The following is a 136,891-nucleotide window of genomic DNA, read 5'->3' as shown; positions in this document are numbered from 1 at the left end:
GGATAGTCTGACCCTTTCTTTCGAAGACAATGGAGGCCTGCTGCCCTGATTACACAAACACAGATCTCTGGCAGGCCAGTCTCTAGCAGAGGCTGAGACACTTCCTCTCTCTCTCAGAAGAGTCACTGTCCTGAGTCATTGCCCTGCTGTTGCCAGGTGCTTGTTTGCTAAGTAGTAACACACTCCACCCCCACGTCCGCACACAGAGTTCTGGGGAATTGCCCCAATTTTCAGCTCCACTGAGGTGGCTTGTGACTCATCCTCTTTTCTCTTTAGTGACCTTTTAAAGAGACAGGAATAAACCCTATTTTTATTTTATTTTTTATTTTTGTCATTTCTCTTTGTAGGCCTCTTTTTATTTATTTGAACACAAGCTATAATAGAGTCTAAAATCAATAACTTTGTTTTCACACCATTTATATAAAATTGGCTTTCTATTCTGCTTCTCAGTTAAAACATTATCTGTCCATTGTGGGTAAAAAAAAAAAAATCAGTGCACGAGAATCTTATTTCCTATGGGGCAGTTGACTACAGTTCCCATTAAATATTATCAGTAACTGTCCAAACTAAGGTATAGAACGGCAATCCCAGGAATTCTATTCGGGATCTGTTTACTCTTAGTGTTACGTACAACAGTACTTCTGGAATGACAAGGATTGTTGGTGCAAGCAAAGTCGCAGCATCTTATCTTTGCACTGTTCTGCAATGTCATGGGATTTTTTTTTAAACCTTAATTCCAGTATATTTATTTCTTTGTTTTTTTGTATTGCTGTGGTTTAAAACTGCTTATCATAGTTAAATGTCCTCTACATTTTAGAATTGAAAATCCCCTTACCAATATTTTGTGTTAGATTTCTTGGTATGCTCATTAGCAATTTAACCTTCCGTAAGATGGAGAAAGCCCTGTGGATGGGCTATGGAAGATAGGTCTTTCTGTATGTATTTAACTTCTATCACTAGCCCTGGAGCCAACTGGATTAGGGACTTTTAAGCAGCCCAATTTTGTTGGAACATAAGGTGTGAAGGTGGGAATGGCAGGAGATGATGTAAGAGAGTGTTAAAAGAGCTTAAAGTTTGTTATTTTAGAGTTTGTCATAGGTCTGGAGAGAAAGGCTGGGTGTAATCTAATTTTAGGAAATCTAAAATCTAAATTACATCAGTTCTCCTAAATTTAAGAAACGGTATTTCAAAAACTTTAGAGGAAAAAAGTGTAAGGCTCCTATGTAGTTCAAGAGGGCTTAAAACTCCAGAAACATATTTCTTATTATAAAATTCCCACTAATACTAAGTAGATCCTCTACATTATCCGGTTATTGGTTTAATGTATGTGAGTGAATGGGAGATGTGCAAAGAAACAATGTGAGTCACAGGGAATTTTTGGTAATCTCACATTTAAATTATACATATAGTTTTGAATGTAATATTATCTATACATACATACATGCATGTATGTGAGTATATATGGTGGAAATAAAAAGCACAAAACAAAGGACAGTGTCAAAGGGCAGCAATATGCCTAAAGAATGAACTGAGGTTATTCTTTAAATATCATACATAGCAGGTTATTTCTTTTTTCCTTCTTCCTTGCTCCCCTTCCCCCCCTTTCTACCTTCTTTTTCTGTTATGTTGGACAAAAAATAAAAAATAGAAGAAAGAAAGAAAGAAAGAAAGAAAGGAAGGAAGGAAGGAAGGAAGGAAGGAAGGAAGGAAGGAAGGAAGGAAGGAAGGAAGGAAGGAAGGAAGGAAGGAAGAAGAAAGAAAGAAAGAAAGAAAGAAAGAAGGCCAAGTTCTAGCTCCTGAGGCTGGGACATGCATGTGGTGGGTCCCAGCCAGGCCTGCCATGCCTCATGCATGTTTGCAGATGGGTCACCGTGGCTTAGAGACAATGAGGCATGATCGTGGTCACACTATACATGGATACGCCCTAGTCATTTTATATAATCTATGGGCCAGGTAGCAAGACGGGGTCTATGCCTCAGTGAAAAACATACCTAGAACACGGATAAGACGTATGTAATAGAGGAGGCTTAAGACAGTTTTAGAAGTTATGTAAGGTAATTATTCTGGAGTTTCAGGTGGAGGTGGTTTAAGTAAGAGCTGCAGCAGATCCAGGTTTGGAGGCTGAAACATATTCAGTTTGGGAAAAGGACCTACTTAAGAAGAAATAAAACTGACAAATACCACATTTCTGTGGTCTCTCCCAAGGCCTTGGGAAAGACTTATGCAAGTGAGGGATCCTAAAGCTTCAATTTAAATATACCTTTGCTCCAGTAGGCAACTTAGTCTGACGTGGCAGGACCCTACTCTGGACAATCACAAAACCATTCCCATCACTCAAACACGTGATCTGAAGGACTCAAGAAGCTTCAGTCTCTGCTCATCTGAGCCATAGAACATGAGAAAATAATTTGAATGCCAATGTTCTGAATTCCCCCAAGATGATTATATAACTAGTACCACTCTATCTAGATGCATAGGAAAGAAGTTAATTCATTATATTCAATAGATGCCTTAGTGCAATACAGCCTAATTCTCCCAAGGAACTAGTTGAGAAAAGTTGCTCTAGCTTTGTAACTTCTGTTTTCTTTGCTGAAAATTTATCCCTGGGCATTACACAATGAAATATATAAGATAAATATGTTGGAGTCCTTACTTTTGGTCTTTTCAAAGCCAATTTCTAGGAGACTAAGTCGTCACTCTAGACCATGGTCCCAGAAATAGGGTTTATTCAGAGCGGACCCATAACGGCAGACATGCTCCTTTGGTTAGTATCAGAGGAATAATATCAATAATTAGGACCAAGAGGCAAAAATGAGGTCATAAACAGGAAGTGAGAAACAGCATCAGGAACCATGGTGGTCAGGAAGGAAGTATCAAATCTAAACACGGAGAAAATGTTGCAACCAGTGTACTGATGACAGAGTGAAAGCATACTCATTTCCTATGCTGTTCTAATGTTTTCCCTCAAGGAGAACAATCTTTTGATGGACAATCATGAAATGAATGTTAGTAAAGAATAGAAACCTACAATTAAAGAAGAGTTTTCAAAGAACATGCCGGTCCTCTAAAGGAGATGAGTCTCCTAAATTGGGTAAGTTCCCTGTCAGCTGTGGGACACAAAGCATAGTTACATATTAGCTACGTCTGTGGGAGAAGACATCCGGGAGGGATTCTCATAAAAGGAAATGCTTGAGATGAATCTCAGAGATGAATAGAACATTGTAGGTGGACAAGGCAGGGTAAAAAGACAAAGCAGTGTGAACAAGAACTTGCATGGGTATCAGTGATGCTTGAACAGCTGTGAAAGATGAATTCAGGGCAGGAGTAAAATAAAGATTATACAACATTCAAAAGAGATAAGATCATTCCACAAATTCTAAAACAGTTTATCCCAAGAAGTATTCTAGATTGGATTATTAAAGAATGCTTCATGTCTTTTTCAGTTCTCAGCATGGGTTAACTTGAAAAGATCAGCACATTCTAAATTCATCTCTCCAAATCCCACAACCTACCATTCACTACTGGTAGTAGCACAGAGCGCCTATGTGTTTAAAGGAGGGGTACGGGAGCCAAGGAGAAGAGGGGCATTGGCTAAGGGGCTGTAATGAAAGTTAGTACTAGAACATAGCATTGGGGTTATGGCAACGGGAGATGTTAAGGCCAGATAGAATAATTGAGAAAAGAAAAAGAAAAAAAAAATGTGTCAAGTTTCAAAAATGTTAGAAAAAGAGTTACAGGAATTGAAGGCAAAATATAGTACCAAAAGTATGGATCCCAAGATAATAACAGCAAGTACAACAGCTTGGGATTAAATATAAAGTAAAGGAGAAAAACGGAAGTAGAGGAAGTAGGTCTTGAATGGTTACCCTAAAACATTGGTTCTTAAATTGTGGACCTCAGATGATCATGACATGACAATTTCTTAGGCCTTGCCCCAGACCTGGTGAATCAGAAACTGTCAGGTGGGATCTAGCCATCTGTATTTGAACAAGTCCACTAGGTGATTCGGGCACATGCTAAAGTCTGAGAACAGCTTCCCCAGTATATCAGCCAGAGTTTGCAGCCTATTTTAATGGGAATAAGGAGCTCAGTCTAACTCCAAAGGCCAGCTTCTGTCTTGCATGTTATACGTTCAAGGTTTTAATTTAAAAAGCCATCCAAAATTTTTTGGATTGTGTTTAGATCAGCCACAAATCCTTTGGTTAAAAAAAATCTGCTGCAGAAAAGAATATCATTTTTCTCTAACCACCAAGAGTTTCAATGGGCATTTTATATCTCTAAAAATAAAAGAACTCAAAAGAGAAAACTTCGTGAATTTGCTGCTGATTCATTTGTACAATCCAATAAAATTTATGAACCAACATCAATTTTCACTTTAGCTATTATGTCATGACTTTATTATTTACAACAATGCTTCACAAAACCTTAACACACTCAACTAAAAAGCTTGTTATTGTGTATTTCATAATAGATAATAGGTTCCATAGCTCTTCCTCTTCTTTTTGGGGACAGAAGCTTAAAGGACAGAAAGTACACTATAAAACAATACAATCTGATTTAGGACATTGATTCCCCCCTAGTAAATCCAATGAGCAAAAAGCTATTTAATTGGCAAAAAATAAATTATTTCAAAGGGTTTATAAATCAGACTCCAGGAGACAGAAACCCCACCAGTTATCTGAAAAGGAAAATTTCAATATAAAGAATTGTTAAATAATAGAAGGTGGTCATCTACCAAAAAAAGTCCAGAAATGTCAGGTGTTTAAAAAGCAGCTGCTATCTGTAGGCTGTGAAAAACACAAACACAGAACTAGATACCAGGAAAAGGCTGCCCCCCCCACTCCAGGCTGAGATTCTGACCTCTTCAGAGAGGAAGCAACTACCATAGTTAACACACAGCCTGCCGGTGGCTGAAGAAGTTGCCAGAATACAGGTCCGCACTGGTCTGTAGAGGAGGCCCACATTGCTGGAGGTGGTGAGTGGCCCAAGGCTGGTCTCTAGAAGTGACACACCATTGCCAGAAGGTGTAGGCAGGCCAGAGTTACTCAGATTTGGCTGATCGTAGGGAGATCTTGGCTTCAGGCATGGCTGGAGTTCATCTGCACAGCCAGCTGCTACGTAATCTCCTGCTCCGAATAATGATGTCTAAGAACTGGGATCTGGAAGGTAAGTGTCTTTCTACTGCTATTGCCTGGAGGGTCACACCAGTGCCCCCTACTGGCAAAGTCTAACTTTTCCCTAATCAAAGGAGAAATGGAAGAAGAGCTGAACTCTGAGTCCAGCTGCACTATCACAAAGCAGGGTAAAGAACAGTAGGTTTGGAGCTGTGAGACAATAAATTGATAACTGTACAACCCATCCTTTGGCTACTCTTGGGAGACACACAGTTCCAAGGGCTATTGTAATTCAACAACTGAATGATGTTATCTAAAGGCTACATTTAACCTTCAAAAACTTGTATGCAAAATAATAAATGAAATAAACGAAAGAGAGAGAAGAAAATCACTAATGTATACAAATAAATGCATACATAAAGCAAGCAAATAGAAAATACACAAACTTACCACAGTCCTTGTTTCTGTAATTGGCCACGACGCTGTAGTTGCTATCTATGATTTTTTTTTCTTCTAATATTCTTTCCTTATTTTCCGTGTTCTCAGGAAAAATATCAGCTGATTTGGGGCTCTTAACCTGATGGAATGATCTAAAACTTAATTCCTGAAGAGTCTATATTCTCAATAATCATGTCTTTTTATTTATTTATTTATTTATTTATTTTTGGTTGCTTAGTTTTCCATAAATCTTAGAGCATGAAAATACTAAGAGGTAGCCTCAGCATTCCCTTGGTTGTAGACATAGTACTCCTTGCCTCTATGTGTAGTAGCAACCTGATTTCCCCTTAGTAATTGGAGTCAATTATACCAACCAGTAGAGTAACATTTCTTTTTTTTCCCTTCCTGCTGGTTTAGTAACATAAGAGCTTCAAATGACCAGGTGACAATCTTACCTTCCAATTCAATAGAACCATTATTTTGTCTTGTGGTGGAAGCATTCTCTCCTGGAATTAAGTCCTCCAAACCAGCAGAGCTCAAAATTACTAGGACATGAAGCAAAATTGCTGAGACATGAAGCAAAAAAAATGTAAATGCAAATTTTAAAAAATCATGAAAATACTAAAAGAAAACATGGGTAAATTCCTCTTTACCCTTGGTGCAATGAAAGACTTTCTAATCATGAGTCAAAATCAGAAGCAATAATAGAATAATAAATTTGATTATATAAACATTTAAAACATTTGCATAACAAAAACCACAAAAAAACTATAATTGACAAAGTGGGAAAAAATATTAATGACATATAAGACAGGCAAAGGACTAATAATCTTAATATATAGCATATCTTAAAATTGAGAGACAATAGGTAAGCAGCACTTACGAGGACATTAAAAGCATTAAATATTTATATTAGAAAGGAAGAAAGTCTCAAATCAATAATGTAAGTTTCCAATTTAGGAACTAGCAAAAGAAGAGAAAAATAAACCCACGGCAAGAAGGATGAAGGAAATAATAAAGATTAGAGCAGAAATCAGTAAAGTTGAAAACAGAAAAACAACAGAGAACGTCAATGAAACAAAAAGCTGGTTCTGTGAAAAAAATAAGTTGATAAACTTCTAGCAAGACTGAGTGAATGGCACAAAAATACTACTATCAGAAATGCAAGAGAGGATATCATTACAGACCCTACAGATAATAAAAGGATAATAAGGAATACTATAAACAACTATATGCACATAACTTTAATAGCTAATATGTGCATAAGATAAAAAGGACCAATTCCACAAAGTACTAAACTACAAACTACCAAAACGTATTTAAGCATAAGTAAATTAATACTTTAAAATCTTCTGAGAAAGAAATACCCGGACCAATTTGTTTCACTAGAAAATTCTACCAAACATTTAAAAAACAAATAAAAGTAATTCTATACAATCACTTTCAGAAAATAGAAGAGGAAAGATCACTTCTCAATTCATTTTATGAGCCCACATTGCTCTTATACCAAATCCAGACAGACATTATAAGAAAATTACAAACTCATACCTTCAAGAGAACAGATATTAAAATCTTCAACAAGATCTAACAACACAGAAAGAGAATAATACATCACATCCAACAGGGGGTTTATCCCAGGAATGTGGGGATGGTTGGTTCAGTAACAGAAATTCAATCATACTAACAGTCCAAAAAATAAAAAATAAAAATTAAAAAAAACCACCAGACCATTACCAGTTAATGCTGAAAAATCGTTTGACAAAATTCAGTATGTATTCATGATTTAAAAAGTCTCAGTAAGCAAGAACAGACAGGAACTCCCTCAACTTGATAAAGGACATCTACAAAAAGTCTATAACCTCCAAGTTGAACAGCTTTGACCCAATATCAAATGTAATATATATATATATATATATATATATATATATATATATATATATATATATATATATATACATCCATAGGCAAGATATTTATATTTTATAAAGTTGACATAAAGGCTTTCTCAAATAGGTGACATATTTGCATACATAATACATAAAGAAGACAATCTTTCCCTTCTTTCCATATTCCTGGGATAGTATGACATTATCTTCAGGTGATCCTAATCTTTTTTTAGTTAAAAAAATCCAGAATTCCGAAGTGTAGTGTGTTCTACTGTTTTATCTTTTACAAGGCAGAAGTTTGTTACACAAATGAAATGGCTTTAATTATAATTACGACAAAGACAAGTAGTTCTGCTGAAAAACACCCTCAGCTTTTTCTAATTTAATTTGCATGCTGGAAAGGTAATATGATTACCTTACAACACATAATACACTGTAATTCCAATTTCCTACCTCAAGCATTGTTAAATGTTCCCTTTATAAAAAGAATATCAATGGAAAGACTCAGATTTATTTTACTCAGAGAGTTCTATATTCTACTTATATGAAGAGTTTGGAAGATGGAAACTCAATTGATCTCATCAGCTTCATTAATATATGCTTCTGCCCAGATGGAATGTTAACTTATTACTTATAACAATTACTAGATTATAATTAGTATAATTATAGTATAATTCCCAGGCAATTTTCAAAATGGCCAGGAAAAGGGTGATTCTATCATTTATGACTCTTATTTTGAAATAATTTAAGTACTTATTTTTATTTCCTTTTAGTATAAACACTTGATAAGAGTTAAAATTTATAAGACCAATATGCAGGAGTGTGATGGGCTGAATTGTGTTCTCCCCAAATTCATGTTGAAGTCCTAACCTCCAGTACTTTAGACTGTATTTGGAGACAGGACATTTAAAGAAGTAACTGATGTCATAGGGGTGGGCCCTAATCCCATATGATTGCTGTCCCTTATAAGTAGATATTAAGACATAGACATACTAAAGAGAGACCACGTGAGGGCACAGTGAATATGGACATCTGCAAGCCAAGCAGATAGGTGTCAGAAGAAACCAAAGTTGCTGATACCTTGATCTTGGAATTGTAACCTTCAGAACTGTGATAAATAAATTTCTGTTGTTTAAGCCACCCAGTCTATATTCCTTTGTTATGACAGCCCTAGCAAACAAACACAAGGAGTTTTCAATAATTTTTTTGAACATGTGTTGAAAAATGCCTGCCTTATGGTAGGCACTGTGGGAGATATAAACATTTTAAGAAAGAGTTGTTTTATTCGAGAACTTGAGAATATTCAGACTTAACTGGTTTCAAGACCGCTATGGTAGATCCTATATTCTCTAATAAGTAGAAATATATATCTTCTTTAATAAGCAGAAGAGAAAACTGAGTGTTCTTTTTCATGATGGCTAAAATAAATCTTATAGTGTTTGTTTGGACTATAACACATAAAACCCCATAATAACATGTAAGTGCAGTTTGATCAGGGCAAATTAATGGAAAACATTTTTTTCTGTTCAACACTATCACAAGGAGAACAAAAGCAAAAGTAGTAAAACATAATATATTTAACTAAGAATGTCCCAATGATCTCCAAACAGGCGCTCATTAACAACTGAATACTCACTGAAAAAAATAATTTGGGGCCAGGAAACTGGTAACTAGGTCTGAGAAGAGAACAGGGTTTGTGCACCAACAGAGCTAGAACCCAAACTGTGGTATCCAGGATTTTCATTATTCTTACAAAACAGGAGTGGTTCTTGTATTTGTGATTGTTCTGAGAAGTAATTACAGAGAATTTCTCTCCAGAAAAAAGTTTCAAAACTTACACAACTGCTTTTTCCACTTAAAAAAAACCCCTGTATTATTAGTTAAAAGAAGATATGTTGATGAACGAGTATCGTCTGTTCTCTGTGATTTGGTACAAACTGTATAATCTGTTCCAACCCACACATCTACATTACCCATCTCTATCACTGAATAATTGAAAGTTAGCCTCACATTTGGCCACTTATGGCATTATCTTCTCATCTATTCTTAATACTGTATTGCTAGTAAGTTGATAATGTACCCCCTTATAATAGAAATAAATCATTAATCAAAGGTGCTGAACTCTGGGAATAGGACATGTCAGCTTTCTTTCCTCCCTAAATATTGAGCTCATTACTTTGATCACTTGGGTCAGTGGCTGGGGTTAGCCCATCCTCTGCTGAACACTGAATAAGCATTTGGGGGAGGCTCCTTCTGGAAATGATTTAATTAATTTTATCAGAAAGAGACAGAAGTTTACAGACATGTTTATAGTACTTGCTAAGAAATATTCCCAACACATAGTTATTGCTGAAAACTATGTGAAACATTCTTAGGCTTTGACTATAACTTTTATGATTAGTATTAAACAGATAAACTCTATTCATTCAGTTGACAAAGATTTGCCAAATGCCTATTATAAGATGCTAGCCTATGTCCAGTTCCCTAAAACCAGAGCCTGAGATGGGGATTCTTATTGAAATGACTAATTGAGGAAGTAATCTCAGGAAAAGGGGGATGAGGGAGGCAGAATAGTACAGGGGAAAGAAGCTTAGCAAGGGTGTAGTCTCATCAGGACACCAGCTATAGTCCAGTCCCACAAGAAATTCTGGTCCTACCGTGAGGAAAGGGGGCCAACTTTTGAGCCCCAGGTCAGTCAATTATTAGATGTGGGTTGTAACCTTCAAGGTGTGACTGATCCAGTCTCCTGTTCTGCTGAAGGGAAACGAACAATTCTCCTAGATGGGGACAGCTGTCAGTTGCTAACAACACAGACTCATAACAGCTAGCATCAGGACAGACCAGCCAGATGGGGGAGGGCAGCCAGACAGTCCAGTAGATGACTCTGTTAGATACGGTCATGACTTGCATCTTAGAGTTTAGATAGCAAATTATCACTCATTTTCTACCTAAAGAGAACTGAGGCTCAGAGATCGTTTTAGAAGTGCCCAATTTGGCATAATATGGATTAAAGCACAAATCTTCTAGCAGTGTATCTTTTATTATATCTTAATTTTTAACTGCAGAAATTTTTCTTTTGATTATTACATAGGTAGCAGAAACCTCATCTCTAATATTTTTCCTTCAGAGAACTAAAGAACCTGGTAACACATTTTAGAACTAAACAAATTATAATAGGAAAGAATTACCTGCTCAAGGATATGTAGCTGGACTTTTCTTGCTTGCAATAAGCTTAAGAAGAATTCAACATCTAAATTTAGATAAAAATAAAAAAATAAATATAAAGGCAGCCCCAAACTAGAGATAAGAATAAGAAAGAAGAGATCAATTTTCTCCTATCACAAGTGATGAGGCAGAAAAACCTTGGTCTGGAATAATGCCTAGAAATGAAAGAGCAGAAAGAGATGTCTCATCACCAGACTTTTTTTTTTTTTTAACAGCACCAAGTATTTTGATCACATTTTGTGAGGAGGAATCTTGAAAGAAACTGAGTTAGGATTCTATTTTTGAGTCTTTAGACTTGACACGGACAAAACCAGAATTTTTCATTTCTCTTAAAACATCTTGACTTTACAGCTGTATTTATGCTGTCTTCGGGTGTTCTGTAACTATACCAAATAGCCAAAATGTGAGAGTTATAAATTCAGTTTAATTTATCGATGTGTGTATCATCTTAACCTGAATGGACTCTTTGGATCCCCAAAGCGTCTGGATAGAATTCAGAGAGTGCTTGAACTTGACAGATAAAAGAACACATACATCTTTATTTTCAGAAATGTTTAACTGAAAGTTAGAAAATCCTGCAAGTATGAATGTTGGCAAAAATCTTAGTGCCTGTGACCTTCTTACCAGTAGAAATCACAGATACTTTCAAATACCAGTGAAGTTGGGGCAAATATTTCAAAATATCATTTATGCTCATCACTCCCTCAAAAATACTGCAGCATCAGTTCTCAGCCTCCCTGTTCACAGACATTCTTGCACTGGAGCTGGCCAACTTCAGTGCAGCTCTGGGCCTCCAAATGGTGAATCTATATAACCTCATAATAAAAATTTAACTCAAATATCTTTAGAGAATTTGGGTATTCCTTGAGACAATCTATCCATTTCTTGTTAAGCAAGATACGGAAATCTGAATTAAATTTATGATGACATATTTTGGAGAATCTGGATTGTCAACACTTGTAACCAAAAAAACTGGGAGTCAACTGTATGTCTTATATGATATGCACGTTGCCCTGTCAAAAAGAGTTTATCATTCATCTTCATGCTAAGCAACAACAGCCTTCACACTCATAAGTGTTGTAAAAATAAAATTTAACTTTGGCTTGCCTATATTTTAAATCTATTGTTATTTAGCATATTTTAAAAGCTCATATATTGTTATATTAGAAAAATAATATTTTATAAATTTCAATGTAATTGAGTTTCTTTGCAATGCTGTATATTCTACGTATTCATGACATTATTCTTAATAGGAGTCCATAGACTTTATCAGACTACCAAAGAGGCCCATGATATGAAAGAAGGTTAAAAACCCTTTCTTTAGATGTAAGTTATTTTTTATTTAAGTAAGTCATGACATTGAATAGTCACTGGCCTTTGCTTCAGTGTTCTGACTCGAATAATTTTATTATTTCCTTAACTAATTTTTTTCCTATTTTTATACCTTTAATGAGATACATTTTACAATCATGAAATTCACCCATTTCAGGTGTATAATTCAGTGATTCAACTTGTAACTTTATTGAGTGGTGCAACCATCACCATAAGGCAATTTTAGGACATTTTCATCCCCCAATAAGATCACTTATGCCTATTGATGGTCTTTAGCTCATGATTAGGCATACTTAAATTGCATCCCACATTTGTATCATCGATTATAGTGGTTTTTAGGTTGTAAGAATTCATCTATAATGAAAGTCCTATAACTATGCTTATACTCAGCATGGCACGACTAGTACTCATTTTAGAAACAAGTTCAATTAAAAGATACTCATTCTAATTGATTCAGGCAGTAGTCATCAATGGATGCTAAAACAAGCATGTAAATGCTTGAGGAGTAACAAGATAGCTACATAATTTCAAAATATCTTTTCCATGGCAATTATTAATGGCAAGAGTAACATAATAATGCTACAGTGGAGAAACATGACAGACACCACCTTCGCCAAATGATCAAGGTTAACTTCACCAATAATGAGACAGATCAACAGCATATGTCTCCTAATGTGGTTCACTGAAAACACAGCATCCTTTCTGTGATATTCTTGCCTAGAGTGCATAACTTGAATATAATCAGGAGAAAATATCAGACAAACCCTAACATCTGAGGGACACTACAAAACAATTGTCCGGTACTCTTCAAAAATGCCAGCTTCATGAAATACAAAGAAAGTCTCAGGACTTCTATATTAAAGAAAAGTAGAGAGACACAACAACTGAATGCAATGCATGGTCCTGAATTTCTTTGGCTGTAATTGACATTATTGGGACAGTTAGTGAAATCTGAATAAAAGCTGTCAAGTAAATAATAGTGTGTGTCAGTATTAATTTCCTAATTTTGAAAATTGTGCTGTGGCTATGTAAGAAAATGTCCTTGGTTTTAGGAAACGTACACTGAAGTTATAGCAGAAATGAAGTATCATTTCTGAAACTTATTCTTAAGTAGTTCAGAAGTTTTGTGTGTGTGTGTGTGTGTGTGTGTGTGTACATGCACACGTGTCGAGACACTGAAGACTGTGAATGCAATAAAAGTTAACATTTGGAGAATCTGGGTGTAGGTTATTCTGGAATTCTTTGTACTTTTTTGAAACTTTTCTGTAAGTATAACACTATGTTAAAAGAAAGCAAAATAAAAGACAGTCCTAAGTGTATTTACTGTCATACCAAATATTGAAAGTTCTGATACCTCAATTTATACTCCACTATTAGTTATTTTTAGCTACTGGCAAATTTTCTGCATGGATTTCTTGCTGTGCCCATTTGCTTCTTTCATTTGAGTATTTGTGCTGTCCTTTTTTGTTTATTATTTCCCTAGGGCAGATGATGCTGAGTTTCAAACATGTGTCCATTTTCATTTTCTGCCAATCACCTACAAAACAAATGCCAAAAAAGACCAATCGTTGTGGTAAACTAAAATAAGATATGGAAATGTGGAGCAGAATGAATCATATATTTTGGGAGTCAGCAGCTTTGGTTGGAAGCCGATTTAAATTCATGACTTTGGAAAAATACACGTCATTGCTTTGTGCCCTATTCTCCTTATAATCTTTTTTATTACAGATATTGAAAGGATTAACTTATGATTGTGCATCACTTTGAATCTCCATGATTTAGGTATTAAAGGAGTTACCACAAATAAATATCCCTATAAATAGTATACTTGTGAAAATCCTCTTGTTGGTATTTTGGTAGTTGTTTCAGAACTGTAAAAGCTTTTCATAATATTCACAGTATTACCAGCAGGGGCTTGTAGTATACTTTCTACCTGGGGGCACTTACTGAGTATTATTGAAGACAATTGTGCCAGGAATTTATAGATCACCAGTACTTTGCCTTTTTTTTTTTTTTCATTTCTGGACTAAAAGTGTCTAAATTAACTTTTTAAAAAAGATTTTATTGGGGAAGAGGAACAGGGCTTTATTGGGGAACAGTGTGTACTTCCAGGCCTTTTTTCCAAGTCAAGTTGTTGTTCTTTCAGTCTTAGTTGTGGAGGGCGCAGCTCAGTTCCAGGTCCAGTTGCTGTTGCTAGTTGCAGGGGGCGGAGCCCACCATCCCTTGTGGGACTCGAGGAATTGAACCGGAAACCTTGTGGTTGAGAGCCCACTGGCCCATGTGGGAATCGAACCGACAGCCTTCGGAGTTAGGAGCATGGAGCTCCAACCGTCTGAGCCACTGAGCCGGCCCCAAAATTAACTTTTTTTTTTCCTTTAAGTGTTTACCCTCTGTACCAGGCCTGCTGTTTTCGCCTGCCTAGGATCCAGTGGACCTCTTGCTGGCATTGAGTTTAACATAGTGAAACATGCCCAACTCCGTTCAGATGGTTTATTTCAGACTGACCCAGGAAGATGAGGTTCATAATGCGGCTCTCACCAATCATAGCAGAACATTCCTTGTCTACAATGCTGGCAGGAATAGACAGTGATACCAAGGACCGTGAGTCCCTCTTAAGACTCATTCTACACTTATTAAGAAACATGTGATCTCTTTCTACTGGCATTGCTAAACTGGGAGACTCTACGCACAGTCTTTCTAGTACGTAGCTATTTGCCACCATGAGGGGAGAACATGTCTAAGCCTGTTTCCAATCTGAACAAAAGCAGAGGTGAGAAATAAAAGGAAGGAATTTCCTAATGCTCATTTGAGCACCTAGGTTGGATATGCCTGTACACAGATCCTCGAAGTTTGCTAATGGGTCATTATACTCCTTTCTTTTTTTTTTTCTTTGAGAGCTCCAATGCAATTATTTGGTACATGTGGTAGAGAAAGTTGACTCCTTATTCAATATCAATTTCCCCCTTTATCCTTAGGGATATCAGTTTTATTCAAGGTGCCAATTTTTCCAGTTTTTAAAAAAGTACTTCCCAGCCTCCTTTGTAGGTCGGTACAACTATGTAATTAAGTTCTGGTCAAAGAGGTAGGCAAAAGTTGTAGGTTGGGCTTTATTAAAAGGCTCTTATTAACAGAAAGGTTGGATGGATGAGTCCTTTTACTCCTCACCCTTCACCGTGAAGGTGGAAAGGTATAGTAAGAAAGGCACTGCAGAAATATAGAAAAACTTGGATTCCTTCTGTCTTTGTGGAACTCTGGGCCAATGTGAATAACCCACTTTTTATAATTTTTAATTTTTTTTAATTGGGGAATATTGGGGAACACTGTGTTTTTCCAGGGCCCATCAGCTCCAAGTCATTGTCCTTCAATCTAGTTGTGGAGGGCGCAGTTCAGCTCCAAGTCCGGTTGCCGTTTTCAATCTTTAGTTGCAGGAGGTGCAGCCCACCATCCCATGCGGGAATTGAACCAGCCACCTCATTGTTAAGATCTCGCGCTCTAACCAACTGAGCCATCCGGCCGCCCCCTGTGAATAACCCACTTTTGAACTTCTTTTATGTAAATGAATAAATGCTTAGGTGTTTAAGCCATTGTAACAGGTCACTATTGCTAGTAGTTGACGAAATTCCTACTTGATATGGTATATCTTTGTAATTGCCCATCAATGGCACGTCATGAAATTTCTGGATTTATTTTCTGTGAATGGAAAATGAGGAGAAATAGGATAAGAATGTTTTTGCTTAAAGCAAGAATGTTTTTGCTTTGATAATTCTCTTTATTTTTGCCTCATATGTGACTTTTAGGTGACAATAATTCTGGTGACTACTACCTCAACCTCTTTTTATGATCTTCCCTATGCAATGAAGAAAATTTTAGATGGGTCAAGTGTGGCAGTTCAGAGTCACAAAGCTCACCAATGTAAGCTTGCAGATGTTCTCAATTTTTGTCTTCTCCAGTCTTAGATCATTGTCCCATTTCAGGTCATCTTGTTTGGGGCTTCCTGCATCCAGTGTTTGTTCACTAAACCCAATTCTCTGTACTAACATCAGAGTAATCATTCAAATATACATCGTGATTTTTAAAAAATTGCCTATAAAACAACTACCTAAATAAACTGGAGAGTTGCCCAAATCAGGCAGAAGTTGGAGGGAAATAAACACTTGAAGGAATATATACGGGTGAATATATACAATTTTTATCCGGAGGGTAGGCTCCAGTGAGGGAACTAAAACTAGCATAGAAACCCATAGTCACACTGGCTTAAAGAAATGATAAACAAAGCATGGAGTTTGGGGTGGCCACTGTAGTTGGAAAGAAAGGAAAATCTCATAAAAGAGAGGTCCAGAGAACGTAAGTTCCAAATTCTCTGCTCAAATCTTTAGTTAAAGCCTGAACTCTATCTCCACGGGGCAGATTTAAAGTAGCCCAGTAAGGCTAAAAGATTTCAAAAGAGATTTCAGCTACTGCCCTCCATAGGGAAGACAGATTTTAAAGTGTGAGTCCAGCTATCTTACCTTCCTGTTTAAAAATAACAACAACAACAACAATAATAATAACAAAACACCACTCTTAGGAAACTAGGAATAAAGGGTAACTTCTTCAACTTTATAAAGAACATCTATCAAAAAAACCCTGCATCTAACATCATACTTAATGGTGAAAAACTTGAAGCTTTCTTGGTAAGATCAGGCACAAGGAAAAGATGTTCCTTACTCACCACTGCTTTTCAACATCTTACTGGAAGTCCCAGCTAACACAGTGAAACAAGAAAAGGAAATGAAAGTTACACAGATTGGGAAGAAAGAAATAAAACTGTCTTTGTTAGCAGATGACATGATTGTCCATGTAGAAAAGACTCGACAGAAAGACTCCTGGAACTAGTAAGCAATTATAGCAAGGTTGCAGGATACAAGGTTAATATACAAAAGTCAGTATTGTACCAACAATGAACAAGTGGAATTTGAAAGTAAAAACACATCACCATTTACATTAGCATCCCCAATGAAATATTTATGCATAAATTTAACAAAATATATACAAGAATTATATGAAGAAAACTTCAATCTCCGAGGAAAGAGAAAAAGGACTAAATAAATGGAGAGCTATTCCGCGTTCATGGATAGGAAAATTCAATATCAGCAAGATGTCAGTTTTTCCCACCTTGATCTATAGATTCAGTGCAATCCCAATCAAAATCCCAGTAAGTCATTTTGTGGATTTTAAAGTTTATATGGAAAAAGCCCCAGAATAACCAACTCAACATTAAAGGGAAAGAACAAAATTTGAGAACTGACACTAGCTGACTTCAAGACATACTGTAAACCTACAGTAATCAAGACAGTGTGGCACTGATGAAAGAATAGACAAATAGATCAATGGAACAGAATAGAAAGCCCAGAAATAGATCCACATAAATATAGTCTACTTATCTTTTTTGTTTTTTTAATTTAGACATAATTGACACATAACATTGTATTAGTTTCAGGTATAAAACACAATGATTTAATATTTGTATATATTGTGAAATGATCACCACAATAAGTCTACCAAAATTCACCACCATACAGTTACAATTTTTTTTCTTGTGAGAACATTTAAGATCCACTCTCTTAGCAACTCTCTAATATACAATACAGTATTATTAACTATATATGCCATGCTGTACATTATGTACATTACCTCCCCATGACTTATTTATTTTATAACTGGAAGTTTGTACCTTTTGATCCTTTCACCCATTTCATCTGCACCCCCACCTCCTGCCTCTGTTAACCATATATCGGTTCTGTGTATCTATGAGCTTGTTTTTTGTTGTTGTTGCTGTTGACTTTTAGAACCCACATATAAGTGAGATCATAGAATATTGTCTTTGTCTGACGTTTCGCTTAGCATAATGTCCTCAAGGTCCACTGATGTCACAAATGGCAAGATTTCATTTTTTTAAAAGAAATATATATATATATATATATATATATATATATATATATATATATATATCACTTCTTCTTTATCCATTCCTCTGTCATTGGACACTTAGGCTGTTTCCATGTCTTAGCTATTATAAATAATGCTGCCATGAATATGGGAGGGGGGTGCATATATCTTTTAGAATTAGTGTATTCATTTTTTTTTCTTTTTTTGATAAATACCCAGAGTGGAATTGCCAGATCATATGTAGTTCTATTTTTAGGTTTTTGAGGAACCTCCATATTGTTTTCCATACTGGTTGCACCAACTTACATTTTCACCAATAGTGTACCAGGGTTCCCTTTTCTCCACATCATCTCCAACACTTGTTAGTTATTGTCATTTTGATAATAGCCATTCTAACAGATGTGAGGTGATATCTCATTGTGGTTTTCACTTGTATTTCCCTAATTATTAGTGATCGTGAACATCTTTTCATGTATCTGTATGTCTTCTTTGGAAAAATGTCTATTCAGATACTCTGCTCATTTTTTAATGGGATTATTTGGTATCTTTGCTATTGACCTGTGTGAGGTTCTTCCATATTTTGGATATGAACCCCTTATCAGATATATAGTTTATAACTATTTTTTCCCAATTCCTATGTTGCCTCTGCATTTTGTTGATTATTTCTTTTTCTGTGCAAAAGCTTTTTAGTTTGATGTAGTCTTACTTGTTGATTATTGCTTTTGTTGCTTGTGCTTTTGGTATCATATTCAAAAAATAATTCCCAAAACTAATGTCAAAGGGCTTTCCCTTGTTTTCTTCTCCAAGTTTTATGGTTTCAGGTCTTTCCTTTAAGTCCTTAATACATTTTGAGTTAATCTCTGTGAATGGTGTAAGATTGGGGTCCAATGTTATTCCTTTTTTTTACAGGTGAATATCCAGGTTTCCCAATATCATTTAGTGAAGAGACTATTCTTTCTCCCATTGAGTATTCTTGGCTCCTTTGTTAAATATTAGTCGACCATATTTGGGTTTATCTCTGAAATGTTAATTCTGTTCCATTGGTCTATGTGTCTGATTGTATATCAGTACCATATTGTTTTTATCTTTTTTTAAAAAAAATATGGAATACTTCAAGAATTTGTGTGTCATCCTTGTCCAGGGGCCATGCTAATCTTCTCTGTATTGTTCCAATTTTAGCATGTATGCGGCCGAAGCGAGCACAGTACCATACTGTTTTGATTACTATAACTTTGTAATATAGTTTGAAATCAGGAAATGTGATGCCTCCAGCATTATTTTTTTTTCAAGATTGCTTTGACTATTCAGGGTCTTCTGTGGTTCCATACATATTTTATATATATATATATATATATATATATATATATATATATATATATATATATATTTCTGTTAAATACTTGTATACCATTGGAATTTTGGTATGGATTGCATGAAACCTATAGATGTCTTAGGATAATATGAACATTTTAACAATATTAACTCTTCTAATCCATGAACACATGATATTGCTCCATTTATTTGTATCTTTCCAATTTCTTTAATCAATGCCTTATAGTTTTCAGTGTATAGATCTTTCACTTCCTTTGTTAAATTTATTCCTAAGAATTTTATTGTTTTTGATGTTATTGTAAATAGGATTGTTTTCTTTGTTTTTATAGATAGCTCATTTTTAGTATATAGAAATGTGACTGATTTTTGTATGTTGATTTTATATCTTGCAACTTTACTGAATTCATTTATTAGTTCTAACACTTTTTTGGTGGAGACATTGGGGTGTTTCACTATATTAGTGGTATTAGGACATTTTGCTACCAATTTTGAAAAATAATCTTGGATCCATAATTCACCCTGTACTTCAGAATAAAGTCACAATCCAAAAATCAATGAAAAAAATAAACAAATCATAAAAGTACCAGAACAAAACATAGGAAAATTCTTTATAACCTGGGATTTCAAATGGCTCTTCCAATTATGGCCCAAAATCTAAAAGGCATTAGGCAAGGTTGATAAATTAGACTATGTAAATATGAAAATTTCTGCATGCCAAATAAATACAAGTCAAAAGACAACAAAGTGGTAACACATACCACAAAGGCCTAATTGCCCAAATAGAGACCACCTACAAATTAATAAGAAAAGGACGAACAACCCAATAGAAAAATGAGCAAAAATTATGAACAGGCCGGCCCGGTGGCTCAGGCGGTTGGAGCTCCATGCTCCTAAAGCTGAAGGCTGCCGGTTCGATCCCCACATGGGCCAGTGTGCTCTCAACCACAAGGTTGCCGGTTCGATTCCTAGACTCCTCAAGGGATGGTTGGCTTCGTCCCCTGCAACTAAGATTGAACACGGCACCTTGAGCTGAGCTGCCGCTGAGCTCCCAGATGGCTCAGTTGGTTGGGGTGCGTCCTCTCAACCACAAGGTTGCCAGTTTGACTCCTCGACTCCTGCAAGGGATGGTGGGCTGCGCCCCCTGCAACTAACAACGGCAACTGGACCTGGAGCTGAGCTGCGCCCTCCACAACCAAGATCGAAAGGCCAACTTGACCTGGAAAAAGTCCTGAAGTACACACTGTTACCCAATAAGGTCCTGTTCCCCTTCCCCAATAAAATCTTAAAAAAAAAAAAAATTATGAACAGTAAGTTCATGGGAAGGAAATACAAACGGCTCTGATGCTGATGTTCAACTAACTCATAATAAGAGAAATGCACACTATGTGCACAACTAGCTACATTTTTCATTTATCAGATTGGCAAAATCCAAAAGTTTGATAACATTCAGTTGGCAATATTGTGAGACAATAGGTGCATTGTTCCTAAGGCAATATAAATTGGTATAACCTGCATAGATAATTTGGCAATATTCATCAATATTACAAAATCACATGTCTTTTTACCTAGCAACCCCATTTTTGGGACTTGTGCATGTGAAGACTATGTCTGGCACATGTATACAAGGTTATTATACAAGTATTTGGAAAAATTGTTTGCAACAGAAAAAGACTGGAAACAATTCAAAAGTTCATCAACTAAGAATAGGTAAATAAATTATGATACATTCTTAAAATGTACTAGCTACCCACTATACAAAGTTTTCTAAAAACACGAGTAAGGTCTCTACTCTAGACTTACAGAAAGATTTCCAAGATATATTAGTGATAAAAGCAAATGCACAATAGGGTATATGATATGCTACTTTTTATAAGAAAGAAATGAATTCGAGTGAGACTTTATAGTCATATGTATATATTTTCATGAAGAAATTATAGTGTACATAAAAAACTAATAATTAATGGTGTTTATGTATGTGGGGGGGCTGATAATTGAGTAGATGGGAATGTTTTATTACATATGAAATAATTAAATTTAAAATGTGCCATATTTTACTTATCATGTTTTATGCTTGCAGCTGGAAGCTTTCCATTTTAGTTTAGTCCACCTTACCAAAACCAGAAATCTTGGTTAAAAAAAACTTTTTTAAGTAAAAGCTATTGAAAAAGTAAATGGAAAGAATATAATTTTAAGTGCCTGCCATTCCTAAATAAAATAAGTGATACTGATATCTTTTTTGTTTGGGAATACATTTATTATTTTAATAAAAGTATAAAAATTATTTTTACCAATACATTGTTGTCATTTAAATAACAACAGTATTTTTCATAATCCAACAGCTTTTAAACGTTTTTTTAGTAAGTTAAAAAGCAAAAACATTTGAGCTCCCTCTGCTGGCTCTGCAGGAGCATATCAGAGAGTATTTTGGTTTTAGGTAATACAAACTGACACACTGTTAATTCCATTAAATCACTTACCATATTATAGAGAGTAGCTTAATAAAACTGAGTTTTTCATACTCTTATAAATGTTAAGTTCTGGTAATATACCACTAAGATTGGCAGGATGAGCATTTGAACATCAATGATAAGATTTGATTCAGTATGCACCTGTCCCATTTAATACATCCTGAAATATGGTACAGCTTAAAGTGGGTTATACAGGAAAAATTTCTACATATATGGCAATATGTACAGAAGATTTTTAGTTTTTAAAAATTTATTATGGCTTTTAAGTTGTAGTAACCACAAAGCCTACATGTTGTGTAAGTATGTTAGTATTTAATTGATTAAAAATACTGGTTTTTCAAGCTAGGAGGATTATATTTGCATAGTTAAGCAATGATTTACATGACAATTATGAGTATCTATAAATATTGTTCTTTGTCATGACAGCATAACCTATGATGTACTAATTTGTGATGTGCTTTGCAAAATTACAAGCTACCTCTTTTCTACCATGATTTCTATTTTTACCTTGCAGATCATTGATTAGCGTCTCAGTGGTGGCCATCTTATCCTTCTATTTACTTACTAAATTCTTTAATTTTTTTGTGTGTTGTACTTAAATCTCTTTAACGATGCCTTTTAAAAAATTCAGGTTTTCATCTCTCTTTATCAGTTCTATTTTCCCCTTGTTTGTTCTGACTGATATTCCTCTCTCAAACTACTGGTGCTTCTTACATAAGATGTTGTTTTTCTTGGTTGGTTCATGTGTTCAGTTCTGATAGTTGAAATACTGGGAATCCCCCAGGTGGTGGAAGGTAAAGGGGTTTCTAGTCAATGGTGTGCTGGAACCAGCTATTAGCAGCCTATGAGAGCTGATTGGTAATTTTTCAAGAAGTTTGCAAGCTATTTGTTAAACGCAGATTTTATTAAAAACTAAATTATCTAAACCTAAAATTACATTTATATTTAAACAGGCAATTATTCCCCTTTATTATTATTTATGCTTCTCAGGTTATTTACATCTATTTTACTGTATGGTGGAAATACTGTATAGTGGTGTGTTACTATGAATCTCTTTCCAACTCTGCATTCAATGATATGTTAGTAACCTGAAATTGGTCATGGTGAGAACATGTACACCATGGAAATTGGCAAGGGCTACAGAGCTAGGCTTGATTTGTTTTGTTGATTGTCCAGGCATAAGAAAGCAAATGTTACAGATAACAAGCATTTGGCAAAAATCAACTAAAACATTTTGTGAGAACCAATTTGTTGTGTTAATTTATAATAAACAGTATTATACATTTTATTATTCATAAGTTGTATGCTGCACATCCTTTATATCAGTAAAACTTATGTATATACAAATGTATCCATCCATTTTGTTTTCTAGAAAGCCAGTTGCTAGACATTGACAAGCACACCACCGAAGTCTCTATTCCCCAAGGTGGTATATAGGCAGGCAAGCAGTCAATTCTCCGCAGAGACTGCTGAAGGAATCACTGATAATAGTATTCACCCAGCCTCAAGGGTAGTGCCGTGGTTTTAAAGTATGTCCACAAATTATTTGATATACTTCCTTTCCAAAGGTGAGGCTTAATTTTCCTCCCCCTGAATGTGAGTTGTACTTGACTGTAATGAACAGAGTGTGATGGTGTTAGATTTCCAAGGGTAATTCATAAGGCATTGTGGATTCCATCTTGCTCTCTCTTGGATTGCAGCTTTGGAGGAAGTCAACTGCCATATCATGAGGACACTTAAACATCCATATGAAGAGGCCTACATGCTGTGGAACTGAGGACTCTGCCAGCAGCTATTTTGGAAGGAGATTCTCCAATTCAAGGCAAGACTTCAAAGACTGTGGCCCCAGCAGACATCTTAACTGCAATTTCATGAGACCCTAAACCAGAACATCTCAGCTAAGCAGCTCTACTAGATAATGATTTCTTCTTCAGTGCCCAGCGTTATACAATTTGCAGTGGTTTTCTTTGGAGTACGGGGTTCAAGAGAAGCAGCAAAGTGGTGATGAGCATAGATAGTGGATGCCTGGGTCTGAATCCTGCCCCTATGATGTGGTCATGAGCTCTATGATTTTAGATGAGTTACTTCACTTCTCAATGTCTTAGGTTCTTCAACGGTGAATAGGATAGAGCTACTTCGGAGGTCTATTTTGGAGCTTACATAGAGCTCCCAGGATGGTACCCACCAAATGTTTAATAAATTCCTAGATCTATCTCTTAGCTGGGTAACCTTGTGTGGGTTATTTAATGTTTTTGCATCTCAATTTCTTGACTTTAAAATGAGGATAAGAAAAATAGGACCAACTTCACTGGCTTGTTGAGGATTAAATAAAGTAATATATGTAACTTGCCTAATACATAATGTATGTAGAGCCTTGCATGTGGCAGGATTGCAACGAAATGATAGTTAAAAAAAGTTGTTTCTTCTTAACTCCAAAATACTTCATTTATATTGCTATTTTATGGCATATATCAAATTATAACAGCCTATACTGGGAACTTTGTCATTATTCTTCTGATAAAGAGAAAACCAATTCAGCTGGCAACTAAAATGTGAGGGGAAACTGAAGATAGAAACCACAACTTGCAAACCTGTTTTGTAACTCACCAAAGAGAAAAATTGTACAAAACCATTAACAAGCAAGACAAACTGAGTTCAGACTCTTAACACCAGCTCATTCAGACCCATGGTGTTCTAAGACCACAGACAAACCTAACGGTAACTCCATACAAAGTCATGTGTCCTAAAGACAAACCCACTGATTGTTCCAGCAACTTCCTAGTTTACAAATTCTGACCAATCTCTGCCAAAGCCAACCTATGGCTAACTCTATAGATATTCTTTCCTAACTTCTACGTGTTGAAATGTTGAACTCTCTCTATGGTGTGCACTCTGTCTGGCTGTGGCAAGCTAATAAGCCTAAGTTTGTTTGAGAAAGGAAATGTATTATCTATTATGTTAGATACTGGGAATAAAACAGTGAATGGAAAAAAGCTTTGCCTTCAAGGAACCTAGGATCTTTTAATATGGTAGACAGACAAATATTAACAATACAGGGTGATACAAGTATAATAGGGATAAACACTGTGAACACGCAGCCTATTCAGGGAAGGCTTCCTGAAGGAAATAATTTTTAAGAGAAGTCCTGAAGGATGATTAGAAGTTTGGTAAAGAATATGGTTGAGCATGGTGTTATAAACAGAAGGGACGCTTTCTGTGTAAAAAACAGAATAAAAATAGCATAGCTTGTTTGTAGGAATAAAGGATTTTATAGGCCCACAGCATCAAAAATATTTTAATGCTCCTCCATTTGAAATTTAAAATAAAAATACTAACTAAAATACATGTGAGAAAGTCCTTCTGTCTGGTTTTTATCATTGTGTTTAATACTTTGAAAGAAATCCCAAATTCTCTAAAAAACATATTTATGTTCCTGTTTTAATGGTTTCTTCAGCCTGTACCAGGTTGTACATTATATAATGCAGTACTGTTCGTTTGGGAAAGTACAAATACTTTGGTACGGCAGCATTGTAGTATGAAATGTAAAAAGGTGAGATATGAAGCTGGATTGCTACGCAGGGGCCAATTAATTAAAAATCTGTTAAAACTGTGGTCTTTGTTGTTTACTGACCTGAGTTCAATCTCTGCCATGGTTGGGACACTCAAAGCCTTAATTTTCTCAGCTGTAAAATGGGAATGCTAAATCGTGAGGACTAACACAATGAAAGTAAAGCATTGAGCACAGTGCTTAATACCATAAAACACAATTGCAATTAAGTATTGTTAGTAATAAATTTATACTTTAGCCTGGGAAGTGGGGAGTCAATAAAAGGTTTTAAATAGTGCCATGATTAGAATGGGCTTTTCCGGCTTCTTTGGCTGCAGTATACAGTCTGGGGTGCAGGACAATGAGTACATTCTAGGTGTGCATAGGATGAAGACTCAATAGGTATTAATGGTTGATTAGATGGAGGTTGAAGATATATGCATATATATATTACATATTCATACACACACACACACATTCATACATTTCCAAAGTCTCCTGCACAAACTGCCACAGATGATGACAGATAGATGTAAATCTCAGTATCCAGAGGAACAAATATATTATTAAAAGCCATCTGTCAGTGAAATGATGTCTATGTTGTTAAAATAATTTGAAATGGAATAAAGGGAGAGGGTGGAGTATCACTGAAGTAAGATTGACCAGGATTTGATTATTATAGAAACAGGATGATGGGAAAGGTTATACTTCTTTCTGCTTTTGTAGATGTTTAGAATTTTCCATAATAATAAAAAAGAAACATTAAAAAAAAATCTACGAAGGCAGGGAAACCCAAAAAACCAAAAGATCCCTGAGAAAGTCTAACAGACTAGCTAGAATACAAGTCCCAGGAGGGTAAAGACCTTGCCTGTCTTGTTTACATCTGTATCTCCAGGGCCTAGAGAAGTTCACAGTACACAGTAGGCTTTCATCTGTGGCAGTTAAATGCCCACAAAAGACACTCTCTAAAGTTTTAAAGCTACACTGTCCAATACCATAGCCACTAGCAAAGCATGGGTATTGAGCCCTTGTAATGTGGCTTGAACTGAGATGTACCATATATTTGTTGAATGAACACTGGAGAATAAAATCCATAACCTGGAAAATAAAATCCACAACCTGATGAGTGTCTGACAGCTCATATACTGAGTCAGGGCTCTTGAGGTTCCTTTCATCTGTGAGGCTACCTATGACATTCCATTAGCTATTGTAAGGAATACCTTAAGAAATACACCCCAAGAGAATACCTTAAGAAAAACACCCCAAGAGATACCAAAGCAGATTCACAAACTTCATTTTGGAGTTCCATGAGAAGTAGGTATTTATATGCTTATATGCCTATGATCCCTATAGAGCTTCTGTGAGTACTCTGCCACGTCATTCATTTCACTGCTTTTTTTTTCCAACAAATATTTACTATGGAGATGTCGCTGTCCTTCAAGCCAAGAATCAGAAGAAAACTGTGTGTACCCTGTCCTCCTCTTCCCTCCTTTATTCTCTGGCTAATAGAAGTGAGGGGAGGAATAAACAATCTTTTGAAGAAGTTTCACCTCTACATTTTGTTCTTATTTGCTTAGTAGCCTTAGGACCAACTGTCTATTACAAAAGTAATGATGTAGAACCTTAATTAGAGCTTTTGAAATTCAAGCCCATTCGTTTCTTTTTTTTTAATTGGGGAATATTGGGGAACAGTGTGTTTTTCCAGGACCCATCAGCTCCAAGTCAAGTCATTGTTTTTTTCAATCTAGTTGTGGAGGGCACAGCTCACTGGCCTAAGTGGGAATCGAACCGGCGACCACGGTGTTATGAGCACTGCGCTCTAACCATTGGGCAAACCGGCTGCCAGAGCCCATTCTTACTGAGGGCCAGAACTTGAGCAGACAAAAATGACCAACAACACTGAAACAACAGACATCTGGCACGGTTAAACGCCCACAAGAGACACTCTCTAAAGTTTTAAAGCTACACTGTCCAATACCATAGCCACTAGCTAAGCATGGGTATGGAGTCCTTGTAATCGATTGATTGATTGATTGAGTTTACAGGCACTAGACTTTTTGAAAAATAGTATATCCTGGCTTGTTTGAACTGAGATGTACTATAAGTATAAAATACATAGTGGATTTTAAAGAGTTAGTAACAACAACAAAAAGTAAAATATCTCAATAATTTTTATATTAATTGTACATTGAAATGATACAATTTTGGATAAATAGGCTAAATAAAACATATTATTATTATTTTTACTTTTTAAAAATGTGGCCACTAGAAAATTTAAAATGATATATGTGGCTAACATATTTTTATTGGATAGTGCTTTTCTAAAATGTGGAACAAAATAAAGAACTCCAGTCTATTACTAATAGCACAACTCCTTAGTCTTCTTACTCTGTACTGTTTTGGTATGCTTTGAACCCCTTGGGAAGTATGGAAGTACTGCTACATGGAGTCATACAGTCAACTATCAGTATACATGGAGTGCCTACTAAGAATTGGAGATGGTTCCTCTAACTCTTTTCTTTTACCAGAAATACTTTGATCTTCCTAAGGGGAAAATGATAGTATATCCTGATTCCAGTTTACACTAGTAGCAATTGCTGAAGTGTTTCCTCTGTGGAGGGCCAGAGTTATGGAACAGTTGGTGATAAGGTTGAAAACGATGGTGGAGTCAGTCAGTGGCAAGGCTATTAAACAAACAGGCTAAACAATTAGAATATTACATTTCCACTAGCAATATTAAATTTATAAATCATCTTTTATTGCAGTAAAATATACATAAAATTTACCATTTTAACCGTTTTCAAGTGTACACTTCAACGGCATCAAGTACAGTCACACTATTGTAAACTAACAGTACGGCCCATCTCCAAAACTTTTTCATTATCCCAAACTGAAACTCTTTAGTCATTAAAAAATAACTCCCCATTCTTCCCTACCTCTTCCACCCCTGGCAAGTACTATTCTACTTTTTGTCTCTAGGAGTTTGGCTACCCTAGGTACCTCAGATAAGTGTAATCACATATTTGTTCTTCTGTGTTTGGCTTATTTCACTTAGCTAAATTGCTTTAATCAACACCCTGGTTATTCAATAGCTAGATTTTATTTGCATCTTATTCTATATGCTATATTTTAAAACAAATGTCTAGCTCTTCGTACTTGATAATCTTTTCCACTTATTGCTTAAGGACACTTCACTACAGCAAATTATAAACTTTTGAGTTCTTAACAATTTAGTGTCTGCCATAAAGAAATTTTTATTGGTCTACTTATTCTAAGTGTCTTTATATTTTGAATTGTTTTCATTGATTATAGTTTACAGGCACTAGACTTTTTGAAAAATTCCACCCAGCACCTTAATGGTAGTTAACAATAGCAAATAGAACAACTCGGGCAGGAAGCAAACTTAATTGACCACACAGGAGAAGGGAAGTTAATTTATTTGGGATGATGGTATGAAGGGTCTCTCTTTTCATTGTACGTCATTTCCCCACCTGGGCTGGTTCGGCTCTAAATGAAGAGAATTAAAAACACAAACTCTTTCTTATCTTCGCTGGGAAAAAGTCCGAGAGGTTCAGATAGTTAGAAACTATCTGAGAACTGTCAAGGTTATCGCACCTTTCATTTGGGGCATTACTGCTCTGCCAACAAACCGACTAATTTTGGACAAGACACTAATCCTCTGGAGGTCTCATAGGTTAGATTATACCAGCCTGTGCTTCCCAAATTTGTTCACATCACAGCACACACAGAACGTGGTACTGCAGGACACAGGTAAACGGAGGGCGCAGCGCAGCAAACCTGCAACCAACCGGAGGCCCTGCCCTGCGTCCCCGCACCCACCGGTGTGGAAGCCCTTAAAGAGCGCTCCAGTCCGCAGGTTCGTTCCAGCTGACGCGCCACGGCCATCTGTTACAGAGGATGAGCTGGGGCTCCCGCTGTTTCTGAAATCAGTGGTCTTTCCCTCATTGTAAAACAAAACCTTTATTCCTAAAGAGAATTAAAGCCAAAAAAGGCACAAAAACTGCAGGCCACGTAGCTACGCAAACCTCAAATTACTGTACTATTCTAGCGTGCTCTCCGCCGATCTTACGTCTCTTCCCAGCAGGCTCCAGGAATCATCGCGAGACTTCATCAATTCTCGCGAGATTTATCGGCAGCCATCTTCTTGGGGGTGCTGGGAGCCGGGAAGACCCCCCGAATCATTCCCATTTAGCTGCCCTTCGTCTTCGCTTTCTTCACTTTTGCCTCTTCTGCGTTGCCAACAAGCACCTGGTCCTGAGGCTGAGATAAAGTCCGGGTCTAGGCGCGTGCCGCGCTCCCGGTCCAGAAAGATTCGGTGGGGTGGAGGGCAGGGGGAGGGCCCGGGCAAACCGTTGCTGCTTCATACCGGGCCGGGGTCCGGGGAGGGGGAGCTCCTGGTACCCCTTGGACTTGCAGACTGCGGCCGTCCCCGCGGAGCTGTTCACCTATCCCGGCTCGCGGGAACCTGCCACCGGCGCCTCCCACGGCGGCCCACGCGGGCGGTGCGCGGAGGAGGGGGCGGGGGCAGCGGCGGCTGTAGCGGCCGCGACCTGGGCTGGCTGACGAGTCTGACGGGCCTCGGGGCCGTTGTGGATGGTTTCTAAAATGATCATTGAAAACTTCGAGGCACTGAAGTCCTGGCTCAGCAAGACTCTCGAGCCCATGTGAGTATCCGGGGCTATCTCCTTGCAGGGATAGAAGTGGGAAACAGGCGGACGCACCGATATGTGCAGTTTCCTTAAGTGCCTGCGGTGGAGGCCGAAGCGGTAAACGGAGGTCCCAGGGCTCTGTGTTTTCTTCTCCTCTTCCACCCTCGCTCCCTGGTCTGGGTACCCCTGAGAGCCCGAGCTGACCTTTATCTTATCGCCGAGTTGGTCGTTGAACCTACTGTGCCCTGCTTTTTTTTTTTCCCGTTATATGTACACCGACCCCAACCTACACACCTACACACACACACACACACACACACACACACACACACGTTTGCCGAGGGTCCTATCGGTTTCTTTAGTAAATCCGAGCATAATTCCCCGCCCACAGACTATTTTATTTTGTTTATTTAAACAAAGTAAATAGCCCTTATTAGGGATTTGGATAGTCTTAAGTCACTTAAACGTTTCACCTAAATACTATCCCTGAAAGAAAGGCCACGTCTCCCATGTGCTATCTGGCATATCGGGCACCTCTCTTAACTGATTAAAGATGTAACAGGTGCTGAGGTACTCAGTAAAATTCTCTTTTCACACTTACACGTTAGTCCTCTTGTAGAGGAGAAAGAAAATGTGGTTTATCCATATGGAATATTTAGCAGTTTTAAGTGGGATGCTATAGATAGAGAGAGAGTGTGTGTGTGTGTGTTGGGGGGGTGGTGTTCAGAGTTCTGGAATGTTTTAGATTGGATTAAAAAAGTATTTTAAGGATTTATCTTTGACGACGTGGTAAGAAAATATTATGGGCAAACTGCTTTCTCAGATTTGGTTGATTTACAATAAACAACTTAAAATGCAGTGGGGAAAATCCACTCATTTAATACATTTATTAAGCACCTGCTAGTTACTGTGGGAGGCTTTGGGGATAGAGCTTTCAAATTCCAAAGTGGACAAGACCAAATAAACATGCAAATGAGATAACTTCAGGTAATAATTAAGAGCAATGACAATTGTAATAATACAGGATTCTGTGAAAGAGTGATTAGAAGGCCTCAGAGGAAGTGACATTTGAGCAACACATTGGGGGAAGAAGGAACCATCTGCATGAAAGTCTGGAAAAAGAATGTTTGCAGAAGGAACAGCAAGTGCAAAGGCCCTGTAGCAGAAATAATCAGGGTGTGTTCCAAGAAAAAGAAGGCAATTGTGGCTGCAAGGAAATTCGTGGTAGGGGAGAGAATGGAAGGACTTGAAGTTGGAGCAGTAGGCAGGGGCCAAATCATATAAGAGCTTACAGGCCATGGTCCAGAGCTAGGATTTTATTTAAATTATAATCGGAAGACATTAGATGATTTAGAGCAGGCAAGGACTGATTTGATTTTGTTTTTACTCTGCCTGCTTTATGGAGATTAAGGGGGCAAGAATGGAGGAAGCAAGGAGACTATTCTGAAGGGTATTGTAAGCAGAGAGGTAGATTGTTTGCATTAAAGTGATAGTGGAGACAGAACTAAATATATTTTATAAGTAGATTTGGTCGAACTAGCTGATATATTGCATGTGGGAGATGAGGGAAAGGGAAATCAAGGATGATGACTACAAAGTTAGCCTAAGCAACTGGGTAGATGATGGTAAAGAAGGCAGGGAGAGAACAGATTGAGGAGAGGGGGAAGCCTGGTTGGATCATTAAGTATAAGGTGTTATATATCTAAGTGAGATGTCAAATAGGTGTTTGGGTATATGAGTCTGGAACTCAGGCCAGGACTAGAGAAATTTGGAATCATGCAGATGGTATTTAAATCCATGGGATTGTGGGAGATTTCCTAGGAAGAATGTGTTGATAGGAAAGAGAAAAGAGCCTCGGTCTGAGGTAGAAAGAAAATTGGGATGTATGTCACTAAAGAAATGTATGACAAAAGAGGCAAGTTGTCAACTTGATGGGATGCTGCAGAATGGATGAAAAAGATGGAGGCACATAAGTTGTCTTTAGATTTGGCAAAGTAGAAGTCAATGGTGACCATAACAAGATAATTTCACTGGAGTGGGATGGTATAGATAAAAACCCTATTTCAGTAGATTGGAAAGAGAGTGGGCAGCAGTGTAGTGTAGTGATTGAGAGAGAGAACTCTAGAGCCAGAATGGCTGGCTTTGAATTCTTTTTCTGCCACTTACCAGCTGTATAATATTGGGTAAGTTACTTAATTCAGTGCCTCTGTTTCCTCATCTCTAAAATGGAGAAAATAATGAATATGTATTAAGAAAATCTTGAACACTGGTTTGTGATTAGCACTCAGTAAGTATTAGGTGAACAGAAAACTTAAAAAAAAATTATGAAAAGCCTTCAGTTTTTAAATTACTTATCGTTTTGCTACCATTTCCTTTTTTTCCACTAACCTAAAAGATTGTTTATAGCTACTTAAGTGTGTATGCTTAGTTTTCTTTAGTTTTAATAAAGTATATTCCAGGTATCATAGCCTACTCATATGACTGTAGCACTGCAGTCATTAATGTTGGAATAAATAAGGCCTACTAGTAGAGCCTAGACAGTGGTAGACATTGGGATTGGTCCTTTTATGACATACTTCGTTGTGGTAAAATTGAGCCCTTGTATCCAAGTTCCTGTCTTTTAATTGCATTTCAGGTGAATTCTTTTAAATAATGACTTTTAAAGCTGTTTCCAATTAAGACCTGTGGTTTCTAACCTTGGTTTTGTGAAACTTTGAAATGTGTTGATTATTTTAAAGGATTTTTTTTTTTTTTTTTTTTGCTTTGCTTTAAAGCTATATAATTGCCAAATAGCACCTATCGGAGGGAGGAACATTTTAAAGACCAAGGGTGAGATGTAACTCATATAGGGCTTACTTAAAAAGTGGTTTTGGACTTGCCCCACATTTTGAATGTATTCAGAAACATTTATTGAGCACTTAATGTACTCTGCTAATCAATGTGTTAGCTCTTCGGAAATGGTAGGAAACGACATGAAATGAGCCTCTTCATGTTGTTTACCATTTAGCAGGGAATACAAATGTTGAACAAATAATTACAAGACTAGTGAGTGTTAAGAAGTCAAGAATGTTGTCAAAATATATGTCTGGGAGGTCAGGAAAGCTTTTTCTGGCGTGATTATATTTGATCTCAGCCTTTTGCTAGGGAAGAAGGATGGGAACGGAGAGCGGTAGGTTCTGAAGAACAGATTGGATGAAGGCCCTAAAAATGAAAGAAAAAAGTTGTCTTGGAGGAACTGAAGGAAATTGAAAAAAAGAGCAAGGGGAAGAATAGCATTGGATAGCTGCAAAGAGAGGAGCCAGGTCAAATAACTGTGTTGAGTCATGTTAAGGACTTTGAATGTCTTTGAAGGGTAGTAGGAAGCTAGTGAAGGGTTACAGGGCAGGGGAATTTTCAGGTTGACATTAAAAAAAAATTTAGCATGATTGCAGTTTCAGCATGAAATAAAAGCTAGTAAATCTGTGTTTTATTTGATAATAAGGTCTGTGGGTATAGCAGGGTTTTTTCTTTCTGTGTTTTGTTTTTCAGAAATTATTGAAAATTTAGGTGTTAATTGTCATCTTGAAATACTTACGATTGATGTTTTGTTCTCTCAAACATTTGCTTAGTCATAATTGGTAACAATAAAGTAAAATTTGATATTGCTCTTTTCTCTAACATTCAGTTTTTTTGAAGTGAAGTCCTGGATAAAAGTGTCAGTTTTTTTTGTTTTTTGATATTCAGTTTTTCTGTTTTTTAAACAGAAAAGGTTTTCTGTTATATTTTAAAACTTTTTATGAGTTTGCATGCCTCTAACGGTGGTAATTGAATGAAATCATGAACTTTTTTAGCTGAAGGAAAAAAAACTACAAGATCTAATCAAACCCCTTCATTTTTCAGAAAATAAAATTGAAAGGCAGATAGACTTGATGTGCTCAGATTTTGTGAGTTCAGTATTGAAGAACAGAACGCCTAATTTTGTGCTCCTGATGCTATGTAGTGCTGTGAAGGTAGTGTTGTATAATGGAAGGAAAATAAGTTTTGTGTCCATACAGACCAGTGTTCAAATCTTAGTTCTGCCATTTATTAACTGAGTAATCTAGGCCGATGCACCTCCCCTTTCCTTATTGATATTATAGGGAGAATTATACTTGTGTCTTTCTGTAGTTGATTGTTTCCTTCTGTAGTTGAAAGGATTGAATGAGGCATATTTTTTAGAGCCTAGCCCTTCTCTCCTTCCTTAAATAACTGGTTGATTAAACACAGATAGGTTACATTACTACTACTGCTACTGTTATTATCACTACCATTGCTGCTGCCACTACCACCTAACATTTGTATGCATTCTTAAAAGCTTTGGATTACTTCCAAGTGCTATGAGGTAAGTACTATTACCTCTATTTTGCAAGTGGTGATGCTGAGGCACTGAAGCACAAAGTTAAGATACTTGCCCAGAGTTACACAATTAGCTATGTAGCATGTGACTGAACAGTGATTTAAACTCAAGCTTTTTGACTGTGGGTCATGTTTTTAATTTACTACTGCACAATACAGTGTATTCTTTCCCATTATTATATACACTTTTTTACTATTACATTTTCATAGCAGTAGCTGTTATTATTGTAAAGGAGCAAAATTCTAAAGCATCATGATTGTCATTGCTTTAGAGTTTAAGAAAGAGACCCCTTTGGGTTTTTGTAGTTTTTCCCTGTTCACCCCCACCTTTCTCACCACATTAAAATTTATTTTTGTTCCTGTTTTACAGGAAGAACTGAAAGGTGATCGTGTTATTCCTGAACTTTACTCCTGTTTCCCTCCTTTGATCTTTCCCTTTCTACAGACTCCGTTGGGCATACATAGAATGTCAGTTTCCCATTTCTTAAGGTAGAAAAACTCAGCAACAATAGTAGCAAAAACAAAGCAAAAAATAAATCATAGTTTTCTCCTAGTCACTTTCATGCTAGCTTTCTTTTCCTTTCACTGGTCTTAAAATAATTGTCAGTCTTTAATTTTTCACTCATTTGGCCCCAACCATTTACTTTTTAATGCTTTACAAAATAGTTTCTTCTTATATTCAACCAAAATTGCTTACCTCAGTATTACCAATGATTTATGTTTACGAAATGTAAAGAATTTATATAGATGTTTTATTCTTTGATCTATGTGTATAATATTGGATAATGTTAATGCTGCCTTCTTTTTTGTTTATTTAAACTTTTGAGGTCTTGATTCCCTAATTCTTTGGTTCTTCTCAAATCAGTCCTATTTCCGTTAGTTCTTTTTCTTGCCTTTTAATTGTATTTTGCAAGTTCTGTTCCCATGACTTTTTCTCAGCCATTTCCACTCCTGATACTTACCTTCATTCCCATGGATGGTTTCTTTTATAATCCACACCAGTGGTTCATAAAAACTGTGTGTGTGTGTGTGTGTGTGTGTGTGTGTGTGTATTGTAGGTTCTTTGAAAGTTTCATGAAAGTCTTCCTTCCTTAGGATGTTGTATATACTACATATACATTTGCATTGAATTTCAGACCTTTTCTAAGAGAAACTGTATGCATTTATTTTTCATGTATGTGTGTTCGACTTGACTGCTTTTCAAAGCCTTAAGCTCTTACCTCTAATTGCTAGTTCTATATACACCTGGTTCTCTTATCTGAACTTTAAACTGTTTCTGAAAATAAATGCTCTCTGAATTCACTTATTTCTGTTTCATTTCTCTTAATTATTCAGGTGTTGACATAAGAAGCATCCAAATCTGTAGAGAATTTTTATTTTTAAGAGAGTTTATTTGATCCAGCCTGATGGCATTGCCAGGAAGCAAGACCTCAAATGCTCCTGAGAATGACAGTTTTGTAGTTTCTTTTATACATTTGGAATTAGGGAGGGAACACAAGGAAGATTAATGAAGGTAGGAGAAAGCAAGGTACAGGATAATTAAGATAATGTGCTCCCTTGAGGGTGGTTTTCCAAGAGTCTGGAAGAAAGGATTATTTCTGGTATTTCAAAGGTGTATTAACCTAGATGCACAAGAACACCGAATAGGACTTGCTTAAAAACCTTATACTAAAGAAGTTATAAGCCTGGGCTATGACTACCCACTGTGACCTGCCCAGTTAGGAATTTATGATCAGATCATCTTGTAAGGTTACTTTCCATCACTGGGCTTGTCAGTTTTATTTCAGAACTCCCTTTTCATCCACAATTACCCCATTTGGTCATAAATCAATCTTAAGAATGCATTGATGACCAACCTTTTGGTCAGATGGTGGTCTCACAGCACTAGAAGTCTCAGTATCGACGTTGCCTTGTTGAATCAGTGGATTATTGGCAAGGGGGCGATTCCAGAACCATGGGATGTGCGATGAGGCCAAATTTTCCCAAAAGGGGAGGGCAGATAAATGGAAGGCAGTCAGTCTTGCAGCCTTCATTGTGAAAAACACACTGGATCACTTACATCTTTTGAACTATCATGATCTGAGTTTTTTCCATCTGTCTCATTTTTCTGTAATTTGCATCTAGTATAACATTTACATAAACCATAGAAAGAGTATTAAAAGTTATCTTACGAGCGTACATCTTTAGTAATCATAAATGGTTGGACTGTATAGAGAAACTTAAAGAACAAACGTAACTTCTGACTTACAGTAGGCAGGTAGGTAAAGACAAACAAAATGGTTTCTGAGTTCAACATCAGTCTGTAGGTATTACATACCTTGTCAGTGTCTTGGAATAGCCGTCTGCCTCTGTTAGCAGTAACGTCTCATCCTGGCGGAGTTTTTGATGTTATGGCAGGAGGTGAGTGTCAGAGACAAGGGTAGATGTCCCTTCACAGGCACCTGATAAGGTCCCTTCCAGTGAGATTGGAGAGAGTCTTATTTGATGTCTTTTCCCATAAACAAAACTTCCAGGTGGCAGTCAGTGATCTTTAAAGTGGTTTTCTCCTGGGAGCTCACTGTGAAGGAAGTGGTTACCAATTTGGCATTTTCTTCAAGTGACTTTATCAAACCTTGGCGATTGTGTAAGATGTCTCCTTTCAATAATGTCAGCTCAGAACTTCATTTAATTTAAGTCCAGCTTTAATGCTTAGTGCATGAAGGAATGCAAAAACCGAAAACGGGGATTTGCCAGGGAGCCTGGAAACCCAAGACAGCCAAGCGGCTGTCTTGGGTTTTCCATAGTCCTAACTAATCATTTAATTTATAACCACTGTTTACCCATACAGTATTATCCCCTCTCCCCCAATTTTTTTCATCACTTATTTTATAAAGCTTCCCATGCAATTCAGCATAAAAAAAACAAGTCTGATTAGTTTAAAATTTCTTTCATAAGGAGAGAACACAAATCTTTTTGTGTTTTGAGGACCACAGCAGTTATTCCTACATATACTGAGATTTTAACCCGTGAAACCTCAATTTCTAATAAAAAACTAAGAAGTCAAATTTATGAAGACGTTTTGTAACCTCTAGAATCATATTTCAGTGACATTAAAGTAAGTTATTAACATAGACTTATTTTTGTAAAACCCTGGTAAAATATTTAATATCAATAACTCAAAAGACATGTCTGTTCTACTTAAGCCAACAAATTTACTAACTTTTATTTACTAAAGATTAACTTTTTATCCTGTGAACTTGAAAAGTATTTGATTTAGTTTCTGTATTTCTGAGAATTTTAGAATACCCAGTCCTTATGAGTAGATGCCTTTAAATTAATTTTCACAATGCCATCCAGAGGTAGAAAATTATCTCACATTTACCACATACATATGTAGACACACATACAAACAGTAGCAAACAGATCTTTCAGCATGAGAAAAACTGACTAGTTTGTAAAAGAACAGTTGGACCCAAATTTTATTTTGGAGGCATTTACAATTTCTATCTGTCCTTGACAAGTTCAGTTCCAAATGACCTCCCTTTTAAAATAAGGACAGCTGTTTTTACTACCGCAAAGAATTGGGTTGCCCCTAAACAACATCATAGGTTGATCCATTTATCTAAATCTTGTTTTTTAAGCTTTAGAGACCAATTAAGTATGCTTTCCATTCATTCTGTCTAATTTTATAGCTGGCTTTTTTCTAATTGTGTGTGGAAAAGATTAATTTGGAAGTATCAAAGGATGCTCATCTCAGCCATCGTAGTATAGGGAGGCTGGCTGTTGAGGGACTTGTTGACCTCGGAGGCACAATCTTAATTTTAAGATCTGTAGAGTCTGAACAAACTTCTAGGGAAAACGAGCTTTTCCGTGCACGTCTCCAGACAAGCAGAATGTAGTGGATATCCCTATAGGACCGATTCATGCCCTAGAAAAAATTTTCCTCAGGCTACCCCTCAAAGATTCTTAGTCACAGTAGAATATCCAAGCAAGGGCCAGCAAGAGCTTATCAGACTGCCAGAGCTTTCCAATGCACAGACGCCTCTCTTAGAGTGAACCCATTCCAGGGTGCCCTGCTCTCCATGAAGGAAGGAACTCTCCGGGCTCCTGCTGGCTTCTCCAGGTTTGGTTGAGTTCCTGTGCAGACACCTCGCAGTGTCCCCGCCACTGCGTATTCAGAGACCCGCAACAACTCTCGTCCCGCGGGGTTGCCTGGTCGGTTTGGGGAAGCAAGTGTCCTTTCTCTTCTGGACCTAAACAGAGTTCAGTCTCTCATTTAACCAGCAAAGATTTTGTTTAGACTCACAGTAAGCAGTCCAATTAAAACGAAATTAAAAGCAACCACTTACTTTTCCTCTCCTTTCCCTGGGTTATCGCAACCCTTATCTATCCACCGCGAGTATTTTCTAAGGACAACTCAAAGTCAGGACTCGCTATTTAAAGCAAGGAAGTCAGGGATTCAAAGGGAAAACTAACCCAAGTTCAAGTGGGGAGCTAGTGGGGCACAGTAGGCCCTTGCTGGTACCTGGCACCAGGCCCAGGTCTGTGTCCGCGAGGTGGTTCTTGGTGGGCTTCTTTGGAATCTTGCCAACTATGCCAAGTGAATGTTGATGTAAGAAACTTCCAATTTTTATGTGTTTATTTGAGCCCAAACTGATGACATAAACACTGCAGAGCAAGATCTCAAATGCTCCTGAGAATAACAGTTTTTCAGTTTCTTTTCTTAATTTGGAATTAGGGGAGGGAACATAAGGAAGGTTACATAAAGGTAGGCAAAAACAAGGTATAGGATGGTTAATAGGATTATGTGCTCCCTTGAGGGTGGTTATACTTTCCAAGGGTCTGGAAAAGAGGATTACTGCTGGCATTTTAGGGGTGTATTAACCTATATGCACAAGAGCAATGGACAGGGCACACTTAAAAACCTTGTACTAAAGAATATATATGTCTGGCACGTGACTCCCCATCCTCACCTGCCCAGTTAGGAATTTATGACCAAATCATCCTGTGAGGTTCCTGTTTGTCACTGGACTTACCAGATTTATTACATAACCCTGTCTTTTGTCCACATAATGCTTGATATTTTATTTTTTGACTTCACCCTTCATTTCTTCCCCCCATGTAGTTAATCATTTGATTTTGTCTCACTTAATAATTCTTAGTAAGGACATTGCTCAGTAGGGGTCCCCATACGCTTTATCTAAACCATTGCAGTTTGTTTCCTAACAAACTTTCTATATCTAGTCCTTTGTCCCAGTTTGATCATGAATGCCCAACCTTGCTTATATCCTATTGTTTGATCAAAACCTTTAGCACTCTTAAATAAATTGCATATTTTTAACTTGGCTTTTGGAACTCTAACTGCTTTAAATTATCTTTCCATCTTATATCTTCCTATTTTTTACATGAGTTAATTTCAACAAAGCCAATTTTTTATTGTGATTCTGCATCATGTTGCTTCTACTGTCTCTTTTCTTTCAATTTGTAAGTAGTAGATAGCATTCATTGAGAGCCTATTATATGCCAACATTGTGCATTCATCGTGTGTGAGCTAGGTTCTGTTATCCCAGTTTTAAAGATGAGGAAATTGAGTCTTAGGAAGATTAAGTAATACACTTCATTCATAGCTAATAAATGATGGAGACAGGATTCAAAACAAGACACTGCTATCCCAGAGCCGCCTTGTGCATTATGATGTCTTGTTTTTCTCCATTTCCTTTATATAGGTTGAACTCAAAGGTCAGGTTTGATTCCAGTTCTTCCAGAAAGCTGTTTATGATCCATCCAGCTGAAAGCAGTGGCATCATTCTCTGCTGGCACTAGTTTGCATCATCCATGACACGCATCACTTGCACACTTATTTAGTAGTTAATTCTTACTTGTTTTAGCTTTATCATTAGACTCTAAGGTCCTTCCTTGAAAATAGACTCCAAAATTTAAGACTTAACTGTTTTCGTGTTCTGTACAGCACCTAGCACAATACCTTGTGTGTGGTATACACCCGAGTATAAATATGCATTAGTTGAAATTTTTCATTTGTGTACCCATGATCTAAGTAAAGGGAAGAGGCATATGACATACACCATATTTTACCTGGAATTTTATTTCAGAGAAGCAAATATGTGAGCGAATGGAAGATTTTCTAATATCTAGGTCTATTTAGTGTTTTCTTTCTAGGGGGAAAGAACACTGAAAAGTATTAACATTTACTCATTCAAGTATTGTTGGCTGCTGCTATGTTGAAGATTGCTGACCTCCATGGCGTTACACAGAAAACAAATTTATGGCAGTCCTAATCTGATGAATTTTACAGCTGGTAGAAGAGTTTTCCTGTAATTAATTATTGGCTAAATTATTTTTCATTATTCTCTTTACCTCCTTAATGTTTGTCAAGTTGATGTTCATTGCCGCATTTCACTGCTGCAGCCTTCCTTGGCTTTTCCTTCTGAATGCTGAGTAGTTAAAATGAATTTAGCATTTTCTGTGTTTTAGCACTACCTTATCTTTGCCTTACAGTACTTCTCAAATAAAATTATTTTATATGTATAAATCAATAGAAAGGGGTAGTATTATGAGAAAAAAGAAAAATAAGATATTCCAGTGTTTGTTGTGTACACATTGAGAATGACTAAGTCAAACTTGAGCTAAATGGCTTTTAGGAGGTTTTTTTTTGCCTTCCTCCTACTTCCTTAGTCCCAGAGAATAAAGGAAAAGAGAAATGAGTGGGTTGGTAAACCCTTTCTACCATGCTTACTTCCCCCCCACCCTTATTTCTGTGGAAAAAATTCTTTTCAGTCAATTTCTGGAACAGGTAAAAGTTACTTATTTTTAGCTTGAGGTCATATTTACTATTTTCTGGGTGTATGAAATAAAGGAATACATTTGAGATCTGTTAGTGATTCTTCCTGAGATATTTTACCAACATACAACCAAATATGTTTATGTATTCTTCTTTCTCCTTTTTTACTTAATTGGTATTAGGCTTGTCCTTCTTTTTTTTTTTTTTTAAGGCTACATAGTATTTTAGTGTAAAGGATATAGCATAATTATTTAATCGTTCTTTATTGATAAATTGGACAAATAGTATGGTGTATATCTTTACCACATATAATTAACATAAACAGATTAGTTGGGTATGTATTGACATATGTTATATACACCTGTATAATCACCACGTAAAACAAAATCGAACATTCTCTGGAATGTTCTCTTGTGCCCCTTTCTAGGTTTTACTTTCCCTCCCCAACAAAGGCAACCACATTCTAATTTTGGCATTTTTGCATATGGCTGCTATAAATATTCTTATTTAGTCTTTGTGGAAATATTTTCTTTCTTGTAGGTAAACACCTAAGAGAGTAATTGCTAGGTCATAGGGTTTATTTTTTTGACCTGACAGTTTAATTCTCTCTATGGTTTTAATTTGGCATTTTCTTGATGACTAATGCTATTGAGGACCTGTTTGTGTGCTTATTGCTTATCGTGTCTTTCGTGAAGTGTTTAATCTTATTTTCAAAATTGGGCTGTCTTTTAATGATGATTTGTAGTTCTTTATGTATTCATAAGCAATATATGTGCTATAAATATTTTTTTCCCCACTGTGTGGCTTTTATATAATATTGTCTTTTTGTGAGCAGAAATTTTTAATTTTTTTAAGTCCAATTTATTTTTCTTTTATGAGTAGTGCTTTCATGTCCAAGAAACTTGTCTCCTCCAAGATCATGAAGGTACTCTGTGTTCTAGAAATGTTCTGGCTCTGGGTTTTATGTTTAGGTGTATTTGTCATCTCTGATGAAGTTTTTAAAAATGTATATGAAATGACATAGGGCTAATGCTTCTTTTTTTTCTTTAATATGGCTATCACCAATGTATCCAGAAATATTTATTAAAAATACTTTCTTTTCCCCATCGGATCACTTTGCATCTTGGTTTAAAGTCAGTTAACTGTATGTATGTGAGTCTGTTTCTGGACTGTGTGTTGGTACATTCTGTTGGTTATACTACATTGTCTAAAGCTAACTAACTTTATACTAAGTTTTGAAATCGGTTTATGTAAGTTCTCCAAGTTTGTCGTTTTTAAAAGATTGTCTTGGTTAGGCAGAATTCTTGCATTTCTCTATAAAGGTGAGGATCACCCTGTCAATTTCACACACTAAAGCCTGTGTGATTGTTGACGGGTTTTGTTGACTGTAGAAATCATTCAACAAAATTTTAGAAAGAAGAATATCTTTATATTTAGTTTTTCAGTTCATGAATGTGGTATATCTCTCCAGTTATTTAAGTCTTCTTTAATTTCTGGTAGCAATGTTTGTAGTTTTCTGTGTGAGGGCCTAAATCTTTTGTTTTTTTCCCTTGGATATGTTATGTTTTATAAGACTTTTAAAATTTAATTTTCCAATTTTTGTTGTTTAGCATATAGAAATATAATTGATAATTATGTATTGACCTTATATTCTGCAACTTTACTAAGTACACTTATTACTTCTAGTACTTACAGATTCTTTGATGTTTTCTTATACCAGTCATGTCATTTATGAATAATGATAGTTTTGCTTTTGTTTTTTTTTTTTTTTTTAATGCCTTCATTTCTTATTACACTGGCTGGGAACTACAGTACAAGTTAAATTGAAGTGAGAAGAGTGGAAATCCTTGTTTTGTTCCTAGTCTTATGAGAAAAATTAAATGTCTCAGTATTAAATGATTTTTTATAACTGCCTTTTACCAGGTTGAGAAAATTCCCTTGTATTCTTAATTTGCTGATTGTTTTCATCATGAAAAGGTGTTGAATTTGTCAAATTATTTTTCTATATTTATTGAAATCATCATAGGGGTTTTCTCTTTTTCTGTTAATATTGTATATTATATGGATTGGTTTTCAGGTGTTAAACCAGCCTTGCATTCCTGAGATTAATCCTGCTTGATCATGACATTTTGTCCTTTGTATAAGTATTGCTGGAGTTGGTTTGCTAATATTTGGTAGGAATTTTTGCTTCTGTTTATGAGGATTATCTATATTTTTCTTGTATTGCCTTTGTCTAGTTTTGGAATTCAAGTTATGCTGGCCTTATTAAAGGAAGTGGGGAAATACTCTGTTCATTTTTCTGAAACTTGATTTAGGATTAGTATTACTTTTCTCTTAAAATGTTTGAAAAACTTCACTGATGAAACCATCTGAGACTGAAGGTTTCATTGTGGAATTGATTTTTTAATTACAAAATCAGTTTCTTTAATAGGTATAGGGCTACTAGATAGTCTATTTCCTTTGTCACTTTTGACAGTTTATGTTTTTCAAGGATTTTTCTTACATTTAAATTACCAAATTTATTGATATAAAATTTGCATTGTTGCCTTATTATGTAATGCTTATAGGCTCTATTGTGCTCCCCCTCCTCTTTTAAAAATTATACCTGATGTTGGTAATTTTACTCTTTTATTATTTTGACCAATTTTGCTAGTAGTGTGACTTTGTTTATCTTTTCCAAGAACAATGTTCGTTGTTTTCTATTTCAATACTTTTATTACTTCCTTTTTTCCTACCTACTTGGAATTTAATTCAGTTGCTTATCTCCTCTTTGTTAAGGTGGAGTCTAGGTCATTGGTTTTATACCTTTCTTTTAGCTGTTTTATGATGTTTTATTCCTGCTGTCCTCTTTTGATTCTGGTGAGAAATCAGCTGTTATTTGAGCCTCTGTTTTCCTGTATGTATGTCTTTTTGTCTCACTAACTACTTTTAAGATTTGATTCGTTTTATTTGATCAGCAGTTTGACTATGATATGCTTAGGGTTGTTTGTATGTAGGGCGGGTGTACACAGGTATGTGCTTTGTGTGTGCTTTATCCTGCTTGGTTTTTCCAGTTTAGATCTTTGTTTTGATGTCTCATCAGTTTTCAGAAGTCCTTCGTCATTATGTCTTCAAACATTTTTTTCCTACCTCATTTTTCTTCTTTTTCTGAGACTTTAGCTACTTGTATGTTAGATTGTGTGATTTGTCCCACACATCTTAGATATGTTTTTAAAAGTTACTTCTGTCCATTTGCTTTTGGTTTGGATATTTTCTGTTTTCCTGTCTTCAAGTTTACTGGTTTTTTTTTCCCCTCTAAGGAGTCCCATTTGCTGAAGTAGAATTCTTTATTTCTGATACCGTATTTTTCATTTCTAGGTTTTTCCATCTGGCTCTTTGTAATAGTTTGTGTGTATTAGCTGAAATTCCCTATTTCCTTATGCATGTTGTCCATATGTTTTAATAAATTATTTAGCATTATTATCATAGTTTTTAAAAGTCCTTGTCAAATAATTCTATAATCTGGGCCATCTTTGGGTAGGCTTCCATTGACTGTTTCTTCTCATATGGATCACATTTTCTTACTATTTTGTGTTCCTTGTTATTTGATCTTATGCTGAACGTTTTGTAAAAGAATACTGAGGTGGAGACCAAAGTAAGTAAATTTATCTTCATTAAGGGGCATGCCCTTTCTTTTGTTAGGCCACTACAATGGAAGCTGAGTCAATTGCTCTGTAGTTGACCTGGTTCTAGGCTTTGTAAAAACTTTACTTTGATTCAGTTCACCATTGGCTTCTAAAGTTTTGAGGGCAGGACCAGGATTTTGCTTTCATGGGTCCTGGAATCTGAGCAATAAGAAGATTCTGGGTACCTGCCTGCACTTTACCTCCAGCTTTTGGAACTTGGTGAATGATCATTTTCTGCTTTACAGCCCTGGTTTTTTGAGTTGCTGAGATCTCTTTGTATTCTGAGGAGATCTCTTTAGTCCCACCTCCCCATTACATTACATTTGTAGCTATTTTTCAGCATTGTTGCTTTGTTGCTCCTCTTGTCTTTTGTAGGGTAAACACCCAATTCTCTGTGAAGGCTTGGAATGCCTGGAAGAGTTTTGCTCAGCCCTCCTACTCCATTCCCAGACTTTGCTGATTGAAAGTTGGGGGTGCTTTGGCACATCTCTTCTAGTTTTCCTTCTCTGCCTCCAGAACTACGCCTGACTTTTTGGTGAGGGTTGATGAGTGGTTGTAGACACACTATGTAGCTGAAAGGCGTTGGGATTCTAATCTGTCGTGGTAATCCATATATGACTGTTAAAAGATGATGAAAAAATTGTTTTCTTTTTCCCTCCATCGGTGGCAGATTTCTCTTCTTCTTGTCTTTCCACCAGAGATAAGAGTAATCATGGTTTCTTTTCTCTTACAAAGGGCTTGTCACCTCTGGTGTTTAGTTACCCTGTTTCTGCTACAAAAGACGCGTTAGAGCTGATGGTCTGGCTAGGTCTTATTTTCGGGGAAACAGTAGTTCTTTTGTTTTCTTGTGTCCTCATCTCGTTGGGCTTTAAAAATACCATAATTTTGCAGCTTAACTGGTTTGTTTTTTCTTGTTAGGATGAGAGCATTGGTCTCTTGTGATTTCCCACATTCAACCAGAAGTGGAACTCCAAATGTAGTCCCCTCCCTTTCATCTGCCTCCCCCCCAACTCTGGTTCAAACTGTTGTTTGTCAGTCTAGTTGTGTAGGGTGCAGCTCCCTGGCACATGCTGGTATTGTGAGCCTTGCACTCCCCGCAGCTGAGGCACTTGATCATCTCACGGCTGCTCTTGCTGGCTGCCAGCCGCTATGGTCACGCACGCTGTCGGCTGCTCATGGTGGCACACGGTAGCCCACGGCAGCCCACGGCAGCACTCGCCGACCACCTCTGGCTGCTCACGGCAGCCCAGCTCCAGGGAGAGCTGTTGTTCACATTCTTAGCTGTGGAGGGTGCAGTTTGCTGGCCCTTGTGGGAATTGAACCGGCGACCTTGGTGTTAGGAGTATGGCGCTCCAACCACCTGAGCCACTGGGTTGGCCCACGGCCCATTCCAATGTAGTTTTAACATGCATTTGTCTTATAGTTAGATTTGGCAATTTTTATTATGTGTAACAGAACGTACAGGTATATAGTTTTTGTGGGTTTTTTTTTTTTCTGTTAATTGTTCGTACCCTGTTTAGTTTTTCTGTTGCATTATTGGTTTCTTAAAAGGTTGGTGCGCGCTTCGGCAGCACCTATACTGAAAAAGGTTGATTGATTTGTAGGTACTTTTCATATTTTAAGAAAACTGATGTGAGCAGCAGCTCTTTCCCCATATGACATTTATGTTTTGATTCTGCTTAGGGTAATTTTTTAAATATAGAAATATTTTATGTAGTTAGATTTATCCTTTCTTTCACGGTCTGCGGGTTTTGTATCATAGTCATGGAAGAAAAACCTTCCCCATTCTGAGATGAAGATACTGATAATAATGACAATACAGCAGTAACTATCACATAGAGCTTCTTATGTGACCATGTAGTAATAATAGACTTAACGCAGTAAGTCAACGAGCCAGAAATTGAACCAAGTCACTCTCTGTCTTCAGAGTTGTCTAGTGGTATCATCCATGCCCTTTATGATCTTATTTTTAACGCTTAAAACTTTTATCTACCTGAAATGGATAACGTTTGAGTGTCAGGCATGAAGTATGGATCTAGCTTTATCAGTTTCTTTTTGTTCAGGCGTACACAGTTATCCCTACACCATTGCTACATAACCCATATTCTCCTGATCATTTGAGATGTCACCTTAATTACATACTAAATTATTAAACATTTGGGTTTATTCTACAATTTTTATACATTAGTTTGATCTATGTCTATTAAACTACACTCAATTTTTGGTGATTTATAATTCCTAGTAAGGTTAGTCCCCAGTCACTAATATTTGTTTTCAGCATTTTCCTAGTTGATTTTGCTTGATTCTCCTCCCCTTACAACATTTTATAATGAAAAATTTCAAATACACAGGAAAGTTGAAGGAATTTTATAGTGACACACCCATATCACTTAGATTCTGCCATTAACATTTTCGTGTACTTACCACTTTCCTCCTTTGATGTGTTTCAAAGTAAATTGCATACATCTGACAATTAAGTTTGCAAACTCATCCTAGAAAAAGTGCTACGTACCTCATTGCTGAATATCACTACAGTCACCTTCGAAGTACTCTCCTTGGGAAGCTATGCACTGACACCAGTGCCTAGTCCACCCTTCAAAGCAGTTTGGGAACTCTTTTTCTAGAATGGCCATCAGAGCTGTCATCGGATTACCCTTGATGTCCTGAATGTCATCAAAATGTCTTCCTTTCAATATTTCCTTTATCTTTGGGTAAAGAAAGAAGTCATTGGGGGCCAGATCAGGTGAGTAGGGAGGGTGTTCCAATACAGTTATTTGTTTACTGGCTAAAAACTCCCTCACAGACAGTGCCCTGTGAGCTGGTGCGTTGTCGTGATGCAAGAGCCATGAATTGTTGGCAAAAAGTTCAGGTCGTCTAACTTTTTCATGCAGCCTTTTCAGCACTTCCAAATAGTAAACTTGGTTAACTGTCCAGTTGGTACAAATTCATAATGAATAATCTCTCTGATATCAAAAAAGTTTAGCAACATCATTGCAACAAGTATGTGAACTTATTTGCCAGACCTTGTATATATGAGGGCCATCTCAGCAGTCAGGCTGTGGGAGGAAAAGGCAACTAGGAAGGACTTGTTAAAATACTGGAGACATATTTATTGACTTTTTTATATCTGTGACCGAATTTTGAACTTGAACTTTTATATTTGTCGTAATTGGGTTAGACCTAACTTGAGTGTTGTTTTTTTTGTGACTTTTAGTGGATATGCCCTGTGATCTAGTATGCTCTTATATAATGGGATAATGAGTACACTCTTCTTAGCACCTTGTGATTGGATCTGGGGAAAAGGTAGGCATGGTTACCTAGAATCCCTATGGGGGAAACAGACAAGCATACCAACCGTAACAAATTTAACAGTGGTAGAAATATGTACAGATTTGTCTGCCAGTGTAGGAGAAATAGATTAAATGTTTCTACTTAGTAGAATTAGTTATTATTTATCCCTCCCAAAGGTTCAAAATTTGCTCATGAATGTCAGAAAGGGGGATTCTATAGCTTTTGAGAAAGACCTAGAGGAAAAACAAAATTATTACATATTTAATTATTTTTAAGTTCAGTTAACTAAAAGTTCCTGGGAATAAGAGGAGGGGAGGGAGTACAATGATGGTGAAAAGTTAGCCTTTATACCTAAAAAATGACACTTTTTTTTTTTTCAGATCATATGGTTCAGTGACTTTGTTTTAAAAAATGAGAAAACTGAAGCCTAGGGAAATAAAATACTAACCTAGGATTACCAACTAATGAATAGAGTAAGATAACACCAGACTAGAAATCTGAAAACCATGGGTTTTTGGAGTTAAGTCCAGTATTTTTTAAAAAAAAAATACAAAAAAACAATAGTAGACTGCTTCAAGGAAAGGCTGACAGTTTGGCTTTAGAGGACAACTAGATTTGAAAGGGAATAGTACTTAAAAGATAGTAACCAGATTTTAATGTCTGTTCTGAAGGGTGGGGAGGAGGTAAGACATCTTACAACTTTCAAATTTTACTGTATTTCATTTTTCAGTAATCTGTAACTAAGTAGAATGTGAATCCACATGTAACTGAAGGGGGTGACCTTCGGAAGGCAGGACTCTGTCCCAGAGAACTCAGCTATGATTGGGAATTTAAAACATGCTGATTGTGGAGTTGTGCTATGGGCTGCCATGTCAGCATTTCATTTGCAATTCCACTTTTCTTTTAAGAGAGAGTTCTGTGGCACGACCATACCTATCGGTGCTGTTTGCCATTTGGGCTTTGCTCTTTACTCGGAAGAGCGTAGAGTTTACAATCTGATTATTGGGTTTCACCTTTAAGAAGATGAAAATTGACTTTGTCTTTGAATTAGACGTTTAATTAAAATCTTCAGAGTTTTTAAAACAGTGGTTCTCAAGTGTAGTGTAAGGATTCCTAGACTTTCTTGAGACTGTTTCATATTTCACTGGGCCTATGAAGTCCCTACTTTTCCAACTGTATATCTGTGCGAGACCAGATTTCTTCATATATTTCAACCAAAACAGCATATCACAACTGAATCATCTGTCTGTCAGCATATCAGAATCATCTGTCTTCTAAGCCAGACATGGTATTTGCAAAAAACGTGAAACGTCAATCTTCTCACTAAAATTTATTTTCTTGTGGAAATACAATTATTTTTTTCATTAAAAAATGGAGTATTTCGTTTCCAATGAGGTTGTTGGTCATGGAGCTCTGTCCATCCTTGCCTTGCAGTGGGATGTGGCCCACTCTGGGGAACATGGATCATTTTCAAGGACTAGTATCATGCAGGGGGACAGAAGGGCAGGCCCCATTCTCTGACTTCTCTAGCTGCCAGAATAGTGTACTTGTAAGGCTGGAACTACTGTGGGCCATCTTTATTGCCACATGGAGAGGGCCTGCAATTCCAGGGAAAGCAGAATGGAAAAGCGGGGCATCCTCATGTCATCATGTAAACTCCTGGATCCAGCTGTGCCTAAAGTTAGCCCCACCATTCGACTTCCCATTTATTTGTAGCAATAATTTCCTCCTTTTGATTACCCCCCCAATCAAAGTTGTAATGAATTTATTATTTTTAACTATGTGTTAAGTTGGAATGAGTTTATTATTTTTAACTATTTTAAAATTTCCCAATTTTATTTCTTAACATGATAAATATTGACAGATATAACCCTTTTAAATAAAAGTTCTTCGGAGTTCTTCATAATTTTTAAAGTGTAAAGAGATACTGAGAACAAAAAGTTAGAGAACCACTGTTCTCCAGGTAAGAAAGAATCACTGCTAGTATTTCCTGCGGTAATGATACAGGGAAATGAAGGAACTGACTGAATAGTTTTCAGTGTTGTAGTTACGTGTATTGTGGGTTTTCGTAGTGATAAGTGGTTTGCATGATGCTCATGGATGGATCATGTTTAGATATGCTTATTTTGTGGTGGTGATTTTTGTAGAATGAAGTGGGTGTGATAATTCTCAGTGAGTGACCTTTGCTGTAACTGCTACATACCATCTATTTTTACCTCCTTATTTAAATTGAATGAAGCTCTATTGCTGTAATCTATTTTTACCTCCTTATTTGAATTGAATGAAGTTATATAATAAACTACAGCAACTGAATTTTTCAATGTACATATTTGTTGCAATGCAGCTTGGATTTTTAAAAGAATAATTCTAAGTACAGAATAATAGAGCCATGGCTGATGCAAATTAGATATTTTTCTTGACTATAAAGTGAAAATTTGGTAGGAACAGATGTGGGTGTATATGCGTGTTCTAAAGTTACTGAGTTAACATATTTAAATTTAATTTTAAATTCCCACTGCCACCTCCAGCTCCTCCTTAAGATTGCTGAAAATGGAAGCTTGGGTTAAATTTCATCAGTTATCTTCCACTGAATTTTAAGCCTCTAAGAAACTTGAGTAAAACAAAACTAATTTCTGGTTTTGTTTTTTTTTAACCATTAATCTCTTTTTTTTATTTTGCCATTAGACAAGTTGAATAGAAAGTTAATTTGAAAGGAGAAACAAGATTAGCCAAAAATACTAAAAATAAAAAATAAAAATTGGGGGTTGGAAACATATGCCTTCTGTAATTAAAATTTCTTTTTGAAATATTGTAATATTCTTTTTGAAATATTGTTTTCACTTTAATGTCTCATACTTTTTTGAAAGTTCTAAATTAAAAAATAAAAACTAATAGCATGAGTGTGTTAGGAGTAGTAATTAGAGCCTTTATATTAAGGCAGATTTGATTCATGTTATTTTAAGTATTACTTAAGAAAATTCAGTTCTTTTGGGAGACGTTCTTCTAAGTACTCTGGTTAGAATCATGCTTTGTTGGCAGATTGTATTTTTGCTGGGTTAAGTGCTTATGAAATAAAGCAGCAGTGGGAATTTGGCCTTTTTCCTAAGGTGGGAATGATGTCTGTCATTTTTAGTAGTATTTCTTTGTCCTTAAACATTTTCAAAATGTTTGTTTTTCTTTTTGGTCTCTCTGATCTGAAAGATTTCAGCCCCACTTTTCTTTCACACATTTTCAGAATGCTAGCAGTATAGCAGAAGGAGAATAAAGTCTAGCTCTGACAAGATAATATATCATTCAAATCACAAATCTATTTTTCAGCAGTGGGTAGTAAAGTACCTAATGAACAATCTTGGTTTGCGATGGATACTGTTTTTTAAAAAGTAACGTCTTACTATGAGAATGTAACTTTCTTTTAGGTAATTTAGACATTTTACGTCATTAATTTTACATGGCAGATTATCATTGCTAGGTGTTCAGAGTTACGTAGCATTGGCACTTTAGACAAGTAGAAAAAAGAGCACATATTTTGCTTTTCCCTGATCCATAACATTTGGGTATATTGTTAAACTTTAATGGTGCAGATTATTTTTTAGTAGGCTATAATTTGCAAGTTACATACCTTTTTTTGTTTTCAAAAATATTGAAATAAAAAAATGAAATGACTTCTTATAGGACTTAAAAAATATTGCCTCTTGAATACAAATTTACCTGTTTTGCTTTTAAAGGTGAAATTATAAACCTTATAGTATATAATTTGCATTCTAGCAAATTTTGGAAAGTAATCTATCTGCCTTTCAGACTGTCCGATGCATTTAAAATTTTTGCGTATGTTAGTTGATTTGACTTTATTGGTTCTTGATTTGATTCAAATTGCTTCCTATAGAAGTTGTTTGAGCAAAGATTATTCAGGAAATCTTTTTGTTTTATAAAACTGTAGTCCTTAGACCATGTTAATTATAAAAATCACAAAGGTCTTTCTCCAGATTTTTAGCTGCTAACATTTTAATCCACTTTTAAAGTGCCCTGTTTAAAAAATAATGGAGTGGGAATAGAACAGATTTGATGTTTAGAAATGTAAATAAAGTAACAGTAACATCGTTAGGCCATTATTAAATTGGAAATTAACCACAACAATCAAACCAATATTGAATCAAATTATAATATTGGATGACTCAATGTAGAGTCTCTGAATTTGTTTATTAATAGCAATTTCAATAAAGCAGTATATAACACAGTGATAATGTTATGTATCACAGTGATTTCCAGTAAACTGATATATGTTTAGCTTGATGTCTACTTAGGTTATTGTTTAGTTAATTGTGCTTATTTAAGTTATCTAACATGAATATTATTTCATGGTCTCTCATGGAGTTTTACTAGATTGCCAATTATATCTATAAACAAATACATCAGGAGGTTATTGTCCCATTTCTTCTTCATGCTTATTTCACAACACGTCTAAGTATTTCTGTGCTCTTTATAACATGAAAATATTAATTTCGCATAAGTTATTTTGTCTATATTTATTTAAAAATTCATTGGTATAAGTATTTGAAGTAAATTTCAAAGAAAAAGTTTTTTTAAAATCTCATGTACCATTGAAATGGATTTTTTTCTTCTTGTTTGGGTTATAACCCACTTAAAGTCTTTGTAAATAAATGGAAGTAGATCTATGAGAAAAGTTGATTTATGATTACTGACAAATTATCCTGAAACTTAAGTTAGTAGCACATCAGACATTTATCATCTCATGACATTTATCATTCCTGTGGGTCAGGAAATTAGGATCAGGTCGTGTAGTTCATCTCTTCTTCATTGATTTGGATCCCACCATTATGAAATCTAAATTCCTATATATATTTGGGTCTATTTCTAGACTTTTTTTTCCATTGTAAAATACATGGTATGCTATGTTTTTAAGTTTCCCTTTATTTCACTCTCTTTTGGTGTTTTCCTGGCTATTTCTGAGGAGACCTTTTGGTATTTTGATTGGTACTTCACTAATTAGCTTTTGATGTTTTGAAATTGTTTTTACTTTGTTATAATTTCTCTTTTTAATAACGTTTACTGAGTTTTTTTATACATCTTTTACCGTATATATTTGGAAGGATACTGAATTATAACTACTTATGTCATGTAAAGTATAATAGTATAAGGGAGACCTTACATTTCTTCATTGTCTTCATGAGCCAGGTACTTTTTATATTAACTCATGTAACTATCATACTGATTAAGTCAGTTTGTAACTGGAATTTGTAGGGTATGCAATTTATATCTAAATTTTCTTCAACATTACTTTTTTTCTTCAGCTGTGATGCAGATCCATCAGCTCTAGCAAAATATGTTCTTGCTTTGGTAAAAAAAGACAAAAGTGAAAAAGAGTTAAAGGCATTATGTATTGATCAACTGGATGTATTTCTTCAAAAAGGTAAGATCTTTGACTTAAAAATACTATTTTATTTTAATAAATTATTTAAAATTAGATTATCCACAGCATTGAAGAAACTCAGAGACAGGTTTTAATTGTAACAAAATTGAACAAATAGTGTTATTACTGATTATATCCATAGCTTATTTATAAAGAAGCCTTTTCTTTCATTAACATCCTTATACTCTTTCTTAAAGTATGCTGATATTTTTTCTTTAAAGATTAAGAAAATGAATGCTTGTTTATTCAAAGATAGCACTTCTTAGGAATCTACTTTGAATGTTGTGTAGCCCAGTGCTGCTGCTTTTTTCACTTTGCCAACATCTAGATAATGGTAATATTTGTATTTAGCACACTGGGTGGTGTACATGGAGACTCGTCTGGCTGGAAGTGACTGGCCCAGAAGCTCTGGCCATTCCAGCCCCCATCACCCTGAAGATTGAATGGATCCGTATTACCATGGGACTTGTGCCATGGCAAACTGGTTGGGAAGCTGTTAAACGGAGAATTAATATCTTAGTAAATGTCTTTTAATCTATGTTGTTTTGGTTATGTCTTTAGAGACACAGATATTTGTGGAAAAACTTTTTGATGCTGTGAATACAAAGAGTTATCTACCTCCTCCAGAACAGCCGTCATCAGGAAGCTTGAAGGTAGAATTTTTTCAGCACCAAGAAAAAGATATAAAAAAGGAAGAGGTAAGGATTTGTGGTAAGCCTTACATGTTCTTTAAAAACATATAAAGAGTAATTAAACTGAGTTGTAGTTTCTGTGTCTGTGTTGGGCGTCTTTACGCCCACTCCCAGGTTTGATGATTTCACTAGGGGCACTCACAGGACTTAGTACATGGTCATTCTCATGGTTGTGATTTCTTACAGTGAAAGGATACAGAGCAAGATTAGCAAAGGGAAAGGGGGTATGGGGTGAAGTCTGGGGGAAAGCAGGTGCATGCTTCCAGAGGCCTCTCCCAGTGGAGTCACACAGGATGTGCTTCATGAGTAGTGATAATATGTGTGAACCTGTGAAGCTCAGTGCCCAGGGTTTCTATTTATATCTGGCCACATAGGTACCTTCTGCCTTAGTATGTACCAAAATTCCAAACTCTCAGGAGGAAGGTAGGTGTTCAGCATAAACCCCATTGTGTACACAAACAATTCAGGCATAGTGAGCTGTTATTATCAGGGAATTATAGAACCCTCCAGAAATCAAAGTTTGCAGATGCTATCTAAGGGGCTACCTTGCAAGCCGGTCTTCTAAGGATAACAGACTCAGATGTGCTTGTAACTCTTTTCTGCACAGTATCTTAGAGCTATGGACTTGTATCTGTGTTCTATGAAAATAATTACATTGACAGTAGATCCTGTTTGCTTCTGTCCTACATGCTTTTTGTAGGGGACTATTTTAAAGGTAGTCAAATAAAAGGACCTTACAGAGCAATGGAAATGACTTCATACTTAAAGAGGTTTTGAAGTTTTAACCTTTTATTCAAGATTACCATTCTTGTTTAGTAATCATATCTCCTCAATTTGATGTTTAAAGATTGTAATCCCAGCAAAAATAATTGACAAGCTATTTCCGCAGTTAGCCTAGCTTTAGGTCAAACAGATCTTGGCTAAAATTTTGGTTTTACCAGTCACTTCTTTGTGACCTTGAAAACTTTAGTTTTCCGAGCACTAGTTTATTCATATGTGGAATGGAAAAATTATAGGGTTTTTGTGATGAATAGTTAAATTGATGTCTGTAAAGCACCTGGCATAGTATGTGGCATATAGTAGGTTCTCAGTAAATGGTAGTTGCTATTATTATTGAGAGATTGTTGTATAGTGGAAAATGTGGTTGTGACCTTTGTTTTTTTCCCCTCATAATCTTTCCCCTCTGATTATATATGTTTATTATGTTTATTATGTAGTAATACACGTTTGTTATGTAGTAATACACATATGTAATATGTAACATTCAAGTATATTTTTAGCTGTTATCTGAACATGTTTATACATATGTATATATATGTAGTTACACAGACACACGGAAAACACTCATGTCACTTCCCTCTGCAGAGGAAAGACCAGACATAATTTTAAAACTGTGTATTTTATACCAAACAGTGTAGGGTTCTGTTGGTAAGGAAGAAAGGGATAATGGATATTGTATTGGCAACTGCTTATGCTCCATAGAGATAGATAATTTTTTAAAGTTTTGCCCACTAATGGAATTTTAGGTTGGTTCCAGGTTTTTGCTATTACAAATTATATTTTAATTCTTAAAAACTTTTTAGTAAATCATTGTCTCTTGGTTTGAGAAGCAGTAAGAAGTCTTCCCCCGAAAACTAGTTAGTGGCAAAGCCTTAGTCTTATATCTATTGATGTAATAATATTTCACCATAGTTTCCTTGTCCAATTTTTAAGGATGTTTATCCCTGATCTTTGAGAAGTGTCAAAATGTCAGATGGCAATCTGGATTAAAAATGTTGTGGATGCAGTAAAAGATCCCCTGGAGCATGTAATGTAGAATATGATGATCTGTCAACATAAACTCGCGAGTGTGCATTGAGGCAAATAGAAAAAGAAAAGTGCATCAGGAGGGTTTTATTTGTACCCATTTTGGGGGTTGGGGAGGGTTGACGTGGGTGGGAAGAGAACAAAAGTATTTTTACGAAAAAAAGGCAAACTTACAAGAAGGCTTTTAAGCAGTGTCAGAGTTTGGTCTGTTGATAGGATTTCTATTTATCATCCAAAGTGGGACACGAGAGACTTTTTCCCAAAGGGATGCTGGAGCAACTGGCATAAACTGGAATATGTTTATATTATCTGCGGACTACCTCCTTGAGAATATCTTAGGGTTCTTATTAAAGATGCAAAATCTTGAGTCCTATCATATTTACAGAAACCTCGTGTTCAATATTTCCTGACTTTATCATCTAAATCCTTTTTTTCTAGTAACACCTATTAATGTCCTATGGAAACGGTATTCTGGGCAGTACAGCGTAAGAAACTCTGCCCTAGAGAAAGTACACTGAACAAGGCAATGTTTTCCAGGGCTGCTTTCTATTAATTATATAGTATGAATGGAGGCCTCCTGTAAGAAAGAGAAATAAGTGCACGGTGGAAAGTTGCGGACCTAATTGTCCGACCTTGTTTAGAACTGCCATACTAGAATGAGAAACTGGAGAACTATCTCATCTTGTATATTGTTTTCTCAAATGTTCTCTTTTTTTCTATGACTTGGTTAGTTCTAATGTATTTTCCTATATCCCCTAATGTGTTTGTTTGGTGCCAGACCAAATGCATGAAAACAAAACATGAGTGTATGGTGGACTTTTGAAGGGAGTAATAAAATTGGGTTTCCACTAACAATATTAAAATGAGCACACTTGTTTAAAATGTTTTTTTTCACCACTGTTGTCTAAGATAAACATTTATGAGTTTCTTTAGATTCACTTTAACCTTTCACTATGTCTGTCTTTAATAATTAAACTAAATGATGGTACTTAGAAATTTGTTTGAATGCTTTTGGAAGGTGACAATTTTGCTCCTACATTTTAGTATCAAGTCATCGAAATAGTAACATGGCAAGGAATAACTGTTGCTAACTTATACTTTTTTTTTTTTTTTGGTATATCAGATCATAAAGGAGGAAGAGCGAGAAAAGAAGTTTTCCAGAAGGCTAAATCATAGCCCTCCCCAGTCAAGCTCCCGATACAGAGAAAATAGGTGACTATTCATTTTGAACCATGTTCAATATTTAAGCGTTGGTTATATTTTACAGAGGAGCAAGTAATGTGTACTCTTTTTTCTTTTTGGATGAATTTATTTTATTGTATTTTTAGTAATGTCTACTCTTTTATTGGTGTAGGGAACTGTAACTTGGTCCTTTTCTACCAAGACTATCTAGGTCAGATTTGTAGGTCCTGGAAGTGAGATTTAGAGCAGTGTGTGGCATGTGCATGTATTAGTTATTGTTATTTTTATTCCTAACTCCAAATTCCAGTGAAATTTTAATGCAAGACCCTTATTTTGCCAGCAGTTTGTTTCTTTTCAGTGTGACTACACTATTTTTTTCCATTAAAATTTCAGAAGAATTTAGAGTACAATGCATGTGATACATGCCTGTAAGTGTGAGACGATATTAGTACACGTGTACAAGAGAATATTTACTATAAGACATATTACTATAAGACATATTTAGGTACCTAAGTGTATAGATGCCTTTGTTTATAAGACTAAGGATTAAGACTTTAAGCGTTTTTTTCCCTTACAGGAGTTTTAAGAGTACTTAAGCAGAGCATGTTCATTTTTTAAGTTGAGTTTCCTGTATTTGTATTCTGATGGTGGAATAAAGAATCATCATCTTGCAAGAATTTAATATAACTTTTGCACTTAATTAGAGTTTTAATTAGAGTTGTATCTGCCTAAAAATTATTTACATAAAAGTGATCGTAAATTTTTTAGAAGTCGTGATGAGAGGAAAAAAGATGATCGTTCTCGCAAAAGAGATTATGATCGAAACCCCCCTCGCAGAGATTCATACAGAGACCGGTACAATAGAAGACGAGGGCGGAGTCGCAGTTACAGCAGGAGTCGGAGTCGCAGTTGGAGTAAAGAGAGGCTTCGTGACAGGGATCGGGACAGAAGCAGAACTAGAAGCAGGAGCAGAACACGAAGCAGGGGTAAGTCATATATGTGTATATTTTGGTTGGCATTCTTTTATTGTGAAAATACTTGTTATTTGAGGGCTTTAAAAGTTATTTTAATTTTGTCAGTGTTGTCTTCATTTTTTCTATTTTGATTTGGTCCAGGTGAATGCTTTTCAAAAATTTTTTTAAAAAAATTTATTTCATGCAGATTAAAACCACATTGAATTACCACTGCACATCCATCAGAATGACTACAATTAAAAAGACTGATTTTATCCAGTATAGGTGAGGATTGAGATAAACTGGAACTCTTTGGAAAACACTTTGACAGTATCTTGAAAATGTAAAACCTATACCTACCAAATGATTCAGCCTAGGTATTTACCTAAGAGAAATGAAAGTGTATTTCCACGCAAAGACTTGTACACAGATGATCATGGCAGCTTTATTTGTAATAGCCCCAAACTAGAAACAACCCAAATGTCCATCTATAGGTGAATGGATAAACAAAGTATAGGTATACCCATCCAATGGATAAAAAGGAAAGAATTATTGATACATGCAACAAAATGGATGAACCTCCAAATAATTATGCTGAGTGAAAGAAGCCAGACAAAAAAGAATATATGTGTATATAAAATCTTAGAAAATGCAAACTAATATATGATGACAGAAAACAAATCGGTGGTTTCTGTCACTGGGATGGAGTAAAGGAGACATGGGTTATCAAAGGGCATGAAGATACTTTTGGGATTATGAGGATATACATTAATTTGATTGAGTGTATGTACATTATTTTGATTGTGGTGTTTGATTTCACAGGTGTGTATACATAGATCGCAGTTCATTAAATTGTATACTTAAATATTTTCAGTTAATTGTATATCAGTTATGCCTCAAAACTATGAAAACAGTTAAAATTTTTATTTCAGATGTGAGTATTTGCAAGATGATAAGATCTCCAACATGTATAATTTTTCTTGCGATGTGTACCATTGAAAAGAAAATATTATAGCTAATCAAACACACCTTTGAGTAAAACACCTTTACTTAAGCTTAGATTTTTGCTACCCTTGCAATCTTTATTGTACAGTCATCGTTAGTCTAGGAAATAATATTTATAGCCTTTGTATAAGCCCAGTATTTCTCTTACTGTTCTCTTAAGACTTTTTTTCTCTCCATGTGATATACGTGTACTTGGCCTTGTTGCACATTGCTTCATTTAACAAACCTCCTTAATACCTTTTCTCTTTTCTTAGGACCATATACAGCCCATTTAATGTCTTTGTTCACATTTAATATGAACTCATTTTTCTTCCTCTCCTCATTCATTCTCATCTTCAGTAAATAGTGTTCACTGTAAAAATGCATGCTAGGATCTTTGATAGTTGACAACTAAATGTTCATCACAGGAAAAATAACCATACTTTTATTGCATATTTTGTTTTGTGGGGTGAAGTTACGCATACTAAGGTTGCAATGAAAAAAATTTAAAAATCTCTTTTCTGTAAACAGAACTCCAAGGAAAAAAACTCATTAAATACAGCAACTTTGTGTGGTCTTTTTAGTTCAGATTATATTGAAAACAAGTCGCTTATCTTGGAACATGTGTATTCATTGAATAGTTTTTTTAAAACAGGGAGGATTGTGTAAAATTTGAATATTTTCTCTGTTTAGCAAAAATCTCACTTTCTTAGATCTTTGATGTGTTGTTTTTTTTAAGAGTATATTTTTATAAGTTATTTATATTTTGTTTCAGAACGGGATCTGGTAAAACCTAAATATGACCTGGATAGAACAGATCCACTAGAAAATAATTATACTCCAGTTTCTTCAGTACCTACTATTTCGTCTGGCCACTACCCTGTACCTACCTTGAGTAGCACTATTACAGTAATTGCTCCTACTCATCATGGTAATAACACTACCGAAAGTTGGTCTGAATTTCATGAAGACCAAGTGGACCATAACTCATATGTCAGACCACCAATGCCAAAGAAACGGTGTAGAGACTATGATGGTAAGTCTTTCAACTGTTTCATGAAGTACTGAATTAATATTTGCAGCTGAATACGTACTGTAAGTTTAGATTGCACAATTATTCAAAGACTTAACCTATTGGAAATAGTAGAAAATTAATCTTAAGCACTTCATGAATTCCTTAATATTATTGAAACTTTCATTAGTCACCACTGACTATTGAATATCAGTTTAAAGATACTACAGTATTTATTTGCATGTAAGTCTTAATATATTTTTGGGATTTACCAAACGAGTAACATCTAATGAATTATTAGGGAATCTGCTACTGAAACATTCCTGACAAAACTCTCTTCTTTAGAAATGAATGGTTATTGGCGTAAGTAGGACCTACAAATGTGAAATGAGTATCACTTACATAAGAATTTTGTAGCTGAATTGAAGACCGTAAAGGTTTTTGTGAAAGTTTTATAAATTGTATTGTAGCTGCAATAAGTTTTTAAGTGAGAGATTTAAATATAGGAAATGTTTCTAATGACAAAATATGACAAATATATGTAAGTTTTTATATGTAAGTTTTTATATGTAAGTTTTATATCATCTTTCTAACTAGGTACGCTCACTTTAATTTGGGTTTTGTTTTTTTTTTTAAGTGTATATGTTAGCGATATTGTCATGTGATAAGTGTTTTATATTACTGGAAATTTGTAGGTGCTTGTATGATATGGTTAATTATTCTTGTCCAATATTAAAAATATTCCTATTTGTAAATATCTTACTGTTGTTAACTTGTTAACTTAGAGAAAATTTATACGTACAGCACTTTCATTTTTCTTTTTATTGTTTCTCACAGAAAAGGGTTTCTGTATGAGAGGAGACATGTGCCCTTTTGATCATGGAAGTGACCCGGTCGTTGTAGAAGATGTGAATCTGCCTGGTATGCTGCCTTTCCCAGCACAACCTCCTGTTGTCGAAGGACCACCTCCTCCTGGACTCCCTCCACCTCCACCAATTCTTACACCCCCACCTGTGAATCTGAGACCCCCTGTGCCACCACCAGGTCCATTACCACCCAGTCTACCACCTGTCACAGGTAATTAAATATGTTTGTTTACCCGTACTTATTATCTGTTCATTCATAGTTTTTAAAAAAAACTTAATAGTTTAATGCTTGTTTTTGTTAAAAGTGTCTAAAGTAATTTTATAGATGCCTGCTGGGAACTAAGGGTAGGATATTTCCATTTAGAACATACCAGTACCCCCACTTTGTTGGAACCTATGGTTTCCTATGGTTTGTAATGACCCTGAATTATGCACGTCCCTGATGAATCCCAGATTCCTGTTCACACAAACCTGTTTTGGAATACTTTTAAAGGATCTTTTACCCTAGAAAACTAATATAGTTATAAGAGTTTGGTGTTTGTAGATATTATAGTTTGATGAATGATAATACCATGTTTGGATATACAAATAACTTATTTTATTTGTTTGCTTTCAGATGATATTTCTTATTCTTTGGTTTTGACAGGACCACCACCTCCACTTCCTCCTTTGCAGCCATCTGGCATGGATGCTCCCCCAAACTCTGCAACCAGCTCTGTCCCTACTGTAGTAACAACTGGTATTCATCATCAGCCTCCGCCTGCTCCACCCTCCCTTTTTACTGCAGGTGCAGTTTTGGCTCTCTATATTCATAATGTAATGTAGTTTTAGAGCAGACTTTTAGATGAGGAAATTTAAAATGTCTAGAATGAATTGCTCTAGCAGGTCTGTTTTTTTTCCACTAAAATTATATATAATAAAGTGTAGATATGATGAATGTACATTAAATGTAAAGCCTCAGTTATGATTTTTTAAAAAACTAGTTACATTTTTAATAACAGTTTTATTTTTATGAAATTAAAATAATTTTAATACGTATGAAATACGTTAGTTATGTATTAGTAATATATGGTTTAATTTTTCTGTTGTCAATATAAAAAAATTACAAAGTGGAGTTTTTTATAATTGTTTTTTAATTACAGTTTTTGTATTACCAGATACATATGACACAGATGGCTACAATCCTGAGGCCCCAAGTATAACAAACACTTCCAGACCTATGTATAGACACAGAGTGCATGCACAAAGGCCTAACTTGATAGGACTGACATCAGGGGATATGGATTTGCCACCCAGAGGTACTATGATTAATCTTTTCTTCTCATTTTCATAATGTCAAGAGTGACAAAACGTTTATAAAGAACAGTTAATCCTGCATTTATTGGGGTTGAGTAAGGGATGGTGTTTATGTGTATTTCTTGGATCCTTTGGTCTCCCTATTTGTGGTATTGGTGACACTTTATTCTACCATCCAAGGGGAAAGGAATTTCACAAAAGTGCGTATTTTCTAGGGTAGCTTTTGTTGGACATTTTTAATCATATGCAGTCTTAATAGGTTCTTGAGAGTAATGGTTTAACTCCTAAAGATAGATTCTTTCGTAGTTTGGATAATGAAATCAGCTGTACAAACTTGTGCTTGATGTGTATTTTACTTTGTTTTCTTTTGACATGTTAGAATTTGATGTTGGTTTGCTTATAACATTTTAAGCAAAATGAATTATGTTTTAGGTAGTCACTTATTTTTATTAGCTTTTCAAATTTTCTTAGAGGAGATAGTCTTTTTGATAAAATTTCTAAACAGGAGAAGATAGAGTTTAGACTGATACAATCACAAGACAGGGCAGCAAAACTGCTGTGCTACAGGTGCAAAGGGACATGAAGATTCAGAGGAGGGAGGGAGGTCACATTAATTTGAAAGATGGAGCATTTGCTACAGATAATATTTGATAATACAGAAGTGTAGGATTGGCAGACATAATAGCAAATATTATGTATGCCAATAAAAATGTCTTTTTCTCCTATTTCAACTAACTTTTAAATCTTATTTTCATTACAGTTTTTCCTACTAAAAAAAAAGTAAAATAAAAATCAGGCCTCATCAATCGTGAATAAAAGTCCACCTTAATTAAGCAGCAGTCAGTAATGAGGTTTAGTAAACTTGTGACTACTTATACTTTGCATTTTATTTAATTCGTTCATTGGAAACTATCAGCATCCACCTTGAGTGTTGAAAGAACTTTTTGTGATGGAGGTTTGAGGATCATTTTAATTTATACCCAATTTAATTTACATCCTATTTGAGATCATAGGACATCTCATGTGGATGTCTCCTTTCTCTCACACCTTTTAAGCTATTCTCGAGGCATTCTAATAACTATCATTAATAACAGAAACAAATTTATTTTTTTAACAGTTTCTATGTAAGGAATATAAAATTGCTTGTAATTGGAAAGTAGCAACTTAAGTTTGTGGCTATTTATCTCCTGAGTATCTCCTACATAACTAGTTTAGAGAAAACCCCTTCCTTCTTTGGGTCACTCCTTAACACTTCTTTTCTGCATTACGATTATTCCTTGCTCTTACTAGAACTCCCACATCAAGTCGTCTCTTACCTTGCTCTGTTGGAGTGGCACTAATATATGCCACTGTAGGTCAGGAATTACTAGACTCATTCCAATGCCAGGCCAGTTTTTTGTTGGTGATAAGAGAAGGAAGAGGGATCAAACCCCTTGCATATAAATCTGACCACGTAGAAGTTGGAGTTGTGGTAATTTCAACTCCACATGCATGTAGGTACAAGTTACAGGAAGTAGCCCTACTGAGAGAGAAATGTCTGCTGTGGCTACTTATATAGTCTTTTCCCATGGAATCTTTATACATAGTGATTATTTTAGTACTGTTCTTTAGATACATCAGGTACTATTTTTGTGAGCTGGTTTAGGAATATATTCTTTATTAATAACATTAATAATATATTCTTTGTTAATACTTGTTTTCATGTACCACAACTAATTTATTGATAGCAACCCCTTTAAATTGAGGATTACCTATACTTCTATTTCCTTATCTTTTATTAGTGCCCCTCTCCCCAAAATGTTCTCATCTATAGCCTATTTGGTTTAAAATTTAAAGTCCTGGATTGTGACAGGTATATAAATAAAAGCTTGTAATATTGTTCATTATATAGTTATATATTTCTAATAGCCTATGTAGATGGCCTTAATTTAATTTGTCATAGACTGTAATTTATTTTTATGCTTCATACTTTAAACTTTATGGAGGAATTATTATTAAACAAATGAAAAAAGTTTGGCCACTTGATACCTTGGGATTACTTTTATAAAGGTGATCTAGAGACCCTAATAATTGTTCTTTCCAGATTTCTAAGGAGGTGGAAAATTTGATAGATGCTCCCTTGATTGGATATAGGTAGGAAGAAGGGCTAAGTAGTTTTCCATTTACCTTCAATAAAACCAGTGCTGAAAATTTTAAGCAGAAAAACAATTAAAAGGATATGGGGGTAGGTAACACAGTACCTATAAGTAATCGATACATTCGCTAATTGTATACCCAGAGGAACTTGCCTCTGTTTTTTAACTCTCTTTTAAATAAATAACAATAAAGGAGAATCTGAGTGAGGGAATACAGATGAATTGGAGCAAACACATCACAATTACTGGGGGAAAACACATCATCGCTTCTCTTAGTGAACCTTTAGATAAAGAATGTTCAAGTAAAAAAGGATATTGGATAGCTCAAAGACTTTCCTCAGAGCCTGTGAACCAGGCTTGCAATGCAGGAATGAAGCCAAAAATCCTGTTGCAGAGCTGATCCTGTGAAGATACCACTGGGCAAAGAAACTGCAGCTTGCACTGTGAACATCGCCCATGCTAGATATTGGCTGTTTACCACCTGATCTGCTGTAAAGATGTGTGAGATAAGTCAGAGTTAGCCAGAGAAGGGGGGTAGGTAAAGCATATACATCCAATAATACTTTTGAGAGACTGGAAGAGTTTTGTGACTAGAACGGAAGGGAGTAAGGGATGTGGAGGAATGTAAGAGGCCAATTAAAGGCATTTTATAGAAATAAAAATAGAGTCATATTTTAATTTGACATGTGAGAATTACTGATTCTTCTTCAGTTAGGTTGAAATGAATTTTAATAAGTTAAAATCCCTTAGATTACTATATTTGAATGTACATTTATATTTCTTCTAAAATGTGTATATTTGGGCAAAAAGCCAAAACTTTATTTCAGTATGAATTTAAGGAAGTAGCTGTGATAAATGCAAAATATTAATCTATGTTTTTATTTTCTTTTCAAACAGAAAAGCCTCCTAATAAAAGCAGTATGAGGATAGTAGTGGATTCAGAGTCAAGGAAAAGAACCATTGGTTCTGGGGAGCCTGGAGTTACTACAAAGAAGACTTGGTTTGATAAGTAAGCCGACAGGGAAATTGAGGAATTTTATTATGCAGTAATTTTTAGAATAGTTGGAGTATTATGACAGTATAGTATTCTTTTTCAAATTATATGATTTTGTTCTATAGACAGTCCCCCACTAAAGTGTAAGTTTTCTAAATTTTTCATTGGTTGGTTGTCTAGTACTTGGGAAGTTTTTTCATACAGAAATGGTGTGGTGGTTGAGACTACAATTTTTCTTCTTTCCACCTCCCCCCACCTACAAAAAAAACGTTCCTTAAGTTAAAGATACTGAATACTATTATGTAAAGGATAGTCATGAGCCCCTAATTAGGGAAGAAAGTGTGGGTCAAGTCTGGGAGGAGGCTTTAGCGTGTGGGCAGTTCCTGCTAAGAGTTAGAAAGATCTTTTTGAGGGTAGGTGAGGCTGTACAGCCACTTAAGTTGTCAAGGAAGGGCTTCAGAGAAAGTGGTAAGGAATCAGAACGTTGGGATGTGTATGATAATTCGTTTATAAATTTGCAAGTTTGAGGAGAGACTAGGATCACACTTTTAGAGTGTTCAAATCATTCAAAAATGGGTGATTTCTAATTCTGGCTCTGCCTTTAATTCTGTGATTTGGGGCAAGCAGTGTAACCTCTCTGGGCCACAATTTTGTCCTTTTTTTCAAGCGTCAAATGGTCTGTAGTTGTGAATTTTTTTTCAAGTGGGAACCTTTTAATCAAAGTTTTAAAATAGGATGCATTTCAGTAAGCTAGTTTTTGCAGAAGTGGAACAAAGGTTATCTACGCAAATTGACTTAGAGTGGGTGCTTGGACCTTTCCTGCTAAGAATTTTACGTAGGAGTAGATTGGAAGTGGCAAGTAATGAGTGATACGGAAGAACCCTTTACAGTTGGCGTCTATGAAAGATGTGAACATTACTAATCTGGAGACTTCATTTTTTGGGGAAGAAAATTTAAATTTCCATTATCAACCAATAATTTCAATATTGAAAAAAATGGAACTTAAATTGTCAAACTATTCCTTTGTACTTGATAGAGATCACGATTTATAAATGAATGTACTAATTAACTTGATTTTTGTTACAGACCAAATTTTAATAGAACAAACAGCCCAGGCTTCCAGAAAAAGGTTCAGTTTGGAAATGAAAATACCAAACTTGAACTTAGAAAAGTTCCTCCAGAATTAAATAATATCAGCAAACTTAATGAGCATTTTAGTCGTTTCGGAACCTTAGTTAACTTACAGGTAAGAGCTATGAAATGATTCTGTTGTTTTTGCTTAATTATTTAGGGAGGGAATTTAATACAATAAGAAAAATACTTTTATGAAGCAGTATTATGGAAAATTTGGTAATATTCTAAATTTGGAAGATTGGATATGAAATGAAACTATTTTAGAAAAAATGTGATTTTGAATACGTTTTGTACTTTCAAAAAGGCAGAGTTTTGATTGATCATATTTTATACTTTTTACCTAATAGAGGTTATCATACAATTATAGCAAAGTTAAATAATCACACTTGTAAAATATAATTTTTTTTAAATTTTTTAAAAATTAAATCTAATCTTATAGTAGTTTTTATTTCCTCAAGTTTCTCAAAGTCGTTACAACAAAATGCTTTAGGTTATTTTTGCTGCCTCTATGTTGGGATGCATTTAACAGATACTTTTGGAGCCCAAATACCATGTAATCCTTAATTAGTTTAAACATTTACTTTTCCTTTATCATTTTTGAACACCTTTCAAGAAAAATATCAATATAATTTGTATTTAACCTAAAATTAGTCCTTGGCTTGGGTGTATATAACTTGTGAGGTTATTACTATTGAGTTTATATTATATGATATGTTGTTTAAGTGTTGAAATAATGTTGGGCTTTTTTTCTTTTCCTTTTTTTTTGTGTTGTGGTGGTCTTTTCAGTTAGAGTTATTTTTCATCATCTGATAAAAATAAGAATTTTAGAGAGTACAGCTTAAGCTGATAATTAGGAAAATTTTGTTTTCTTGCTATTTAAAAAATAATAGATGAAAAAATGCATGCTTGCTTGGTATGGGGCATAGAGATTTATATAGAATTTACAGAAAATGTTTTCCCTTCAACTCTTCATGTGTCTCACATTTCTCTCCTCACATGATTGCTAACAATTTACTATGTTATTCTAGATTTGCTGTTTTGTGTTTCTCTGATTATCTGTCTACCTACTTATCAATCAATATGCAAACTTAAATATATATGTATGTGTGTATATATGTATATATTTTAAATATGTGAACCCATATTCTACATACTGCCCTGTAGTTACTTACTTAACCTTGAATATCTCTGAATATTTTTTTATGGCAATTCAGTTTGATCTATCATGTTTAGATCTAGACAAAAGAGTTGTCGGAAATTTTTTCCTCATACAGTTAACTATATTGATAATATTAAATTTAAGAAAATTTTCAAAGTTGAGGGCAAAGCATGGTATCTCACTATTGTTCAATTTGCATTTCCTCAGTTACCAGTGAGGTTGGTATTTTCTCATCTCTTTAGCTGTATCTGCATACTACCTGCATTATTATTTATAAACACATGTTTTTAAGAAACAGTTTAAAAAACCTTTTAGCTTTATCCCAATTAAACTTATTGATGAATTGATATTTTTAATCCCAATATTTGTATAAATATATATATAATATAAATATTCTATAAATACTACCTAAATCATCCTTATAGTGGTTATTTATTGAATGCTTACTGTATACTCCCTGTTCTACATGAATATTTAACTCAACACTACAGTATGGGTATTGTTATCCTATTTATGGAAGAGGAAACAGGCACAGAAAGATTATAACTTGCTCATGCTCCTGTGAGAGTAGCAGTTAAAGTCTGAGCCAGGCAGTTCCATTCAGAGTCTCTGTTCTTAATCCCTATTTTGTATTGTCCCACACTAATAGTAGTTTATATACCACACTTTGGAAAAAACTATTATTGAAAGAACGTGAAATTTGAAGTGAAATGCCTTGATTATATTACTTATTCATATGGATCTACAGAATCACACTCTTTGAATCTCAGTTTCTTTATGTGTAAAATGTGATTGGCTTTTTTTTTCCCCTTAAATTTTCTTGTACTTTTGGAAATAGTTCTGTGAAAATTAATAAGTTGGGAACATTTTACAGATGGATTATTCTGTAATTTTTATTTAGAGATCACCCCTTTTAAAGTAGCTTGTGTTGTTTTCTCCTGACTCTGGATCTTAGACAAGTCACTCATTGACATAGTTTATTTCTCATAGTATTAATATTGGGGGTAAAAAGTCAAACATTTTGAATGCCTGTTTATAACATTTGTGCATTACGCATTCTCTATTAAGTGTCATATAGAGAGGAGGCTCTTGTTCAATTCTGAACAGTCCTCAGTTACCAATTCTTCTGCAGTGAAAGTAGGCTATGGTTAATAATCTTAGATATAAGGGAGTATAAAGATAGAATCGTACTTACATGGACCAGTATTTCATTTGTTGGGGAATTTTACTGTATGAAGCAACAGATTCATTTGGAAATTCATTCTTCTTAATATTTTAATTAGGTTGCCTATAATGGTGATCCTGAAGGTGCCCTTATCCAATTTGCAACATATGAAGAAGCAAAGAAAGCAATATCGAGTACAGAAGCAGTGCTAAACAATCGCTTTATTAAGGTTTATTGGCACAGAGAAGGAAGCACCCAGCAGTTACAAACCACTTCTCCAAAGGTAAGAGAGAGATTTGTGTGAAATTCAATGCTTTTCTTAGGATGCTCTGAGAAAACACTGTGTTGAAGAGCAGAGGCAGTGCAGTCAGGTGGATGTGAGATCAGGTCCTGGCTTTAACCACTGTTAAATGTATAGACTTGAGGAAGTTGCTTAACCTCTCTGACCTCTTCTTTCATTTTATTGTGAGGTTAATCCCTAGTTTAGACAATTATAATATGTATCAAACATATAGAAAAGCCCCTGGTAGATAAAGAGATACTCAGTATATTGTAGCCATACATATTCCAGAAACTAAGACTATGGATTCATCTTGGAAATTCTTCCCTCCCTCCTTCCTCTGTCTTTTGATCAGCGAATCAATCAATACGTAATGTTAGATTAATTGCTTGTAGAGATGTCTTATAGCAGTTTGTTTCTCAATTTAACTTTCTCCTGTGTGTTTTAAAAAAAGATAGTGAAAGGTAGATTTTAATTTTTTTTCTCTATAGATAAGTTATATGCAAGGAAAAAAGTGTGTGTGGTAGGCGTGTGGGGAGAGAGAAGGAACTTGGAAGGCGGCTAGGTTTTGATTATAAACTGGACTTTTAAGACTTTCTCTGCATGGGCAATTTAGTAACAAAATAGTAAAGGTGACTTTCCATGGTTATGAACTAATTAGCTTGTTTAACTTTTTTTTTTCTTGTTCTGAGGTAATGCAGCCTTTAGTTCAGCAGCCCATTTTGCCTGTTGTGAAGCAGTCAGTCAAAGAGCGGTTGGGTCCAGTACCCTCAAGTACTATTGAACCAGCAGAAGCGCAGAGTGCCAGTGCAGACCTTCCGCAGGTAAATGAAGAGTCTTATTATTGTACCTGTCACATAGTAAGTTCTCAGTAAATCAGTTTCCCTTGGTGATTTGAATTATAGATAGTTGTATATATTTTATACTGAAATAATGATAATTATACATATTTGAACTTCACCTGTAAATTGTTTTTGTTACTCTTATAACATTTTCACGTTCTACCTTTTCTGTAGTATTTGAATCTTAAATTCTTCTCTTTAGTTAATACTATTTATAAGAAAGAGTTCTCTTTCACTTTGTGGAGGAGGTATTGTCTAGCAAAACTGCCTGAAAAGTGAAGTTCAGTACACTAAATCTTATTTTTCCCATCATCTTTCACTTAAGTAGAATTCTATTCCAGAGATAATTATGTAGTAGCCTGAACTGAAAGCTTTGGGTTTTAGCTGTTTCAAGTTACTTATGCAGCTCTCTCAGAACTTTGCATAACTTATTCCTGAGTCGGCTTTTCTTCTCCATTTGTCATTCCCTTCCCACTCCCTTCCATACTCGAGTAGCAGTTTCTTATTTCTACACCCTCAGACTCTGAAACTTAGCTTTCCTTTGTCTCCTGATATTTCAGTATTTGCCATGTAAAATACAGTTAGGATATACTATCCTACTTAGCTAATGGATGCCACCGTATTAAAGTAGTCTTCCTAGATAATTCCTGAAGAGTATATATTAAGATTCTATAAAAGACATGGAAAATGTAAATTGGTACATTAATTACTAAAAAAAACCACACACACACAAAAAAACCAATCCTTTTATTCCAAATCATCACAAAATGCAGTGTATTTGGCTATAAAAGAAACATACTTTAAAAAAGAATGGTTTTTATTTTTAAGGTTGAGAATCAGGAACATATTTCAATTTCTAAAATCTAATTTAAAATGTTCAAGCTTTCTATTTGTCAACATAGGATTCTAAGAATTTATGATTCTGTGTCAGTAGAGGGACCTTAGCAACCACCTGGTTCAAACTTCTTGTTTTACATCATAGTTTTTCATGATTGAGTAATATTGCATATTGTTTGTTTTTTCACACACATTTCTCTCTGTCTCTGTCTTTGAAAACGGCCCAGGTTTGTGTGAATAACATCAGTATACTTATATAGCGAATATATGTTAGTAGAATCAGAATGTTCAAAATCCCAACAGACTTATATATGTTTGGGGAAACACTGAAATTGTCCATTTCAATTTTTTTAGAATGTAACTAAGTTATCTGTGAAGGACAGGTTGGGTTTTGTATCAAAGCCATCTGTTTCAGCAACTGAAAAGGTAAGAAGAATAGCATGATGTGTTTGTCTTGGCTTCATAAATGTTTTCAGGTGGCATCTTAATTTTTTTATTTTTTTCATAGTTCCAACTTTTGCTTCTTAATGGTATCTGTATCTCTTATTCCTACCGTTTTGCTTTCCATTTGCTGAAAAAGAAAAATATTTGCCTATTTTTACTTTTTGCATCAGCATTTTAATACTTGCCACTCACGGTATTTTCCATGTTCTCCTTTTTTTTTTTCTTTTTTCTTTTTATTTATTTTCTTTAGAGATATTGTACATTTTAATTTGAAAACTCTGGCAGCCTAACAGAAAGGGCCATGAATTAGGAATTTTACCTGAGTTGAACTCTGGCTCTTCCTTTACTAACTGCATGACTTTGGCCAGTACTGTTAATCTTTCTGATCCTTTTTCCTCATTGGTAAAATGATGATGGTAATTATTTGTCTTGCTCATGGGGTTTTGTGAGGATTAAATAAAATTATTTATTTAAAAGTATTTCATTAACTGGAAAAGATGATGTAAATGCAAGTTTTTTATTTATTACTAACAGCTGTTGTGTATAGCCTGACAATACGTTTAGTTGTTTCTTTTTTTAAATAAGGGGGCAAATGCGGATTAAATTAAGGACATATATGGACCTATCTTATAGTTCTGTGTAGGTGTTTGTCTTTTTTCCTGTTTAGGTATGAGTGAATGCTCTGATCTTTAGTCTTACTTGAGGTATGTGGAATTACAGAATATTAGATAATCTTTCCCATTTCTGTGCCCTCACCTTAAAGGAAAGTAAAGCCCAAATAGTTTTTTGGGTTGCCCTGTATACACTATGAGTTACTAAGCTGGGACTGGAATCTGAGTCTCCTGTTTTTATTCCATGGCTTATTCCATTATGAAGAAGATTCATAGGAAATTGACTTCATAGGTAAACAGAACAGCTTATAAGATAGCCTGCTCTCTTCACTGGTTCTTCAGTATGTTGTTTTCCTTATTTACTGTGTTAACCTTTGGCAATTCTATAAATTTGAATATGAATCTCATTCTGTATATCAGATTTCCCCATTGGGCATCTCAGCATTACTTCAGGCATAATAACATGCCTAAGATGATTCAGTATTTTCCACATAAATTAGTTTCTCCTCCTGGCTCTCACCTCTGGCAGTGAAACCACCCTTTTCCAGTCTGTGCGTTCTAAAAGCCATTAGAGCCGTTTGCTGTGTTCGTAGTTCACATCTCTTTCTCTACCACCTTCAAGTCCCGGGTCTCTGGATGCAGTATCCCAGCTGGATTCTCCTCCTCTAATTTACACTGCCACCAGCCTACCCTCAGACTTATTTTAATGTCATTTACTTACAGAAACTTTCATGTCCTCAGCTAAATGACTTAGCTTGGGTCACAGCTCATCATACCTCAATTATTCTGTTTCCGTGACCTCTACTTTAGTCCTTCCTTTCTTCCTTAAGGAGTCGTTTTCTGCTCATTGTCCCTTGGTATTTCCTGCCTCTTTTTTTTTGGGGGGGGGCGGGTGATTTTCCTGGAGTGCATTTTCCCTCTGCCTAACTGAATTCTAGTCATTCTTTTAAAGATTGAAAATCTCTCTTACCTCTTCTATGAAACCTCCACATTTTTCCATATGTTATCACCCTTTTCTCTAAATTTGTGTCGCTTAATCTATGCTACTAAATTTAGCAATATGAAAATACTTTGATTAGGTTTATCCTCCTTGATAATAAGTAACTAAGGAATAAAAAAATCAATATTAGGTCTGTAATACTTAGTGTAGTACTGAACAATTCTAGAGATGCCTGAAAACCTCATTATGTTAAGGATCTGTTTATGTTCAAATTTGGACTCTGAAATTGAAGTGTACTAATTATAGCTTTTACAAAATTTTTCTAGTATGGTTTGCTAATTTTCACTATTGTTTTATTAACATGTTTTGTATATCTTTAGGATAAAAGGGGTACAGATTTGGAATTAAGTTTACTAATATAGTTATCATTAACTGAATTTATAAAAAAAATCACTGATGGCAGTGGGCTATTTATAAAAAAAATTACTTGGTAAATATTGTAAAGTATCTTTTAAGGAAAACAATTATTTACAGTTGTGTAACTTTGAGTCATTTTCAGTGAACCTATTTGAAGAATAGCATTTTATTTTTACTTATTCTTGGAAGTATCTCTCCCTAGTCCATAGTGGTTTTTGCTTCAGAATCTTTAGTGGTCAGTCGTTCAGAGAAGACTCAGGAAGAACAGAAGAATCCCCGTCATCAAATATTATTTAAAAAATTGTTTTTAATTGAAAGCAGGGGAAAGCTCAAAACTAGCATCTACATAGTATCCTCTATCACTGTTAAAGCAAATAAATACCGTTTCCCCAAATATGAGACCTAGCTGGACAATCAGCTCTAATGCATCTTTTGGAGCAAAAATTAATATAAGACCCTGTCTTATTTTACTATAAGACCAGGTCTCATCATATAATATATAATATAATATATAATGCTGGGTCTTATATAATACAATATAAGACCGGGTCTTATATTAAATTTTTACATAATGTAAGACCCGGTCTTATATTAATTTTTGCTTCAAAAGATACATTAGAGCTGATTTTCCGGCTAGGTCTTATTTTCGGGAAAAAGGTAGATGTAAAATTTTATCCCCTTATAAATAATACTGCGTTTAACCCTTAATAAATAACAGTTAAACCCTGTAGTGATTCGTTGTGCTAAGATTCAATTTTTGTGAGAGGGCTAAGAGAGAAGACACTTAAAACCTAATTGATAACTGCTAAATGTTGAGATATTGCAATAACTATTAAATAGGTATTATTTGAGTAGAGTGGCTAATCAAATGATATTTGAGTGCCTTTGCTTACTTCAGGGAGATTTATAAAAAATAAATGTGGCATCTGTGTATACCATCCTGTTTAGTTTTCAAAGAAAGATTGAGACTGTCCTAATTATATCCCTAAAGCCCTACTAAAAATTCTGAGAAGCAAACTGATTAATCACTTAATGTTTAATGTTCTTGTATCAGTTTTAGGTATATCAAGCACGTAATACAGGATGTTATTGTTTCTTAGCAGTATGTGGTTTTTTTTTTTTGCAATCTGAAAATATATCTTGGTTTCTTTGCAGGATGACAGGTAACACCTGTACCATGGAACTTTTAAAAGGGAAATTGTATAAAGGAACATTGCGTATCATGTAGAGACTTAAGCTGTTGGTTTTACAAAGCTGACATTCTGTATGATCCCGAACAAGTCTTAATCACTTAGTTTACTTAACTATAAAATCATTTAAATAACCCTTTGGTTTTTAAATTTGTATTTGTGTAATTTTGCTACTTTAAATATAAAGACTAAGGAAATTTGTGACAGTTTTTAAATAACTGTTATTGACTAATTTTGATTTTTAAAAAATACATTGGCCTCTGTCAGGATTATTGCCTGGATTACTCTATCAAGATTATTACCGGGATTATTTTTCTTACAGAAAAACAATGATATATATAAAATTATTTGTTATGCTGAATTTTCTGGGAACCAAGCTATTGTGGCCAACATTGCTTATTGACTCTACACATTTTTTCCTTTGATGTTAAAATATTTCTTTGCAAGATCTTTAATCCCTTTGTCTCTTTTAAACTACTTAGTATTACTGAAATAAATAAAACTGTTAATCCCTGAAAATATTTTATAAATCTAACTTTTAAGTAAAGTCATGTTGTTCTCACCAGAATTCCCAATAGGTTTTGCTATAGAAAATACATTTATGTGCTGCTTTAAAAGACTATCATAAATGAGCATTCAGATTTATTGAAAAGATGATAATATAAAAATTGACCCTACCGTAATTATATTAATAAGCTTCCTACACATAACTCCTCAGAAACTGTCTTTTTATTGTATTCAAGCATGGCACTTCTGCTTTAGAAACCTGTTAGAGCTAACGTACTGTGTGACTGTGAAGCATCTTAATTGTGTTCCTTCCGCATTTGATTCCAACTAGGCCATTGGTTATTTCAAAGTCGTACGTGGATGACATTATTTGAAATAACCTTCTTTTGTAGTAAATAATTTTTACAAAATACTTTGTTTCCTTCCATGAGAAAAATCTGTTTTTCTGTGTTTTTGCCAAGTACAAATAATAGTTATGATTGGTAATACTTTACATAGGAAATAAGGTAAGGTGAATTACAGTCTCTATCTTGTGAGGAAATTGGCTTTTATCTTGGAAAGTAAGAGTTATTAATGATGTACATTTTAACTACAAAGCATATACTTTTTAACTCATCTTACGAATTCAACATATCTTTAATACCAAACCTGACAAGTATATTACAAGAGGAAAATTACAAGCCAGTGTCTCATGAACACAGGCACAAAAATACTAAACAAAGCATTAGCAAAAGTTCAGTGGTACAAAAGAGATAATACATCCTGACCAGGTAAGATTTATTCCAGAAATGCAAGGTTGATTTAATATTTGGAAATTATTTTAATTCACCACATTAACAGAAAAAAGTGGGGGCAGGAGATGGGAGGGAAGAACCCCATATGATTATCTAAGTAGAAAAAAACAATATTCGTGAAGTAACATTAAACATTCTAAAAACTAGGAATAGAAAACTTGCTAAATTTGACCAAGTGTATATGTATGCAAAAAAAAAAAAAAAGCCCTACAGCTAACATTCAATGGTGAAATACTGAATGCTTTTCCCCTGAGATCAGGAACAGGAGAGGATGTCCATACTCATTACTTTTTTTTAGTAGCATAGGGCCTAACCAGTACAATAAGGCAAGAAAATGACATAAATGACATAAAGATCGGAAAGGAAGAAACAAAACTATATTTATTTACAGACAACATGATTGTGTGTGTAAAAAAATCCAAAAGAATTCACAGACAATTGTAATTAATAAGTGAATGAAATAAAGTCATTAGAAAGAAGGTCAGTATGTAAAAATACAGCGCATACCGAAACCTGTTTGGAAAATAGAGAAGGTGTTGTAGTTTGGAAAGTCCACTGCCTGTGCTTTGACTGTGTTCTTGAGAATTGCAGCATCTTTTCTATTGGGTCTGTTACTCCCCTCCACTGGTTTCATTTTTAACAGATTGTCTTCTTTTATCACAACTCTATCCTCATCTTTTGAAACTACAGTATGTCTTGCTTTCCAAATTCTTACTATCTAAACTCTGGAATTAAATAGATTCAAATAGTAAGTAATATTTGTAATTGAATAGTTCATTGTTTTAAGACATTCTATTTTCACACTTGACACCTTCGGAATTGGGCTATATTTTATAGTCATTGGTGTTTCTTGTTATAATTGGCATTTTTTTCTATAGTTGGGATATGTAAAATGATAATGCGTTTCATAGTTAGTGATGTCCTAAGCTCAGTGAAAAATGTTAGCTGATATTCTATTTTTACAGGAAGAAGCTCCTGGATAAAACAAGGAAGTGGGATATTTCTAGGAATAAAGGAGTCTTGTCATTCTTATCAGATACTTTTAATTACTTTGAAAATGCTCTCCTTAGTCCGATATCTGATGTTAATAAGATAACTTTGAAAAGAAGTGTTCCCTACTCTACTGAAATTGGAGAAATGCTCAATTAAACAAATTACATGGGTTTTTTTACTTTTGGTTTTCTCACAGCTTTTATGGTAAAATACATTTGAAACTTGAAAATAGCGTTATGATATTCATTGTTTCCAACTGATTTTTGAGTACAGAAATCTTTTTTGGTCACAACTTTTCAACTTGTTATGGAACCCTCATGAAGAACAGTTTATGAAACACTCAAACTATTTTCCACAGATTATCTTGTGTTTCTCCCTTTAAAGTTATTATCTTATCCTTATGTAATGATAAAGTTTGGCGATGTGTGGTGTGGTAAGGTAGCAAGGAAGAAAGTTTTCCCTGGAATTATAGAGAATGATGTCTGAAGTTAGACCACAAACTTGGTCTATGTTTCCTCTTGTGTTTTACTGAATATACCATTCACATATGTTAGTGATACCTGACTATTTTCATCATTGCAGGAAATTAGTGAAATTTTGATATACATCAAGTACTGTAAAGAACCTTTATTTTTAAAGATCAGTTGTGCTGTACAGAACCAGTATAATTACAGTATTCTAGGGTTTCATTTCATTTAGAGGCCAGCCATTCTTGAATACTAAGAATATTGATGAGTTGTCTAAACTTTGTGATTTTTGCTAATCTAATTTCATAATAAAATATTAGAAAGTAGTGTCTCATTGCTATTTCTGTGGTATACCCAGATATTTACATGTTAGTATCCAGAAAGTAAGACTCTTCTCTCATGGATACTCTTCTATTTATGTAGTTTAAAAACTTTTAGGTCATGAATTCCTTTAAGACTTTGGAAGCTGTGTTTGTTCCTGTGGAAGTTACGTTGTTCATATACATGGTTTCATGTTCAGTTTTTATAGCATTCGGAAATCTCCCTGAAGGGATCCCTAGACTCTTTTCCAAGAACCAGTAACCAACCACCCCATGGAACCTGCAACTACTTGCTTTTGAAGGCAGTCTGTACACTTTTATTTTCTTGACTTGACTCTTGTGTAGAAAAGGTTGGCCACTTGGATCTGTCATCATTTGTTTAATTTAGTGCAAAGTGTTTATTGAATGTTTATAATGTGCCCTCGCACTATTCAAGGCACTGAAAATATAGCAATGAACCAAGCCAAAAAAAATCCCTATCCTCATGGGTTTGTTAATAAGCACATTAGACATCATCAAGTTGAACTTCCTCATTTTATAGATAAACAAACTGAGGCCCCAAAAGGTACTTGAATTTACCGAGGGTCTCATAATTAAATTAGTTAGTAGCAAGATTCAGGTACTGGAAGAAGTGCAAAGAGAAGAAATACATGGTTTTTGTTTCAAGGCCCTTACAGTGTATACGGGGGGGCGGGGGAGACTAATTAGTACATCATCAGGTCATTTTTATTAAATATATAATAGCTGTAGGAATAGAATTTCATAAAAGGACCTAGGTAGAAGAAATAAATGATTAGGGCTTTGTGGAAGTCTTGACTGGTTGTGCTGCACCTGAGCCGGGCTTAAGAGAATAAGGTCACTTGAAGCAGAAGGAAAAGAGAAAGAAATGTTAGCTACTGTGTTTCCCAAAACTACCACCTAGCCAGACCATCAGGTCTAATGTGTCTTTTGGAGCAAAAATTAATACAAGACCCTGTCTTATTTTAATATAAGACCGAATATAATATAATATAATATAATATAATATAATATAATACAATACAGTACAATATAATGTCAGGTCTTATATAAGACCCGGTCCTACATAATGTAAGAATTAAATAGACAATTGTATTTAATTGTCTTACATAATGTAAGACCGGGTCTTATACTAATTTTTGCTCAAAAAGATGCATTAGAGCTGATGGTCCATCTAGGTCTTATTTTCAGGGAAACATGGTTGCAAAGGAAAGGAGAAAGAACGCAATCAAGTTCATCTCCGAATTGTAAATTGCAAATTGTTTGAGGGCCAGCATCCAGTTTCCTTCCTCCTGTGCCATCTCTGTGTACGGTTTTTGCTTTAGTCACTAAGAATACTAGCAAATATATTCAGCAATTAATATCTTCTCAGTGATATAATAATGACTGTTTTTTCTTAAAGTTTTTGTATTTTTTTGCTTTTTCTTCTATAGGTATATGGTATTAAAAAAATTTTATAGTTTTTCCCTCATTCATGTGATTTAATTATTCCACATATATAGTACATTTTAGTTCAATGTGCTAAATTTTGACAGAAGTACTTTAACATTGAGTTTTATAAGAAAACAGGACTTAGTAAATCATGGATGCTTGATACATTTTTTAAAATGAAATTGGAATTTGTATTGGTAGGTGTTATCTACATCTACTGGCCTAACAAAAACGGTGTATAATCCAGCTGCTTTGAAAGCTGCACAAAAATCCTTACTTGTTTCCACTTCTGCAGTTGATAATAATGAAGCACAGAAAAAGAAACAGGTAAGTACAGCTATTATTTTACACAGTTTACATGGAGGAAAAACTTTTCTGCATGTGTGTGTTTTTTCAATGCTTATTAACAAAGTGGAAGTAAAAGGAATATGCTGGCTGCCACTGAACTTTTATTTTCAATAGTGTAGAAGTAAATATTAATTTTTTTCTTGGAATGAAAGGCTCTCCTGATCTTTGAATACATATTTGCATACATATTTAAGTTTCTCGTAGGAAAACTTTGCATTTAATTTTTGTTGCTAAACTTCTGCCGTTAAACCTATTTCTGTTCTCTTGAGTAATTTTGTTCATTGGAAAAATAAACAGTAAATATTTTAATGATATTTTTGATCCCTTTCTTTAGGAGGCACTGAAACTTCAACAGGATGTAAGGAAAAGGAAACAAGAAATTTTAGAAAAGCACATTGAAACACAGAAGGTAAAATATTAAAGCCAGGTTTGGCAAAATGTTTTTATAAATGTTGCAACTTTGAGTGAATTTAATCGTATGCTATATAGATAGTCCTGAGAAACACTTACTGGAATTGGCAGTGGTAAAACTAAAATATTATCAATGACAAAGTATATGTCAATTGATAACATATTGGGGATGAAGAACATAAATTAAATGGTAGACTGGGAATTGGAGTAGTTAAATTGAATTATGGTCATCAAACTTGAAATGAAAATAAGGAGTATTTATCCAGGTATGTTTGTTCAACAGATAGTGAAATGCAACCTTTTCCTCAGTGTTGAGATATATGTACCTTTCTTTGCTTGGCTTGTCTAATACAGTAGCTACTGTAACAGTTTCATGTGACTATTGAGTACTTGAAATGTGTCTAGTCCAAGTTGAGATGTGCTGTAAGTATAACATACCAGATTTCAGAGACTATGAAGAAAAAAAGTAAAACACTTCAGTAATTTTTGTTGAAATGTTAACGTTTTTAATATATTGGGTTAAATAAATTATATTATTAAATTAATTTTACTGTATCTTTTTTTATCTTTTTAAAGTGGCTGCTAGAGAATTAAAAATTGTTCATGTGGCTTGTAGTATTTCTTTGTACAGTTTATGACATTAAATTAGTGTAGGTTCTTAATTATGTCTGGTAATAAAGGTTATGCACTTCAAAATATTGAAAATACAGAAACTTTTTCCATTTTGGTTTAAAATATATGTCTTTTATAGTTTAAATTTGGGTATACTTGTTAAAGAGAGATCAAAAGGCTTTACATCAAAAACTGAAACCTTCTTGAAGCAGAACCTATACTATTTTGTGGTATTTTCTACCCCATGTTTACCTCGTTTATCTTTTTTCCTATCCATGTTAGGGATATCATTTTTAGTAAGCCTAGCCAGTTGCTAATCCCTTGACAATGTAAACGTTCTGTTTTCCTAATACCTCAGTATAGGAAAGGAAAACAAAACTTCCTCCTACTTATCCTGATTTATAGAGGCAGTAATATAAACAAATGGATTAGAAAGGAAAATTCTTAATATTTCAAATTGACAACTTTTCAGGGATCAAAGTGAGTTTCTTCTAAGAGACCCAAATAGTAATACTATAGTTATTCACAAAGTAAACCAAGAGTAAGGCTTAAATTGAGATAGTTAGCATCACCAATCTGCTATCTAAGCCTTGCTATGAATATATACAGTAGTAATTTATTTTTATATTTCGTTAGGAATAAGTATGTTACATTGTTTTCTTGAAATTTGGCAGATGCTAATTTCAAAACTGGAGAAAAACAAAGCAATGAAGTCTGAAGATAAAGCAGAAATAATGAAAACATTAGAGGTTTTGACAAAAAATATTACCAAGTTGAAAGATGAGGTCAAAGCTGCTTCTCCTGGACGCTGTCTTCCAAAAAGTATAAAAACCAAGACTCAGGTATTTTAATTTGTGTTATTATTCATATTATTACTTAAAAAACATAATACTACATTGTTTACGATTCATTTTCCTTTATGTAATATTCTTTGCTCAAAATCTAACCCTTGTGTGCTACCATTCCTCCATTAATTAATTAGTAAATAAATACAAACAAGCAAACTCTACTAATTTTTTGAATCCTGTGGATTACAGTTGGAAAATCTGTAATTAGAATGGTTATGGATAATCTTGTAAAGGTAGCTTGAAAACAAAATGATACAGGTACTACAATACTTCACTAAGGAGTTTGAGCTGTATTGTGTAAGAAGTTGGAGGTATAAGACATTAAGGAACAGAGAAGTAACATTCTGACAGCACTGTACAGAATGAATTTATTGGAAGAAGGGAAATTCAGGTAGATTAACCCATTAGATACAAATAAGTGTGTAACTTAATTTCAGATGGTAATAAGTGATTAAGAAAAAACAGTTAAACAATATTTACACTTGGTGTGTGCTTGTATATGTAAAAAATCATGAGTTCATATTGATATTTCTGATTCTAATCCAACACCACAGGGTTCTTCCTTCTCTTATTCCATATTCCATATTTATTCCATATTTTACCTCCCTGTTTCCATAATGACAACTTGGTTCCCACTAACATCAATACAGTATTTGTTTGCTCAGTCCTATAATACATTGCAAATAGTCCCAGAATTGCTATAACTATACCACTTCAAACAACTAACTAAACATAAAATTTAGAACTTACTTGCATTCTTATAATCTCACAATATATTCCACTAAGGGTATAGAATGAGAACTGTGGTTTAGGATTACTTTTTTTCCTTTTGTGTGGTTATATTATTAATTTGATAAAGTTAGGTGTATTTCTGTATGTATTCAATTTTGGTTCGCCCCTCATTCTTGCTAATTTAATTTTATTTTTTTGAATAAGTAAAACATTAACATGATTGAAAAGTTAAACTATAAAAAGGTATATATAGAAGACCTTTCCCCTTTGATTCCTAACACACTCTTCCTCACTCTTCTCTCCTTGGTGTATGTATGTGTATTCTTGCCTACATAAATTTGTACTATGTATTGTTTATTAACACCTTGGTTTTTTGTTTTTATTTTCAGTTATTTCCTGAAAATTACTTCATATCAGTTTATAGAAATCTCATTCTGACTTCTGTCAATGAATTATAGGGAAATCAGTGGAAGTAGGAAGAAGTTAGGAAGCAATTGCAGTATTGTAGACCAGAGGTGATTGATGGCTTGGGCTAGGGTGGTATGACTGGAGATAGAGAAGAAATGTACACATTAAATAGGAAAGTGTAAAAGTTTTTGTAAAACAGTTTTGTGTAAATATAAGATATTATTGTCACCTAAAGTATTAAAATTACTATTTTCTAGATGCAGAAAGAATTGCTGGACACAGAGCTGGATTTATATAAGAAGATGCAAGCTGGAGAAGAAGTTACTGAACTTCGGCGAAAGTATACAGAATTACAGCTGGAAGTATGTTTCATCATAGCTACACAATGTGCTAAAGAGGAGCAGCTGTAGTCGTGGTGGTTAATTTGAAAATATATTCTCCTCATTCTAGTCAGTGATTCTTGGCAGTCTCTGACAAACATATTGGGAGTTGATATAGGAAAGAGGGAAGAAGTTAACATATTTTTCAGAGCTAGTAGAGAAAATATTTAATGAGGGGTGGCAACAGTTCTACCTATACACCTGAGTCCTTCCATTTCTGGTGAATATTGTTCCTTTTCTAATTTTGATTTATCCTTCCCCCTAGACCAAAGTATATTAAAACCTTTTCCAGTTATTTTTATGGAGCTATCCTATGCATAAATAGGCATATTACATCGAGTTCTCTAAGAATCAGACTTCCAGTGGTAGAACTGTATTGACGAACATGCTTATTTTGCCTATAGATGGCGCTGTGGATGTTTATAGAAGAGAGAATAAACTGCTTTCTTATAACTTAGTCATGATTATATAAGAAAATCAAGTGAAATTGATTCCTGTATATGAGACTTTTTAACATTTAGCAAAAAGATGTTTAAAAATCAGAATAACATTTTTAAGTACAGAGACATTAATGTCATTAAAGTAGTTAGTAGTTGTCTCTATCTGTTTGATGCCACAATTTAGTTTTTTATATTTTAGATTATTACTTCTGTTTAATTTGAGAATAATACTTTTTTCCAAATTTGTTAGCACTTGATCATCTTTTTCTAACACAGTACAAATCTATATTGAGTACTGGCATCCAGGTATTAAAGACTTAACATTTAGCAGCCACTGTGTTTGTCTTAAGGCTCTGTCTTATCTAACAATCATAGGAAACCCTAGGGTGGTGTCCTAAACCTACACACATTTTGCATTCTCTGGAAACCTGAAATGGTTGCCTGTGTGTCCTGCCCAAGATAACAGGTTTTGAAAAAGATATTTATGTTAATACAGAACTATTTTCCCTGTTCTGGAGATTTCATATTTGGGTTGGTAGGATTTTAAAAAACAAATTATCATTCAAAAATTTTTAGCCCATAATTTTACTAGATACATAATATTACCAATATTGTTTCTTAGTTTATGTTTTGATTCTTTATCATGATATAGCTAAACACTGACTAAGATTTTCTGTTTGTTTTTTATGATGGCTAAACTGTAGTTAGCAGCTAATATATATGCAGTAACGCACTGTTTCCCAGAGTGTGGTCATGAATACACCCATTCCATTTTTTTATTAACAGATATTCGTGAAAAAAGCTCGGAGGCTAAATAAATTTGGAAAAGTTTTTATTAGACATGATTTTTGACTCTAGGGTTTTTTAGAGGCTATTAATTTGTGAGTTGCCAAAAATACGTATTGTTCAGTATTGCTCAAACTTATTTGTCCATGGACTCCCTTTTCAGGGAACATTTTGTTCCTCATAGTACACTTTTATATATGTTGCTTTATTAGTAACATTAATCCTTGTATTTTAGATTATTTTAGCTAATGTTAAGATATCTTGAGATATTTATACTTGCAGAGATTTGGAAGTGGCACCTGCTTGACATTTCCACTTGGATGTTTTACATCGTCAGACTCAACCATGTTCAAAATTGTGCTTATTTTGCCCCTAAACTCCATCTACGCAACTGCGCCAACCAAAAACCTGAGAGTTTTCATTGATTCCTCCTTGTCTTTAAGTATTCATACCCAATTAAACACCAAGTTGTATCCATGATGCTACTCCCTAATGTATCTTAAGTGCATTTATTTCTCTCTTTCTTTATTGCCACTGTTGTAGATAAACTTTTGTCTTCAGTTTCTGGAGTTATTGTGTAGCCTACTGACTAGTATCCCAGCTTGTTCTCTTCTTTCTACCCTGTTCATTAAACTTTAGCCAGAATAACATTTTAAGCTTTGATTTGATCACATCACTCTACTTCTCTGCTTTAAATGTTTTAACTGATTTGCATAGCTCTAAGGATAAAATTCAAAATCCTCAATGTGGTCCTTAAAGTTATTCATGATCTGGCTCTACCTGTCTCTCCAGCCTCGTTTCTCCATTCCATGTGGTCCAGCTACACTAGATTTTATTTTCTCTTTGAAATACCATGTTCCTTTCAGTTTTGGTTTCTTTGTTCATGCTGTAACCCCCACTTCTGGGGATAATGTAGAGAATAAAATGGGAGTGGAGGGGTCCTCATGGAACTTTCATTCTAGTAGTTTATTTATTACAAATCTTAGTGTTCTGTGCAGATCTTTAATGTTTTATAAAATCTTTAAGTAAAGTATTTCCTCATTTTTCGAGTCACTTTTCATGAATAAAATCAAATAACTTAGTTGTTTAAGGTCTCTTTACCCTTCTAGTATTTGAGTTTCATGAGGTAAGGACTTGCACATAGAAAGTGGAAGTCCTTAAATATTCATAAATAAATGAAGGAATGGTGTGCTATTCACATAGAGTGATGTGGTAGAATATAAGTTACTATGGGACATTACTATAAGTGATCAAAATGATGAATTTAAAATAACTACCTACTGAAGTCAACAGGGAAATAAATGGAAACACTGTTTTAAAGTCATAAATAGGAAAATACATTTATTGTGTATATAGGTATTTTGTATCTATGTATTAAACTGACTTCTGAAGTAATACGTAACACTATTATTTGGAAATCAGTAATTGCTGGTCTTTTTGTGATGCAGTCTCATGTCTTGGAGAGTACGAATGTGGTAGAAAAAAAGCACATTTAATAATTTCAAGACATTGCTTAAATATTATTTTTTCTAAATTCATTAGCTACTTAAATTTGCTTTCACTTTCAAAAATAAAACCCCAGCTTAAATTATGAGATCCTTTTAGGGCACTATTTGAATTTGAATCAAAATGTGTAAAAGTTTGACTCATCTGACAAAGTATAACACTTGGCTTATGCTAGTAATTATTATGTTTAATAACCTACGTGTCTCATTTCTTCTAGGCTGCAAAACGGGGGATTCTTTCATCTGGTCGTGGCAGAGGAATTCATTCAAGAGGTCGAGGTACAACTCATGGCCGAGGCCGGGGTCGAGGTCGAGGTCGAGGTGTACCCGGTCATGCTGTGGTGGATCACCGCCCCAGGGCATTGGAAATCTCTGCATTTACAGAGAGCGACAGAGAAGACCTTCTTCCTCATTTTGCGGTACTTTCTTACTGCCCAACAAAACAAATACTGATAATTAGTGTTGGGGATAATGGATATGTTAAAGGAGAAATTATGAAAATGACATGAGTAATTTAAACCCATTAATCTGACTGAAGAGTTTGATTAATCTATGATAATCTTTTGTTAATTATTTAAAAAACAAACTGGGGGGGGGTTTTGTTTAATTATCTGAAAAAAATGTTATAATTCTTACACTTAGTAGGCCTTCAGGTATTGTGACATGAGTGTTAGAGAGGCAGGTCCTGTAGTTTCATTTGATAATTACTTTAAAGGAAAATTTAACACATTGCATGGCCATCCAGTTTTTTTTTTCCTATTAAGATGGAATTTAATCTGTTAATATTGCATTCTTGAACTAGCCGGTCTGGAAATGAAACAGCTACTGGTCCCAGTGGATGAAAATTATAGTTTAAAACTTGTAGAGCACTTATTTTATGGGAGGTATTATTCTGAGTGCCTGATGTAACTCAGTATTAGTTTGATTATGAGGGTAGGTACCTTTATTATGCCTATTTTAGAAATAGGGAAAAGGAAGCATGAAGAGATTAAGTAACTTACTCCTTTTTGAACAGTAACTTAACAGAGCTGGGATCTGATTCTAGAGTCCATTCTCTGTGCTCTACAGAACTTTCTGTGTGGAGTATGTGTGTATATTTAACGAGATTGTGGAATTATAATTTTATTTTTGTGTAAGAAAGAAGGCCAGTATTAGTAATGACATATAAAGGACTAGAATTTTATGTGATAAAGGTTGCTATTTGTAGAAAAATCCTCCTACACATGTAAACAATAAAATCCAACAAACCAAAACAAGCATAATTTAATATGTTTAGCTTGTAAATGTTCTCCTAGAAGAGTGTGTTGTCTAGAGGAGTTTATAGTAAGAGTGAAAGCAGAGTAAGTTAGTGTTAAACTTTTGAATCAAAAGACCTGGATTCTCATCCTGGTAATTAATTACTTTGGATAAAAGGACTTAAGTTCTCTTACCCTCCCCCATCTTTAAATTGGAAATGGTACTAAAAAACTCAAAACATTGTGAGGATTAAATATTCTGCTTTCGAAAGAATTGATCATATTCTGGGATCAGAATGAGTATAAAAGAAAGACAATAAGGAAGCTCAGTCTTTAACCATTGTTTCCCTTTATTTAAAGAATAGTTCAATCAAGTATAAGTCTCCCTAATTCCAGAAAGTGTAGAATTGTAAACAGTGTTGGATGATCTTACAATACCAAGTACTAAAATTATTCTCCACTTTGTTAATCACCGTGAATTTATGTATTCTCGTTATATTTATTGGTATTTTAATATTTTAAAAACCATTAGGATTTTGGATGTTTCAAAATATTTATTTGGAGGAAATACTTGTTTTTAATTTAAAGCAATATGGTGAAATTGAAGATTGTCAGATTGACGACTCCTCACTTCATGCAGTAATTACATTCAAGACAAGAGCAGAAGCTGAAGCAGTAAGTACTATAAATAATCTAATTTATTGAAGATCCAGATTTAAATTTTTTTATAAATACTGTTTTTAATTTTTAATATAAATGGATTTTTTTTAACTTACTAAATAACTACGGTTTGACGGTAGGTAGAACACATGAAGTGGAATTCATGGCCTCGAAGAATGTCCTAAAGCAGTTAGGCAATCCTATATGTAATATGATATGATTCGAATATATAGTTAGCAAGTTGAATGTCAAGTTGTATTGTTTTGAGACACCAAGAATTCTTCCTTTTTTCTTTCACAGGAGATAGGGCCACCCTACTTCCCATTATCCTTTTTCTCAGATGGCCCAGAACAATAGTGTTGGCCAACTCCTAAAGAAGTGTCCCTAGTTCAGCATACCCCCAACTCGATCTCTGTGACTTTTTGCCCAAGACATGATATATAGCTCTAGCTTTTAGGGTCCTTTTAGTATAGTTGTCTTACACTATGTATCTTTAATTGTGTTTCCAAAGAATGACAAGAAGTAGATGCAACCTTGTCTTTATTCTGGGTTTAAAAGATTAAAAAAGGAAAATGGGTGTAAAGGTTGGGGATTCATAGAAACCTTTTTAGCCCTGTGTATTTGTTCAAGATTGTAGAGAAATAGATGTACCATATTGTCCTTGGACCGTTTTCCAAACAGCCTGATGTGAATGGCAGAGTTGGATAGTTTTTAGAACTTTTAAGTTGATTGTGGTCTAAAGTTTTGAAAACCTTCTAAAAATTTATTTATCCTCTCTGTAGTAAATACTCCCTGCCAGCACAGTGGTAGATTGCTGGGGGCTTAGGAGTTGTTCTTGGGACATTGTAGCCAATAAAACACTGGGGGTCTGGTAAGTCTCAGAAAGTGTTCAGCTGAGCACTGGATTAACCTAATTTCTAGGTTAGTGGGGTGGGTAGTGGATAGTTTTATTGTCTAGGAACTCCTAATCCTAGTTCTGTTTTTTAAATCTAGTTTTGAGTTCTCTGTCATTTAAAGATCTTTTGTGAAAGTAAAAAGTAATTTATAGTTGATGAGAGTTTAAAACTTTCTTGTAAAGTTATATGTAAATGTGTTATGTTGAAAAAATAGATCTTTGATCAAGTTTTCTCTCAAAGGTATTGTTGAATACAAGAATAAGCTTCTTTTGAATGATGACTTCAGTGATAATTTTCAACGTAATGTTAGATAGGTAGCTGAATATCATCTCTTTATGTTCTATTTGTTTTCTAGGAAACAGTCATACAAACAATAGTAGTTGTTATTGTACCAATGATTAAAATACTGTATTATCAAGTTTGTGGGTTTAGTAACAACTTTAAATATATACTACTTTTCTGCGTACTACTTGGCTGAGGGAGGAAAAAAACACCTCTTGCCTTTTAAATAATTTTTGGAAATATTGCTCTTGCTAAGGCTTATGGACATATGCCTTCTTGGGTCTTGCTTTTCCACCTCGGGTGTGTGTGCATGCGTGTGTGTGTGTAAAACACTGAATTACATTACATCAAGGTTGAATAAGTGACAAAATAAGTTAGGTTAAATCTAATGATAGTTACCTTTTCAGGGTAAGTACCATTTTAGTTGGATTTACCAAACAGGATGAAAAGAAAACTACCATTGCTATGTTAAACATTTGAATTAAGTTATAAAGGTTGTTAAACCATAAACATTTTCTTAAGCCAAAAAATTTCTTTAGATTTTGTAACATTCTATTTTAGAAGAGAACAGGAAATTAAGTTGAAGCTTATTTTATACAAGCAGAGTATAGCTAAAACAGTGGTTTTCGAACTTCTGAGTTTTAGGGAACAGTAAGGTTTAGAAATTTAAAATTAGTGTGTTTGACATACGGGTGCCAATTCTTAATTTTGTCAAGGAAGAATGCTTAAAAAGTACAAAAAAGATTGCATTTACCATCACCAGCATTATGGAAAATAAAGGAAAATATACCAAAATGTAGGAAGATAAAGGATAAACCTTTCCAAGAAAAGAAAATTGTCAACCTTTGCTAATGTTTGTTTCCAAATATTTCCTTTTTGTTATTTTCTAATCCATTGTCCTAGATGATTGAATGAATGTCTCTATTTTCTATAAACAGTGGATGCATAGTATTTCAAAGTGAAAGTATAGGATAACAATAAGGTAGTTGAGACATTGAAACATGACTGAAAAATGAGAAATCTCCCCCCAGGAAAGAGATTGAAGTATTTTAAGGAATAATAATAATATGAACAGAACACTTCTAGCTTTAAGTTAAGGTGGTTATGATTTGACTCTGGTTAGTTAGGAAATTTTCTGTTTTCTTGTTTGTTTAGCACCACCCCAGTGTACTGAAGTTGGATTAAGTACCCAAACAGGACAAACAAAAAGTACTCTCTTCCCATGACTGGTTAGAATGTTTTTTCTACTCTGAATTGTTTCTATACCTTTGTAAGATACCAAGATTTCAGAATAGGAACAGTTAAGCTTCCACTTTTTAAGAATCAGTCCCAAACTCAAAGAGGTCTTATATGTATATATATGTATATATATGTGTGTGTGTGTGTGTGTGTGTGTATATATATATATATATATATATATAGCTTTTTAAATCAGAAGAGAATTTTATTCTACTAATAGTACATTTTTGACATCCATACCTCAACTCCTAGTAGTTGTGAGGATTCACTATTTCAAAATTTGTTAAGTACCTGGGACATAGTAAACCCTCTTAATGTTAGCTATTATGAATATTATTATTGTGGATTTTTTTTTCTCCAGAATAAGAGATGATTGGAAACTGAATAGGAAACCAGAAAGAGTAGATGATTTTAAAACTCTCTGACCTGAAGTTAGAAATACAAAATTGGAGTCATAGAGGATAGTGTAACATCAACAGTTGGAAGTTGATGGGGCGGCCTGAATAAATAGTAAATTAATAGCAAGAATAATATGTATAAATGAATTCAACCAAGGTAAATCATATCATGTACATAACAGTTTTTTGGTGTGTGTTTTTCCTAATTTACTTAATATTTATTAAGTACTGCTATATGTGGTGGGCACTGTGCTACTAGAATTCGTAAATCTAACTCTGAAGCTTGTGAGAAAGGGACCATGGAGCTTGAATTCAAGAGTTAAAGGAATGGAAAGAAGTCTTTCCCTATAAGTTCTAAAAAATTAGATTTTACTTTTGTTTTTTTTAATTTGTGGTTCTTTAATGTAACTCCTACCTAAACATTGTATACTGTGGTTATTACGAACATTAATAAAATTGGTTTAGCCTTCTTTTATAGATTAGTTTTAATCATTGCGGTTACTAAAAATGTAAGGTACACTAGGATTACAGCTTTAACTCTTCTGACCTTAGGTCAGTTTTCCCCATGCTGTTTTTGCAGAACATTGTTTCTACAAGAGCTCCCTTTACAAAGGATTCTCTTGTCAGATAAGTTTGTGAAAAGCTGCATTTTGTATATTCCATTCAGATTCACAATTTAAGTGACTTGAAAAAGCAGAAGGTAAACACTCTTGTTTAATTTTGCTTAACCCAGTGTTTTCCAAATGTTAATTGTTCCCAGAGCCATTTTCCATGTAAGATAGGGAACCCACCTCACAACTAATTTTCATACTTTTTTCTTACTACATCATTTGTCAGATCTTCAGCCTATTTTTCCTTCTGTTATGTGTATGCCTTCTTTCCTTAGTTCCTAATTGGCTGCTAACTTTGAATAACTATGTGCAAGAATAAATAGGCAAATTAAGTACACACACACACACACACACACATTCGCTCATAGTCAGTGGTGTTGTAATAGCTATGATTGATGTCAGAGTGGTAGTAGACTTCAGGAGGTTATCACTTTGTGTGGGGTGTAAATCATGTTTTGTACACCTGAAACTAATAAAAAAAATAGGCAAAGGACTGGAGCAAGCCTGTGAATAAAAATTTTCGGCTTTTAAACAGACTTTTGTTTACATTTCCTAGCATAGAAATTAGAGAATTGTAAAATGAACCTCCATATGCTAATCATAGAGCTTTAGCAATTACCGGCTTATAGCCCATTTTGTCTGTGTCTCACCCACTACAACCCTCCCCCTCCTTATTCTAGAGCCATTCTTAGTCATTGTATCATTTCATCTGTAAACACATAGGCGTATGTCTCAGGGTTACAGCCTTAAAAAAATAAAAGACAGTACCATTCTTACACCTAAAAATGATTGGTAATCCCTAAATGTTATCAAATACCCAGTCACAGTGTACATTTCCTGGGTTTTTTAATAAATTTTTTACTTACTTTGTTTAGAATCCAGAATAAGGTTCATATCGTGAGGTAGTTTGATTGGTATTATGCAATCATGAACTCATACACTGAGACATTTCATGGATGTTGGTCGCCTGTTCTCAGTTATTGACAGGACTCTAATAGGTTATGATAGTGTCCTTGCTTTCTGGTATGAAAAGGTGTTCTAGGTTCATCTTACACATTTTGTCTTCCAGACCTGGAATTGGTCATTGCTCTAAGGAGCTCTGATTCTTTTTACTGGGCAAAGGTATTTAGAGACCATAACATGAGTACCAAGGGTGCTCATTACTACTGAGTATGTTGCAGTCACTAATCCTTTTCAGTGATCAGAGCTGGGAGTGAAAAAATATACATACATTTATACACACACATACAAATAGACATATACACATGTACATTTGCACGTATATATATGTATGAAGAAAATTTAAAGTTTCTTCTGACATTTCCCATTTAATTCTGAACTTAGGGTTTTTACACACACACACACACACAGTAGGTACATAGGTAGGTAGGTAGGTAGGTAGAAAGAAAATGATAAACTAAGAGTTCGTACGTACTAATACTTGCAAGTTAATTCTGTATTATATGGTTTTTACTTAATCTCAGGCATCTTCATATCCCTTTTCTCCATGCTAAAAATTCACCATTTTCCCTGACACCAACATAATTAGTTATGTGCTCTGTATATAAGTCTGAGAATAAAAATGTCAGGTTTACCACAAATTATATAATTGCTGGGAAGAACACCTAAAAACATTTGTAATCTCTGGGCAGGGAACTTGAGAACTAAGGATAAAGATGAGAAGATGATTTACTTCTTCACAACCTTTGGAGTTCTTAAATCATGAACATGTATTGTCTATCCCAAAAATAAATTAATTTTTTGCATAAGTATTCCATTATATGGATATACTAACTGTGATCAGCCATGTTGATGGACTTTGCATTGTTTTTATTATTTTTCTGTATAGCAGTGAATACTCCTGGTGCACATGTCTCTGTACATATGTGAATATGACTATAGGATATATTCCGGATAGATTACTGCTGGGTGAAAGGATGTGTGCATTTAAATTTTTGATGGATAGTCATGAAATTGCCCTCCGTACATGTTGTACCACATTTTGGTTTGTGGTTACCAAGTGCTTCGTGTAGACCAACCTACAATTTTAGCAGTCTAAGTTTATGGTTACTTAAGTTCAAGCACATTCTATAGTCACTACCATTTTTACTCACCCCCTCCCTCCAAGTTTATGTTTTTGTCATTATTTTGTACTTCTATTGTGTGTGTGTGTGTATGTGTATCCCTTACTTTCCTGTTGTAATTACATAGGATCATCCTACTTTTGTTTTTTAGCCTGTGTACTAGCTTCAATGTTGATCCACTGCTTTTATTATGTGTTTGCCTTATCAGTGAGATTTTTTTTTTCTTGGCAGTATTTTCTTATTTGTGTTTTTTATTTTCCTTCTTCTGAAAAAAGTTCCTTTAATATTTCTTGTAATGCTGGTTTGGTGGTGATGAACTCCTTTAGCTTTTTCTTGTCTGGGAAGCTCTTTAGCTCTCCTTTGATTCTAAAAGATAGCTTTGCTGGATAGAGTAATCTTGGTAGTAGGTCCTTACTTTTCTTCACTTTGAATATTTCCTGCCAGTCCATTCTGGCCTGTAAAGCTTTTGTTTAGAAATCAGCTGACAGTCTTATGGGAGTCCCCTTGTAGGTAACTAACTGCTTTTCTCTTCCTGCTTTTAAGAGTCTCTCTTTGTTTTTAACCTTTGCCATTTTAATTATGATGTGTCTTGGTTTGGGCCTCTTTGGGTTCATCTTGTTTGGGACTCTTTGTGCTTCCTGGACTTGTGTGTCTATTTTCTTCTCCAGGTTAGGGAAGTTTTCAGTCATTATATCTTCAAATAGGTTTTCAATCCCTTGCTCTCTCTCTTCTTCTTGTACCCCTGGATGTGAACCCCTGTGTTGTTATAAATGATGTTGTCCCACAGGCCGCTTAAACTATCCTCATTTTTTGGATTTTTTTTTTTCATTTTGCTGTTCTGTTTGGCAATTTTCTGCACCCTTGTCTTCCAAATCACTGATTCTATCCTGTGCTCTCTCTAATCTGTTGTTGATTCCCTCTAATATATTCTTCATTTCAGTTAATTGTATTCTTCATTTCTGACTTTATTTTTTTATGTTTTGTATCTCCTTTCCAATGTTTCCTATCTCTTTGTTGAAGTTCTCACTGAGATAATCTGTTCCTTAAGTTCATTGAACATCCTCATAACCATTGATTTGAATTCTGCATCTGGTAGATTGCTTGCCTCCATTTTGTTTAGTTCTTTTGCTGGAGTTTTGTCCTATGTTGTCATTTGGCACGTGTTTCTTTGTTTCCTTGTTTTGGCTGCTTCCCTTTGTTCCTGTGTATTAGGTGTATTTGCTATGTCTCCTAATCTTGGCAGAGTGTCCTTATATAGTAAGTGCCCTGTCAGGCCCAGTGGCACAGTCTTCCTGTTCACCTGAGCCAGTTGCTTCAGGTGTGACCCTTCTGTGAGTTGTATGTGCCTGATGTAGTTGAGCCTTGATTGCTTTTGGCATGTCAGTGAGTGGGATTGACCGTCAAGCTGACTGGCTGTGAGAACAGCCATGACTTCAGCAGACAAGCTGTTATGCAGGGACTGACCCCACGGAGTGGGAGTTGCTTTAGAGGGTCTCAGGTGCTTGCCAAGTCCAACCTTTAGATGCGTCCTTTCTGACACTAATTGGGTGGTGCTCTGGTATGGTCTGAAGCTGGCCATCTAGTGTGTTGGTTCTGGGGCTCCTGTGTAGGCCAAGGTCACTGCTTGTGTCTGGCCTGAGGTCATCTGGTAGGAGCTACAAAGTGATCTTTGGTTGGTAGCTACCTGTGCTGGGTTTGGAGGCACCTGGGAGTGGTTATGCTGTGAATTGAGGCCAGCTGCCAGTAGTTCCAGGGTTGGGCCACTTAACAAGAGGTACAGGGCACACTGAGAACAGTTGCTATTTGTTTGGGGTTTGTGGACCTTTGAGAGATTTTAAGAAAGTTTGTAGTGGGGGACCAAGCCAGCCCCGTACGTAGGTTAGTCTCCGAAAGAGGTTTCACTGGATGTGTTAATTGGGTGGGGCAATTCAGTTCCTCCCTGTTATGTTCCTGGCACTTTTCGAGCTGTTGTCCCTTTGCTGGAACTCAGAGTGAATGTTTATGAGTGAGTAAGTCTGTGCATAGGCCCTTTAAAAGGATGCCTGGGTTTCCAGCAGTCCTCTATCCCACCCGGACTGAGTTTCTGGCTCTACAGACTGGGAGCCCAGTGTGGGCCTGGTACCCATTGCTCTTCAATGGGGAGCTCTGCGGCCGAGATATCCGTCCCTATTCTTAACTACCACAAGTGGTGTGGGACCAACCCACTTTGCGTCACCATCCCTCCTACCAGTTTCAATGTGCCTTCCTTATATCCTTAATTACAAGAGTTCTGTCCAGCTGGTCTTTAGGTGGTTGTCAAGGGTGGTTCTATCATTTAGTTATAATTTTGATGCAGTTGTGGGAGGAGATGAGCACAGCATTTACCTATGGCCATCTTGGGTGGAAGTCCAGAAGAATTTTTGTAAACTTTTAAGAGGTTATGTTGCAGATTACATGAAATAAATTTATATCTTCAAAAAGCAAGAATTCAGTTATTTTTAAAATTTACACAGCCAAATAGCCAAAAGCTTCTGATGAAGCAAAGTTAATAAAAAGTTAAATATACTTAGCTTTGAAAAACATCCTGTAAATAACTTTAAAATGAAACCATTAGAGAATTGTAGGCTCCCCTTATAAATTTGAAGAAGCATGTGCTAAATATAGAGATTTACAAAATAAAGATTCAGAAATTTTTGTCAATAATTTACAGAAAATGTCACTAACATTTTTTGCCATTTTTGGCTAGATGAGAAGTTGAGTTTTATGAGTAGACATTTTGCATGAGACAGTTGGAATTCTTTACAGTAATATATTTTTATGTAATAGTTACAGCTTAAAAAATTACAAGTTGTTTCTGAACTTAAATCTCCTATATAAGCACTTTAAAAATTTTTAGTTGTATGACGTTGTGATGAAGAGATGGACTAAAAACTCCTGAGCTGCATTTTAATAGGCATGAAAGCTTTTAAATTTATCATAAATTTGTGTGTGCAGATTTAAAATTTATACCTGGGGACTTTAATATCACACAACTCATAGTCAGATGTCATTGAACATGTAATTGTTTCTACATTTCACATTATGCTATACTTTGAGATTATGCTATAAATCTTTTGTGACTATGAGTTATTTCTGTATGTTGCTAATATTGATTTATGTTAGTTCATGTTACTTTAATATGAATGCACTATTTCCAAAGCAGCAACTTAATGTAGCAAGAACTTAAGTTTGCTAAGTTTAAGTTTTATCATATGCAATTCTGAAATCGTTGTAGGAAGCACTTTAGTTTTGAATAGAAAACTTAAGAGTTTTTTCCTTTGTAATCATAATACATCAAACATTTTATGGTATTTGCGATGTAATTTAAAAATAATGTGATACTTTCCACATGCAAAATTATTATTTTGTTAAGTGTCTAGTTTACAGTTACTATATATGCCATTTGTAAATTAACAGGAATTAAAATGCAGTAAAATATATTTAGTTTGTTAATTCTAATTTAGACTTTGATTCAGAATCTACATCCAGGATCTTGAAGTGCTTTGAGATTATTGCCTTGAATAGCAATTATTATATCATAGACATGTAGACATACGTTCTTCTTCTCAGATATTGGCCAGTACTGAAATAACTCTAATCAGTTATGAGTAATTGTTCTTGTTTTATTTTTAAAGGAATAGGCAGTCACTAGGCTGATTTTAGAAATAAGTAATCATAAAAAAGTAAATTATAATAACAAATAGTAAATAGAGAAATAAAGAACCACAAAGCAAATTAATAGACAGCTGTCTTTGCTTGTGTTTAGCTCATTTAATTTAAATATCATGTAATATTTCATTTTTTCCAGAAATTATTAATGATTTATATCCCAATGTTCTTAATTGTTTTAGGCTGCAGTTCATGGGGCTCGTTTCAAAGGGCAGGATCTAAAACTGGCATGGAATAAACCAGTAACTAATATTTCAGCTGTTGAAACAGAAGAAATTGAACCTGATGAAGAGGAAGTATGTTTTTTTTTTCCCCCCACTTGGTTTTTCCCTTAAATGTTCACGTTTTTATATAAAATGTGATTTTAACATTAAATTTTTATTCCTGAGCCATATTCCAGGCAGGGGATAACAGATAAATGCAGACAACTTTAAACTTTCTGAATTAATGAGATCTGTGGATTGCTAATCCAGAAAGAATATATGAAAATCATATATATACTCAGTTTTCATTTACTCTTAGAATATAATAATTATTCATTAGATTTTTATCCACAGGAAATCTCATATTTCAAGTTTTAGAGTATATATTCTATTCAATTGCTGTATTAACATTTCAGGTTTATTTTAATTCATATCGTTTTAGTTTACTAGAATGAATGCCTGCTATATGGTAGATACTCTGATAGGCACAAAAATGAATAAGACACGGTCCCTATTAAGGAGCTTATAATCTGGAAAGGGGGGTGGTGGCGACAGACACAAAAGAAACTAATTATAATAAAAGGTAGACTGATATGCTGAAAAAAGTTTTGAACAATATGCTGTTGAAATCCAAAAGAAGGAATGATTATTTCTGTCAAGAAGAATCTTGAAGGAGGTGTTACAGGGGAGCTGACCCCTAAGTGATAATAAAGCTTTCCATTACCAACAGCTGGGACTGGGACTATAGTTGAGAGACATATTTGGGCAGAGGGATAGGGGTGGAAGAGTACACTTTTCTTGGGTAACAGCAGTTAGTCTGATGGCTGAGACATGAGCATAAGAACAGTGAAGTGGGAGAGCCCTTTGAAGCCCACAACTTAAAAATAAGCATTTATTTTGTTTAATCTTGAAATAAGTTGTAGGATGAAGTTGATGAACTTAAGAAATAAAGGTAAAGTAGGGAAATAAAATGTTCCATGTTTTACCTTTGTTAGATTTTCATAGTGTCACTTCATTTTGTTTGAAGAGCATTCAAGGCTGTTACACATATCCATAGTCAAATGCAAGAATAAATTGTGTGTTTTGAAACTCATGTACATGATTTGTCATTTTATATTTTAGATTATACCTTTGTCCTTCCATGAGTTTGAATTGAATGGGGAGAAAAAGCAGGAGAGCTCCTGGTATTAGGTACTTTGAAAAGTTTGAAAAGCAGTCTGAGAAGCTTTATGAAGGGAATGGAGGAAAGAAGGAATGCTATAAAAGAAAACGTTTGTTTAGGTACAATAGAAAATATTGATAGATTTTTATGCAAGTTAACTGGTTTAGTGTCCAGTGCTATAGTAAGTCAAAGAAGACTTACTGATGTTTTCTTTAAAAAAAAAAAAATGTTGAGCATTGTTTTGTAGATGTAGAAAATAGTATCATTTAATAAAGAGAGGCAGGAGAAACGGCATGTACAAAGGCTTAATTACTTTGACAATTCTTTAGTGCCTGTTTGATGCAAGCAATAGAATAGATACTACAGAGAAACCATTGAGTGACAAAGGTTGCTTTTCTTTGTTTCTTGAATGTTCTAGCTATAGAAATACCTTTTGTATTCGACTCTGTTGAGAGAAATCAGTATTTAAAAGTGTCAACTTTTTTCTTTTCTTTTTTTTTTTTTCTTTTGGGTAAATTCCTAAATGCATTTTAACCTAAAGTTTCAGGAAGAGTCTATGGTGGATGACTCATTACTTCAAGATGATGATGAAGAAGAAGAGGATAATGAATCTCGTTCTTGGAGAAGATGATTTGACTGATCATTGATCTGCATTTGCTAGAACTCGACCTGTGTTTCATTAGTATTATCTAATGTACTTTTACATATTTGTAAAAACAATTTTTGGTAAATGTGATAAAGATGGATTTCACAAATAGACAAAAGAGAAGAAAACTACCTTCTGATCTTGTATTTTGAAAGATTGATGTTTGCATTTTATTTCAGTAAACAATTGCTAAAGGCATCACACCAGAAACATATGCAATGTTTTTATTACATACTTCTACTGAATATTACGGAACTCTGGGTTCTTTGTAATTTAATGAATAGGTCTAAAAACTTATGACCAATACTTGTTATAACTTAGAGAATTTTGTTTTACTCCAAATAAGGAATGAATTTGCATTTAAAATCTTAATGAATGTTTTCAAAAATGAATAGATAACATAGTACTCTAACTAAAGTCTTCAAGTTATGTATTCATAATATTACATAGTAGTATGCTTAGGCTTTACTATGTATTAGACCTTTGTTGGACTTGTGTATGTATTTTACCATATGGGTTTTAATGATAACGGTGTTAATGACTGCTTTGCATATGACTCCTTATGCATTCAGATGTTTAAAATAAAGTGGAATGGTCTCTTAAAAAGAAAAGAAAAGAAAAAAAGCAATGACAAAAAAAAACAAAAAACAAAAACAAGACAATGTTCTTTGATTTAAAAAAAAGAAAGAAAAAAAAAAACAAAAGAAAACAATTGAAATAAATAGACCATTCCAGATGGTGATCTACCCTTCCCCCCCAATTATCACAAAAGGAGCTATAATCACTAATTTAGCCTCAATAATAATGGTTACTGGTACTTTTACAATAATGTACAATCCACTGTTTAAAATTTATACCACTTCAGTTTGGTTTGATCCTATAAATTTTCAACAGATGTCTTAAAATTTAAAAGCAGGCCGATTAGTTTGGAACCAGACTTCAAGTAGAGCTAACATTTGGTGAATAAGAAAACCATCACATTACATTTTGGATGTATGAAAGAAAACTTGACCATTTGAAGATGTATGAATAAAGAAATGTACTATAGATACTACTTTAGGAAAACACTGTTTGGTAAGTGTTCCAGTCTGATATTTTAAGTGTGCATTTCCTATGCTTGTATAAAAATCTTTGACATTTGCAACAATATTGTGACTTTTAAGTGGATTTCTCTGGCAAGTGAACACGATCATTTAAAGTTGATACAGGAGTTTCCAGAAAATAAATGCATTCTTTGTAGAATGAGGGGGTGGGAGATTACATATTTATCTTTTAAAATTCATCTTTTCGGTTACAAGTGTTTCTGCCCCTCCTGAGATTATAGTGATTATATTAAAATTCACATTTAAAAAAATCACTTTCTTTTCATATTGGGTCCTCATAATCACAAACTGTTAATTCCACCACCATAGTCTTCTGCCAGTGGAGTGACCAGTGGATTTTTCCCACACTTAGGGTTAAAGTTATATATATGTTCTTGATGATAATACTGTTTCTTAGGAATGTTTTGGCTTGAAATTGGTATACATGTTCATATTTAAGATTTCAAAATCAAATTCCTTTTGTCAAAATAGTGACTGTACTCAAAAACTTTTTCACTATATTTAGATCTGTGATATATTTTATGTAGTCTCTTGCATGTTGACTATGTGCTATTCTGATTCGTTAGGTAAGTTTGTTTTCTTTTCTTTTTAGTAGTCGTGAAAGGTGCCAAATTGGCAGAGGCTCACGTTTCTTCTCTTTACACCAAACAGGTATTATAAAGAAAGAAAAATCTTTCAAAGGCCAGTTAAATCTCCATGCTGATTTTTGGCTTTATAATTTGATTAGGAAATTTTAGCGGTATTTTTTAAATTACTGTAAAATTCCCTTACCATGTAACTGAAATTATTTATTTAAATTTGTAAATAGCTAATTATTTTCCCTAGACTACATTCTCTAGTATCCTAAAATTAAAATGTTTTAAGCCATTTTTTCTGTGAATGAAGTAGAAGACAAATATATTTCTATTTGGTCTCAAAGTATGCGGATTAAATATTAGCAACATTCATTAGGCTCACAATTATATTTTTATTAATATGATTTTACATTAGATTTTTACTATTGAATTTTTAAAATTAATATATTTATAAATACTAGTACTCTACATGTATTTTATTTCTTCATATTTAAAACTTAAGATATCCCATTGACTTAGTTGTTAATTCCCATTTTACAGATAAGGAAACGTAAGCTAATAGACATGGAGTGACTTGTCCAAAGTCACAGGTAGTAATGGAAAGACTAGATTTGAATGCAGGCATTCTAGTTTCAGTACCAACTTTCTTTTTTTTTTAACTCTACGTTGCTATCTTCTTTCTAATTATTGATAGAGCATGAGATTGTGTGTACAGTAAATGTGGTAGTTCGTGAACAAAATTAGACTTCTTGGTCATTAGCCAGTTCATACCTTTACCTTCCCTTTTAATACAGCACTTTGTTCATATCTCTGTTACAAGTACTTATGTTATAATTTATCTGGTTTATATGTCTGTCTTCCCCTCTAGATTACAAGCTCCTCTAGGAAGGGGACCATGTCTTATTCATCTTTTTATCTCTAGTGATTATCACAAAGCCTGGCTTATAGTGGGCACTCAGATGTTTGTTGGATGAACTAATGAATGAATGCACGTTTACATCTCCAATAATGGAGTGACAATTACCTCCCTTGTTAATTCTTATCAATTTTTCAAAAATCTCTCTTGAAGGTCTTCTCAGTCATTGGGGCCATTTTGCTAAACAATTGATACAGTTAAATATTGTTGTCACCAATGGGGTGACAAATACTGATGGAAGAGGACACATGTAGTCTTAGTGGAATTTCCATAACAATTACTAAGCCATTAATATTTTAGAGTATTAAATGTTGTAGTCACTTTCAGGAGTAAAATAGCCTTTTGGTTTCTATCAGTGTGTAAGAATAGAAATGCCAAAAGCCACCAATCTAGTCCATCTCACTAATTTTTTATATCTAAAGATTACCTAGTGTAGAGTACTGGACGAAGGTTAAGAGATTTAACTTTTGGTCCCAGCTCTGTAACTCACTCTGACCTCAAACAAGTCTCTTAACTTATCCAGGGCTGTTTTCTGAGGTTGGACTAGATGATCTCTAAGGTCTCTTTCACATCTATAGTTTCTCTGGTGGCATATTAGTTTTTAATCTAAAACAATTTACTGTATCTACACCAGTTCTTCATAACTGTTGTTATTGTTGTTTCTGTCACCTTATCAATGGAAACAACTTCAATTTGGTTATGATTAAGTGTCTTAGCACAGTTTTGTATGTATATAGTGTTCCCAAATGCTTGCCTTATCTGGCACAAATTCCATTCAGCCTGGAAAGTATGGATTAACTTCTGTATTCACTAGCACTTTTCCTTCCTACTTATAACTTTCCCACTCACTTCTGAACTCAAAGTTTAACACTCTTTTTCTATTACAATATGCTACCTAAAACTCAAACACATTTTTAATTATAGTTGTCCTAAGAAATTCTTTGCTTTAGTACAGATGTGGGCTGAGTTGGGGGTGAAAAAAGGATTAAGAACAATGTAGGTAGCTGCTACTTACAGGAAAAAATTGAGGGAAATTATATATTATCGGTTAAAAGATTGATTAGGATTACCTCAAGGGATGGTTGAGTTGTCATTTTACATATTTCACTCAATATTTTATGTCTTTTAAGTAGTGTTATTTTAACTGTTATTGAATAATTGTAACATTTTAAAAATTAATTTTAGTATTTAACCAATGCCCAAGCATTTATTGAAATCATGTTGCAGGAATGGCAGAGTATTCCGTAGTGCTTATTTTATTGTAATATGATGAAATGTATCAACCACTAGTTTACTATGAAGACAAGACATCACTGTTCTAGCTGATTATTTGTAGACAGTATGGCTGAGCTTAACTGAAGGAAATTTCCTGTTACTAAAACTGTTTTATGGGGACTGTATTTCCAATCTTACTTGGAACTCTAATCATTGGCTCTAAGGGTTACAAAAAGAAAGCAAAAAGTTGCTTGTTTAGTATGTTAAAATTCAATGGCTGTTTTAGAGCATTATATAAACTATTATCTATATTTTCTTCTTTCCCCTTACCCATATGTCAACTAATTATAGAAAATTATTTTTAGTCCTTCTAAAATATATATAAATATTTGTACGATTCTTTTTCTTCCCTTACAAAAGTCTTTTAGCCTTTTAAAACAAGCATGTCGTATGAAATTCTGGCTATAATTAAGTTAGTTCACTTTTTGGTCTTGCAGTTTTTCTTACTCTTCTAAAATCCTATAAATTAAAAGTGGAAATGTAATCTAGGATTAAATTATGAATGTATAATATTTGTGAGGCAGAAAGAAAGTTTCCTTTTCCCAGATCTCAGGAACTACCTTGTTCTCAGTAATTTCTTGAACTGGCTAGTTTCTCTAAAGTATGTACACAGACAGGCTTTTAGAGAAGAGAGTTTCTTTTTCTCTCTGATCATTATATACCTATCGGATGACAGCAGATAATCTTCCAAAATAGCTACCTAAAAGCCCTTAAGGACAAAAGAAATCTTGGTGAACGTGATTGCCATGCTCAGTAATTTCTAATGAAAACATCGTTTAATAGAAAATTTTCTAATTTGGTGAATAATTTTTTTGCAGTTTATAAGTATTTTATGTTACTCATTAGTGTAAATGAAAGCATTTTTATTTTACTTTTTGGGTATCAGTTTATTATACTCCTTCCTAATCCCTTCTCTGTTACTTGATTTCATCCATCCACTCATCTTCCCTCATCCAAAATGAGTCATCCTTGTATACCCAGCATTGTCTTATTTTGATGTTTTCCTTTTTATTTATTTTTGTTGTTAATCATTGTGCTTAGTACGGAATTTTATGTTATGTAGTGTGACTAAAGAATGAAATGATTATCATGGAGTTTAAGGAAATTAGATATAACTTGCAATTACTTTAAAATCTTTGGGAAACAAGATAATTGTTTTTGCTTTCATTTTTATATATAATATCTTGGAATTCACGAGTTTTTCAAATTACTTTGCCTACCCACCTCTCTATAAAAATTTACTTTCTGGTCAGTTACTACATTTCCTAACCAAAAATTTTATATCATTGCCATGTTGTAGAGCTGTGATCTTTGCAGCTTAATGTTTTAAGGCTTGATGCAGAGAAGTTTCGTTAAAATCATTGGAAGCCAAAGCTGATTTTTTTTTTTTAATGTGTCTATGACTTTGATTTTGATCCTTCCTTAAATAGACTTTTTTTTTAATGTTTAGAAAAATTAGAGATCAGTTTATGGTGTGATTCAATTTTTAGATTTATTTCCTATTTTCAAAGTTTTTTTAATAGTCTTCTCTTTTTTCAGCAGAGAGAGATCATCATTGCCTGAATTTAGCTTTGTGACTACAACAGCAAGACTTGTTCCTGTCTGGAGACGACTGTTACAACATCATTCTATCATTTTATGTTTGCCCTTTATCAATTTGAATAGATGTTTACATGTACTATAATTAGCATTTTTATCTTTACAGTTCTCTAGGGGTACATCTGAGTCCAGAAGTATATCTGAGTGTGTCCTTTGTCCTTAGTCTTAAATGTTTTCTCCCCTTACTTTATAGCCATTTATTTTTTAAACACCAAGCAAAGGGTTCTAATAGGAGATAAGTTTAGTCTCAGCCAAGTTGAGAATTGTTTCTGGGAAGTCCATAAAGCTTTGACGTGGTATTAATTAGTACTAATAATTTAGAATGAAGAAAATGATTAAAGTTAAACGTGGGTTTGGTTTTAATTTTTCTGGGTTTTAGGATACACTTTTGGGTTTAGGATAATCACTTGAAATAAATTTGAACAGATGGCAAAATACATTTTTGCACACTGTATAATAACTTGCCTATTTCTTCCAAATACACTTACTGAAGTTATTGCCAAGACCACTTAACTCAAATAATTTTTTTAATTAGCTCTTTAAAACCAATAAGGAGAATAATTTTCTTTCTTTTCAAGTAATGCAGGATAACCTATGGATTATAAATATTGAGAAATATCTGTTAGATGTCTAATTTAGAGTTTTTCCATATTTTCCTCCCTTGCAAACAAGACATCAAAGACAATCTTAAGAGCAAAGGGAAATAATGCTGTGTGTCTAACATTGTTAAAGACTACTATGGAAAAGGTATTATTTATAACAACATGGCCCATATTATTTAAAACAACATGGTTTAGGATTATTTATAGAGTGTGATTGAATTTTATCCTAAATATTTACCCAAAATACCCTTTTTATAATGAGCACCATAAGAAAAGTTTTCAGAAAATTAATTTTTGAGTGTTTCTTTATAGATTCTCATGAGGCATTTGAGAAGTTGGAAGTTATATTTGGTAGCAAATCTTTATTAGAAAAGTCCGAATTACACTTGATTCTGTTCAACCTTGTCCATGCTCATATTTTCTTTTTTTGTGTGTAAAGTTGACTGTTCTGCAAACACTTTTTTCTTGAGTATGCATTGCATTTGTCTTCATGAAAAATAAAAAGAATGAACATATAATGTAAGTTATCTATTTTGATCATCAGTTGGAGACAGCATGGTTAATGTTAGGATTGGTTTAAAGGAAAATTACATACTTGGAAGGTCTTCTAACATAATTATGACCTAGTAGCCTACAAGGCATTTTTAAAATTAGACTTTAGGATTAGTTTATATTTGCAAACTAGCATATAGGTTCAGGGAGTTTGTAAATATTTTCCCAGATTTGTTCAGTATTTTTTCAAGGAAAGATTTTTCTGCCCATGTAACAGTGGTTTACCTGCTAGCGTAGAAACCCAGTATGAAGAGACCATATTTGCTGTTAACAGTTTTAGTTGGTTAATGGATGTGGACCACATACCATCACCCTCAATTTTATTTTGTCATCTTCCTTTTTACCCCTTGCCTTTAAAAACAAAATAAAGGAAAACAAAATTGAACATATCATTTGAAATCAGAGTCGCGATGATTTGATTCTCTAAGATCACTGCGCTTTTTGAAAACTGTGAGATCCAGTAGGTCAGTTACGTCAATTCCCATATATTGATTAATTTAATTAAAGGATTTTAATTTCATTTTCCTGAATAGGATTCTCATGGAGCTATTTGTAGATAACTGTACAGAATCACTTGTGTAATTGAATGAAAGTTTACCTCTGCATGATTGCATTGTGGGAGCCTTTTATATCTCTTTATATTTTTCAGTATACTTGGATTTTACACTATTAGCTGTTCTAGTCATCTATATTTGCTTTTTTTAAAAAAATAGAGTTTATAAATATTTATGCTCAAAGTACAGATCAACTGAATATTTTTGGTCTTGTTTACAAGATAAATAATACTTTAAATTGATGCAGCCACCAAGTGTCTTAGGAAAAAGTCATTGGTGCTACAAAACCTTTCAATATCAGTTTTGAACTTGTTATCTAGACTTTGCTAGGCTTTAATCTACGATTGCTTGTGACTTACTCTAATCTAACATCATAATCATAAAAGTGGTCTGTGGTGAGTCAGGTAAAGAGCCCAGCCCTTTAAAAATACCCCATAATTTAAAGATATGATGCAGAATGACAGTGTACTTATTTGTGCCCCGCTTCCCAAACTGAAAATAGTTTCTTCAGTTTGTCATTAGCTCTTTTGATAAGAGGAGTGGTGTTAATGTGGCTACAATGAAGAAATGATCCATTCAGCATGGCTCAGTTTTCCCATATTTCAAATGGAAAACTTTTGCAGTCCTAAAATATGGTGAAATCCTGCTCTGCTTTAAATTCCCATCTGTCTTTTACTCATCAGGAGGCAGGATAATTCTTATATATTTATAGAACATTTGATGAGTTGGAAAGAGATGTATTATTTACATTGTACAAGTTTTGTGTTAATGTGTAGATTGTGTTCTACATTTACAAGACTTCATTCCAGCACCTTAGTGAATGTTCTTAAGATACAATTTTTAAGTATCAGCAAAGCATTCATAGATGTTTACTGTTGATTCTCAGAATCCTGGACCTATTTTGGGTGTGATACCAACTTCAGGATATGTTGTCAGGCACAAGATTTCCTTTAATAAGTGGGTTAGCTTAACTCGATTTCTGCAGATTGTTGAACCTAAAAACACCAAAGGAGTCTTCTCTTGTCCGGAGACTGGATTGTTCCAGTTTTTAATACCTGTGCCCATAAGTATCCCATTTCACGAATGTATGTTGGCATGGGGAAACAATTCCCTGCTCTTTGAGTGGAGCGAAAGTAATTGGTTAAGCTGTAGCAGCTTTTTTTGTTTATTTTTAAAGGTGATAAAACTTGAACTGAAAAAGGTAAAACTTGAACTAGAAAACTACTCTTGTATGCTTAGAATGTTTATAGTGTTACATGTTTGTGGGGTTGTCAACAGTTTTATTATTTATAGTTGAATTATGTTTTGTTAAATATCCATAATGTTTATTATTTTTATATTTTGAAAAATTTTTAAATAAAATAGTCTTACTTAAAAGCAGTTGTTAACTTTTTAAAATTGTCCTGCACCTTGCATTATTATATTAATAGAGAACAGAAAGAAACATTTGCAGCCCTCAGGCTTTGCACAATTGAGAATTCTGAAATGTTTATATAAAGAAGTGGCTTCACATTGCCCCTTATCCCTCCTTATCACTCCATTCTCACTTTAAATTAGTAAGTCACTTTTGGTACCTATGTGTTATTGGCCTAATGACCTCTTTTCTCATACGTTACAAATCCTCCATACCTTCTTCTTAATTCCTGCCTCTTGACTGCCAGAAATTTTCTCTTGATTCCATTTGGGGACCAAAATGATTCTCCTTATCTTGAGTGATAAGTACAAAAATATTGTTGTGATGTCAAAGAAGGACTAAAGTGAAATCAGACGAAGTGCGTATACTGTCAACCTCCAAAGCTTTTGAAACTTTTTAGAACTTTATTCCATAATTTTCAGTTTTTATTTGAACATGTTTTCTGTTCTGATTTAACCTGCTTTTCCAGCATTCAGCATATTCATTTCATATTTAATTTCATCAAATGATAAATTTGTTCTTTTGTTTTTCATTACAGATATACCTTCTGTCATCTATAATGTGGGTTAAATGAGCTTGGTAGATAACCTGTCTTCCACTAGTGACACGGCTTCTATGAGAAAATACATTGTCATCTCAAAGTCATACATCTTGATAAAAATCTAGTTAAAAGAGATCTGATGAAATACTATAGGACTGGCTTGAAATAGTATAGGGGGCTTTGGTTAATAATGATACACTTGGTAAAATTAAAAGAATTATGTATTTTATACCTATATTGCCAGCCTCTGTGGAATATTTGCAGATTGAACATGTCAGCTTTTACTTAACCTGAAAACTATGAATGAATTTGGTCTTTCTTACCTTTTTAAAAATCACATGATAGTGTAAAGAGAGAGATAGGATGGTAGAAAGCCTGTCTTCTATAAATGACCACTGGACACTTAAAAATGGGGTTATAGGAGTGGCTGGTTAGCTCAGTTGGTTAGAGCGTGGTGCTGATAAAACCAAGGTTGCCAGTTCGATCCCCGCATGGGCCACTTTGAGATGAACACTTAAAAAAAAGGGGGGGGGGTTATATTAATGTATACTATTGTAATCTTTTTTGTTTATGATAACAGGTTTATACCATTTTCAAAGCCCCTCCATTTGTAGATGAACCATAACGTATTGAACCAATCCTCATTTGGGGAATTTAGGGCCTTTCCATTTTTTTTTTAATTTAATATAAATGGTGCTGTATCCTTGAACATCTTTGATTGTTCCTTCAAGATACATTCCTAGTAGAACTGCTGGGTCAAAGTACACTTGTTTTTAAAACCTGTGATACATTTTGAATTTGATCTTTTACAAAGCTATGTATAAATACTTAGATACTTTAATTAAATTTCAGTTTGGAGAACATAAATATCGGGGGTTTTTTTGCACATGTGTTAGAACTTACTGGATTTATTCTATATTCATATTGTAATAGGAACCACGTAATGCCTGATACAGTAGCTCTGATGCAGTAGTGACCATATTATCAATATTTTCCACAATATATAGTTTGCCAGGATTTTACATACGATAGCAAACTTTCCTTGGAACTACAGATTTTTATACTTTTGTTACGGCATTTTATAAGTTTTCAAGAACTTACAGTCTCATGACTAAGTCATGACTAATCTGTATTGAATGTTAGGGCAGATAATCTTTAACTTTATAAAATAAAGTAAATGGCAGAATCTGGACTGGAATTTCCATTTCTTATTACTATATCCACTATAAGAATACACAAAGAGGTACCAAATAATTTATAGAAACAATAGCAAGCTCCCCATATTTTTTTATCTCAACTCTCCAAACTGCTTTTCTCCAGAAAAATATTTTCCCCATGAAGTTCATGAACATTTTGTTACGTAATTCATAAAGCATGAAATAGACTATGAAAGAATAGGAAGGGGAAGATAGTGGGTTCCATGTATTTTTCCTCCATGTCAAAAGTCTGTTTTTGAAAAGATACCCATTTTATTGGGAAGAATAAGTTTCCTTGTAAACCATGAACATTTTTCTGAGCTATACATGTAATTGTCATGTTTTTAATATTTGTCTAATATACAATATTGTATTACACTAATTCCAATATTTGAAGGTTTGCAATGTTGTGGCAGTTTTCTTAGTCTTTGATTCACTTTATAAATCTAAAATATGTATTATTGAAGTATGCAAGAATACATTTTGTATTTAGTGCTGTGAGAATCATGATACTGATTAAAATATAGTATGCAGTGTATTTTGAAGATTTTGAATTTAGGACATGGAGTGAATGAAAAGACCAACTTAGTACTTCTAATATCAAGCACAATAGAGTACAAGTTACACAAAAAAGTAAGCCTTTAAAGTCTTGCACATTCTTGAAACTTTTTTTTGTTAAAATATTATTTATCTCAAAGATCTCCCTTAAATCAAAATTTTCAGTGACATTACCAACCTATTTTTTTTAAAGGAATATCTATGACTTAAGACTTAATGGGCATCCTGCATTTTTATTAGAAGTCAGTGGTAGGAAGAAATACATAGATGTTACCGATGTTTGCAGTTTGGGAATTAGAAATGGATAGCTGTCAAATTTGTACTTAGTTTAAGGCAGCATTTTGTGATAGGAGCCTAGTAGGTAATATGCCAGTTTTACATTTTATTTTTTTCTTATAAGTCAATATTCAGAGTTAGAAAATTAAGGAATGATAAAAAGGAAGATCGCTGGCACTTAGCAAATATGCTGAATGAGGTAAATTAAAAACCAAACAGGTATCTTCACAAAAATATTCTTTGAGTACTGATCCGATAATTAGTCATGATAGCCCTCACACACGTCATATTTGTAATACTACATGAATAAAAACTACACATTAAAAATGTATAATCCTACACAACCACACTTGGTTAACCTAAAGGAATAGAATTTTTAAATTTTGTGAAGATCTTGAGTGAAAAAGAATCCTCAAATTGGGAGTGCTAACAAAAGAATAGAGCCATCTAAAATTCCAAGGATGGGAAGAAGAGGCTGGATTAAAGATTTAGTTCTGCATTTTGGAAAGCTCTGATTGAAAGCAGCCTGGAAGCCAAGTACATTTTTGTTTTTTCCCTTAATTATTGAGCATGAAAATTTCATAGAAGAGTGTGTATCCAAGACAACATGTTCAGGGCATCTTGTGTTTTGCATGGGGAGCACTCAGGGCAGGGGTGATGCCACCCGAGCTCCAAGGTACCTCTCCCCCAGCAGAACCCTCTTACCTGCCAGAGCAAGCACCTCAGCACCGTTTATATTGCTACCTAAAGCCATAAGCCATATCACTGAGAACCCATGGCCAGTTTCAGTGTGTCAGGACTTTTGCTGTGCTATCCTTATGGGACCTCCCTGTAACTTCTCTTGCCCAGTTGGACTTGGGAGGTTTCTGAATGTGAACCGTTACCCCTCCTGTGTGCATTTCTAACTATGGCTTACCACAAACCATAAACAACAAAAATCAGTTGTACTATATTACTAGTATTGAACACTTGGAGACTGAAATTAAAAACGTCAGTGACAGGCACACATGGAAAAAATTATATACCATGTTTCCCCGAAAATAAGACCTAATGGGAAAAGAAGCCCTAGCATGATTTTTGAGGATGACATCTGTGGGGACAGAGCCAGGAGTGCAGTTTCCAGGCTCTCGGCCTGACATGGAAAGATGCTGGCTCAGGTAGTAAATGGCCATCAACTATGATTGAATGGCCATCAGCTGTGGCTAGTTAGCCGTCAGCTGTAACCAGTGAGCCATTGGCCACTAATATAACTGCTGTGGCTACTCTAGCAGAAAATGGGGGGCTAGCAAGAAGATGGTGGCTGAGCTGGCAAGCGCGGATTGCAGTTAGGATGGTGGGTTGTGGACAGTGTGGATCCAGCCTCCAGTGAGAGTATAGTGCCGCCAGCGAGAATATACTAGTATGATAGACGGGTATCTATGGCTCCGTGGGATGTTCCTTTTTGGCCTCACCGTGTCCTGCGTTCTTATGTGGGGAGCGGGACCAGAGACCCCGCCTGACACCCTGCATGACAATATCCCCTGAACATAAGCCCTAATGCGTCTTTTGGAGCAAAAATTAATAGACCCGGTCTTATTTTCGGAGAAACACAGTACTTAGGTGTAAATCTAACCTTAGATTTACAGTGTAAATCTTAGGTGTAAATCACAGTACTTAGGTGTAATGTACAGGACTAGTATGCTGAAAACCACAAAATGCTGATGGCAATCAAGACCTAAGTGGAGAGACACGTTCATGGTCTGGAAAACCTAACAATGTTAGTTCTTCCCTGATTGATATACAATACAGGTTTAACAATACTTGATTACAAGATTTTTGTAGATAGAAAATTACCCTAAAATTTAGACAGGCAAAAGAACTAAAAATTTTGAAAAGATTAAAGTGAGAAAAATCAGTCTATCTACCTTTAAGGTATTTGATAGCAAGAGTAATCAAACCTGTTCTTGATGGGAGGGAGAGAGATGGATCACTAGAACAGAATAGAGATCTCAGAAGTAGACCCACACAAACGTGCCCAACTGATTTTTGACAAAATGCAGGAGCAACTGAATGGAGGAGATACAGCCTTTTTAATAAATCCAAGACAATTGGAAATCATTAAAAAACAAACCACCCTGACCTAAGTCTCACACCTTAACAACAGGTCAAATGGATCATGAACTTAAATGTAGGACTATAAAACTTTTAGAAAAAAAATTGGGGGGATTTAAGGCTAGGCAAAAAAATTCTTAGATTTGACACCAAATACATGATCCATAAAAGCATAGATTGGACCTCATCAAAATGTACAACTTTTGTTCTGAAAATCTGTTAAGAGGATGAAAAGCTACAAAGTAGGAGAAAATACTTGGAAAGCACATCTAGTATGTGTCAGCACTGATATTTAGAATATATACCTAACTCAAAGCTGAACAATAAAGCAATTCAATTAGAACATGGGCAAAGACAGAGATTTCACCAAAGATAATATTGAGATGGCAAACACATGACATTTAACATCCTTTGCTACTAGGGAAATGGAAATTAAAACCACAGTGAGCTATCACTACGTGCCTATCAGATGGCCAAAGGAAAAAAGTGACAACAAATGCTAGCAAGGATGCAGAGAAATGATCACTCACACATTACTGGTGGGAATGTGAAATTGTGTAGCCACTGGAAAACTGGTAGTTTCTTAAATAGCTAAATGTGTAACTATTGTGTGAACCAGCAACTATATTCCGAGCATTTATTTTCACACAAATATTTGTACATGAATGTTCATAGAAGCTTTCTTCATAATAGTAAAAACTGGAAATAACTCGTGTCTTTCAATGGGTGAATGGCTAAACTGATACATTCATTTCATGAAATATTACTTAGCAGTGAAAAAAAGAAAAAAAAAAAACTGATGATGCATGCCACCTCTGATGAAACTGCAGAGATTATGAGTGAAAAAAGCCAGTCCTAAAATGCTACTGTGTGATTCCATTTATATAACATACTTGAAATAATAAAATGAACAGTAGTAGTTGTCACATGTTATGGAAGTAGTGGGGTGGGAGGAAAGTGAATGTCATTGTAAAAGGGCAGCGCCAGGAATCCTTACAGTGATGGAAATGTGTATCTTGACTATCAATATCAGTAAGCTGGTTGTGATTTTGTGCTACACTTATGCTAGGTATTGCCACTGGGAATTTGGTAAAGGGTATATAGAATCTCTTACAACTGCACTTGAATTTAAATGATCTCAAAACGTTTTTTAAGAAAAGTATAAAGACAGAGTGATATCTACCTAGTTCCATCGTAGAGCACAGTCTGGGAAAATGTTTTGGAAGGATGTGTGCTCACCATAAAGAATGAGGTCTTGTCAGTGAGCAAGTATTTGGGGTATATAAAAGGAGTAAATTGAGTTTGCATGCCTGAGAATTTCTAGAAATGCTACAGACTTATTTTTCCCACTGGATACACTACAACCAGTGCCAGTAAATGAAGTAGTCCTATGTACTCGTAGATGGTGACTATTCTTCCGATCAGCTTTGCTGCCCAAAAGGGACTTCAGACTGAGAAATGACAGAGCTCACCTATGTATAAAAAGGTAGATTAGGATGAAACAACTGCCGCTTACCTTCCTCTCCCTGCCCTTTACCATAGTTCAGGAGGGTTGAAATCACCCAAAAGGGGAAGGAAGCTCACAACAAAAGCAAAATAAATGCTCCGAAGGCAAGGAACAATTTTATGGAAGTATAAAGCAAATGAACCTGATCTGTGATGTCGGGAAAGGCTTTCCACCAAAAGTGATCTTTCAATTGAGACCTGAAAACAGCAGGAGTTTACTAGAGGAGAGTGTTTTCTTGAGGGGATGAACAGTTTTGTGCAACAGTGCTATGAGGACCAAATAGGGTGCATTTGAAGAGTGGAAAGAAGCTCTGTGTGGCTGCAATGTGAAGATAACACAATATTAGAATTATTTAGTACTGAGATTTTAATCTGTGAGTGACGATGAGATTCCTAGAGCTCAAGTATAGATTGAGGACATCTACAGTTAAGCCAGGTAACGTAGGCAGAATCTGCAAAGGAAAATTAGAAGGGGCAGCCAAAGAGAAAACCAAGAATGGGAGTTAAAAGTGGAGACCAAAATAAAATGAAGGAGATGGAATAGGAGGAAGACAGGCATGAGTATAGGAGAGTGTGAAATGGTTATATTTGCAGCTTGAAAAGTCATTTTTGCAATGGTGAGGAGGATGAATTGGAGGCAGGGAGGACATCGGGCATAATAAGGGCAAAGAGACCCCAGGTTTCTGGACTGAGCAGCAAAGCTGATGGCCATGTCGTACTCTGAGATGGGGCATGTGGGACTGGGAACAGGCTGTTGGACAAGAAAAGAATTTGAATTCATTTCTGACACCTTGAGCTTTGGGGCCTGTGGGATATCAAAACGGAAGTATCCTATAGGTAGATGTCTGCTATCTGAAGCACAGGAGAGAAGTCAGATGCAGATAAAGGTCTGGGAAGCATATATATGAATGCGATTCCCCAGTGAGGACATGCAAACAGGAAAGAGTAAGGATGGTGAACCCCAGTGTTGGCAAGGTCTGGAGAAGAGGTACTTAGAAAGTAGATGAAAAGAGTCACTAGAAGAAAAGACCTAACTGAAGTGTCACAAAAGCCGCACACACAAATAATAAAATGGGGGCTTGATTAAATAAGTCAAGATCAATAGAAAGGACCTGTGGATTTAGCAATTCATAAATCCATACACAGTTTCATGGAAGGAGAACCCAGACTGATGTGGGATGAAGAGTAACTGTGGAGACAGGTGGAGACAGAACATAGGAAACTCAAAGTGGAAGGCAAAATTTAGTAGAGTAGCTTGAAGACTTTGCTGGGTAAAGGAAAGGTGGTGATGGTTTCTTTTTAGAATGGTAGACACATGAGCATATTTTATAGATAAATGGAAAAGAGTCAAAGGGAAGGGGGAGATGAAGAACGTAAGGTCATTTTTTGGTAATCAGTAGATGTTCTAGGGTTCACCATGGACAGGGATGGCAGAGGAGGAGTTGGGAGACGTGTGTGGCAGTCAAGACCCGATCATTTGAGGACTGTCAAAGTGTAGGTATGGCAGACAGAAGTGCATGGAACTCATCAAATTCTGTATTTTAAATCAGTTTTGATAGTACTTTTGCTCAGATCTGGGGCAGATATCAGACGCTGGGGTTTGCTGATTGCCATATGCAACCAATCCCCAGAAATCTTAACTAGAATATTGGAATTGTCCATTACAAAATTTAAGTGCTTTGCTCATAATAAGCACCCAAAATATTTATAAAATAAGTGGATTAGGCTTCCCTGGAGTTTTCTGGGGAAAAGGAAAAGAGAAATTATAAATAGTAAGGGTGTAGGAAGAGGTATGGAGGAGAGGGAGAATCCCAGGGAGGAAGGATGGAATAACAAAGCTTAGCACCACAATAAAAACACCAGTGTAAGGGAAAAAATGTGTTTGTCCGTGCTTGTTATGAGTAAAAAAGAAAAAGTATATATATTTTTTGATCTGAACTGTTTGTTTTTTTTCAAGGATTTCAAGGATCTGAATTGTTTTTTCAAGGATTTCATTGCCTGGGGTAATGAAAATCTTCCCAGGGCAAGAGTTGGTACTTTTGGTTCCTGCCACTATTTCCTAGAAACAAATAGCATAACGTGGCTAAAGTAGAGAGAAAGCACCAGGGTTTAGTAATTTTGTGACCTCAAGCAAATGACTTAGAGCAAAAGTCTTAGACTCCTCATATATAAAATGGAGTTAAAAATAGCACCTTTGTCACTGAGCTATTGAGAAAATCAGATGAAATTGTGGAGATTAAGGATTTACTTGGGACATAGTAATGACTCAATGATGTAGTAATTATTTTTAAAACGACTCAGGGAATGGAAAACACTATCTGTGAGCTCCATGTCTTGGGGAAAAGGAAAGGCCTCAGATAGTTATAATGAAAACGGATGCAAGGTAGTTCCACAATCTGTTCCTAGTGTGTCATTCAGAAAAGTGAATGGGATTTACCCTAAGACCTGATCTGGTTTAGATCTAGGGAATTCTGTGGAAAGTTGTCATTTCCCCTTCTCCATCGGGTCACCTTCTAACGTGCTCTGTTACCCTAACCTAAGGAGTAATGCACAGTCCTCATGCCTCTTTGTAAGACAAAGAACTCAGACTGCCTCAAGCACCTCTTATGAGCTCAGCATCTTCTGTAAAAACTGGCTTAAAAGGGTGTCTATGGCTGGGAATTCCCCAACTGTTCAAGCTTGAAAGCAATGACTCCGTACCTCTTTTCCACAGTCTGTCAGCCTTCTCTGCGTTTCTGCTCCATTCTGCTTTCTCTCTAGCTGGAAAATGTTTGTTGTGTTCTCCAGCATAATTTGTTTCTTGGGCGGGGGGTGGGGGTTGATTTTCTAAGTGGCGAAATCTATACTGTTGTCCTATATTAGTCACGTATTGCCAAACAAACCAACAAACAAATGTGTAAGGAAACATCCCCAAACCCAAGTGGCTTACCATAAGTCTTTATGCTCCCATGTGTCTGCAGGTTCAGCTGACCTAGAATTGGGCACAACTGGAAAGCTCTAGGCCACTGGTTGGCTTTACCTCTGTCCCAAATGTTCATTCTGGGGCCCAGGCTGAAGGCGCAGACCACTGAACAAGTCATGTGAGTGGGCACATCGTCATGTTCCCCCATATTTCACCAGCTCAAACAAATCACATAGTCAAAGACACCAATAGGCAGAGAATATACCTTGCTTTCGCTAATAAAGCAGTGTCCCATGGGAAAGGGCACGGATGTAGGATCCTAAAACAGGAAACTGTGGAGAATTACAAACATTGATTCAATCTTTGTGCCAGACAACTATAATGTATGTGTGCATCAACTATAATGTATGGACACCAACTATAATGTAGGTGCCCATCTCATCTAATCCTTGGCCGCACAAACACAAGAGGCTGCTGAGTAGAGCAGCCCAAAAGGAAAATAGGTCAATGGGCACGATTCACCATGACTGACATATCTAGTGTGTGAAAACCAGGAAAGGTGTAAGTAATACATGGGAATAGAGATAATAGAAGGGAACATTAAATGTTCATAAAATTTTACCATGAATCCGTTTCAAAAGTAAAAGGTTCGTCAAATTTGGAGGTACATTTATGGAAACAGGTGAGTTATGATTAAAAAAGAATGAAGTTATGAATCCCAAACAGTTGAGTCTTAATACAAATGACTATCTGCTTTAGACCAGGGGTGTCCAAACTTTTTTCAACGGTTTTCACCAAGGGCCACATGTGGTAAAATATACAAACAGCCGGGCCACTCACTCGAGGTGAAGTACGTATTGCCTCACCTGGTTTATTTAAGTGAACTTAAATATTAAGTAAACTATAAATATTTTTGGAATTTGCTGCAGGCCAATTAAAAATGGATCATGGCCGCAGTTGGCCCGCGGGCCGCAGTTTGGACACCCCTGCTTTAGACCCTTCCAATGTGCATGAATTTTACCTTCCACCCTTTACTTAAATAACACCAATCCTCAAATACCATCATTCAAAATCAATTACCATGGTATATTAACTGGGATTAACTGTATCAGGCGCAAATGTTACCTCTAGCTCTTAAGTCCTCAAATCAGTGTGTAAATAAGACATGTACGTCACAGTCTGTGGACACTCACATTGCTTCTTTCAAAGTCTGTCTATGATTGGTCACTGTGTGTCTTTATTCAGTTCACACACATGTAGCAAAGCATGTAGTTATAGTGCCTTCTTGTCTCCCTGTGATAAACTCATGAGACATTTTACAAAAGTGGATAACGAAGTGTTAGTTACAACAGCTTAAAAGTGATGGAGGTGGTCATTGATCTCTCAAGAACAACGAATAGAACAGAGAGCTGTCATGGCAGTGGGACCAACTCACAGCCTCTCTTTGGACTTCTGAGGGGATCACACAGCTGATTCTGAAAGTGATAAAAGATGCTGGAAGGATGCACGCAAGAGCTGGAAGTGGGAGCATCTTTTTGCCCCTTCTTTCCCCTTGTAGCCTCCCAACAGTGCCTCCCATTGGCAATTAGCCTGAGCAATGTAGTTTGCAGACACCCAGCATTACAGAGCCAAATATAGAAGGGTTGGATTGGGTCTGAGAGGTGGTAGGTTAATAACTGCAGTAGCTGCCATGACCATTTCTTCCAGGGATTGTTGGAAAACTAGGATTGTTAATGCCTTGCTTTGATACCCCAGGTCTCCAAAGAGGCATGTCTACAGGGCCACTGTCATAAATCTGCTACACTTGTAAGTCATGCATCCAAATAAATGGTCACCTGTTGTCCAAATGTCAACCAGAGGTCAGTTACAACTACTTTTTCTTGGTTCACAAAAATCAGACATGTTTTCCCAAAGGCTATCATTGTTATTTGCTAATAGTTTATTTCATTTCTTATCCTCAGATGGGTAACCTCTGTGTGATTCCATGTCCAAGAACTTTGTTTGCCTTCTTTTATCTGTTTTCAGACTGTGGGGTTGCTTTTTCTTTACTCCCTTTCTCATTTGCCTCTCTATTTCTGATAATGAGGTATCTTGGGTGTTGATTCTTCGAGAGTATTTTTCAGTTTGCTACTCAAAGGAAAAGAGACTAAGGAATCTTAGATTTTAATTTATTTCAACTTTCTCTGTTTCTTTCTTATACCCCTGCTGGCCCACTGGGAAGAAAGAGTCTATCCCTTTGGAGAATTTTAAGCTTATGCTCTGGAAAAGAAAAACAGTGGCATGCACTTACTCCTTAATATATTTTTTGTTTTCTTTTACATGCATTCTTTTACACATAAGTATTTGCATGTGATGAAGTTAGACACCTACAGCATTTGAGCAGTTTAGAAAATACTATCAAGACAGTTCTGGGATCTTCCCTGACACCCACTTGTACTGGTGGCAATGAAACCTGGAGGGAAAAGAATAATGTGAATATACAGAAAAAGTTAATAAAATTACTAACTGGATAACCAATTAAAAAATAATATAGTTGATGTCTTGCTTATATTCTAATTTCCATAGCTGTTTTTTCAAATATGTCTTTGATGTGCTATCTTATAGCTATAAGATACCAAACAGTTAAACTGACCAGTGTTTTTTTGTTTCATTGCATTATTTTGTGTTTTACTGCTTTTTATGGCAAGTTTTTAGAGGTACTTCACTTTTGATTAAAAAAAAATTGGTATATTTGTTCCAGAATGCTGCAGTCAATTTTTGAAAAATTATGCTTCCATGGCTTTAAGGGGAGACTGGCTTGGTGTGACATACCAACGAGGTCTTTATGATACATTGGTCAGCTGACACCACTGGTTGAGAAATAGTAAGTGAAAGTTCTAAACTATTATAGTATAAAATATATAACAGGTAACACACACATACATACAATGAACAAAACTAACATTTTCTACGATATATTTATTTCTTTTAACCAGCTATAGAAATAAAAAGTGTGTTCTACCAGAAAGAGCCTTATATGACCAGGGTTCTAATTCAGGCTCTACTACTAATTAACTCTGTAACCTAGGCAAAGCCGTTTAACCTATCTGGGGATTATCTGTAAGGACAGAATGAGCCAGATCAGATGTGACAAGCAGGATTGATCTTGACCACCAACTGCAGAAAGCAGCCTGTTTTGTGCTGAGTTGAGAATTCTAAGGCTGAGTCTGGGCTTAATGAGAAGGAGTGCCATGATCGATTAGTGCTGTCTGCCTTGGGTGCAGGAGGTGGAGAGTGGCACCAAGAGTGCCATAGATTAGCTGTCTCCCTAGACTAGATTACCTCCAAGGTCACTTGTGCTATGCCATATAATTTAAGTTATTCATCACTTAAATTTCAATTTATAAACATAAACTTTAAAAACAAACCTGAGGTTTCCTGATCGAAGTATGGATTTTAGAAAGCACATTTTTTTTTCTTTTGGAAGTAGTGAAAAAAGAAATTTCTGCCAGAACTTTTTTGAAAGCATTTTAAAATAATGTAAATTTATCTCCCTTCACTTTCTTTCTCTAGTGAAATATTTATTAAGTACCAACTTTGAAATTGACACAATGCTGGGTGTTGAATATTAGCTGAATTGAATTGAAATGGGGAGTGGAAAGGAAAATAGATACAGCCTTTGCTCTTGTCACATTCATGACCCAGTGGGGAGGGCAGACGTTCCAGCAGGCAATTCCAATACAATATATTAAATGCTATAGTGGTCTTGTGAAGCTTAAAAAATGAAATGATTAACTTTGTCTCAAAGAGTTGCTAAAGTTCCACAGAGATGACATCTGAGCTGAGTGTTAAAGGATGGATAAAAATTTGCCTGGTGGAGAAAGATGGTTATTCGTTAGGCAAAATGATTCCCGGTACTTAATGTGACCAACACCAGGTTAAGAAGCAAGTTGACCTCCAGTTCACCCCAGGAGGGGTAAGCTCGTATCACCTGAAAGGAAGTTCTTGCGTAGATAAGTGGGCCCATTACGTTGTTTACTGCCTTGTATCACAGAGCTCTTCACAAGCACGAGCTCCTGACTAGTGCCGGGAGGCTATAAGCCACCTGTGTTAGCACGGGGCTGCTCAGCTATATATATATATATCACGCCACCCTCCCCTTTCAGCGCAAAGGTCTATGGTCTTGCAGCAGCTGAGGAAGGCATTGCTTCTGTCCCTCATTTCTCTCAATAAAGTCTTGATGGAATTCTGGAGTTCTCAGCCTCTTTGGTCTCTAGGCCCTGGGATATTTCCCCAATAATTGGTAAACCATCCAGGACACCGGAGAAATGGGAGAGGGGAAAGAAGCTTCGGTGGGGGAAGTCCTAAGTTGGCCATCGACTTCTATGTGGAGAGGAGTGGCCTGTGTGTTAGTTAGACACATGAGGCCCACCGTGTGAGTACTGAGACCCCCGAACACGTCAGCTGGGCTGGGCATTATCTTTGCTGAGTGTTGTCTCGGCCATTCTGGTGAGGAAGAGTGGGGAATGGCCACTCCAGTGGGCTGGCCATGTTGATGGGTAGTTCCGTTTGCCACCGACCCTTTTAAAGGCTGAAGTAAAAGCTGGGAAACTAGCAGGGAACTCCAACTGGAAAAGGATGTACGCTTAATCCACCTCCCCCTTGGCTACTGACTAAGTGGAGAACGTTGAGGAACAAGGTACCAAAACGGAAACCATATACCTTGCTGCTTTATAAAATTAAGAGGAAAAAAATCTACAACGATACAGGTTACGAGCAATAGTTATGAAGCCAGAGTGGGATGCAAAAACCTGGAGCCCATTGGAAGAAGACAGAATGAAGATGCAGAGGTCGTAGAACACCTGTCCTGGCCTTGGGATGAACGTTAGGATGCCCGGCCATTGATGCAATGAAAAGCAAAGGCACGACAAATGCAGGTGGGCACCCCGGAGTGGGGGTAGGGGGGAGTCAGGGGAACTAGAGGTGTCTGTCCTCAGAACAAAGGTTATGTGGAGCCCAGGGAGGGACAGCTTACTGTGTGTACTTCTGGGTAAAGGATTCATTTTTAATATGTGCAAAACAACAACAACAACAACAATAGAAAAAAATTACCCTGTAGACCCTGATGGTTTCTGGAGAAAAGTGGGGAAATTCTCAGACCAGGGGCCTTCTTGGAGGGAGGGCATGCAGATCTCAACTCCTTCTCCTTATGAGCTATTGAAAACTGCTGGGGAGAAGTGTGAGTGAACCAGACGGTAAATTTCCCTGTGGTTCAGAGGGTTTGGTTGCTGATGTTTTGAGTTGTGACTTAGGTCAGCATGGCTGGTGATAGAGTTAGCAATTAGATCTGCTTTTTAAGCTGCATGTACCCATTTTGACAGCAGTTGAGCCTTATTAGTATGATGATTGGCTAATAGTGATGTCCAGGCCTCACCTGTGTGAGACTAGTTATGAGGTTGAATAGTGAGATCTCTGCCCATTTACCCACTGTAAAAGCACGTTTATAGATTAAAAAGTACAACAGGTCTTTTGTTGTTTTAAAAGGATAAAATCAGATGTGTTCAATGAATAAAAACGTGGCTCATGTTCTGAATGACATAGAATGTGTCCTGTGTGTGCCACATAGACTTGGGATTTGTGGGCAGAGATATCTGGCTTCAGTCATACAACACCCTTTTGGGGAAGCCACCCGCCGAACTGATCATTTGCCAGCATATATACCAAACTCCGTAAGCAGACTGCATCAGAGTTGGCAGCTGTGACTACCACTCCTTTCTTTCCAGTGAGGCATATTTGATATTGGAAGGACTAGGAGAAATCAACATTCAGGTTTCAATTTAGGCACACGATTTTCTGTCTGAGAATTGAATGTGTAGTGTGTGTATTTCCTTTTGGTTAATTTTTTTCTTGCTGTTTTTTCTTCTTCTTTGTAACCTAAAAGAAAATTTCACAGGGCATAGTAAGATTTCCTTACTATATAAAAAAGTGCTTTGTTCCACTTTAGAAAACTGTTAGGCAGGATCTACTAAAGCTGTATTTTCATATTAAAAAATATATATGTCTATCCAATGACCCAACAATCCCACTCCTAGGTAATGAAATGAAATGAAAATGTATGTGCACCGGAGTTAATGTACAAGAATGCTCATAGCAAACCCAGTGGTCATTAATGGTAGAATATTCAATACATGCAATAGAATGTTATACAATGAAAAAGTATAAACTACTGTTACACAACAACACAAATAAATGTCACAGAACACTGAGTAAAGAATTCAGATACTCCCACCTCCTCCCAAAAGAATTCAGACCACAACGAGTAGGTTTTTGTATGATTCCATTGGTATGAATTTCAAAAACGGGCAAAATCAGGCTGTGCTGAAGGAATTCAGAAGACTGGTGGTTACATTTGCGGGGTTAACGACTGAGAAGGGACATACAGGGGCTTCTGTGGTGCCGGGAACGCTCCATTTCTTGATCTAGATGGTGGTGACACAGGTGTGTTTAGTTTGTAAAATGTCATCAATATATATATACTTATGACTTGCACACTTTTCTGCACATATATTTTTTTCTTCTATAAAAAATTTAAAAAGAGGTTGTCGTGCGGGGCGTCCAGTGGGGTCTCTGGTCCCGCTCCCCACACAAGAACGCAGGATATGGCTAGGCCAAAAAGGAACACCCACGGAGCCATAGGTAGGGGAGTCATACCACTATGGTCTCACTGGAGGCTGGGTTTACACGACGTGCGACCTGCTGTCCACTTTGCAGCCAACCGACTGACTCTCCTCCTCTCTCCTCGACTTCCCTCCGTAGCCACAGCAGTTATATTAGTGGCCAATGGCTCAATGGTTACAGCTGACGGCCAACCAGCCACAGCTGATGGCTATCTACTACCTGAGCCAGCACCTTTCTATGTGAGGCCGAGAGCCTGGAAACTGCTTTCTGGGGCTCTGTCCCCACACAGGTTTATTTAGTAACTGATGTTTTATTTATAATAATCTAGTCTTGTAAAGATAGGTGTAATTATTTCTTACTTATTAGCATATTTAGGGTTGAGTCCTTCCCACAGGAATTGATATTTTTATTTTAAATACATATATCTACAACTAATATTTTCTGAATTTTATAACATTCCCTACAGTAGTTAATCCTGTGGTAAACGATGATGCATTTTAAGAACTGAACTCAAGGTGACAAATTTTGTCAAAGTTAATTATAGAGCAGCAAATTTTCTATTAGCTTATGACATTGGTTGATTGGGACAAATTCCATTTTAACATTTATGTATTTATTTCCTTGAATAGGAGGATTTTGTAGCTCTTTTAAACATGGTTTGCCTCTGTTCCCATCTTTTTACTTTCTGCAGCTCTTCATATTGTAGGCATTGCTTGGTATCCCCCCTTTCTATAAAATGAATTTAAGATTACATTCTTCCTTTAAGTATTTATTCACAAAGTACACATGTGTGGGCTTTTTCTGTCTTTTTGTCTAAAATCATTGATATCTTCCCAGAAAGGAGTGTGTGTGTGTGTGTGTGTGTGTGTGTGTGTGTGTGTGTGTGTATAGTGATAACAGGAGCGAACTTGTAAAGTCAGATGTTGAAGGGCATTGAGGACAATAGTTCACATCTTTGTTTTCAGACAGAAGACTGTACTCCTCCGAAAAATTTAATGTTGTGAAACATTCTATTAAGAACCTGTGGAGACAATAAAATTCTAAGACCTAGGTGAAACAAACTAGATAACAAGCTCGAGTGTTTTTCAGCCCTTTTGGCTTGATAGAATCACTGCCAGTGCCAGGTGGGACAGAGGGCAGACACCGTACAAATTCATGGAAATGGTCCCTCAGACTCTTCTAGGTGCAGGTGATGGTGTCCCAAGGCCCAAGGCACATAAAGAGATGCTACCCCGAACCTTTCTGCAGACACATTGGAAGATAAGCTGACTGCGAACTTTGTGGAGTGGAAGCTTTACTCTGCTGGAGATGGAAATCCTTTAAGACGAAAGCTGCGATGTCTTGGATTTCTCTCCATTGTGCTTTACTTGCACATTTGTAAACTTTGCTTCAGTCCTAAGGCCTGTAGTAGAAGAACCCAGCTTTCCAATCTTATCTGTTTTCCAACGTAGGATAAACATGTTGGGTTTGGTTAAATTATGAATGCTGATAATATTCATTTGGTACAATTTATGTTCTTCTGTCATCTTTTCAGTTTTGACAGTTGAGGCGGGGCCATAAAGCATAATTATATTCTTGGCATCCTCCCTCAGAAGTTTTAAATCACTTCATGAGGCTTTCAGCGCCGCTCCTGTCATTTATCCATCAGCATTCAGTCCATTTAATCCCGGCCTCGGCAGCCCTAGCCCCTGTTGTGAATGATTGGCCTGCTTGAGTGCTCCCAGCTTCTCCTGTCACATCGAATTTGCATAAAAGAGGACAGATAACCAAATTTGAGCACACAAATGAAAATGCTAAGCGCTAAACCTGTCACAGTTGTTGTTCAACTAATTGTGAAAAATTTGATTTGCTCGCCTTTCACTGTTTGTCATGTGGACCCCCTTCTCCAATGTGCCTTGGCTTCTGCCTCTGAGTATGTCGCTTTTAAACTCCTGGGCACAAGCAGCCCACCTGGGGATTACTTACCTTTCCTACCAGCTTTTAATGTTGGCTCATCTTCTTGACTAAATTAGGCCACCATGGCAAACAAACACATAATTAAAAACCCAGGAAAGACAACTACAGTTGCACTTCTTCAATAGATTTTTACAGTGCTGTTGCCTGGCTTTGTGTGCTCTTTCATTTGGTCATTTTATTTCCTTATATAACCTTTTTGGTTGGAGAAAATTAAGGATGGACGTTGTAGCAAACTTTATGTTGTTTTAAAAACTGTGCTATTTTGCTTCTTACTTTCCATTCCTCAAATAATAAAAATTGTATAATAGGTCTTAAAAAGCATATTTCTAGTCCTCAATACTTTACCTGACATAGTGGTATACATTTTTAATCAGGGTTTCAAATGATTCCATTTGAAATAGTTTTAGAAACAATGGATAAAATTTCTTTTCTTACAATACTCAATCACATGCGCTCAGTTTAAATGTTACATCAAATGGATGTTTTGAAAATTTGTGTGTTATGTACAATCTGGTTCAGTATTTGTTATAAAGAGGCTTTATTCTGTTTTTATAGGCACTAGATTAGTAATTTTTTGATGCCCCTTAAAACAATACATATAGTTTGTCTATAAAGTAAAAAAAATTGTTTTCTAAGAGTCACACAAGAAAATGTCTGTTGTTTATAGCAATACTTCTGATTGCTTTATTGCATAATTTGTCCCTAATATTTTAGGTATGTAATTTTCAAGCAACAAGGAAAATGGCATTAACTAAAGTTGAAACCTTTTAAGGTTCAGTACAGCTTAAATTACCTTGGAGATTTGGAGGGTTATAGTTTTGAAACTGGGTTGAAATGAAATGTGACATTATAGTGACAGTTTATGGTTTGCAAAAGTTGGATGTAACATCATTTATTGCAATATTCTTTTGCAACTTATTTTTGGTAGATCATATGAAATAGATTAAAGAAATATTTGAATATATATGTATATAATTATATACAGTCATATTCTTTTTTTTAAAATAACTAATGAGATATATATTTTTTAAATGTGAATTATTTTATTTTTAGTTTTTATTAAAGTTCATTGGGGTGACAATGATTAGTAAAGTTGGCTAAGATTAAATGTAGTATTTGTTCTTATCTGTTTAATATATTAAAGAAAACAATGTCTTTCTCTTTGCCACAACCCCCTAAAATGCTGAGGGATTAAATCTATTAGTAACTTGAAAAATTGAGTGTAGACTAATCTCTTTACAGTGTTTAATCCCATTTTAGTCAAATAAATTAGGGTATCAAATGCTCACTACTTTAAAGCACACATGATAAATTTGAGAGTTGAACTTCTTTTTGACAGAGTTGGGGTATAATTTTATTTTTATTACATTTTGTTTATACTTCACTATTTTTGTCATTATAATTTTTTATTTTGTGGATGAAAGTCTCCATGAACATGTATGTATAAATTTTAAACAGATATGGCTAGTTACATATAAATAATATTAATTATGAGTTATTTTAGTGTCTCTAAACCAAAATTATGTAAAGAATCACAAAAATTAAACTCTAGGAAGGATTGAATGAAACTATTGTCAGAGAAATCTCTTATTACAACAATTATTAAGGGTCTTATACAGAGTAGGAACAAAATAAATTAATGAATCTATTCCACTGTCTACTTTCATTCTACTTCCAAGTTGTACTAATTCCTCTTCAGTGATGTTTCTTATTCTTTATCCACATATTTTTCATCTTTTCATTGGCTTTATTATGAACCTTATAATTATGGAGGCAGCATTAACACTGGTTAATGGTTTGGACTTCAGAGCCAGACTACATGGGTTGGAATCTCCTGGAATGCTCTCAGAAGCTGTGTGATCTTGGTTATAACTTGTTGTTACCTTCAGATTTCTCATCTATATAATGGAGATGATGATAGCACCCTCCTCATTGAGTAGTTATTAGGTTAAATGAGTGAATACATGTGATGCTTTTAGATCAGAATTTAACACAGTAAGTGCCCTAAAATAGTAGCTATTAGTATAGTGCATACAAGATGTGGCAATTAAGTTCGCAAACTTGCCACCGTGAGCTTACATTGGCAGCACTGTACAAACAGCTCGGTAAGGTTTCATGACCTTGGTTTATCAGTGTCTCATAATTATGTTCGTGTCAAAGTGTGGCGGTATCTTGCTGAGTGGCATTCATTATTGTTGTTGCGTGTTTTTGTGTGCCATCGCAAGAATGTCTGAGCTTGAATTAGAGCAATGAACAAACATTCAATTTCTTGTTAAACTTGGCAAGAGTGGAAGTGAAATCAGGGACATGTTAGTCCAAGTTTATGGGGATTATGCCATGAAGAAAACGGCAGTGTACAAATGGATTAAACACTTTTCTGAGGGGAGAGAATGCGTCACTGATGAGGAGAGTCAGGGTGACCAGTAACGAGCAGAACTGATGAAAACATTGCAAAAATTTGTCAAATTGTGTGTCAAAATGGTTGGCTGACTGTGAGAAGCATAGCAGACCAAGTAAACATTGATAGAGAAACAGTTAGGAAAATCTTAACTGAAAATCTTGGCATGAGAATGGTGTGTGCACAAATGGTCCCAAAGGAACTCAGTGATGAACAAAAGCAAAGGAGAGTCAAAGTTTGCCAAGACCTTTTGAAGAGGCAAGATGATGTTTTGGGCCATGTTATCACTGGTGATGAAACATGGGTGTATCAGTACAACCCTGAAACAAAACATCAAAGTGCACAATAGAAGTCAGCCAAGTCTCCATGACCAAAAAAGTTCCATCAGTCCAAATCAAGAGTCAAAATGATATTGCTAATCTTTTTGATACCAGAGGGATTATTCATTATGAATTTGTACCAACTAGACAAACAGTTAACCAAGTTTGCTATTTGGAAGTGCCGAAAAGGCTGCATGAAAAGGTTAGATGAAAAGGACCTGAACTTTTCGCCAATAATTCATGGCTCTTGCAGCACGACAATCACCAGCTCACAGGGCACTGTCAGTGATGGAGTTTTTGGCCAGTAAACAAATAACTGTATTGAAACACCCTCCCTACTCACCCTCACTTGATCTGGCCCCTAATGACTTCCTTCTTTACCTGAAGATAAAGGAAATATTGAAAGGAAGACATTTTGATGCCATTCAGAACATCAAGGGTAATATGATGACAGCTCTGACGGCCATTCCAGGAAAAGAGTTCCAAAATTGCTTTGAAGGGTGGACTAGGCGCTGGCATCAGTGCATAGCTTCCCAAGGGGAGTACTTCGAAGGTGACAATAGTTATATTCAGCCACGAGGTATGTAACACTTTTTCTAGGATGGGTTCGCGAACTTAATTGTTAGTCCTCATACAAGATTAATGCTTTACTTTTGCCTTTGACCTATTTTAAATACTTCTCTAAGGTTTGTAAGCAATCATGTTTGGCATTTGAATGGGTTTATATAGTCCACTATTTACCCAATATTTCTCCAACTATTGTACATTCATATTATTAAAAGTAGTTTTCCTTTTTTCTTCTATAAATAAACACAGCTATCTGTATCTTTGTTCATTCAGGCTCTCCTCCCCTCTACCTGCACCTTTTGTATTATTCCACTGAGTTAAGTTTCCAGAAGTGAAATTCCTATCTCATACGGCATGAACATTTTATGGGTATTGAACTATTAATATATTGCAAAATTGTCATCCAAAAAGCTTGAACAACTTTAAAATGTCAACTGCAGTCTCTACCCTCCCCAGTGTTGGTCTTGCCAGCATTTCCTGCCTTGTGTGTTCATCACCTCAAAGTCACATCCCAGGTCAAGTCCTGTCCAAACTTCATTTCATGTTAGAGTAATTCTTCGTAACCATTGTTTATCATCTGGCACTGTTAGAATTATTCTTCTGTGGCTTCTACTTCTTTTTGAATACAGTTAAAAGGTTTTCTTAGTTAAAATAAACTATTGAACCAATTATCACCTACTTAGCCTAATATTTCTATTTTATTCCATTAGGAGACTGTGCAGCCTGGTTTGAAGAATGCAGGCTTCGAGTCAGATCCAAGTTTGAATCCTGATGCTGTTATTTACCAAGTTGTATAAGCTCAGGTAAATCTTGTAAACATAAGAACAAACATACCAACCTCATATAGTTACTGTGATACATAAGATGTGTGAAATCCTGGCTGGCATTATGCATTCGGTATTAATTTACTCTTTCAATCACTACTATATTCCTGCTCTTGCTCTGTTCTCAATATATTTCCTGCAATTATTTTCCTCTTCTATTTCCAAATTAGTGTAACTGCTGGGATTCTTTTTTTTCTCTGCTGAATTTTGATATATATTTTTCTTCAAAAAAATCTTTATACATTTCTCCATATTGAACCTACATGCTTCAACAACTACTTCTCTTAATTGGAATTTGAAGCGCTCCCAAAAGGATGCTTTTACATACAGATTTTTTTTGGCTTAAATATTAAATTATGATTAAATGTTGAGGGAGTCCAAGAATTAATATGAAAATAAAAGTTGTTGGTTGGGTAGGGAAGGAGGAAAAGAGGAGAGAAGACATTTATGGAATCATTTATCTTCCCCCCTGAATAAAACCATTTTGATTCCTGAATAGCTCTGAGATATCTTCTTGGTCTTGGTGCTGGCAGAACTTGGGACAAAAGAGACATACTGTGTTTCCCCGAAAATAAGACCGGGTCTTATATTAATTTTTGCTCCAAAAGACACATTAAGGCTTATCTTCAGGACATGTCATCCTGAGAAATCATACTAGGGATTCTTTTCCGGTTAAGTCTTATTTTAGGGGAAACACGGTAGCACTCAACAATTCTTTGGCTAATTATGTTTACAAAGTGCTTTCCACTCACTTTGACCTATTAAATTTTTAATTGTATAAAAGCATTTCCCTGACCTTAGGAAACAAACAACTTAGTTGGAAAAATAAATATAACAAATTTATTAAATCACAGATCAAGATTATGAAATAAACAATGTCACAGCATGACATGGCATAGACCAGGGTTTGCAAACTCAAGTGGTAAGTCAAGTGAACAGTATATGTGGTCCTGAAAAGTATTAAAAGTTCAGTTTAAACAATAGCAACAGCATCATGTTGACCAAACAAAATACATCTCAGTGGCATTCTGTGGGATGTTGCTTTGTGACTACTTGTGCACCAATTATGTGGTATTTATAGAGCCGACCGTGGTTCAGGAAGAGTTTATGAAGGCATTTGTTTTCAGCTGTAAATGGCACGTGGAATTTGAAGATGGGAGGCCGTGTGCTGGGTAGAAGCAACGGATGGGTAAAGGCAGAGAAAGAAAGTAGATGACTTTTCCTACGATCAGTAAGTGCTTTTGATTTTATTTGGGAGGAAATTCAGGCTTAAGACACAAGCTCCAATCAGGAAAAGGAGTTGGTGTTTAATACTGTATGCAGTGGCAAGTTGTAGACGGCTTCTCTTCTCCTCCTTCTGGACATTAACCTAATAGAGGTCATGTTTTCAGATGATTGTGCAGGCGGCATGCGTACATCAGGAGATAGAAAAGCCTGGACAAAGGGAGACCAGTTAGAAGAAGATGTCAGTGGTCCAGGTGTGAGGCACTAAGTATAATGGTGGTAAAAAATGGAAAGGGAAGAGTACACAAAACAAAGATTTCAGGAAAAGAATTAATAGGCCTTGAGACCAGATAAAATTGGGGGCTAAGAAAGATGAAGACATCAAAGTTCTCACGTTTCAAAGTTGGGCAGAATATTAACTAAAATAATGCAACAGAGGTTGCTGGCTTTGGCGGGATATTCTGAGTGTGATTCTAGATTTATGAAGTTAGATATTCAACCGATATAGTATGTGATGTAACTGGGGTGATTGAGATTGTGGGTACAGATTTGGAGACCAAATAGAAAAGTTACATGGAAGGAGGAAATGGAAAATAATGAACAAGACTCGAGATATAACTTATTTCCGTTGTTTGACAGTGAGAGAAAAAAAGCAAACTAGGGAGATAGCATGAGCAAGTAGGAGAATTACAAGATAGTGTTTATTTTTCAAGAAAAGGGAGGGAAATTGGAAGGAGACAGTAAAGTAGGGACACCTCTTTCCTATGGAGAGGTTGTTGTTCCCTTGCCTAAAACAAGTCACGTGATCATAGTGCTAAAGTCCAAATCCCACCATGGACTGGATCTGTGAATTAGGTTCCTTTTTTCCTGCTGTTCTCCCTTTCTTCTAGCAGGAAATAAGATCAGAGTTTAGAGTGGGAAAAGAAGCTGTCATAAATCTCTAAAATTGTGTGTGCATTAAAAGTGTTTTATTAGGATTCTTCTTTCATGACCTTTAATATCTGCTTTGGAATTTTAAGTGCTCTATTGGACTTACAATGTAATGATAGCTTTTTATTAAGAACGTTGAGAAATTATAACTGCCAAGACCCAGTCCACGGATGAATGATGATTATGAGCATGCACAATCCTGGCTGGCATTACCACTCCTCTTCAGTGTCTGGTTCTCCTTCCTCTTTGGGCCGATGGGTGGGCAGCTTTTTCCCACCTGCTGCCCTAGGGGTAGGTATGCTATGCAATTTGCTTTGGCCAAGACGCATGAGTGGAAGTACTATGGGTTGAGTCTCCAGCCTTTGATCATGGACATGCCTAGTGATGTGGAGATGCCCTGAGACTCAAGCCCCTGGGGATGAGCTGCCCTGCAATGTTGTCTGTTGTCTGTCATGTGGAAGAGTGAAAGAGAAACTTTTGTTGGACTTTTTTTTTTTTTAAACCACAGCATAATCTAGTTTATCCTAGTTAACAAAACGATGGAATTGAAAATACATATATAAAAAAGAAGTTATAGGATGCCTAATGTCTCTCTTTAGCTACCTGAAATGTTTATACTGATTCAAAGTTTGAATCCTTAGTTAGAACATACAGTTTTATAATCACAATAATCAAGTGTACAACAGATAGTAAGTAGTGACAGCTAACATGTAATAAGCTCTTGCTGTGTGTCGGGGCCTAAGCTCTGTGAATTCCCTCACCCTTTGTGACAATCCTAAGAGGAGATTGCTGTTATAGGACCATCATACAGATGACGACAGTAAGAACAGAGAGTTTTAGTAACGTGTCCACAGTGGATTCAAGCTACACACTTATGTTATCTCTGATTTTAGATTTCGTATGCTTAACCACTACAAAATGGCTTCACGATGTGTCCATGAAAAGAAAACAGTAAGACACTCTGAATGTAGGAATGTCTTGAGTCTGGTGCTTTTTGATTATAAAACCTGGCTTTTTCTTCTATGACAATTATATGCATCAAACTTTCAAACTTGAGATCCTTTCTGCTACTAATTAGTAAACTTGAACTAGAACACAAGGTACGGATTGTTTTGAAGCATTCTTTAAATGTAAAGAATGTAAACAAGATGTAGTTTATAAAGACTAGAACCCTTGATTACCTGCGGGTGGCAATCAATCAAAGCTGGTCAAAGTGGTTTACAGGCACACCTTGAGAAGTAATTTAGCTGACTGATTGATTTGATTCATGCAGGGATCAAAAGCAAATGCCACAGATATGGTCAAAAATTTTTGGTTATCACTTCATTTATTTGTAATGAGGATTCAGAGATGAATAAACATAATGCCCTAGAGAGTTCACAATCTAGGGATTATGTGACATCAAAAATAATAATGATAACAATAACAACATCTAATATGTCTGAGCAATAAAAATGTGCCAGTATACTAAAAACCATTGAATTGTGCACTAAAAATACGTTCCAGGCATTTCATAAGCATTTTATTTCATCTTTAATCTTATCTAATAGTTTTCCACTTTATAAAATATGAGGCTCAGGGAGGTCAAGTAACTTAACCTGAGACACACAGTAGGTGGTGGAGCTGGGCTTCAAATGTAATTCTGTTGGACTTAAGGCCCATACCTTTTCTTTTCTTTACTAGTATTTGTAAAGGTGCATTAGATTTTTGCTGGTGGTATATCGGAGATTTTAATGTGGTGTATACAGAGACACCTTATTTGAAGAGTTGTGGTTTTTACAGTTATTTTCTACTTACTAAAAGTGATACTGGTTTTCCACTTACAGTAGTAATATATCATTTTATTTTAAACTACATGTTTTTAGGTAGATAAAATGAAATTGATTTAAATAAAAATAGTATTTAGGTATGTAAAAAATTGTGACAATAGCACTTGAGTGCTTCAGTGTAGAAAACTTAGCTCTAGGTCGCACTCTGCTGTGGCCGAGTGTCGGAGAGGCTCTGCTGCTGTAACGGACAACCCCTGAATCCAGGAGCATACTAAGAAAAATGTTCTTTTATTTATGACTCGTATCTATCCAACATGACCGGAGGGGGACAGTGGTGGAGGTGTCTCTGTTCCATGTAGTCACTCAGGAACTACTTGGCTGACAGAGGTCTCACTATTTTATGTCACTCTGTGGGAGGCTGGAGGATTAAGCAGAGGCCAAATCCATGAAAGGTTAAAGAGTTTGGACCTTATCCTGAGGGCAAGACGGATTAGAGCCTTTAATGCCTTTTGTTCTATTCACTGAAAGCACAATCGGTGTCATGGCCTGAGAAGATCATGCCGTGTGTTGCCTAGGGACCTATCACTAAGATTTTTGCAATTCAAACTTGATACATGAACATTCAGGCTTAGACCACAAGTAAACATGAGGATTGTTCAAATTGAAAAAGGGTTCTTTGCTTAAATAAAGGATTAATTGCAGGGTGCTCTTTACAAACAAATATCCTTTAGTATGGGCTATTTTTAATGATTATTTAATTCTGTGTGTAAACCCAACTTTTTATAAGCTCTTCTGTGATGTGGAGTTTCACCTGGTTCACAGGGAAGGTAACGATGTAACTATTTAAAATGTGGGTATTGTTTCCATTAACAAACGGCAAAATGGAATTTTTTTCCCACGTGAATGTAATGAACACAAGTGTAATGTAGATTCTAAGCATTGTAACAAATACAATTTTGAGAGGCAGGAACATTTCTTTTGTGATTGTTTGAGCTCCCAAACTCTTGGTTTCTGTTTCTATCATAGCTCTTATCTGCTTTCACTTCTATCTTCTTCACTAACTCCTTGAGGGCAGGAGCTGTTTAACTGTCTTTCCAGCACCTGACACAGGTACTAGCGCCAAGTAGGTGCTCAATAAATATTTGTTGAGTGACTAATTAAACAGCTTCTTGGCATTTTTCAAACCAAATTCTAATGCAGAAGGCTTTCCCAGTCAGTTTCCCCTCTGCCAACTATGTCTTTCTTTTTAATTCATCAGTCCTTACCTTTCTTCAGATTGTACCCTTGCTAGAGATAACAGCTAAATCTTTACTCTAAGTTACCCAAGATAAATAAGAATTATGCTTCAAGAGAACCAGTGTAATCTTAAATTGTTGATTCCTGGTGACTGAGTGAGAAAAATGAGTGTATCTGTGTAGTCAAGAAATAAATTCTAGTCAACCTTAGCATAGTTGTCTAGTTTTGAAACATTAAGGCCAATTTATCAGCCATTACACTCTAGTTAAGTACTAATCAAGTTTACGTTTCCCCTCCAAGCTAAGTAATAGAGAAGAACTCTGATTGCAGGGGAACACTAAAATCATCTATTATGCAGTCGTGAAATGCTTGTGACTTTAATTTCTATGAAGAGCATATGCTTATTGTGTTTAAATGTCAGTTTCACAAAGGCCATACATCTCAGGTGGGATAGTCATGTCACTGAGACATAATTTGCAAAAAATTGAGTTCTTGCTTTATCACCTACTTTGTAAGCATTTTTTTTTAAATATATATTTTCCCTTTTAGGTGAATTTCTATTACATCTCTTTATATCCTGACGTGTATGTCTTGATGCAAATTCCAAATTCTGTACCACTTGTGATGCTGAGAGCTCTGGTTCCCAGATGATCTCCATTCCCTCTATTCAAGCTTAACCATCATTTGTCATCCTTGAAATTTATGTGACAAGCCAGAATTGTGGCGATGTATGTATTTGCTTCTGAGAGTGCAAAACTTGCAAAGAACCGAGGTAGAAAGCAGATGCACTCAGGGCTCAGATTAGCACTTGAGCTCAGTAATAAAGGACCTGCCAGTAATTAAACCACCTCAGAATAATGAAATGATTGTACACAGTACCGAGGGAGGCCCACCATTTGATTGCCTGCCATGGCTAAAGGAAAGGAGGACCTGAGCTTTGAGGGAAGAAGTACTGGGCTGCCAGATGTTTTCTTTTGATACTTGTGAAGCATGACATTGTTCAGAGGCCTTAAATCTGCATGTTTGTTTAGAAGAAATACAGTGCTGGGCTCACAATATGTTTATAATTTTTCTATATTTGAGAGCTTCTAGGTCTAGGGACCAAAATCTTTGGAGTTCTTTGTTAATCAGAGAGGCCCTATATGAAGGAGACTGAATTTCCTGGAGATGGGGGTCGGGGTGGGGACCAGCCATTGTCTACAAGCAGGCGAGTCTTTCTCCTCAGCTCATGTTATTGTAGTTCCAGGTCAGAAAGCAGCACTTAAAGCTATTTAGATGGAAGGGAGTGAATAGGGATGAAGAGACCAATTAACCAATTTTTCTTGGCCTTTCCTCACACACAGACACATTCTGCACAACACCCCAGTTTTGATGTATTATTTTAATTAATCCCAGACTTTTGATTCCTGCAGAAAGAAGGTTAGCAAATGTAACAATGCTCAGGAGTTTCTTTATCGTAAAAGACACATAATTTCAAGCATTTAATAAGGTAGATTTATTCTGGGTAGTTTAGCTTGCACATTCACTCAAACAGCCCTCCCCAAAGACAACATTAAAAATGTGATTAGTTAGCTGCCATCAATAACACAAAATAGGAAAATGCTCTCTGAAGGGACAGCTTTGTGGAGGGCACTGCACAGTGTGTAGTAAAAATATATGGCCTAATAAGTTTACATTTGCAGGCTCATTTGTTAAAACTCTTGAATTTCTAATTTGTGTCGGAAAGATAAATGGATGGAGCCACAGTAAAGTGTGAGATTAATACTGATGGATGGGGATTCAGTTTTTTGCTAGCCTCTTAGTTCCTTACAACCCAGTAGGCAGTTTACAGGAAAACCAAATGTAAATAAAAAGGACATTATTGACTGTGGTTGAGACCAATTACCAGTTATTTGGTTCCTTTCAACCCCACAGTTAAGGAAATTTCTGTATAATTTTATTATTGTACTTCAGTAATCAAAAGGCCTACAATGTATAATTTGATGTTTCTAAGATTGGCCCCCAGAAGATCTATTATGTAAGGCGCAGTTAGGGATTATCTTTCTTGTTGAAATTCAAAAAATACTTCCCCAGTCAGACTGTCCCTAAAAAAAAAAATAAAAATAAAAAAAAATTCTGGATCTATAGGAAGAAGACAGAAAGGCAGAAAAATAGGGGACTTTTTCACAGCAGAAGATTTAGGAAAAGAAAGTTGGTAGCAGAAGGTAAATTTAATGCCTCTTTCTGCTGTCTTAAATTCCCTCCATGAGGGCACAACACTCAAGGCCTCTGGCAGCCCCCTGGCACGGAGTTTCCTAAGGCCTCAGGCACTTCCTGCCTCTCCACACTCGATGGCCATCAGATCAGAAATGGCAGAGAGAGAGGGACTCAACACCCAAAATACTTAGTCTGACAAAAATTACTCTAAAATCATGAATGCTCAACACGTTTGTAAACTCTAGCTACTCTGACTGAAGCTAGCCATATTTATAGTTATGGAACTTGCTCTAAATTTTGTACCAATATATCATAAGGTCTACTCGGAGGGGTGGAAACCAGCAAGTTAAAGTCCCTTTCCCCCCTCTGCTCTTTTCCTCCCTCTCTTCTTCCCTTCTTTGTCTCTCCCCCCACCCCCCAAATCAGGGTGTGATCCATCACACCCCTGAAAACCGTCTCCAGGGGAAATCTCCCATCATCCCTGAGTTCCTCACTGCATCCACTTGTCACAGCAAGCAAGCCAGAGCTGGTGTGGCGCAGAGGAAAGAGCTTTGGCCAAGTGAACAGAAAAGCCTGGGGTTGGGGGCGCGGGTGCCTCTTAAAAGCTTTCGGCTTAAAGAGGTGGTGCTAACAGCT

At 35.4% G+C, this 136,891-nt stretch overlaps 1 protein-coding gene and 1 non-coding gene across 16 annotated transcripts; one reads left to right on the top strand and one right to left on the bottom strand.

Moving 5' to 3' along the window:
- Positions 1 to 19,019: 19,019 nt before the first annotated feature.
- Positions 19,020 to 19,126, bottom strand: LOC117021838 (U6 spliceosomal RNA). Its single transcript, XR_004422926.1, has one exon. It is a non-coding gene; the product is annotated as a U6 spliceosomal RNA (small nuclear RNA).
- A 9,603-nt stretch (positions 19,127 to 28,729) lies between these two features.
- RBM26 (RNA binding motif protein 26) lies at positions 28,730 to 104,549 on the top strand. Of its 15 annotated transcripts, none has more exons than XM_033104155.1 (24): positions 28,730 to 29,955; positions 53,358 to 53,476; positions 54,038 to 54,174; positions 57,098 to 57,186; positions 57,925 to 58,142; positions 59,869 to 60,129; positions 60,943 to 61,182; positions 61,588 to 61,758; positions 62,114 to 62,269; positions 65,300 to 65,411; positions 66,483 to 66,642; positions 68,973 to 69,137; positions 69,836 to 69,958; positions 71,168 to 71,239; positions 79,147 to 79,272; positions 79,628 to 79,702; positions 80,991 to 81,158; positions 82,562 to 82,666; positions 85,634 to 85,834; positions 87,239 to 87,325; positions 96,690 to 96,803; positions 98,414 to 99,592; positions 100,214 to 100,272; positions 103,927 to 104,549. In XM_033104155.1, the coding sequence occupies exons 1-22, from the start codon at positions 29,885 to 29,887 to the stop codon at positions 98,501 to 98,503; spliced, it is 3,060 nt and encodes a 1,019-aa protein (XP_032960046.1). In that variant the 5' UTR covers positions 28,730 to 29,884; the 3' UTR covers positions 98,504 to 99,592; positions 100,214 to 100,272; positions 103,927 to 104,549. The 15 variants fall into 15 exon arrangements, with proteins under 15 accessions (XP_032960046.1, XP_032960052.1, XP_032960051.1 ...); XM_033104158.1 differs by having other exon boundaries at positions 28,731 to 29,955; positions 61,618 to 61,758; XM_033104154.1 differs by having other exon boundaries at positions 28,731 to 29,955; positions 69,827 to 69,958; positions 100,217 to 100,272; positions 103,930 to 104,549.
- Positions 104,550 to 136,891: the final 32,342 nt, after the last annotated feature.

Source organism: Rhinolophus ferrumequinum, chromosome 4, assembly GCF_004115265.2.
Source record: "Rhinolophus ferrumequinum isolate MPI-CBG mRhiFer1 chromosome 4, mRhiFer1_v1.p, whole genome shotgun sequence".
Lineage (NCBI taxonomy): Eukaryota > Metazoa > Chordata > Mammalia > Chiroptera > Rhinolophidae > Rhinolophus > Rhinolophus ferrumequinum.
Note: the sequence above shows the minus strand (reverse complement) of the source record. Positions and strands in the feature narration are given on the sequence as shown.

Excerpts from the sequence above, each read along its gene's own strand:
- RBM26 (XM_033104154.1), top strand. The coding sequence starts at position 29,885 with ATGGTTTCTAAAATGATCATTGAAAACTTCGAGGCACTGAAGTCCTGG. Across the intron at positions 54,175-57,097 it reads AAGATATAAAAAAGGAAGAG|ATCATAAAGGAGGAAGAGCG; the intron begins GTAAGGATTTGT and ends TTGGTATATCAG. Across the intron at positions 69,138-69,826 it reads TACAAACCACTTCTCCAAAG|GTAATGCAGCCTTTAGTTCA; the intron begins GTAAGAGAGAGA and ends TCTTGTTCTGAG.